Source organism: Brienomyrus brachyistius, unplaced genomic scaffold, assembly GCF_023856365.1.
Source record: "Brienomyrus brachyistius isolate T26 unplaced genomic scaffold, BBRACH_0.4 scaffold82, whole genome shotgun sequence".
In the NCBI taxonomy this organism is placed as follows: domain Eukaryota; kingdom Metazoa; phylum Chordata; class Actinopteri; order Osteoglossiformes; family Mormyridae; genus Brienomyrus; species Brienomyrus brachyistius.
Genome location: NW_026042357.1, coordinates 117,915 through 243,409, shown reverse-complemented (window position 1 = coordinate 243,409; position 125,495 = coordinate 117,915). Strand labels below are relative to the sequence as shown.

General features: G+C 44.3%; 5 protein-coding genes and 2 long non-coding RNA genes across 14 annotated transcripts; 4 read left to right on the top strand and 3 right to left on the bottom strand.

The window, feature by feature from the left end:
- Positions 1–14,041: 14,041 nt before the first annotated feature.
- LOC125726992 (MAU2 chromatid cohesion factor homolog) lies at positions 14,042–23,323 on the top strand. 2 transcript variants are annotated; one of them, XM_049003551.1, is made up of 19 exons: positions 14,048–14,411; positions 14,886–14,903; positions 15,135–15,200; positions 15,368–15,463; positions 16,914–17,008; positions 17,161–17,188; positions 17,428–17,583; positions 17,675–17,821; positions 17,937–18,027; positions 18,323–18,426; positions 19,171–19,248; positions 19,339–19,404; positions 19,482–19,565; positions 19,706–19,755; positions 20,027–20,104; positions 20,374–20,485; positions 21,107–21,197; positions 21,446–21,573; positions 22,014–23,323. In XM_049003551.1, exons 1-19 carry the CDS (start codon positions 14,178–14,180, stop codon positions 22,089–22,091), a joined length of 1,800 nt encoding a protein of 599 aa, XP_048859508.1. In that variant the 5' UTR covers positions 14,048–14,177; the 3' UTR covers positions 22,092–23,323. The 2 variants fall into 2 exon arrangements, 1 of the variants encoding a protein (XP_048859508.1); XR_007388488.1 differs by lacking the exons at positions 21,446–21,573; positions 22,014–23,323 and having other exon boundaries at positions 14,042–14,411; positions 20,374–20,902; positions 21,107–21,195.
- A 5,524-nt stretch (positions 23,324–28,847) lies between these two features.
- LOC125726985 (transcriptional repressor p66-alpha-like) lies at positions 28,848–59,350 on the top strand. 3 transcript variants are annotated; one of them, XM_049003542.1, is made up of 12 exons: positions 29,046–29,182; positions 35,491–35,587; positions 46,619–46,868; positions 51,503–51,626; positions 51,798–51,929; positions 52,046–52,126; positions 53,038–53,166; positions 53,298–53,474; positions 54,519–54,795; positions 54,899–55,314; positions 55,966–56,179; positions 57,376–59,350. In XM_049003542.1, the coding sequence occupies exons 3-12, from the start codon at positions 46,627–46,629 to the stop codon at positions 57,510–57,512; spliced, it is 1,929 nt and encodes a 642-aa protein (XP_048859499.1). In that variant the 5' UTR covers positions 29,046–29,182; positions 35,491–35,587; positions 46,619–46,626; the 3' UTR covers positions 57,513–59,350. The 3 variants fall into 3 exon arrangements, with proteins under 3 accessions (XP_048859496.1, XP_048859497.1, XP_048859499.1); XM_049003539.1 differs by lacking the exon at positions 35,491–35,587 and having other exon boundaries at positions 28,848–29,182; XM_049003540.1 differs by lacking the exon at positions 35,491–35,587 and having other exon boundaries at positions 28,849–29,182; positions 53,301–53,474.
- A 4,373-nt stretch (positions 59,351–63,723) lies between these two features.
- On the top strand, positions 63,724–89,643 carry LOC125726988 (yjeF N-terminal domain-containing 3-like). Its single transcript, XM_049003548.1, has 6 exons — positions 63,724–63,906; positions 83,176–83,284; positions 85,428–85,538; positions 87,178–87,291; positions 88,894–89,044; positions 89,423–89,643. The coding sequence occupies exons 1-6, from the start codon at positions 63,848–63,850 to the stop codon at positions 89,617–89,619; spliced, it is 741 nt and encodes a 246-aa protein (XP_048859505.1). The 5' UTR covers positions 63,724–63,847; the 3' UTR covers positions 89,620–89,643.
- LOC125726990 (uncharacterized) lies at positions 87,541–89,528 on the bottom strand. The gene is made up of 4 exons (XR_007388487.1): positions 89,395–89,528; positions 89,039–89,106; positions 88,552–88,672; positions 87,541–88,281 (listed from the first exon to the last, which is right to left on the bottom strand). It is a non-coding gene; the product is annotated as an uncharacterized LOC125726990 (long non-coding RNA).
- Positions 89,644–93,512: 3,869 nt separating the features above from the next.
- Positions 93,513–102,509, bottom strand: LOC125726989 (uncharacterized). 2 transcript variants are annotated; one of them, XR_007388485.1, is made up of 6 exons: positions 102,485–102,509; positions 94,518–96,037; positions 94,379–94,435; positions 94,180–94,244; positions 93,923–94,065; positions 93,513–93,745 (listed from the first exon to the last, which is right to left on the bottom strand). It is a non-coding gene; the product is annotated as an uncharacterized LOC125726989 (long non-coding RNA). The 2 variants fall into 2 exon arrangements; XR_007388486.1 differs by lacking the exon at positions 102,485–102,509 and having other exon boundaries at positions 94,518–94,599; positions 94,716–97,431.
- On the top strand, positions 99,020–118,161 carry LOC125726986 (cartilage intermediate layer protein 1-like). 3 transcript variants are annotated; one of them, XM_049003544.1, is made up of 10 exons: positions 99,020–99,213; positions 108,081–108,176; positions 109,208–109,477; positions 110,369–110,551; positions 111,101–111,253; positions 111,358–111,675; positions 112,065–112,173; positions 113,042–113,199; positions 115,072–117,503; positions 117,903–118,161. In XM_049003544.1, exons 1-9 carry the CDS (start codon positions 99,150–99,152, stop codon positions 117,489–117,491), a joined length of 3,771 nt encoding a protein of 1,256 aa, XP_048859501.1. In that variant the 5' UTR covers positions 99,020–99,149; the 3' UTR covers positions 117,492–117,503; positions 117,903–118,161. The 3 variants fall into 3 exon arrangements, with proteins under 3 accessions (XP_048859501.1, XP_048859500.1, XP_048859502.1); XM_049003543.1 differs by lacking the exon at positions 117,903–118,161 and having other exon boundaries at positions 115,072–117,886; XM_049003545.1 differs by lacking the exons at positions 108,081–108,176; positions 117,903–118,161 and having other exon boundaries at positions 115,072–117,886.
- A 4,519-nt stretch (positions 118,162–122,680) lies between these two features.
- On the bottom strand, positions 122,681–124,883 carry LOC125726987 (Rieske domain-containing protein-like). Of its 2 annotated transcripts, none has more exons than XM_049003546.1 (3): positions 124,491–124,883; positions 123,797–123,912; positions 122,681–123,319 (listed from the first exon to the last, which is right to left on the bottom strand). In XM_049003546.1, the coding sequence occupies exons 1-3, from the start codon at positions 124,675–124,677 to the stop codon at positions 123,209–123,211; spliced, it is 414 nt and encodes a 137-aa protein (XP_048859503.1). In that variant the 5' UTR covers positions 124,678–124,883; the 3' UTR covers positions 122,681–123,208. The 2 variants fall into 2 exon arrangements, with proteins under 2 accessions (XP_048859503.1, XP_048859504.1); XM_049003547.1 differs by having other exon boundaries at positions 122,681–123,307.
- Positions 124,884–125,495: the final 612 nt, after the last annotated feature.

Sequence of the window (125,495 nt, the reverse complement as noted above, 5' to 3'; positions counted from 1 at the left end):
GCGTCCGGCTGAAGTGGAGAAAAGGCCAGCAGGCCGAGTGAGAGGAAGGGGAAAATGGAAAAGCAACAGGGGGGCTCAGCGGGGGCCACATGGGTGTCGTTATTATTTAAGAAGTTTGGGGGAGTTTTTAAATGGTTGAAGAATGCTGCAAAATTGAACCACATGTCAATAGTTCTGCAATATACCCACCAGTGAAGGTGAATTTCTTTAAATTTCTTGATTCTCTTAAATTGTATTTCTTTGGTTGATCTTGATAATCTGTCATACTTCGTACTGTATGCTCTCTAATTCACCTATAAAATTTGCCTCCCTCTCAGATCATATGATGAGCCTTCTAAAGAGCTACTAATGATCTAAAAGACAGTTTTGATTTATTTTAATCCTGTTCACTATATGTTATATGTTGCGGATTCAGTTCTTGAAATCCTACCTGGTTCCCAAGCTCCACTGGGCAGGCATGTAATGTATGTTTCATGTACTACATAGGGTACTTTGCTCCCTGAAGGAAAAAAGGTGCTGAAATCCTTGATACGAGACACATCACGCATACCGTTTTCCTTAGACACCCCCCGTAAACCTAAGAATGGTACATTCCAGGTGTACCTGCTGATATGGGTGGAACACGGCTAATAATCCTGAAGTACATTGGAGACGCATTAAAATACTTAGCCTGCCCTCAAGGAAAAAGAAAATAGCATCAATTTAGTCTATAATGTAGAATAATTCTCCTAGGTAATACATACATAGTACAGATTCCAGCGGAAAGCCCGTGTCGATTACCCGCGTATAACCATCCAAATAGCCTTCCTGAAGAAATCCCAGTGCAGCTGTAACTGGCGCAAGCAGCACCATCTCCCAAGGCACTGGAAATGGTCAGGTAAAACACGGTAAGGAACCTACCCCTTCCGAGGTGAATCGCTCGGTCATACACGGGGCCCTAGGATGGCAGCAGACTGAAGACATGAGCTGGAAGGACATCGGTGATATTTAACAGCTATTTTATATAGTACAAACACTATATAAGATGCCACAAGAGTAATCCATTATATACCATAAAAATATACACACACACACATATATATATATATATATATATATATATATATATATATATATATATATATATATATATATATATATATATATATATCACGTGAATTTAAATAAATGTATTTATAGTGTAAATGCACTAAACTAACTGTAAAAATGCCATTTTCATTTACTAAAATTTCTTTAAAAAAAGTAAAGAATTCATCTGGTTTAAAATTGAGTGATAAGATTATAGGTTTAGTTAGAATTGTATAAAATGCAGTATAGAAAAACTGAACAATAAATTATTCTGTGTTTTTTCCTAACGTAAGGGACTATTAAATAATCGTTAATCGAAATAGTTAAACGTAAATGATCATTTTAGAAGGCATGAAGAAGCACTGTAAGGCGATTTTTGTATGTAGATGTAGATGTCAGGATATGGGTGAGAGTGACTGGAATGGGACCCGCAGCGTAATTGGGGGGGCAGTGACACATGGTGGTGGTGGGGGGGGGCGACCCACTGCGCAGCATCTGACAGAAAACGACTCGGCCCACAGGTAACCTGGAGCCCATCTCTCTCTGCGCCGCCATTTCATTCCAAATATCTAACGAACAAGTCTGGTTCACAGAAACCCGCTGTGTGAAACACGGGCTTAGCCCACCCCCGCCCACCCCCCCAGTTGGTTTAAGCCCAGTCCTGCCGTCGTGTCGAACATCAGCAGCAGGACTCTGCGATGCCCAGGAGTTCATTTTAACTGACAAACATATTCGGGCAAACAGAAATCCTCGCATTTATGGCAAACATATGATCGTTCTCCTAAAAAATGCTTAATAAAATGTTAACAATGGATGTTAATTGTATTGTCCATTAAAATGCTCAGCACAAAATGGTGAGGTCACTCACTGCCTCCACCAGTGCAGTGGCAGTTTGAAAATATATAATTTAATTTACAATAAAGTCGTAGGTCTACACTCCAACTACATGAGAGCTGAAGTCTACTGTGAATTAAAAGCTGCAAACTGATCTATCCTGGGGTCCCTACTTGAGGGCGCTATTTTTACCAATACACGAGTTTGAGGGCCCTCTCTCCATAGACAGCCCCCCACCCCACATCCCCACCCAGCTAGAAAAAGCCTAATTATGACTGGAGATGTGAGAGTCGGGGAGCAGGCGACAGAGTGCAGTGTGTCGTGCAGCAGTGAGTGCGTCCGGGTTCGAGACAGTGTGAGCAGGCGGCGGGCCAGATCTGTGCATTTATCGTGCTACTCTCCCGGCCAGCTCGCGTCCGCCATGCAGATATATGCGTGCGGTAGTCGTCACGGCGATGGCTGCAGTACGGCCACTCTGCAGAAACGTCACTGCCTATTGTCTGACAGCAGGGGGCCCCGTCGCTGAATGTCAGTGAGCGGATGTCGCAGGTATGGGGCTGTTCGTTGGGAGGTGGCTGGTCCGTTCATCTGACAATGCAGAGCTGGAGGTTCATTCTGGTGTTATATACACAGAAAGTTCCAGAAGCGCTGCATCCTGATGAGCGCTGATGAGACACATACTGACTCTTTTCAGGAGTCCAGCGCTGTGTGTCTGAAATGATGACCCAGTTCTGATTTCCCACTCTATGTAAGGATTTTTGGTGCGTAGAAACTATTTATATTCTGTAAAATGAATAAACATCACACTCTTTTCTCTAATCTATTTAAAGAATATATCGTTTTTGGGTTGCAGGCTACTAAAATATATCTCCATCTACCTACCTACCTACCTACCCACCCACCCAAACATACATACATACATACATCTTGGAGGGGATTCCAGCTCAACTGTAGAAAAAATGTTTCAAATACGTCACAAACATGAAGGTAATCTAAGCATAGAGCATTTCACTTTTATGTGTGACTGATCTGTAATACCCTGAGTTAGCAGTTCACATCCTGACCCCATTCTGTGTGTTTATAGATGTTCTCCTGTTGTTCTAGATGTTGTAGCTACTCCTGTTTCCTAGTCCAAAAACACACGGGTAGACAAATCTCTAAGTCACTCGGCATGTGTTTGTGTGAGTGAGTGTGTTTACCCTTTGATGGACTGGCATCTCCTCCAGGCTGTCCCCCTGCCTCATGCCCCGTGACGGACTGGCATCCCGTCCGGGCTGTTCCCCTGCCTCATGCCCCGTGACGGACTGGCATCCCGTCCGGGCTGTTCCCCTGCCTCATGCCCCGTGACGGACTGGCATCCCGTCCGGGCTGTCCCCCTGCCTCATGCCCCGTGACGGACTGGCATCCCGTCCGGGCTGTCCCCCTGCCTCACAGGTACAGACTGGTACAGGCTCCAAGCCCCACTTATCCCTGTACTAGATAAGTTGTCGGAAGGTGGATGCACATTTTCTGAGAGTTGTTTAATCAGTACATTTTTAAAATGTATGTATGTTTGACCTCGACTTTACTAGAAAGATAAAAACCGTGCTGGCACTGTTTCAGAAATGGGTTTATAAGCGTTGCCGAAAAGGGTGTAGGGAGACAACACCTGCACTTGGGAAGCTAGCGTGGGGGCTGGGTTGGAGCGTGGTTCCGAGCACTCCGTCTAATTGGAGGCCCACAGTAATGCGGTGACCTCCACGCCTTCACAGTGCTGACAGTTGGTAAGAGGCGAAACGCCGGATCTGTAAAACGAGTAAGGACGGAGGAGTGAAGAGAGCGGGGGGCAGGGCGCTCAATCCATATCTAATGCAAATCTCAGCTTTGCGAATTAAAGGGATTTCAGTGGGATTTTTTTTTTGGCCGTACAGAATGCTTACCAAATTTGCTGTGATTATGGATGTGAGCTTCTTTCCTCATAAAAGGACTGGTGTCTATCTTTTCTTATCATAAAAAATATTAAGTGCATTGTTTTGGAAGAAGAAAGGAATTAATAATGTACATCCTATTGTCAAGAGTGACGCGTAATTATACACACAACAGCTCATGGTTAGAATTATGTTTGGTTTTCCAGTGTAACACCATAGAAGGTGAGGTGGAACAGGCTATTTACATGTCTGCCTTTCCTGTGTTTTTCCCTGTCAGTGTGTGTTAAAAGTGGCACAAGGTGGATCGCCACGAGACTGGTGACTGGGAGGGCTGGGAATCTTCACCAGAGAAGGCCAGCGGCGCAATATGGCCGTCCGCCTCTCGAACGTTCAGGCTTTAGGACCTGGGGAGGGACGCCCGGCTGCTGGCTCTTTGCTGGGTGACATTAGCATTGTAGCTTGGCCAGGATGGCGAGCGTCACGGCGTCTGACGGACGTTCGTTTCAGATGAGGGCTAACGAACAGAAGCCTAGTGCATGCTTCGTTAACGGCTGTGGCCCAGAATGAATCCGGCAGAAAAGTACAACAAAGCCAGTTTGCGCAAGCTACCATAAGTAAGGATTCCCACTCTTCCCCCCACCCTCTTTACGTTTTCCTTGCGTTTAGTGATGGATGGAATAAGATGCATACATAAGAAAACCAATTGTTTTCTGCTTCCATACTTAATTTAAATATATGCAAATGAGGTTTTCCTCTCCTGGCACAAGTCCAGGTACCTATGGCAACGATGCCTTGCCGGAGACTCCTTCGGCCCCTCCCCCATGAAAGGTAGTCCTCGCATTTCTCTGCACTTTCCATTCCTCATCCCTCTTTTGTTTATGTGGGATGCCAGGGTGTCTTGTCTTTGGCGTGTGCTGACAATAGTAGACGCACCTTTGAAGGCGTCGCTGTCAAGGTCAAGGGCAGGCCGAGGGAGACACCAGGATCCCCCCCCCCCTGCCCAGGCAGCCGTACAGGGGCACCCGGAATCACATTTACTGCTGTGTCTCATTAGATGTAAGTCGCTCTGGCTAAGGGCGTCTGCCAAATACTGGAAATGTAAATGTAGCCAGAGAACACTTGGGGTTGGTGACTCTGTAAATTTCCTTTGTCGCATTTTTAATTGCAAGTCAAGGAGCGCTGGCTTATCGGCCTTTAGTCGAAGAAGAGCGCTACAGCTGCGGCGGCTAGCCAGATACATCTGTGTGATCAATAATAAATGCTTCTCTAAAAATTCAAATAAGCACCCAACTTTCACAGACGTGCGCTAATGAGATTTCCTGTTTCAGCCACCATAAGCAGCTAATGATGCTCATGTTAGCTAATTACAATAGGTAATAAGATCGGTTAGTCATGGAATCGCTCGCTTCACATTATTAGAGGTTTACTGCTGCCTTCTCACAACAATGACAAAGTGAAAAGCTAATCTGCAAGCGGCTTCCTTTGCTACTGAATGCGGGAAATGGCAGAAACATGGATTTTGCGTTACAGTGCCTACCCTTTACTGCCCTCTAGAGGATAGTCTATAGGCTGATACACCCAAAAATTCATCCTGAAACGGTAGGAGATGAAGTGTGGAAGACAGCAACAGATTTTGCAAGATAATGTGCGATGATATATGAATTGAAGGTGTTTCCATAACGACATAAGGTCGAAATAGTCAGATCAATTATAATTAAAATGGCTTAGTCCGAAATGGCTTTTGATTGGCGAATTAAAAAAATAATGTTGATCTATAGTCCACTGGAACACTTTGGTAATGCGCATCAATAGATAAAACCATATGTAGTACTATTTAATATGCCGATATTTTTAAACGGTTTTAAATTAAATATCATTAATAAAATAAAATAAAATAAAATTAAGCTGTGTCCTTTTATAATAATATTTTTGCCTTAAGTACCCAGTTCTTGTACATGGGATAAGTACATTGAGCACGATGCTGACTATATAACAGGACCAAGAGGCATCAGTCATCAAGGTCAAGTTCAGGACAACCTCAGTAGGGCGGACTTATCTGCATTATCTGGAGGGGAAGGGTGTGCGGATCTCTGCTCAGGTTCTGCTCTGAATCCCATCTCCTCTGCGCTTTCAGGTGTCAGTCAGCTTTGGAGACTAAGACTGGACGTTTTGAGCATTAGGTTTTACCTGTGACCATTTGCAGATTCGAGTTTTTGACCACCGTACAAGTAAATTAAATTCCTTTTTGATTAATCTCTTTGTTTCTAAAAGTTTTAAGCGTTTTCCCCTTTTATTTAAAGGTATGAACTCATATTCAGCACGTTCTGCTGTATTCTGGATGTGTATAGAGATGATGTGGTAAAATGTGCGAATACATTTCCAAAGTTCCGGCATATACATCTGTCACTTATCTATCTGTGTTGTTATTGAATTTATTCATATTTTGAAGATCTCCAGTTCCGCTTCTATAAATATCTAAAATATAAATAAGCTTTCCAAGGCTTCCAGTGAATCTGCTACGTCAGCGGACGGCTGACAGTCACACAGGCGCAAACTCCAGGAGTCTGACGGCTGATGAAGTTATTCCAGGGACTGGGGACATCTCAGAGACGATCCTGATGATTCTGCTTGTTTCCTATCCTCCGATGACGATTCACAAGAGAAATCTGTAGTGACCGTGCCTTCATCAAATAAAGACGAGACAAAACGACCATAGGTGCTGGGAAATGTAAATCTAAGCGGTTAAGCGGTTTGGAAGATGAATGGATGAATATATATATATATATATATATATATGTATGTGTGTGTGTTTTTGCAAACTCAAGCCTGATTATTCTCTGCTTCTCATTAACGAAGGGCTTCTTCCTTGCTTTATTCAGTCCTGCTTCAAGGAGCCTGATACGAACTGTCCTAGCAGTGCACTTCACACCTGCACTTCACACCTCCACTCCTTTGGAAGGTCACTTGATGTCATTCTATGTTTCATGAGAAACTTTCGGATGAGTTCACAGTCAGGATTTAAAAATGCAGATTTGTTTAAAATATAGAGTGGTCTCATTTTTTCCCCCTGGCTGTCAATTGAGTTTAGTTAAACGAAGACGGAAAGTGAAAGTGAAAGTGAAGGGCAGCACAGGCCAGAAGGGCAGATCAGCAGCTGTGCTGTTCCTGGTATCATGTCCCATCATATCTAGGGTGACTTGCGTACCGTGACACCATAACAGCTTGATGTGAGAGGGACCTGCTGGCTGCAGCCAGAGATGTACAGAGAAAGTGGGCGGAGATCTTGCTCCTGATGGTCCGAAAAGTCCTTCCTGTCACTGTGGGCGGTGGTTTCCCTTCAGGTAGACGATGCCAAAGGAGCCTAGGAATTTCCTGGCATCCAACTTTGTCCAGCGTGCAGCATGAAAGCCAGCCAAGGGCGTAGGTGCCACTGGCTAGGATTCAAAGGCTGCAAGGTTGCGGCACAACATGCGACAGCACCTTTCGCATCCCACCAACGTGAGCCATGACTTGAGTTGAGCTACAAAAGAGGAGCCTGACTGGAACTGTGAGGAGAAAATAAGGCAGAGCTACCTAATGACCCACTGAAGATGCAGCCCGGGACGGGGAATCCTTCACAATAAGCTGCCTGCATGTGACACCAAACTGTCATGTTCTATTGGCTCAGGATAACAAGGAAGATACGAAGATACGCAGCAGCAGAAGCCACAAATCACCCTGGACTACGACTCCGGCAAAGCAAGGGGGCTGACATGTTTGATAAGGTGACAGCAAAGTACAACAGCAAGCGTGCAATGGCCTGTTGTTGCTGTTTCACAGAAATGTTGATGTATTTGCATATAACTCTCACATCCCCTGGACTAAAACAATCCTGTGGATGGTATATGGTATATCGATTGCGTCGATGTCTTATATTACTACAGAGAAATGACAGGGTCTGCCACCTGGAGCTAGCGGTGAAGCTGGTTGACACAATACATGACACATCTTTACATTGTCCAGAACAACTTTTGCATTCACAAGTGCTGGGCAAAAATATTCAGATTCCCCCCCCCCCCCCCCCCCCCCCTGCACCAAACTCAAGCGAAGAAAAACAAAAAAGTTAAATGAGACATGAGTGGAACATTGCTTTATTAGATTTGAGGGTCTAGCTCAGTGTTTCTGTGGAGGCATGAATATGATTTTCTAAACTTTACTGAACCAATTACTATCATTATTGTTGTTGTTGTTGTTGTTGAACAATTCACCTGCAAACTGTATTGGATAAATGTATGGAAGATGGATGGAAATGTAGTCATTGATAAGTTATTAAATATAGCATTTAAAATAATAATGTTACTTTAGAACTAGGGAAGCACCTTGCATTTTTGGGCATTGAGCCTTCAGCTTAAAAATTACTACACGAATATCTGTGGTAACGGTTATAAGCAAAGAATGTTTTAAAATATCATACATTGGATGATTAAATAAGCAACCGGAGTAACTGAAATAAAGTTCTGCAATCTCTAAAAATCGGAAGTGTTTCCAAAATTTTTGCCACTGTTGTATATGTATCCATTTGAAGCGCAACACAACAGACATAACGCGTCCTGACATGCAGAGGCATTAACTCACGGTCCACATTCTGACTTGTGCTTTGCAATACTGCCATCTAGTGGGAACGGTTTTCCTGCCAAAATGGCGCTAATGAACGATGAAAATACAGGAGAGACAAAACAACAAAACACTTACAAATAAACAGAGACATAGATGGGCAGGACAGAGACATAGACGGGCATGACAGAGACATAGGCGGGCAAGACAGAGACATAGGCGGGCAGGACAGAGACATAGACGGGCAGGACAGAGACATAGACGGGCAGGACAGAGACATTGATGTTGAACGTGTTCTTGGTCGTTGTGTTGATGAAGCTTTAACTTTTTAGCCGCTTTCTTGCGTTCTTCTTGCTTGTCAAAACAGGGTGAGCTTTTCAATCTTTAATCTCTCTTTGGTAGTTTTACCCAAATCGTCCCTCACAGTTTTTGTTTTTTTGGACCAAACGAAGCCAAGCAGATAAAAATACTGCTGTGTACTATCAGCATTCAAGACACTGTTATCTATGGAAGTAAATTAATGACAAAAGTCGTTGATGATTTGCTGGCCACTTTTGTAGTCACAGGAAAAATATGTTATTCAGTTATATTTGAAAACGTGATTTACTATGTAAGTAAATTAATGACAAAAGTCGTTGATGAAAAAAAACACGTTGAATTACACTTATCAAATAAAAAAGCATTGCATTGTTGATGCTTTGAATTTTTGGGGACTGTAATTTAATATGTGTATACATTTAAACATTGAACATTTCAACTGAAAACATTTCAATTGTAATTTCATTGCTTAAATATTCAGTACAAAAATATTCGGCTTCCAAAATTCAGTTTCGTATTGCCCTGCCTTTTGTCCGTCATTGATTAGAGATGAGATTTCCGGCTCTTTTAGGAGAGCCGGCTCTTATTGTTTTCTACATATGGATTTCATAATATGGGCATGGTGAAAATCTCTGAAAATATTGTGATATTTTTTAGGGCATATGCTCAGCCCTACTCAAACCTATTCACTGGAACTAATAGGGAGGCAGTCAAAGTAAAAACCTAGCAACAAAACATACTGTAATGTTTCCGTTATGGAAATAAGGGGGCAAGTAGCTGAAAACTAACTTTATTTGGCTGATATGGCCACAGCCACACCGTACAAACTTTTATATTTCAAAGAACAAGTCGAAGAACAGTCCTGCCTACACCCATTCCTTGCTTAACCTTCCCCGAACCCCTTCACCTTCCCGTCAGCCCCTCTCCCGCCTCCTCTCATCCCTCCCACACACTCTCCCCTGGATGGGCGCACGCCCACTGAAAATATCCCTCCCAGCAACGTGTGTAACACTATTCCTAAACACGCTACAATACTTTCGGTGATTTTTGTGTTACGCTATATAAAAACAAAGTTTTTTTTTGCATGATTTTAAATTTTTATTTTGTATGATAGAACCTGAACTATGCAAACTTTGTAAAGGTGTATTGGTTTGAAGCTGTGAATAGCCTGTTTTTTTAGCTGTATATAGTAAATAATGGTGATATGATCATACGTGGTCGCCCCATTCGTCCTTGCTCTTGCTGAACAGTCACGGTGGGTATCTCGCTGAATGTCAGGTTTCGTTGGATTAGTTGAAGCAGTTCAGTGACAGCCTGTGTTATGTTATGCGGGGTGGATACTATGCTTGACATTGCGTTCCTGCGAGCAGACAAAGTCCAAGTACAAACAAACAAATTTATTTTTGTATAGCGCATTATCACAACATTACATCGTCTCAAAGCGCTTTACAGCATCCCCACCCAAAGCCCCCAGTGAGTAAGCCATAGGCGACAGTGGCAAGGAAAACTCCCTAGAAGGAAGAAACCTTGGGAAGGACCAGACTCAAAGGGGGAGCCCAACCTCCAGGGGCCGGCAGGGAGAGTCAAACTGGAGAGATGGCTAAGTGCCGAGTCATACTGTCCAAATCATAAAATTTGAGACACAACCGGGGAGCAGGGGGAAGATGACAAGCCGGTGCCGAAACTCCCTCCAATCGCCGAGCAACCAGAAGTAAGGCAGCGGGTCATACATGGAAGATGACACAGGCAGTGTCATCCAGCCCAGTCAGATGCCATTTCATCTTCACCGTCTGTTCCTTAATTAATTAGGCATATCATACTTTCAAAAAGTCCTTTTAAGGTCCCTTCTAGTGTCATCGCCGACATCGCGATGCCAGCTTGCAAGCTAGCGGACCTTGTAGGTGCCCGCAGGCATCTAACGTTAAGCAAGATAAGTTTGGTGATAATTAATGCAGCTAGCGAATTACTTACATAAAAACCTATTACTTGGGGGTGCAATAAGTTATCGGATTGACTAGTAAACGACAAGAAACATAAATAACACAATCAACAAAAATTTGCTGCCAAGTCAATCAGTACTTGTATTTCCCGCTTGCTCCATTTTGGACAGCAGTTAGACGAACTCTATCGGCAGTCTATTAGTCATCCTGCTGGTCCCGGATGTAGATGGTTGAATTTCGGACCGTATTTTAAACCGCTGAAATTCTGGCAGCGTATTTGAAACAGCGAAAATAACGGGACTGAATATTGTAAAGCGCAAATAAGACGACTGAATATTACTGCTTGAATAATAAAGATGCGAATAAAACACATGGAATATTTTCAACTGAATTTCTTCTTTTCAAATTTATTTTGAGGCGAAATTAAATTAACTGAATTTATGTGGTTGAATTATAAACATGCACTTTAAAATACGTATGTTTTGGAACTGAATTTTGGAAGCCGAATATTTTTGTACTGAATATTTAAACAATGAAATTATAATGGAAATGTTTTCAGTTGAAATGTTCAATGTTTAAATGTATACACATATTAAATTACAGTCCCCAAAAATTCAAAGCATCAATAATGCAATGCTTTTTTATTTGATAAGTGTAATTCAACGTGTTTTTTTTTCATCAACGACTTTTGTCATTAATTTACTTCCATAAAACTAGCAGTTTGTTAATGACACATAATTGTATAATGATTTAGTTGCTTGGTGTTTGGTAATGAAGGATTTACTTTGCATCAGCAACTCTGAGTCAGTGACAAACAGGTCATTCATTATCAGACACTTGATAGCACCTTTTATCCGATTCTGATGAGGTGAAGAATCCAGATGGAAGGCAGGGAGTGAAAGGCAAACAAGATGGAAGAAAGCCTGCATTAAGCTAGTTTTAGATGGCATTACAAGAGAAAAATATAAACAGAAAATCATAACCTATTCTGGACGTGATCCGTATAATATGAAGAGAATAGATTTTTCAAGTGAATTGAAAGACTTGCCTGCTTGATATAATACTTCCCTGTCTGAGTAAAGCACCATTCTGAGGCTCCAGGTATTATTTTGCATTTACATTTGCATGCATTGTCATGCAGTATTTTACAGCATTTTTAAACTACAAAAATACAAAGCACTAAAGTATTTTGATACAAAATATGAAGCCATTTTCATCAACCCTTTGAAATACAAATTACAAATTCCTATTGTGTATTTGAAATAGATATTTTAAATATATGTATCTTAAACACTGCCTGTTTATGCATGCTCTCACACACTAAAGGCAATTTAGAGGCATGTCCTTAGACTGGAAGAGGAAACCAAATAACTAGCAAGAAACCGATGTAACACGGGGAGAGCATGCAAACATATGAAACACGGGGGGAGCATGCAAACACATGCAACACATGGAGAACATGCAAACATAGGCAACACGGGCAGAACACGCAAATACACGCAACATAGGGAAAACAATCAAACTCTACACACACAGCAAAGGTGACAGAGGTGGCACTACTACCTATATCAAAAATCATCTACCAAGTACAGTAAATTTTCACCATCTGATGTCTATCCAGTTCTGTTCAATCCCCTTCATGTTAAGCTGAGGTTAAGTTCCTTTCTCTAGTGTCCTGGGCCAGTTCATTAACGGCAACATTTCAATGGCCCAATTTCATTCATTCAAACTGCGGAGCAAGAGAGGCAGAGGCAGCCAGAAAAGAATATGATCACTATGAGGAAGAGTTTGGGAGGGGTTGGAGGAAGGACTACATCCAATGCAGCGTCAGATATTAATTGTATTATCGATATCCCATCAAGAAGAGATGGGATCGCATCACTTTAAGTGCTCCATCTCACTCCATGCCACAAATGGCTGCTGCTGTCACTGGCAGATGAAGGCAGGCAAGGATTCGCCATCCTAACAGCAGCTGGCACGCGAGATAAGCTGTTTCTGGTCAAGTTAAAAGGCTTCTAGTGCAGCGCCTGCAGTGAGAAAGGGAGGCCCGGCCTTAAAAAAGCCCCGATAAGATGTGTCCATGAAATATGCGCGGATTCTGTTGACTGTGACATCCGTGGATGACAATCAGGTCCCTGGAGATAATGGGGAAGGTCAGGCGCAGCAGAACCAGGCTCCAACCTGCAAGAGGTGAGTTCCAATCAGGGATTGGGACCTGGCCTTGTGAGCATTCTTGCTAAGTGACCAGGTGGCTTAGAGTTCGAGGCAGATTTAACAGTGCCATGTTTACAGTGTGACATTTAAATCATTTAACGGTGCAGTTCAATGATGCTGCCTGTATACTGTAATTCATGCTACACTTCTAAGCTGGGCATGTTTTATTAGAAAAGTGAGCTGGACTCAAAGGAAAGTGTGGGCTAGTAATGATGTCTACATCCTACATACTAAAATAATGCTTTTATTAATCACAACTGATGCCTGGGGTCACTTCAGTGTCCTTCATATTGATACCAAAAGCTCTAATGATAGGCCTGCTTCTTCAAAATTAATTACACTCCGAATCACAGGAGTTGTCATGCCTTGTGAGGCGACAGCGATAACCGCCCCTTTATATGTCCATTAAATTAATTTTATTTAACTTCAAGTGAAAAAGCACATTACCTTGTTTGTACGAGGATACATCAGGATATTGTTTATATTTCCGAAAGGTGCTATATCCAGAAGTGGATACATAAAATATATTGAAATCCTTTTTGTGAAAGTATAACGAATAACGAAGAACATATTTGAAACATTGTTAAATCCAGAAAAAGATTTTGTTTCAACCAACCAGCTGAGTACTCTATAACGGCGACTCTTTATATTCAACTGGTTGGATGAAATAAAATCTTGGTCTGGATTTTTGCTTTCTAGACCTGAACTATCTACCTCTGAATATATTACAGCTGTATTAAAATGTGATTGTTCAATATTAGGTTAATATAACGTCTCTAAATTTACTATCTGAGAAACACTGAACTAATGTTGCTGTGGCACTTGCCTTACAAAAAAACACAGATAGAGCTGTTTAATCTATCACTGAAAAACCACTATCAACGCGTTTATATGAATTATTGAACAGCTTAAGTTAACAATGTTTAAATATGTTCTTCGTTATTCGTTATACTTTCTTCAAAAAGAATTTCGATATATTTTTAAGCGTAAGACAGTCACTTAGTGTAAATTTCTTAACAAATGTGAACAAGAAATAGCAGGTAGAAAAGAGTACAGTTAGACCTATATTAGAAATTTAAGGCAGACCATAATAAATGTCATTGCTACTCATATCGTCAATTTTGCATTTGTCAGTCGTATATTTCACTTCTTCAGTTCCATATCCATTGTTCCGCGATGGAAAACGCGGCCTACACATCCCAGCAGCCTTTGGGACCAGCCATCTCGTCACGTGTTCGCCGTATTCACGGAAGTCACGTGGGGTGGATCAGCGCCAGTACTTGTTGTTGTTGTTATCAGCAAAATGGCGTCTGGTGGTGAGGCCCCGGAATCATGGTACCTTGCCCTGCTGGGCTTCGCAGAGCACTTCCGCACGTCGAGTCCCCCTAAGATTCGCCTGTGCGTGCACTGTCTCCAGGCTGTCTTTCAGTTCAAGCCGCCGCAAAGGGTGGAGGCGCGAACCCACCTCCAGCTCGGCTCGGTGCTTTATCACCACACGAAGAACAGTGAGCTCGCCCGGAACCATCTGGAGAAAGCGGTGAGGGATAGGCTGGGAAATGCCGGGGATGCGCGAGGGAGGCGGGGGACGGAAAAGGCCACGCATACGATGCTCCATGACACTTAGATGTAGTTTTACGAGTAAATGCCGCTGGTCAGACATGCCGGCCTCAGGAGTATCTATGTTACCCATACATACGTGTGTGCATCTGCTTTCCGACCTTTCCAGGTACTACCCTGCGTTTCAACTTTCTAGTCAGGCAGAGTTTAGCCTGCCGTAGCCTATTTTCAATATAAACTAAAAAAAAAGAAATGTACGTTGGATACTTTAAAGTTACACATTTAGCTGCATTTGCCCTCATAGTACGTATAACGCTCGCTTCACTTGCAGATAACTTGTTGCATCGGTTTTTTTAAGTAGTTGTTACATACAATTTGTTTTCAAGTATTATGTGTGTTTTTAAATGTGCGTGTCTTTTAATAATTCTTCATCTATGATTATTTTTCCTTGCAGTGGATCATTTCACAACAAGTATCCTTTCTTGTCAAACTAGCACCTGTCCGGTTGTGTTTGTCATTTAAGTAGCGGGTCATTATGCAAAATCAGAGCCAAATATTTTAATTGACGATGTACCTTTTTGTGCACGCAGTTTTATTGTGAATTTATCTGACTGAATGACCTAAAGATGGACTTCCCCGTCACTTTAATGTTATTTAGATATTTCCGTTACTATGAAAGAGATTCCTTTACAGGATTTAACAGGTTCCTCAGTTTGAAGATGTCAAATTTGAAGCTGCAAGCCTTCTCTCTGAACTGTATTGCCAGCAGGTAAGAGTTATTTAACACAAATTTAAGCCTAGAAGTAAAATATTCTGCACAGTTGTCCTTCGTTTATATTAACTTTCTTATATATGTCATATGTGTTGGAAATTGTTAAAGCAAAAAAGTTTAAATGTCATGTCTAATTAATGACACGCTACTTTCTCTCTCTGCAGAATTTGGTGGACTCTGCAAAACCATTGCTGCGCAAAGCAATCCAGATCTCCCAGCAGACCCCCTACTGGCACTGTCGTCTACTGTTCCAGCTCGCGGTATGTCCAAGGTTTCCCTTTGGTTAGGTCAAGTGGGCTTTATTGTCATGTCATCCTTAAGCTGGTATACGGTGGAATGAAATAATGTTTACCTGGGATCAGGGTGCAACACACAAACAGAAAGTAACTCTGGGAGGAATTTCACAGCGTTAAACTTACAAAGCCCAGTTTGAAACAGGGGCTGGACACAAGGGTTTATATTAATGGCTGACTTATGGGGGTTTTTCAGTGCCCGATGCCAATTTTTTTGGGGGTGGAGGGGCCAATGGGTGATATTAAGCTGTTTTTTTATGTAGAAAAATAACAGTAACAGAACTGCTATATTTAAATATTTATTTCACATGAATAACACGCAGAAACGATAACTATTTAACTGTAAATATTAATGACACTTTAAACAAGGGCATGCAGCATTTTAAAAGTAATGGGGAAAAAAACGATGACTTATCAGTGTTGCATTTCATGATTCAGTTTCTGACAAAAGTAACAGAGCAACATTACTTTGTGGCGATGTTATTCATCAAGGGAAACTGATGTAAGCGGGAGGAGTTTAAGTGAAAAATGATTGACACACCAATGTGTCCTCTGAATTTAGCTCGTATGTGACATAGCAGAAGGCTGCTGTATTATTTGGTGCCTGTGGAGAAGTGCAGTGCAGGTACCTTGCTGGTTGGGGATTCGAACTACTGTAGATACTGATAAACGAGTTTCACTACTATAGATACTGATAAACCACACTACAACACTCACAAAGTGAGTGATATGCGTAGCTGTGCATATTTACTCTGGGACAGAATAAATATAGTGGATTGAATAAATAAATAATGTCAAATTAAAGTGTCTGGTGCCAGTCGGGGGAGGAATATTCTCACAAACAGGGAGTGAATTTGATGGGCGGCAGGTTATGTCGTGTCCCATCAGCCAAATCTGGCACATGTCAGTCACTAGAACCCCTCCCGGATTAGTAAATATGCTGGTTAGTAACGATTCGCAAATACGATAATAAAAAGAAAAATTCTGACCAGTGCGAGTGAGAGTGAGAGTGAGTAGAATTTGCAAAATGGCAGTCGCGGTCATCCCTAGATTACTGTGATTTCACTTAATGACCTAGGGGCTGTTCCATAAAGCAGGATTTCCCAGTTAGCTGGCTAATGTAAGCCAAACCTGAAACCTAATAGGAACAGAGGCAAGTGACATTCCTATTGGACAATCCTTATGTTTGGCTTAAGTCATCTGGCTAATGAAGAAATCTTGCTTTATGGAATTGCCCTTGTGTCGCTTGTCATTAAACAAGGAGTGGTTGTATATGCTTTTAAGCACTTTTTGCCCTTTATTCAATTATTAGTTAGTGCCTTGAAATGCAGGTGTTTCTGATGTGGTTGGTATGGATGATTCTCCAAAAGTTCAGGGTTATAAATCTTGAATGTGACTTATTGTTTTTTTTCCCCAGCAACTCCACACGCTGGAGAAGGATCTGGTGTCTGCGTGTGACCTTCTAGGTGTCGGGGCTGAGTATGCGAGGGTCGTCGGCTCTGAGTACACCAGGTGCTGCAGTCACGACTGTGATCGTAATAACGTTGACAGTTCGTCACAGCGCTGAAAATGTCCTCTTATTAAATGTATCTGTGGTCAGCAGCGACTGAAGGCACATTAGACTGTTTTGTGTAAATTCTGTGCTGTCCCTCTTTTCTCTGCAGGGCGCTCTTTCTCTTGAGTAAAGGGATGGTAAGTCTTTTGTTGTTTTAATTAAACAAAGGGAATCGTGGGTCATTCTTCACAGAAGCCCCTTAAGACTTAAAATTAAGTGACTTATGAAAGTCTAAAAGGGATGCCTCTTTCCATTCTTTGCCTTTTCCTCTTATAAAGTGTTAGTGGAGTTGGCTAATTATGTAATGATTTGGCGGCAGCTGCCAGTGGTCGTCCACCTACTGACGCCGCCGTTGTGTGATGGTCCCTCACTCCAGCTTCTGCTGATGGAGCGCAAGCTGCAGGAAGTACACCCCCTGCTGACGCTGTGCGGCCAGATCGTGGAGAACTGGCAGGGAAACCCCATCCAGAAGGAGTCTCTCAGGGTCTTCTTCCTGGTGCTGCAGGTGACGCACTACCTGGACGCGGGACAGGTGAGCGACCTCAGGCGGACCTCTGCGTTTCGGTGAGCGTGTTTGGGCTGGTTTTCACGTCCGCCGCACTCGCGGCTCTCGCGCCGGCCAGGTGAAGAGCGTGAAACCCTGCCTGAAGCAGCTGCAGCAGTGCATCCAGACCATCTCCACCCTCCACGACGACGAGATCCTCCCCAGCAACCCCGCCGACCTCTTTCACTGGCTGCCCAAGGAGCACATGTGTGTGCTGGTCTACCTGGTAAATCTCAGTCCTCTTTAATTAGGAAGGGTTCCGAATGCTGGTGGTCGTCTTATTGCTTCGCCCTGTTTGCGCTGCTGGCAATTTTAATGCAACTCCTTGGCTCGTCTTGCAGGTGACGGTCATGCACTCCATGCAGGCCGGTTATCTGGAGAAGGCACAGAAATACACCGACAAAGCACTCATGCAGTTGGAAAAGCTGAAAAGTACGCGAACCTGCCGTGCTGCGGTTTAATAATGCATTTTATTTAAAGGCGCCGTACAAAGTATGAACGTGCTTACTTCTGTATGTGTATACATACATTCAAAATTGTCATTATCAAATAAATTAAACGCTACCTAAATAACAAAGTTAAAAATTAAAGTCAATAAGCAAATTTAAAGAGATGAGTTTTGAGCAGTGATGTGAATGTAGAGAAACATGTCAATACTACGAATACTGCATTTTGAGAGCCTGAAGTCACTCTAGCGCCCCCTACTAATGACACCCTGTCACTGCAGTGCTGGACTGCAGCCCCATCCTATCCTCTTTTCAGGTCATACTCCTGGAGCACATCATCATGTGCCGGCTGGTCACCGGCCACAAGGCCACCGCTCTGCAGGAGGTAGGCACACCGCCACTGGCCTGGGGGGGGGGGGGGGGTATAGGTACGCTTTAGACTTTGTTTGGGGGTCGAAAAGTTTAAAAATGGCACGAGGAAGGGGAGGAAACCACAGACAAAATCGTCACGTTACGTGATATGGTGCGGGCCTGCACAGGCTGGCCAAAGTCATAGTAAAATGCATGTTATTTATCGAAGCAGGGTTCTTTGATGTCTGAGAACATAGCCTGATCTATGTTTTTATCTGTTTTTTTATTTGATTCTAAATCTTCTCTTTATACTTCAGAGCAGGGCCTTTAAAATCCGGTGTCAGTGATTCGGGGCCCTGAGCGGGAAGGGCATCTCTGCCTGTGTCAGTGATTCAGGGCCCTGAGCGGGAAGGGCGTCTCTGCCGGTGTCAGTGATTCGGGGCCCTGAGCGGGAAGGTCGTCTCTGCCTGTGTCAGTGATTCGGGGCCCTGCGCGGGAAGGGCGTCTCTGCCGGTGTCAGTGATTCGGGGCCCTGAGCGGGAAGGCCGTCTCTGCCGGTGTCAGTGATTCGGGGCCCTGACCGGGAAGGGCGTCTCTGAAGTATCTGTCTGTGTCAGTGATTCGGGGCCCTGACCGGGAAGGGCGTCTCTGCCGGTGTCAGTGATTCGGGGCCCTGACCGGGAAGGGCGTCTCTGAAGTATCTGTCTGTGTCAGTGATTCGGGGCCCTGACCGGGAAGGGCGTCTCTGAAGTGTCTGTCTGTGTTCCTCGTCGCTTAGATCTCGCAGGTCTGCCAGCTGTGCCAGCAGTCGCCCCGGTTATTCTCGAGTCACGCGGCTCAGCTTCACACTTTGCTGGTGAGCACCCCCGCACCCCCCTTTATCTTTGGGTCACTCAGAGTTACGGCAGTATTGCGTCTGACCTGCCGATTTCCGCACCTTCCACAGGGGCTGTACTGTATATCCGTCAACTGCATGGACAATGCGGAGGCGCAGTTCACCACAGCGCTGCGGGTGAGTCTCTGTGGCCGTCGTGGAGCGAGCATTTGGCTGCAGGTTCGAACGGGTGCCTAACGGAGTCTTTCTGGCAGCTGACCACGCACCAGGAGCTGTGGACGTTCATTGTGACGAACCTGGCCAGCGTCTACATCAGGGAGGGGAACCGACACCAGGAGGTCGGTGGATCACGTTTATAAACCTGCCTATGTGTGATTAAAACCCAGCTATGCAGTATTTCCTGGGATCTGGAATTTAATAGGTCAATCACAGTGGTGAGGTATTGATTTTAGAGTTTTTTTTTTTTTTGTCTTTAAAGCTGTACAGTCTCCTGGAGAGAATAAACCCAGATCAAAGTTTTCCTGTAAGGCAAGTAACACATCTTTCATTTTGTGATCCTGTACTTTATATACCGCTTTGTACAAGACTGTCAGGTGGTGGTGTTATTCCACTGGATGTTTGAAACACAGATTTTTTCTAAGTAATAAAGCATAATTTGGAGCAAATACAGTCTAAATGAGAGAGAGGTTGCATTTTTGACTTGGGTGGGTTTTAAAAAGCCAGGCACCTGTGCATGTCAGACCAAGAAATGCGCTGGACCTCTAAAACTGATATGTGTCCTTCCCCCTCTTCCCCTCAGCTCGCACTGCCTGCGGGCCGCGGCTTTCTACATCCGAGGACTTTTCTCCTTCTTCCAAGGACGTTACAACGAAGCCAAGTAAGTCATCACCACCTTCCCCTCCTGTTCCCCAATCAGAGGCCGTTTGTCCAGACGGAGAGCGAGTTTGTAAGCTCCTGCAGTGAAATGGAAATGAATCGCATGAATGTAAGGTGACCGTTTAGTCCTAACGAGGTAGCAAATTTTTCCACGTGAACCGTACCTGACAGGGGATGGGCGACGACTGGGCAGGCAGCCGCACAGCCCTGCAGCAGGAGTCGCCGCTAATAATACCTGCGGCATGAACCTTGTGCGCTTTTCTGTTTCAGGCGCTTCCTGCGAGAAACGCTGAAGATGTCCAACGCAGAAGATCTCAATAGGCTGACGGCCTGTTCCCTCGTCCTTCTGGGGCACATATTCTATGTGCTGGGAAACCACAGGGTGAGCAGGCCTCTGTGCAGGGGAGTCTGCACAGCTTCATCCCCCTCTCTGCTAAAGCTTTAGGAGCTACAGTGCCGGTCCAAGGTCTGGACCACCTACCCATACGGTGTATTTTGTGCTATTATCTACATTTTAGAATTATTTTGAATACATCAAAAGTATAAATAACACATGGAATTATGTACTAGGTAAAAAAAAGAATAAAATTTCTTTGTTGGGGGATGGGGCAGCCTGGTCGGATGGGATGCTGGTTCAGATCTCGTGGTTGGCGGAGTGATCCCACCATTGGGCCCTTGAGCGAGGCTTTTCCAGCTGCCTTGAAGGAGGCCTCGCATGTATGCTGAACACTCACTGGCCACTTTTCCTTCAGTTTCTGGTCTAACCCCTCCAAAGAAATTTCTGCTGTGTTTAAGTCAGGTACAGCGACACTATCGCTCTCCTTCGTAGGTGGCCAGGCGTGTCCAAATTTTTGACTGGAGTTATATATCGGTGTTGTATTAGCCACATTATTACAGTTGTATGTTAGTTCCATAAAAATGACTGGCAGTTCACCATAAGAAGCCACCATAGTCTTAACGTACCTTATAAGCTTGGTGTTGACGCAGCTGTTCCCTTCTGTAGGAGAGCAACAATATGGTGGTTCCTGCCATGCAGCTTGCCAGTAAGATCCCTGACATGTCTGTCCAGCTGTGGTCTTCAGCTCTGCTGAAAGGTAAATTTGAATTATATCCACATGCCACATCGTAATCCTATAATCATACCATTTCTGTGGTGCCTCCCCCCCCTAGACTGGAATACCCTTATTTTTGTGAATGGTGCACATTTGGGGACACTGGCTGGGGTGTTTAATAGTTCCTTTCTTTAATTTGTCCTGTTGATGATTGCCTGAAATGCCTGCTGTGAGCGCCCCCGTGTGGCTGGGAGGTGTCAATCAGCTCCGTTTTTTCCCCCTCTTGTCAGACCTGAACAAGGCTTGTGGAAACACGATAGATGCTCACGAAGCGGCACAAATGCACCAGAACTTCTCGCAGCAGCTGCTGCAGGACCACATTGCCGCCTGCAGCGTCCCCGAACACAACCTCATCAGCGTAAGTGGGCCTGCCATTAAAGCCTCACGCAGGATTAGCACGCTCTGCGCCGTCACTCATCCTGCCCACACTGCAGTGCAGCGCCAAGGCGGCTAAGGACAACCCGTCGTCTTTTCAAAGGAATGACGACTGTTTCAAGTTCTTGGTTATTTCTGTGCCTCAGTAAAACTTATTCTGTTACATGACATCAAGGTTGAATTAGGACAGATGAGGTCTGTGTAAAACAAACTGGCAGGTTGCTGAATATTTCATACTTTAACTCTTAATCAAATGCAGTGTGATATTATACTCTTCGTGTTGTATATATGGGTATATATGGGAAGTATGTGGATTTAAAATGCTCGTATTTACAGTCAGTCACATGAGAGCAGTTGTGCCGCAGCTGATGTCCTCTACAAACTCTTCTGTGGTGACACCCCTTTTCTGGTGCCTTTTGGCAGTGGACTGACGGCCCACCCCCGGTCCCGTTTCAAGCCCAGAATGGGCCCACCACCACCAGCCTGGCCAGTCTGCTGTGAAGTCAGCTGGGACGATCACACTGTGAGAGGGTCTCCCATGCCAGAGAACCTGCAAAACCCTTAAGGGCTCAGCGGTTTGAGTTTCATCTTCAGTTCTTCCGACATTAATTTAAGGTTTGGTATATTGTTGGAATTATTTGTGGGGGATGGGGGGGGATGTTCAGGTGGCCCAGAATTGTGCACTTATAATGGTGATAAAGTACGAGTGGGTGAAGATGAGCAGCACAGCAACCCTACCTCAAATGGACAGCCCTCCCCCCGCCACTGCGTGACATGGTACGACCCGTTCGTGGGACGCCGTCTGTGGTACTGTGGCTGATGGGGATGGAGGAAACCAACAAAAACATGGAAGGGATGGAGCCAGGCTCGCCAGGTGTGAGAGCATTCCAGCTAGGAGCTCACTCTCAAGTCTGGATTGTGGTTGTTGACAATAGACTTCTTGGACAGGAAAGTCATCAAAACAACATCCATTTGCTGTCCTGACACTAGATGAACCTTCTGACATTGTGCGTCAGACATTTTAGGTGGAGAGCACAGCTTAACGTCACAAACGAGTTGAATTTTACACCATATTATACTTTTTTTAATGTATGTAGTTATTGTTGTGCTGCATATATGAACCTGGCTGTACATCACAGGTCAGTTTTACAAATTAATATTGCTGACAAAAGGAGAGATGCATACCCATTATATAATTAATTTATTTACATTTATATTTTTGTAACTATAGAAGAGGAAACAATTTTAGAGTTTTGTTTACCTTGTGACTTGTTTTGCATATGCATGCAAAAGATTAAAGTTATTGTGGTTTTCATTTCCAAGGTTTTAGTAAGTATTAGCACAACTTGTCATAAGTAGGACAAATACTTGGCTTGGCTGTCACTTTATATATATTGAAACTCGTGTGATTTAAAACAATCACATGTGTAAATATCTATGAAAAGCTGTATGACATTTTAGTTCAGGAAAATTAAATCTTGGGCATAATTTAGCTCAACGGTTTGACTTTGTACCATGTGCATTAGTAACACATAGCATAGGGAACAGAAACCTCCGTAACTGATCATCAAGCGCAGGTGCTTGGACCTGCCAGCAGCCGGCGCTGTTGAGTGGTGATTGAGAAAATTGCTTGTTCCATTGAATCGTTTTGTAATGTTCGAAGTGACTTTTTTTTAACTAACGGTAGGAATTTTGCCTCCTATCAGATCTGTAATAAACTTTTCAAGACTTTACATATCTGCCTTTCTCTCATTGTACTTGTATATATTTTTTGTAATTTTGCAAAAATACAAATATTTTGATCTGTACGGAATAATGTTCACTGTATCGTGCAGCATACAGATTTTAATTTCTTAATATTTATAAATTCTTTGTATTTGTGGCGGTCTATTATTTATGCCCCCACAAATATTTAATGTTTGGGTTATGAAAAGAACTTATTTATCGGTCAGTCAGCTTTGTTGTGCGATAGCTTTTATTATGATTAAATAAGTACATCATTTAGTATCGATAAGTGTGGCGTATCCTAAAGCTTATGGAGAACGCTAAAGGTATAATATCCTAATTCTACTTTGTAGACAGGCAATTACTTGACACCAGGTTTTAAATGTTTCAGTACTAGCATTGTTTTTGAAACAGTTAATGTTTTTGGAAATAAAATATAAAGAAAGAGTTTTTGTAATTGCCCAGAACTGTCAAAGCATGTTGCATCATAATAAGGAATTCCAATAGTTATAGCTGTTTAAAATACATATTACAAATGGGTGGGTATTTATAGGCTATACATATGTAGAAATCCAAATGGTTTTTCGGTTTTGCCACATGCTGGTACCGTTTGAGGCTATTCGACATAGTACAGCAGCTATATCGCACATGCAATAATACAAACAATTCAGGCTTCTTACGCGCCGGCAGCTGCTTGATTGAGAGCCTGTAAGGTATTTTTTGTTTATAGCTAACGTCAATCATGTCCTCCAGCTTTCAGATATATCACAACCCATAACGCAAAGTGGTGTTCAAATAAAAAGAGCTTCCAGTCCCATTTAAGCAACATAACCTACAACATGAGTGGTTAGCAGTTTCCACGTATTATTTTAAGTGTTTGAATTGCATGGCTAAGGTAAAAAGAAAAAAAAAAAAACTTCATGTCAATTTTAATTTTTTTGTCCATTGACTGAATTGTCCGCATCCAACAAGATTCTGGGACCTACAAAATGTTTCTCTTTCAAAAATATTCTTCACTGCACTGTGTAGTCTACAGAAATAACACAAACATCTTTGTGTTTTACATTTAGCCAATTTTTAAGTGGCGAAACAATGGATTTAGTCCATGTTACATCCAGCTCTTGATATCCGGCGCCTTTTCCTCTCCGAATTGGACCAAGCGCGCTTTCCCAAATGTTTCTGATAGCAACTTACACGGTCGCGCCCATTCTGTTGCATAGTTCCAACTATATAAGTTGCTAACATAGTTAGCAACTTTGCTATAGGGAAACGCAGCTCAGGACTCATCATTAGTCATAAATCATGGAGTGCAGTGGGAAAAAAATCCAAGACAGCCACAAAACTAAATGTCCCAGAACTTCATTTGTGACCCATCACCACGAAATGAGTCTTATGGGTGCAGTTCTACCAGTGCGACTTAAGACTCGATTCGTGGCGACGGGTCACATTTGGGCATCAGCGTACCTACCAGCTTTATTGGAGTTAAGTATAGAAGTCATTTTCTTACAGCATCATTCCAAAATGGTAATTAGTAATAATAGTTAATATCAGCAATATGACACTAGCTCTCCGATTCCCCGAAGTCGTTTTGCTGGCGTTTCTGCTGGTGAGTCGGATTGCCAATTAAAGCTTAGTGTCGCACCTACTGAGGTTCAGCCAGCGGTGAGAATCTAGCCCCTCTTAAGCAGGAGGCAATGGGTGTAAATCACATCAAATATCAGTCAAGGTCTTTAAGGGTCTCCACCTGCATCTACAGCTCGCGTTTCATGCTTTCGTAAATTGATCTAGCCACATAATCCTACATAATTGCAATATATATTTAATTTGTTCATGAAAACATATAAATGATGGCAGTAATTATACAGTTTTGAAATGAGGTTGGATCAAACCTATATGGATATATCCTTCTAAGAAATGAGCTTAACACCCCTGATGGAGATCCTTTTTGCCTGTTTACATTAATTAGCCCGCTGTTATATGCTTATACCGATTTGCCCTACTTAGCCCTTTGAGGTCAGAACATGTTTACTGGATTTATATATGTTTGCTCAAACTATCACTGTTACCAACTATCCAACCTGCTTTATCCAGAGATCGCATGGCTGTTAATATACCACCCATTAATCTGAACGGAGCAGTGATATAATTTTTTTTTTCAGCGTTCTTATTTTTCTTCAGAATTATTGTTGGTAGACTGGTGTTGAGGTTTCTGGTGTTAACTTTCGCTGTCAAGTACCATCCATTCCCTAAAATGCTTGTAATGTGTGCTTGTATGAGAGTGTATATGGACTAGCATCTTATTCTGGTTGTACCCCAGCCTTGTGGCCTGAGATAAGTGGGTGGATGGATGGATGGATGGATGGATGGTCTTTCAGATGTTTTATATGATGGAGTTGAATAGTCTTGGCTGTGACTTAAATACCACACAGAGAATGATTTTTTTCCATGTCAAATATCCTGCCACTGTTTAAAGTAGTGGGGGCAGAGCATTTCACTTGACCAAATGACAGAGGGGGCACAGGAGCAGCTGGCTTCTGATAAATTTGTTTGACTGACCACAAACCAGCATTCTCAGACACTGTCACTGACGATGCACTTTTGCCATCATTGACTGAGCCTAACAGGAAGCGGCTTAACGATGGTGTTTATTTATGATGATGATTTAGTTGTAAGTCTGAGGGATGCATATTGAAATATTGAATGTCCCCATGTGCTTTTTTAGCAGCTTTGCTTTTTTATTGAGTAATATTTGATGTAATGGATATCATTCATAAATCTCTGCAGAGCTATATTGAATAAGCATCTAAAATCGTCATGGCAACTCTCTTACATAGCTCTGCTTGTGGGTATTTATTGCAGAAGTTGAAGAACAGTAATGATGTCTTGATAGTTTTTTTTCATATTAATGAGCTTCTTTATTTTAAAGCATATTGTTTGCTGGAGGAGGGGAGAACGCGTATACATGACCCTTTCTAGAATTACATTACAGCCGATTCCCATGAATTACAATGGAGGTAAGTGAGCTAAGTCTTGCATGCATAGTCATAGACACTCTGTTTGGTGTTCAGTATCGCTCACAATTTTCTGATAAGGATTAATCTCCAAAGGTTTGCAGTAAGTTTGTTCAACCCAAGCAAGGGCTTTTGGTTTCACTTTATCTCATGGCTTGGTTTAAGATAAACCTCAAAATACATTGCATGAATTGTTGTGCAATATTGTGATGCTTATAAGGTACATAAATGAGCCACTTCCTGCTAAATAGTGATCCCAGACAATCGTGACAGGAAGGGGCACTTCCTGTATTGCTACTGTACTATACTTAAGTTTAAAGTTAGCCTGTTTATTGTTGTTTATATCAGCCATTGTCGTGTATTGGCCATAGAAATTGAAACTGTTTAACATTCTAGAATCAAAGAAGTTAAACTTGAGTTGTATGTAAGACTTAAAGAACATGGAGACATTTGGATTTATTTTGTGCCTGTTGTTTCACCCCAGTGACACTTCTGATGGTTTTTCTGAATTATTTTGTGTTCTTTTGTATGTGAGAAAAGCTTTAAATGAGAATTTTGATTCTGACATATGTGGTATGGAAGTTACTAATGACTTAGCTCGTGTATGCAGTATCTGGCTGAAAAATCATAACTCTTTTCACTCAAAAATGTAAATGTCTGTATAAAGCGGCCTCCCCCTGTCATTACAGTGGTAATGTTGAGATGTTTAGTAGGTTCCCAGAATGCTTTCACCTACTGGGGATGTAAAATTATGTTTAGCAGATGAGTGTATAACTCAGTTAAACACGTTCAGTTTGAATCATTGTTATTTAAAGATCGAATCCTTTATTTTCCATTTACCTAAGCACATTGGAATGCTTCTCTTTGCTTACCCCATCTTGCTCTCCACAAAACACAGGGCAGGTGAGAACAACCTTTCGGGGACACGGTGCAGGGTTTCCCTGGAGTTGGGACGTAGACTTAGGGACTTTGATAATGGGCCTATGGACATGTGACAGTTCTGCTAAGGGTGGGACTTGAACCAGAGAGTTTCCTACCACAGTCATAGGTATTTAGCCCACTGAGCCACTCACTGCCCCTTCTATGTGGATGGATCTAATGATAATTCTAAGACAAGGAGTACGCGTTGTGTTTTTCACCAATGCCATCACCCCCTCACCAATTTTCTGCTTCTTGGCCATATTATTTCATGCACAAAACATGTATGTGTGTCTTTACTTTGCAGATTTGGATGTGCCTACATGTATCTATTGAAATTCTTTGCTTTGCACTTTGTTGATAAATCTGTGTTTGTGATACACTGAATAAAGAATACTCACATTAAGACTAAAAGGCGATTGTAAATTGATAAAAGCAATACCAGTCTAAAATAATCATGATGAAATAGACCACAGATTGCACCACACATATCCATGAATGTGAATACAGAATATTTTCATTTTACCTCTATAGAATTTCTAGCCTAGAAAAAGCTTTTTCATGTTTAAGATGGAATGATTCATTTCTGTAATTTAAGCTATGGTAGGCTGTAGGAAAATTTTAAATGGAGTTCACAGTATTCATCAAAGCTGAGTCATTCATTTATTGATTTATAATAAGCTTTATTTAAAGCTTATATCTATTCAGAGGCAGCGGAGGAGGGATGACGTTAAGGGTCTTCAAATGGCAGACAATTTCCTTCCCTTTAAAATATTGTCAGAGAAAGTTTTTTAGTGTAACATAAGTCAAAAACATTTTTTTTTTAAATACGTTTACTCACAATTTCACCTAGATTGGTCTGAGATGCTGACTTGTCAAAGGTTTCAGTCTAAACTGGCATGTACTAACTAGTGCTCTTCAGTGTGGAGACAAATGTGGAGCTCTTTAGATCAGGTTAACCTCGGGTTAATTCTACATCAGTATCTACTCTCCAAATGTCTTTGGTTGATGTTGGGTAAACAGTCAACAGTGAGACTTAGAAATATGTCAGTCATTTGTAAATGTGACTCCGAAAGGCCAGAAAGATGGCATGGTGTAGTTAGTATTTGAAGATGTTCGTCAGAAGCAACTCAATATTAGAAGGCACTGAGTTAAGTTGCTACAAACTTGTGCAAGATTACATATGAAATAAGCCAAAGATTGGAGTATTCCTTCTTTGGGAAAGATTAAGAACTGAATTGGGAAGTACCTGTACAACACATTAATGAACAATCCAAGACTATGCTTTTTACAATAGTGAAAAACTATTACAAAAAAAGAATTTCAGTTGTGATTCCAAAAGTAACAGAACCACCTTTTCCTATGTGTTAAACTATCACACCACAAAAGCCAGTTCACTATGTTATGGGAAATGTTTCCAAAGCGAAAGTAATGTTGCTTTGTCTGTTTATTAAAAGTATCGAGCGATGACGTAAAAACTGGCTGAATGACAGTTCTATGTCCTCCACCTTCTTTTCAGTTGAAGTAAAATGTGCGCGAGGGTTCTCAGACATTATCATAGTACAACCTGGTGTTAAAAATGTATTTTTCGTCTGACTTCCTTGGTGGTGTCTAGTAGTTCTGTCTCTGATTTCTTGATTCTTTGGTGGTAGTCAGTAGTTTGTGTGTGTGTGTGTGTGTGTGTGTGTTACAGAGAGAGAGAGAGAGAGAGAGAGACAGACCTTGGTCCCCCCCGCTGAGCGAAAATGCGCATGTCCGATGCAGTGACGCCGCAGCTCCATGTGTGTGAAGCGCATTATTTGGCAACGGGAGAAGCAGCGGGGAAGCTTGATAAAGGGGGATCCCCAGGATTTTTTTTACACCGAAATACCGGGGTAAATACTCATCTGAACCTCGAGGAAGAGCCGGAGGAGAAACGTGCAGCGCCACCCCAACTCCGTAAGTTATTATGTATTCCCAGTGTTACGGCGATGAGCCCTTTTCATTCTGAATTACAATCGCTAAGCGGAGGGGAAGTTTTCTCCCTTAGTAGCTTCCAGCTAGCTATCAGCGGCGGCTGAGCGTAAGGTAATGGTCCGTGCGTAGCCTGCTAGCCGTGTAATTAATGCACCTCTCCGGATCGGTGAAAACAAGCCGCCGGGGCGGAGGGGGGGGAGGAGGTTGGGAAAAGTCGCCGGAATCCATTTAAACTTGGACCGGCGGATGCCTTAAATGTCAATGGATGTAAGTGGACCGCCGAGTCACTTGTTACGCGCGCTTGAAGAGCCCAAACTTGCCGGGATGCCGGGTTTAAGCGTGAATTGGGCGGCCGAAGCCGGACCGTGTCTGCGCAGTCGGGCGAGTCTCCGTGGGAGTTAGCCGGCGGTAGGTAGCGGGCTAAGCTAGGAGCGGGGCCGCCGGCCGGGACCCTTTCTCGGTCGGGGCACTTAGTTAGTGGCGGAGTCCGTCAGGTTACCTGTCTGGCTGACCTCGGCGACGCGTTTGCTGCTGGTTTATGTGCGGAAAGTTTGAACAATTTTAATCTCTGCTTTTGGTTACGAGGTACCGAAGGCTGTAGCCAACTAGCTGGGGGTGGGTAGCTAGATAACCAAGGAGCCCTCAGTCCGAAAACAAGGTGCCAATCTGCGTTTTTTTTTTGTTTTCTGGCGCAGAAAGTTGCTAGAGACCCCTTTGCCTTTTAAAATGATTTTAGTTTTACTCTTTAATAATTCAGCGTATTAATTAGTCGGCAATCGAGTGGTAACATTTCGGAGCCGGCATTTTATTAAGTATTAGTTGATGTGGCAGATTTGTTTTATTTTTGTGGGGGTGGGGGGGTCGAGGTAGGAATCTTTGATGGCTGATAAAGGGGGGGGGGGTTCATGGTGGTGTAATGGTGGACCGTGTTCGTGTGCCTTAGTTTTAGCCCCCAGTCGTGGCACTTAACCCGAATGGCAGCCCGAGTGTGTCGGTGTCAGAATAAAAGTCCCCGTGCTCTTCCTGCTTCATCGGACGGCCGCTCTTCCTCCTCATCTTAAAGGGGCCGCTACACGTCCTGGCGCTCCAAGCCCGAAACTGGGCGTCATTTCATCCCAGCGCTCTCTCGAAACGTGCCTTAATCATATTGTTAGCCTCATCTGGATTTACCAAAGCATCAGTGTCATTTATCGCAAAATGCACATTTCTGTTTTGGGACACATTGGGTGGGGGGTTAAGATTTGGTTATAAAATTCGATCACGTGGAATTAAAGTGAACTTGAATGTGTCCCCATTGTTTTTAACAAAATAATAATATGACCTTTGTCATTTTTGTAATGTTTCTCTTCCCCCACTGCTTGGTCTAGCAAGTTGGTGCAAGAAGGACAGTTATTCGCCGTATGTGGTCAATATTTAGACTCCTGAAATCATGAATGCACACCTTGCAGAATCTTATACTGTTCCACTGGAATGGGCTCACTGAGGTGTTATGGGGAGTCCAGCCTGCTCTGTCGGCCTAGTAAGTTACTTGGTCATCCTTGCCAAAATTTAGCTAAATGCCGTTGAATTACTAAAACCAATGAATGACCTAGAAAAAGGTGCATTTGGATGCTGGGGGCATTTACCTTAAAACTTTTCTCCAGTTGAGGGTGACTTACAGCTGCTTTGTGCTTATGTCTTGACACATTTCTGTGATCCCTAATGGCGAGAGCAGTTTATGTGAAGCATAAATCGGTTTGATGTGCATGGGAATGTGCGTAAAGTGTTACTGCACCTGCCTCTCCAGATAACATTTGGGTCCTTCGGCAGAAAACGATATTGCAGTGGAGGCCTTAGGTAGAAGTACGTCAACATGTATAACATGGAGCAGTTCGGTATGTCTGCAGAAATTCCTTTTGTCTTGTTTGGCAAAAGGATACTGAATGCTCAGGAGATCAAATGGGTCTCGCGTAACTATTTTCCCCTTCAGAAATGACCTCTCACACATAGTTCTTTAGTGGTCAGAACTTTTTATTAAAAATCCACCCTTTCCCAGACTTCACTAAGCTGCTTTTAGAATGAGGAAATCATTTAGTTAGCTAGAATGGTTCCATCTCCATGGTTCCCCCTCCCCCAATATTTAATTTGGCTGCATTCACCCTCCCAATACACAAACTGTTATATTTAAATTAAGTTGTTCCCTCCCAATCTCAAACTCTCTCCTTATACCATTTGGAGAGGATGTAATTTACTATCTATCACTGAATACTAATAGTAGATGATGTCTTGAAGATCCTTTATGGATACTTTTTTGTGTTTTATCTTTCCGCATATTTGTTTAATGGACTTGAAAGACAGTTCTATGGAAATGCCATTATTAACTAAAAAAAATAATGGCAATTCTAGACTTCTAGACAAGTGTGTGTGTGTGTTGAAGTAGGCTGTAGAATTTAGAGACGTCTCGCTTTGCAAGTGCGATGCTCTTTATTCGGTAGGTTTCAGAAGAAATAGTTTTAAATGTCTTCATAGATGACTCACTGAAATGGATTTCTGGATTTTGGTTCACTGTATAACTGCTGTTAATCTTAATGTGGCACAGCAGGTCAGATAATTAAGAAAAAAATGACAGTATTCTCTTTGTTTAGGAAAGGTGTGTGATCTAATCCCATAGAGACCCTGAAGTGTTAGATTTTTTTTTGTATCCAGAGCCTAGTCCTTCAGTTTTGAGTTTCATTATGGAGTCATTCATTATGGCTGCCAGATAGATTTTATGTGTGTGTTTCTATGCATACTTGTGTCTTCTGCAATCGCTCTGATTATCCCATTGCAAATATTGAAGTGGTTTCTGCGAGGGTAGACTGTAGGACCTTGTACAAGTTACAGCCGTATTGCATGATCGCTCCATGAAGAACATAACCACTGGGCAGTTAAAAAGTCAAATATCACTAGTTTGGGGGTGAGAACAGAACTTTGAATGGTGGAGGAGAACATCACAGTGGTCTTCCACGTGAATCATTCACACAATTTCTGCTCCGTTGAAACTGTTGTAGATGGCACCTGACATAAACCCAGACCCTCGAAGTGCTTGTGAAGCTGACATTTACTGTAGAAGAGCGCTGCAGAAGACTGATGGATGCCTTTTAATGACCCAGTTATTAAATGTTCAGTTCATGTTTTCAGCAGTCCAGGTGATTTTTGTCTTTGTGGTAAAATAGAGCTGTACATCCCACCTTACTGGATAATTGCAAGAATGTTGTCACTGTAAACTTTATAAGGTGGTAGTTGGGAGCCTTGGCTATTGTGGTTTTTGGCCACTTGGTTAACCCGTTTTGAGTAAATGTAAGAATTGCTTTGGAAGTGTGCACGATCGAAGCAGTTGTCCTGCACGTCCATGGTTTGGAACAAATGAGCAGTGTTTATCGGCAGTATGACGTTCCATGGCGGCCAGTCCTATGGTTCCTATTTCACTGAACCAGCAAAGATAGCTTGCCAGATGTTAAGCTTTTCTTGTCCTGGATCTATACCCTTTCGGCCCTGCTGATAGTCTATTTCAGCAGCATTTTGTCATCGAGGTCTCTGCCTTCTTCCAGCCCACTGACCTCTTGCTTTTTTTACATTTTGGTCTCATTTTCCTGTTTTTTTTAAGCGTTTTTTTTTTTTTGGCCCTTGACCTGTACCATTCTGCACATTGGCCCCAGGGCAGTATGATCGCAGCCTGCTTGGTCTCTAAATGTCAGTCAGAGTGAGGTGTTGAACTGCCACCTGCAGCAGATCAGGTGTTTGCCCCAGTAAGGCTGATGCGGCTGTGTTCCCTCTGCTTTTTCTTAGTGGAGCTTTGTGGATCATAGACAGCATTTTGAATTTATTGAAATTCTGCAGCAGTTTTGTCACTACGGCATAATACTTCAGGGTTTTAAGTCTTTCCTTTCACTTGGGGCGGGGGGGGGGTTTAATAGCTTGTTTCCAAGCTGTAGATTTAGTTTACATTTAATCGGATACGCCTCTAGCTTTTGGTTTAAAATATTTGGGTTAGACAAATCTAAATTTTGTTTCAAGGTGGTAGCTGAACTCTAACTCTGATACACCAAAGAAATGTATGCAGCTTTGCGGTCTGTACACCAAGGTCTAACAAGCTTTCTTGCGTATTGCTTGCCTCCATGAGTGTTAACTCTTGTTAGCTCGTTTTTACTTTGCCCAGTAGTTCAACCCCGTATTTAATGACAAATTGTGGGATGAGTGACCGCAATGGGCATACGGCATAGGGACTCCTGGCATTACAGTCGGTCATCTTCTAAGGGTCGATGGCCTAGGAAAGAGGTTTCTTGGTCAGTAATAGACGTATTAAAATGCAACAGTAGGGAGATCTGCATGTGCATGTCAAACTACAAAGATATGATTGGCTTGCAGTACAAACTTAAAGCAGGTTAATATGGGTGATTTCCATCTGTGGGGCAAGCCTGAATGTTTTTAGCCATGGTTTGCCAAACTCGAGAAGGACTTCTATTTAAAAATCTGCATAGGTTACAGATTGCACAATAACTGAAGTCTGTGGATACCTGTCACCCAGATTGTGTACTAGGTTTTTAAGTCATACTGTTAGTGTATGAGGTATGACTTTAATGGGTATAGGGTTGTGTACTTCGAAATGCGTTGTCTTACTATGCATCTGTGTAGTTCTCAGTTTACAGTTCTCATACACTGTCTTGGCTATTTCCCTGCCTTGCATCTGTTCCTAAGATATGTATGCTGTTTAATATATGGCAGACGGTCCTCTTTGTTTCAAGAAATGAAGCTGGTCTGTAGAGTGAGCCAATGGGGTGACATTTGCGTATAGTCACATGGAGATTACCCATGATGCATCCTCTGGGAATCTACAAAACCACACTTGGCTATGGTGTTTTCGTTCTTACCGTCAGAGGTCACAACCTGCCATCTAGTCTTATAGTGCTTAAAAAATATGTACTGAGTGTTTAGGTTTTTTTTTTCCATAATCTGTAGTGAACAGTTTCATTGCAGCTTTTAAAAACTGGGTTGGTTTTTGTTTGGTGGCTGGCTGACATTGTGGTAATTTGGTGCCAGAGGAGAGAGTAAATTTTTGGATACTGAAGAGTTAGTAATTTTCAAGGTGTCAGTTTTGGCCTTTATTGACGACTTGGAGCATGTAGGACCAGGGTCCTGGGTTTCTCCCGTTTTGTTGTGGAGTCGTTTCGATAATTCTTGCGACCATGTTCTTTTTGTATACAAAACAAAAATATGTTTCATGATAGCTTGACATGATAGCTTTTGTCCGTGAACAGCCACTGGAAATAGGACAGCGGTCTGCAAATGCTATGATAACGGAGAGCATGTAAATCTCTGGACAGGGTCACATTTATCATGCCGGCCGGGGTCCTTTGGGTCAGACTTAAGCTGGGAGATTTGACAGGAATGAGGAGGAAGCCGGACGGTCTGATGTAGCGATAGCCGACGTTCTCCTCTGCGTGACGCGCTGCCCTGGGAGCTGCAGCCCGTGCAGTAAACAGGAAACTCAGGAGGGTGACACATGCTTACTGAGAGCCAGTCAAAGTCGTCTTAGTCTGCCCAACCTGGGTGTTTAGATTTCCTGAGACAAGAGGACGGCTGGGTGGAGGATGGGTAGCTGAGACATCTTTGTGCTGTAGTTCAGTCGACATGTTTGGGAACTACGTGGTCTTTCTAAAAACTGAGCTGGCTTTCTGTCCTGTAACAAATATACACTTTTTCAGTATATGTCTCAGTATGAGGCATTTGGGGTTGTCATGTGTTTTATTGTGTGACCACTCAGCTGAATTTGTAACCTTTGATAGGTTAATAAAAAATATTTGCAGACATGGTAGGTTGCAATGTGCTATTGAGTTCAAAAGGAAAACATGCTGAACTGTATTAAGTCAAGTGGATAGAGCATGTTAAGTATGGGTATGTGCTTGATATGTCATGTGGTCGTCTTGAATGTAAAATATTCATGTTAAACAGCCATCTGCATGGCTAGTTAGGTATCATGCTGCTTTTGTGTGTTGATGTGCTACAGTTTTACAGTTTCATTTGCGTCTTTTAGACCAAAAGATAGTCAGAACTAGGGCTGTCCCTCTCAATAATTATGTAATCTATAATACAATATAATATAATACAAATATAATACAATCTATAATACCAATAATTATGTAATCTATCTTTTTTGACAATATATAATGTATAGTGCAGTTGGCATGCGGCAGAAGCCAACCCTGGACAGGGTGGCGGGGTGTTTGCTTACTCACACACAAGGTCAATTTATGCATTCTGGTTCTCTTAAGGTGCATGTGTTTGGACAGTGGGAGGAAGCCTGAGAATCTGGTGCGAATCCACGCACACCGGGAGAACCTGCAGACACCGTGTCACCCGCAATACTAGGTCTGTATGATGTGTGACGTAATAAGGACATCGCATGTTATGCACAGGCAGTTTGCACATTGCAAGGGCTGCGATGGCCAGCTAGGTTGAGACGAAGTGACACTAAAACATTTTTACTCTGTCATATGAAAAAATGTTTTGCACACTTTGCAGTTTTAATGATGGCTTCTTTTCAGCCATATCTGGTATGTGTAAGAAATTAGTCAAATTTATCGCCACTGCATTTGCATGTGCTGAGCAGGTGCTCCTCCAGCTAGTTGTAATCATTTTCATCCTTGCTTTTTTGACTCATACATTTTCTCTGACACCAAGGACCTGGCTGTACCCAAGCTGTCGGTCAAAACCAGAAACTGACGTACGACGTCGATGTGAATACGCAGTGACATCGGCGTCGAACTGATGTTGTGAAATCAAATGTGATATTACACCAGTTTTTCTGTTAGGAGTATGTCACACTACTTTAAAGTAGCGATTCATTTTCCACATCAGCCGGTTTAAATCGTCATACATTTACATCGATTTTTTTTAACCGATTTTGTGATTCATTGTTACGTTCAATATATTTAAATATACAGACCCACACAGTAGGTGGTGCATTCTTCATCTGAGTGATCCTCGCAGTTTCATAGTATTTTTCCTTATTTTGTTTCTGCAAGTGTCTAATTTAGATCTGGTGTATTAAACGATACTCTATTGCTGCCTCATCTCCAATGAGTGGCATTGCAAACATTGCAGGTAGCTGTCGGGCTACTTCTGGTTGACATCTCTAGTAGTTTCAAGCCGTGTGACTGAACAATACAATCTGGGCAACTGACGTAAATTTAGATGGATGTGGGAAATTAAATAGATAAGGCTTTGTATTGGACTGTGGTACGATATCGATTAATTAAAAAATGCCTAGATCGGCCCTGATTCCGATCTTTTGGCACTGGCTTGGGACATCACTGGTTATTATGTACTATACAGTGTTATGTAAGATGATGCGTTTCAACGACAGGACTAGCCTTTATGCTGCTAGTGATTCTCTTGAGATACTGGAATCATAGAAAGTAAATTAAGCAAAATAGTTTGTCAATGTGATGACAGACAGACTAGGTTACTCCAGGAGGCTAAAGGGCACATAGCTTATAATTATCTATGGCTAACATCACGTTATTGGGTGAGTCCATCAAACCGGAATAATTTCTTTTACGATGTAGTTGCATTGCAGTCGTGCTGTTGCGATATTTATTTAATTTTTCTGCTTTGCGATATCGACAGATTACATTTCCATTTGCTTAATTTGAAGTGTTTCCACACAACCGAGGCGTTCACTCTTTATTTTGACATTCTGCTGCATGCCTTTCTTCGGTCTTCCTTCCACCATATTTGCAGAGTAATCGAGAAGGAAAACTTAATCTAAGCTTTTTTTTTTAAAAAAAAAAAATCTTAATCGAGCTATCGTGACAGCTTTAGTCCGAATCTATATCCACAGCTGGCATTCGGATCCAAAAAATGCTCATTGTATTTGCATGTGTGTGTATGTGTGTGTAGGCTGTAGGGTTTAAGGAAAATACAGACCAATCAAATTTTGTCAGAGGAGGCAGTTTCCCCAGAGGCCTGCTAAAGCATATGTCTCCCCCACGCTGATTGTGTATTTACAAATAAGTCCCTCCTTTATGAATGGGCTAGGAGATAATACCCTGCTTACTCAGGTTGGTTGTCAGGAAGCCGGACAGGAGATGGGGACTGGTGGAGATGGTCCTCTGGGAAATGGCCACCTGTTGACTGAGCAAACCATATGTGTTGGAGGCAGGAGTGGTAAATGTTTGAAACCACAGTCCTTGTTCTTTTCACGTTCCTCGTGTAGAAAACGAAGAAAGGCCCTGTAATTGTTGGAGTAGCCGCATGCTGTTCATTCAGTTCTGCTGTAAATTTGGCTTGCATTTCTCCATAGTCGTCAAATGGTTTATCTGGAAGATCGGCGTGATCCGTTTATGCTGATCGGAGATGTTCACGAGTGAGGTCTTGTGATTTTCTTTTTTTTTGTGTGTAATTGGAGTGTTTCCGAGCTTAAAAGTAATACGTATTAATAAATTAAATGAGAATGCATTGCAAGCCAGTGCATTAGGCTCGACATTTTTTTATAAGCTTGCATTCAGGTTGTCCCCAGCCTTGTCTCAATATGGAATTAATGCGTGAGGAGAAAAACCATGTGATGGTTCTGCAAATCTGCTTCTGTTTTTAAAGCAGTGTTGAGCAGATTTAACATGGTCTCCTTGGATATTGGGCTGGGGGTGTGTAATTGTGGAAATTAATGCTTTAGTAGTTATAAATATTTGATAAATGAATTAATTTTAATGCTGCCATGGATTATTTTTTAAGGGGAAAAATGGCTTTAAAGTTTTTGTAGTTTCCCCCCCCCTCGCCCCCCTAAAACTTGATGGTATCCTAAATGGTCCTGAAATCAAGGTTGAAGGAAGGGTGCAGTTTTTCGTTTGGTCCCTTTCCCTCAGCTTTTGTGCCTTGAAGTTGGGTTGTACTTTCTGCTCTTGGGTTAATGTTTGTGTTACTGTATATTTCTGTGCTCCAGGCGAATTCACCTGTGCATATGGGAAATCTAAATATAGTACCAACTAGCCATTTGTGTCCAACAGAATAATAATCTTAACTTTGCTTCAGCGAGTTTAAATGAAAACGATACTCTTATGTAAAGGAACATGACTTAACATTTAAGTTCCCTTTCTCATACATAACTCAGTGATTCTTTTCTGGGTTGAAGCTCATTTTAATTTACCCAAACCAACACTGATACAGTCTTAAAAACTGAAATTGATAACCTTAATTTGTGTGTGTGTGTGTGTGTGTGTTTGTCCTCGAGCACCAAGGGGGCTATGAAAGAAGGCTGCGGTGTGTTTGAAAGCGACACACCCACATCTACCGGTGAGGTCTCTGACTGGTCAGCCTCTTTCCTTCGAAATGTTGATATTCCCCTAGAGGTGCATGTCCTGTTGAGGTCTCCATAAGATGGGCTGCAGGATTCATCTTGATCTGTGGAAACAGTGCCTTCGAGCTGCACTGTGATAAACGGTCAGCGTGGAACCCCAACTGGCCCCCCCGGCTAGGGCCAGGCTTCGTCATGGGCCATCCTAAACTGTAACCTAGAGCCCCGAGTTGTAGAGGGATCCCATTTTTTTCTGGTTGTTACTACTGAATTTTATGCTGCTGTTAGTGCCCCAACAATGACTTTATCTCTGTGGCCCCCACCTTCTCAGGCATTCTGTTGTCTATGCTGCCATGGTTCACCTATTACTGCATGCAAAAGACGGTATTAATGCTTCCTGTTGTATGTGGGGGAAAAGTGATGCTTGGAGTTCTCAGTACAGCTGGCTGGGAGGGGGGGGGGGTGTCACACTTAACATTTCCTACCTGCTTCAGCTTTTAGGTTCTGTCTTCTCATAATGTGTGGCACTGTTTTGTGCTATATTCTATCTTAAGGTAATTTTACACCAAACCTCTAATGGCAGTATTACAGGTAATATGGACCTACAATTGAATGGTAGGGAAATTTCAGGGCCTCTGTATTAGAGTCCTGCCAGGTGATCTTAAAGCCTAAAAGGGGTTCTCCTTTGAAAGCGTGGTGGGAACGGTGATCCAGAACTCGTCTGGCAAACCGTGCGGATTCATCGTTCAATATTTTGGGAAGAAACAAGCTACAGTAGAGTTTCGTTATCCCCCCAACCTTTCAAAAATGGCCTGATCTCCAGTGAGATAACAATGGCTTCCACTGTGCGTCGTGACCGGTCAGTGCTGACTTGGCAGGTATCATCTCTGGGTGCCTCGGTCACGCCCCAGCGTGCCGGCGGGGCTCTCGACCCGCAGCGGGACATCATGGCCGCGCCGGGAAGCAGCCCAGGCATGTCTCGTGTGCCGTTGGCGGTGGGCGGGGCTTCACCCTCAGCCGTCTGTGGCCAGTGTTACTCTGCCAACACCCTTTTCTGTCCGGTATCGGGCCTCTGGGTAGGGCCTCCAACGAATCAGTTTACACAGTTTTCGGATGCCAGTTCACGTGAGAGACGTCCCTCGTTTAATAGGACGCGTCTGTTATGCCCAGCTCAGCTCATTGCTCTCTTCGGAGTCAAATCCCATCAACTACCCCCCCCCCCCCACAAACACACATTGTGTCTTTAGGATCAGTTGTCTTGGGGCAACTCCTGAAATGCAATCTCTGCGTATCTGTCCTCTATAGTTGTAAGAAGCGTGCATTTTGACAAGCCTTTTCTTTTGTCGTTAACATTCCTAATTATCTGGGAGTCGGCCTCCTTTTAATTGGAGGGGTGAGGGATGAAAAGACCCATTTATTGCTCCCAGTATATATGCTTTGCGGCCCTCATACATCACGCTGGCTTGTCTTCATGACCCCTGTCACATAAACATGCAGGGTCCGCAGCCTGGAAGTCGCAGCTTTATGTGACAGACAAGGGGCTCAGTACTGACCCTTGAGGGACGCCCTGCATCCGGGCTCTGAGGCAGTGCTCCTGTTGGGTAGTCTGCCCCCCCCCCGGCCTTGCTCCTTGGTGTGATGTAGTGCAAAGCTTACCCTCTCCCTCTATCCTATCTTCTAAAGGGCTTTTTGGTGAGTTTGTGAGAGAGGAATACATTTCATGTCAATGTTCATGCTCTCACGCATTTACATATTCATTTATGAGAAGGTGTCTTGTTCTTTAGTTTGACTCTTGCAAAACTGTTTTATTTTAAATTCTCTTCTTTTTTTAATAGTGTAAAATATGTGTCCCTCCCATATATTTCCAGTAGCTGCAGTCTAAAGGCCAAGTAGTGACTCCCCAGGTGCAGGCAGATTACATCTATGGATCTGTAAGACCAAACGGTCAAGAGTTGCTGATCACCCGCGAGATAACAGTGGTTTAACATTTAAATTGTCACTTCATGTACTTCGAGGATGAGGTTATTAAGGGCTCGTGCTAATTTGCCGCTGGGATTGTGTGCACCTCACGGCTCTTATCTAATCTGCCGTGGACGAGGTGTCACGTGTAAAAGCATGGTCCCACCGCCAACGTGCGCCTGCCCTCTGGCTTATGCACTGCTGTGTGTGTGCATGTGTGTGTGCGTGTGCGTGCGCGTGCATTTGGTGTATTTTCTTGCCGGATTGTGTGTGCTCACACCGCTGGGGTTCCTGTTCCGATGCGTGAACATTCCTTTGTCCTCACGTGTGGTGTGGTTGGGGTGGGGGGGGGGGGGGGAGAGGCCAGGGCAGGCTCCTCCCCCTCTTCCCAGGTCTCGTGCTGGCCGTCCCTCTGCAGGAAGTCCAGGTGGAGTCTCGTGGCAGCTGCAGGGTTAAGCTCTTCCATTTTGTAAGGTAACGCCCTAATAGCCTGATCTGTCACTGGCACTAAAATGGCAGGCCTTAACCCTTCATGTGCCAGACTGCAGTGCTTGGTGCTCCCAGTGCCCTGGACTCGCGAACATCTCCCTGGAGCGGGGGGTTATGGATGGGGACAGAGGTGAGCGACCAACATGCTGTCCTTTCTGTCCCCTGAAGTCTCTCCCCCCCCCCCCCCCAACACCGGCAGCCCCTCGTCCTTTTACCCCATGATCAATGCTCTCACAAGCTGCTTGTACAGGACCCAGTGCCAGCTGAAGCCAGATTAGGGAATTCGCACAGTTGGCTTTCCCATAAGGGGGGTGGGGGGGTTGGTCATGTGGACTGCTTTTTTTTTTTTCTTTTTCTTCTCCCCCCCCCTTCCTGTGTGCTGTGAGCAGGTAGAAACCTTTTGACTGTTGCCTTTGAATTGACAGTACTGTTTCATTTACATATTATTTATCACTTTAATGATGGAGAAATTACTCTACTGACTGTAGGTTTTAAACCAGCAAGCTTCTAATCACAGGCACAGCATCCTAACCTGCTGAGTCATACACCGGCTCCATCCTACTTTAGGATCTGGCTACGGTGTTGGGGGGGGGGTAGGGGGGTGTATAAATTGTCATGCAGCTGCGTTATTCGATGAGCCTCATGGGTCCCGCGAAGGAATCTTGCTGTACGTAGGTGGTGGGACATCCTGGGTGGGGATGAAAGCATCTGAACAAGATGTACACAAACGGCTTGAGTGCACCACAGCAAGGTGGATGAATTTCACCTGGGGTGGGTGGGTACTTGGTTACATCAGCAGCTGGAGCTGCATGTGGAGGCAAAGTGCCCTACACCACATCCATGCCACTGGGTGCCCAGCTGACATCATCAGCAGGGAGGACTGTCGTACGGCACCGGCCGCACGATGGGGGTTTATGCTCCTTTGGCTGTGCTGTCTCCAGTGTCATGGATTGAGTTTGTAGTCCCTGGTGTCGGTCACTAAACCCCAATCTGCTCTGTCCCAAAGGGGCTCTCAAGGCTTTCTGCGAAAGACAGAACTCCACGGCGTTCGAACTACCCCACAATCCCTCTTTCTGTCTAGTATGCTATTGTTCATGCAAATCATATGCAAGAAAGTTGGTTTACATATCCTTCCAGGTTTTCATTTCCCCCTTTTTTCGGGTTTTGAAAATGCTGTGCGGTCTGGCTCGCCGACAGCGGGGAATTCATTAGGATGGTCATGTGTTACTAAGAGGTTTCTCCATTATTGTTTTTTAATGGCAGAGATGCGGAGACACACCTGATATTAAAGCCAACTTGGCCTCAACATGGCTGCTTCCAGTACTTATCAGTATCAGCTGTCAAATTAATGGCTGCTCATAAGCTATGCAGGGATGGTAGCTTTCCATAAGCAGGGTAGGTGATCACTGTTCTATTGCCCTGATAGGTGTGGGACATTATACGGAGGACGTCTTCGTGTTTCCCATACTGGCACCTGCTAAGCAGGACGAGGTGATTTCGAACCCTTATTGGAGATTGTTCTTGTAGCTTTGGGGCACAGTGGTTTCAGTGGCTATTTTAGTGTGAGTGTGTAATTATTTCATTTAGCTTTATTTATGGCCGTAGTTTGTTCCTAGGAGCAAGGAGACCTTGCCTGAGAAATGTATATGGCGAGTGATGTATTAATAGAAATCTGTAGCTTTTGTTTTTCTCCTGTTCTGCTCAGATAATGCAAACGTATGTGTACTCTGGGCTCGATTTTTATTTTTCCTCTTGCATCTAGTGCAGTTACATAGTTGTATCCGTTAAAGGTACGTCCCTTGCAGTGGCATGTAGGGTTTGATTCGGCGCTCTTCAGTTTTTGCCATATGATAAATGATTTAGGTGTGCTATTTTGCAAAGTTGGATCAAAGCTTTGAATGTGCATTATGATGATTATTAGTCTGTCTGAGTTTACGGGACTGTTTGAGACAAGTGGATTGAAAATGGGGGTTCGAGGTTTTCTTCGGTTTTGAAGTAATGTTTAGCAAAACCTTTAATATCCTCTTCCCTGTGTGTTCCACTTTGAAGTCCCTGTGGTTCTCCGGCGAGTTAAAAGCCCCTCTCAGGCACTAAGAGAGAATCTACCCAGCCTGTCATTTGCATGAGTGCAGAAACGTTGCATTGTAACGGAAATGAGGAAACCGATGTGGTCACATTGTAATGTATGGGGGTAGGATTCGGGGGTTGTCTCCCATGTGCGCACCCCTCACTGCCACCTATCTGAAGGTCTGCTTGTTCACACTGCTCTGTTCCTTTCCGCCGACGCACACGGGCCTATTAGGAGTAGCTTCCCGCGACCCGGCCTCTTCTCCTGAGCACCATTGGCCGATGTTTCCACAATGTAATTTCTAGAACCCCGGAAAGAAAACTTTTTTTATTAATAATTGCTATAGGGTGAGAGTGACTCTCCCTTCATAGCAAAGGAACCTGGTGTAAACATCTCAGCAAATGCTGGTTTTGATTCCTTTAGTGCATTAGGGAATAGGGGCTGTCAGAGCATCCCTTAACCTTGGACCTTAGAGGTACTGAGGCGTTTTGTACGTGGAACACAACTGGACACTTCTGTGGTAGCTCAGCGGGGTTCTTGTTTGGTAATGAGGAGACTGATAGCAGTGTAGAGACAAGCGTGTCTTTCTTCTGGACTAAATATCTAAGTAAGTCAGCACAGTAATATGATTGTGAGAATCCAGCTCTGTGTGCTCATTTTTTCTATCATATTGAAAAGATCCTTTAATTTATTTATTTTCCTTCCTCCCGGTTCTGAACCCCTAGTTTGTCCAAATGTGTGCGAAGGTCCCACGGCTGTGACATCACTATATCATACATTGGTTTTTCTGATTGTCCTTGTCCTCAGCCAGCCTGGGGAAAATGTAGATTGTTCTCAGAAGCTATGGAATACAAGGCGTCTTTTGAACGAATGCCTAGTTTGCCATGGACCCACCTGTATGGGATGGTAATGGACTGTGTGTTGGCAGCGTCCATGTTGTGTAGCAGTGGCTTGCAAGAGGCTGTTTACAAAGGCAGCTGTGCTGGGAGGAGTGACTGAGTTTCTACCCCAGGGATAAAGTCTTCCAGATCACCCCCCCATGGCCTGTTTCTCTATCTGATGTGGGGAGTGGGGAGTGTGCACAAACAAGCGGCCATTTTGCACGGTTTGGTTGTCGATTGATTGAGCCCTTTCACCCTTTCTCACTGCGCCTTTGTCTTGCCTGCTCGTCTTGCATTTGGGTTTGTTTGAAAAGAGACACTTTATTGCGATTTCTCTGACTTCCTTTCAACACCCGAAGGTGTCATTGGTCTTAAGTACTGTGTCCTGCCGAATCATCTGTCTTTTTTTGTTTCCATTTTGGAAGTGTGGCTGCTTTCAAAACCTCCTTCAGTACACTGTAGATCTTAAACATCGCCGCAGGATGGTTCTAGCGTTAAAAAAATATATTTAAAGTGTGCGTCCCCAAAGGTGGTATGAGTTTTCCTGACTTTGAATATCATCTCCTGCATCTAAAAATCAATGTTAATGTGCTGTGTGTTTCTTAGACTGACTTTACAGATTTTGTAGTAGTTCTATAAGAAAAAAAAAACTCCAGTTGTATGCAGGCTAAACCTTCTGAGATAATTTTTTTTGTGGTAAGCAGTTTTATTTTGCCTGGTATGTCATGTGGTGCCTTATTTAGCTGATTGTATTGCTTTGGAAGGACGTTTGTACATATGCTTTCTTTTGTCTCCTCAAGCTGTAAGACTGTGCTGTTTAAATGTGGGTTCTTGGCTTTAAGGTCAACCTCGTTCTACATTTACATCCGTTTTGACGTTGTGCGTCACCAGTGCAGACGCCCGGGTCCTTGGTTTAGGTTGTAATCGCACAGGATGGTGCAATGTGACCTGATCTTTTTGCCTGTTTCTGAAGTAATCACTGGTTAACGTTGGTTGAGTTTTTTTTTTACTTTTGGCGGTTTCCTCGAAGTAGCAAAGCGTAATGTTTTATATTTACTGTTAAGATCGCAACTCATGTCATTGAGTATCATTAATGGTTATTAAATATTATTAATACTTATTGTGGGGGAAATGTCACTAGATGTTTGCAGATGATGCTGAGAGGTGTTGAGTGGTTTGTCTAAGAGGCACTTCATATGACAAGCTGGCTTCTGTGGGTGTGCGTAGCTACAGACTGTCCCTTTAAAAGTGCTGCCTGCTTTGCCGATTTGTCACCCTCCCTCTTCCTCCTCTGTGGCAGACTTGTGTTTTGGAATGCTTGTAGTGTCTCCCTAACACACTCGATCGGTCGTGGCTGCTCGCGCTACCGGTCTGTCCCTCTGGGGGTTAAAACCTGCTTCATCCTCTCTCACCCGTCAACTGGTTTAGACCGGTTCTCGGGAAAGTGCTTTGTCTCCCATTGAATCCTGGGAAGGGTCATGTGGAGCTCCAGTGATGTCATGAAGGATGAGAAAGACCTTAAGTCAGCTTTCTTTATCAGATGGGATGTTTGCAGTGCAGGTACAGTGGAGCGTTTCTGGGCATCTCCAGACCCCCCCCCCCCCCCAACCTATCTAGAGTATGTGTCACTTTGTTTAGTTTTTAATTCCAAGAATTTATCTTTTAAACATAATGCATAGTTAGCCCTCTCCTGAAAAGCTTGGGTGAAGTTTGCCCTTCACCATGCCTCTCATCCGACACCCCCGGTCCGGGTGTTCATGCCCGTTTTAACACGTGCGGGGGGCGCAGGCAGCAGTTCCAGCTTACCGCTGCCAGGAATCCCTGCCAGTGTCGCGGTGGCTGGATTAAGGTCACCGTCTGGAACCTTCCTTTCTGTCCAGCTGCTGTTCAGCACTTTGCGCTCCTCCCGCCTGATGCACGCCTCGTCCCCGTGGCTTTAGGAGTTACGGCCCGCCGCAGTGACTGTTGATACCCGTCGCCGATGTGCTTAGGACCCTCCTGCTAGGGCTCCCCAAAAGTCACATATGATCACTGTCAGTGTTAATTCCGACATTCTTTTGCATCGATTGGGGTCAGGATGGAACCCTGTCAATGATGGCATGTAGCTTTGCATATAGCTGTTGATGCGTTTTCCCACAAACCTTGCTGGAGGACTATAAATAGTGGCAGGTAATGTCGTGATTAAGGGCACGGGCACATCCTGGAAGGTTCTTGGGTTAAGTGACTGGAGATGCTAATGTGTGTGTGTGTGTGTGTGTGTGTGGTAGCAGGGTTTTAATTCCTCTAAGATGAGGCTGGTCATATTGGGGGGGTTAAGTTGCTTTGGGTGGCACATAAATATCTATAGCAACAAAAAACTATTTGCATTTGAATGTATGGGTGAGAGCCTTTGGTATGCCAGTTAAGGCCCCCTCCGTTTCCCATCATCCATTGCAGTGTGATCCTCTGGTACAGCACGGAACATTCAGGCGCACAGATCTTGGTAGAATAACAGAACTTTAAGTTCACGTACAGCAGGTCGTCTGACCACCGCTGCTACGTGGGCTCCTGTTGCTTGTAATCTTGACACGTGAGCGGGATTAAGCCATTAAACCTGGCTTTGTTTTATATGGCACTTAAACGGCGGATTTACAGTGTACCTGGCCGAGCATGTCAGCGAGTCGTGCTCACGGAGTGATGATTATTCCCCCCCCTCCCCTTTATTTGTCCAGGTGCCGGCATGTCGGAGGAGGCGATGCGTCAGACCCGCAGCCAGAAGCGAGCGCTGGAGCGGGATTCCCTGCCCGTGGAGGTGGACAGCAAGAAGGTCAAGATGGAGAAGGGGGACCACGGGAAAGGCGAGACCGGAGTGCCCGATGGCCTGAAGGTCACTGGCATCCTCAAAGCCGGCGAGGTGAAGGCCACCATCAAGGTGGAGGTGCAGACGAGGGAGGAGCCGGTCGACATGAGCACCTCTAAAAGGTGAGCGCTTCTTGACCACGATGCTTCAATTCACCCATCATTGTGGGTTTACGGCACCCACGGCTGGCATCCATGGCATCTTCTCGCCGATTCTCTTCACCTGGTCGAGCCCACTGTGCACCCGCTTCAGCTGGACCTTTAAAACCTGCCGTAGGACACCACTGTCGAATGCAAAGCCTCTTGCTTTTTGCATATCTGGTTTTTTGGGTCTCTTATAAATAGAAAGGTTTCCTTATTCCAGTTCCTAAGTCCTACTGGCCTCGCTGGTCTGCTCATTTCACTTTAAAGCTGCTTGCCCTCAGAACGGGGCTCGCCGCTGTTCGTATACTAACTAAACCGTTGGCGTGAGTGTAGTGGGTGACCAGCTCAAGCCAAACTCATGTTTAATTATTAAAATTCTTCCCGCTCGTTAGTCACCACATCTTCAGTCTGTTGCCAGTGGTGTCAGGCACTGTGCTCTTAGGGAGATGATTTGGTTTGTCAGTAGGTTGTTCAGAAAGTCAACTGGCCGAGTTCCCCTTGACCTTCTCTTAGGTTTCCATTCCATTTTTCTTCCAGCTGCACTGATCTGTCCTTTTCTGCACAGTTTATACCTTAAAGACAGTACTGTGTGTTTTTGTTATTCTTGTCAAAGGAAAATAAGGTTAAGCAACTAAGAGCTGCAGTGCTTTGGTGCAGCAGAATTGGTTCCATATAGGGCTGCATGATTTTACGTCACAATTATATGGCACGTGCAATAATCACGAGGGCTTTACATGACGGGCAAAAACATTTGGCTGGATGCCGGCTTTCTGGTAAATATACGGACGCTTCTAAAGATTTCCCTTTTGAGCTGTCCCTTTCTCCACCACCACTGTGATTCACCAAAACGATAGTATGTGGCGTGTTCTGCTAGCCGGATCTATACAGATTACTGACTTTTGGCAGTGACAATATAGTTCTCATTAATATTTTATGCGTACTGCTAACCTGCTTTGCCAAATTGTGGCTGTAAGTGAACGTCTGTACAGTGCTGCAGAGCCAGCTTCCGGATGAATTTTCACACCCTGTCATCTAAAGCCCTGGTGTTTATTGCACGTGCACCTTACAATTGATTATATCATCATGTGATATTGTGCAGCCCTCGAAACTTCCATCCTTTCTCAGGTCTGTCTGGTGGTTCTTTTGTTTAGTGTTCTGGCATTCTGTCTAAGGTGTGCTTTGCTTCGCCTTGATATGAGTCTCCAGGCTCGGGCTGGGGACCCACTGCCTCGTGTTATTGGCTAGCTGGGCATGAAAAGGTGTGTGAACTGGTGACTGTATCCCAGAGACCAACTGTGCATCTTATATTTTCATTGGTGTTTTGTGGGCTCTCATTAGACAACTCAAATGGCTTTGGGTGTGATTTAGCAGTAATTCGATTAGATTTTTCAGTGATAGTTGATTTTTACAGTCCTTGTGATCAGGTGATGTTAATTTTCAATTGAAGCGTCTTGGGTAACTTCACATCTTAAGCATGATGAAATGGTTGCAAGAATATCATAATTCACAATCGAATGAAGTCTTTCAGATGTTAGGGATCAGTAGTGGAGCACAGAATTTGTGTGCGTGAATATATGCACATGTGTGTGTGTGTGTGTGTGTCCATCAAGCACAACCATACACACCGACACACATGATCATAGATTATGGGTGATTTTGACACACTGGTCAGCCTAACTGCATGCCTTGGAGGAAGCAGAAGTACCTAAAGGAAACCAGTATGACACGAGGTCAACATGTGAATTCCACATGCAGAGCAGAGGAGATTATTTATATATTACTCTATAAATAAGTTGGGCTGTTTCAGCATAGGCGTGTAATTTTATACATGTGTATGCAAAGACATTACAGAAAATAACTTACAGTGGCTGGGGAAAATATAGGCAATGCTAAAGAGTTGGTGATATGTGAGTTTCTGTCCATTTAATGGATGGATAAAGTTGGCCATGGGAGCGGATAAGGGTGGAGATGTGGGGTGGAGGGGGGGTCTGTTGGCTGGGGATCATTTATTTTTTTTCGTGGAGGTGATTACGGCCGCTGTGGAAGTCTGGTCCTGTCAGAATGCGTGCCTCTTTCGGGCAGTGGGAGCGGGGCTCTGCACAGGAAGTTTGCTTTCACATATCAGGCGGCTTTTCCCTTTTGAAAGTTTGAGGCAGCCAGCCGCTCCATTTTCTTCAGCACCTGAACTCTGCCTCACTTCACAAAATGAAGGCTATGTGTCACAAACTGGTTCCAGCCAGCCGTTGCCATGGTTTCCACATTGGAAGGAACCAGTGGGGGGGGGGGGGGGGCGGGTTGTGTGTGTGTGTGTGTGTGTGTGTCACGTGACCACGAGGGGGGAAATGCCTGGGTCATGTGACAACATTAGTAGTGTGATTGATACACAGGAAGTGATTTCCGTGAGCTCTGAAGATGCAGTTAGATCTGAGCTATTTTTTTATTTTTTTTTTTAAACCTCAGATCAGTTGAAATTGGGGCACCTTGTTATTGCTCCATATTAAAGAAAGCTTTTATTTTACTCAAGTTGTTGACTGTGACCTTTTGTGGTGGGTGAGTGGCAGTGTGGAATCCTGCCTTTCCGGACCCTCTCGGTGGATGTCTCCTCAGCAGTCTGCACAAGGCCCCATTTCTCCCGCTCTGGCTGACTGTCTGCCTTTCAGGGGCCGGGCCGTTCTCATCCTTCATTTGCTGCTTTCCCTGTATATTTCAGGAGTTCTAGCTCATGCTGGATTTCGCCGCTTATGCTGCTGTTGTGGGTGCCGCCCTGCAGCAAGGTGACACATCCGTAATGTCCTGCAACTCCGAGTGACGTTTATGTGCCATATTTACGCCCATGACTAGGACTGATAGGGGGTTGGTCCCTGCCTGTCTCTCTTGCCAGTGACTCTGTATTCCTTCCTAGATGCAATAACTTTATCGCTGATGGACCATTCTTTGGACGGCTAATTTGCCTCTCGATTATGCAAGTCTAAACTTTCCCGTCCTTGTCGCATCATCCCTAGGCTCTCGGCCCTATTGTGTGTCCGGGCCACAGTAGTACAGCTTATATGCTGATGTTATTTCCAACGCGAGTACCTTGCCACTCTTATAGCGTTCTGACTGTTGGCATGTGTCGCTCACTGGCTGAGGAATGGATATCATTTCTCTCTCCCTAAATGCTGCTGCCTTTCCATCATAATGAGTCACTTAACTGGGCCTATGGAGCCCATGTGCCACCTAACAGGAGTGCAACCTACCGGCATGCATTTTCATCCCGACGTCACCAAACTTCTCCAAGATGTCATCAGTAATGAGAATGCTTGAGATGTAGGATTGTACCCCCCCCCCCCCCCCCCCCCCCGGGCTGCACCCTGTGAGCAATATCCCTCCCTCTTCTCTTCTGTGCCACAGGCCTTCTTAATCTTAGGTCATCTGCTGTTTTCCTGTCTTCCTGCTTTTTTGAACGCAGGAGACAAAAACAGGGCTTCACTGCCCTCTGCTGGCCAATATAGTTAAGGGTCTTTTCTCAGAATCTCCTCTGTTGAGCAGGTCATGTGCCTTTATTCTGTTCATTCAGCTTACTACCAGGTAGTCACTTTTTTTTTTAAGTAAGTTATCCTGCAGGGTCTGAGTTCAATAAGGGATAGCGCCTTCGTTTTTTTATAATCTTTCCAAGTTCTGTCCTAACACTCCTGAAAAACACTGTGTGAATTGTAGATGGTGTCTCTTTTCTCTCTGCACATGCAGTGCACACTAACCTGGATCAGAGATTCTTATGTACTGCATACCTGCAGTCTTTTTTGAAAACAGTGAGTTGTGTATGTATTTAATGCCTGTTATACTATGGCTTGAACGTTAATACATTTGTTAAACAGGTGTCATAAGCACTTAAATCTTGAAACTCTGGGCTCAGGTCACCTAGTTGGCAGGGTCTTTGTCTGCACCGCTGATCCTTCTCATGCTTTCGTATAATTTCGGGGTATGAATATTTTAAAGGCTGGTTTGTCTCTTTCTGCTGTTTCATAATACATATCAGATAATTCTGGAAGTAAATACAAAACTGCAGACTGCTGTAGCCATCCCCTGGATGTGAAAATGTTGTTGTTGTTTTTTTTTAGCAACAGTAGTTTGTGTTTTACAGGCATTTGTACCTTTTTTGTTCTGTAAAATGCCTTTTGAACTAGGTAGCCACATCTATTGTCTGTGTGGGATGTGTATAGGCAATGGCAGCCTGTCTTCTGAGCCAGTGCTGTGTGTGTGTGTGTGTGTGTGTGTTTTTCTGTATGATAGTCATTCTTTTGTCATGTACGGCCTGGTGACTCAGTGAATAGCACTGTTGTCTCATACCTCCATGTTTAGGGGTTTGAATCCCGCCTCTGCTATCTGTGGTTGGAGGTTGCACAGAGAGGCTGTCCAGTGCCCTGTACTGCTTGGGGTAGATTCCAGGCCCCCGGTGACCCTTTAGGGGGTAAGTGAGTGCTTAGTGAATCGATGGATTTTATGGCAATAAAATGAATTAATATCTCGACATGCAAGCTTTGCAGCCAGCCTTGATAAACCTGCTTGTTTTGCTGTCATTGTGAATTAAATGGAAATGTTGGACTATACCATTAATTCTCCCCCCCTGTCTGCAGTGAGGTGGAGAGGCGGCCGCCATCACCTGACGACGTCATCGTGTTATCTGATAATGAGCCCTCCAGCCCACGTGTCAACGGCCTCAACCACTGCTCCAGGGAGATGGACACGGAGCTGCTGATGGTAAGCGCCACACACCCCCCCCCCCCACCCCAATCCCCTTCAATCCAGTACCGGCCACTTTGGTTCTGTCACATCCCAATCGACCTGGCCCAGGCCTGCCCCTCCCCTCCTCCCCCCCCCCCTCAGCACACGGGGCCGCCTCTCTCTGACTTCCCTGTGCCCTGTGTGCAGAAGAGCTGTCCCAGCGAGCGCGAGCGCATCATCAAACAGCTGAAGGAGGAGCTGCGGCTAGAGGAGGCCAAGCTGGTTCTGCTGAAGAAGCTGCGACAGAGCCAGATCCAGAAGGAGGGTCCGGCGCAGAAGGTAGGGCCTGGCCTGCCTGTCTGCCTGCCTGCCAGCCGACAAGCCTGTCCCATGGGGGTCTCTCAGACCCCGGCATCCCCTCAGGCCCGGTTTCTCTCTCTCTCTCTCTCTCTCAGGCCGCTGGATCGTCCGGTTCTGTGGCCACCCCACCTCCTCTGGTCAGGGGCAGCATCACAGCCAGTAAAGGAGCCATACAGGTTAGTGCGGCTCACATACTCTAAACATGGAGGATCGGGTCCTAAGTCAGGTGGCCTGTCTTCAGTTTAATGGAGCTTCACCAGGGGCTCAACACAAACTACTCGGCCTTCATCTGTGTGTGTGTGTGTGTGTGTTCAGTAGCTCACACAGCTGTTTATAATGAGAAACCAATCTCATTAACATAATTAATGAATAGATACCATTATAGATGCCATGAGATTATGTTGGAGCAAATTTCAGGCTCTGATGGTTATATGACCTCCTGGCCCTAGTTTTCTGCTCTATCCTCACTGCTGCCATCTTTTGGAAGCTGAATGCGAAGCACGGCTTTGTATTAACCCTCTGGAGTCCGACGATGTCGGCGATGCTGCGTATCTTATAATGTTTCTGCAAGTGTTCTGAACTGCATTTTGCAATGTCTATACTTTGATGTCAAATTACAGACTTAAAATCTGACATATTTACAAAGTACAGTAAGATTTAGATGAGTTTAATGCCAAAACAAATATATAAGAAATAATTTATTTGCCACGAATTAAGCTTATGATATCGAATGAAATGTGTGACCTTGTTCCCTACCCCAAGACCCCAGAAGGTTAAAGGGCCCTTTAATTGTGTGTGACCTCAGGCCTACTGCTCATGGTGATTATAGCCATGTCATTGGTTTATTAGCTGTGTGTGTGTGTGTGTGTGTGTGTGTGTGTGTGTGTGTGTGTGTGTGTCAGTGCTCATAAGCCTGGTCTGAATGGGACTCATAGCCATTTTAAACAGTAGCGGTTGCTGTCCTTGGATGCGTAGCTGCGTCGGTTGGGCCAGGAGGCCGTGTGTGAGCTCTGTGTGGCCGGCCTGCCGCCTCGTTAAGCTCGCTGTCTGGAGGGTCCCTCCTTAACGCCCCCTGTGCTCCGGATAGGTAACATCAGGGCGCAACTCGGGTGCGGTGATCCCGCCGCCGCTGGTGCGAGGGGGCCAGCAGATATCAGCCAAGCTGGGCTCACATAACGCCCAGATTGTCATGCCGCCCTTGGTCAGGGGCGCCCAGGTGAGGCCCTCCCCTTCCTCTTTCTCCTCCTCCTCTTTCTTAGTTTAATTTCAGTTTAAAGTCAGCCAAACACAAAATGCCAGAGGTTAGCTCCCTCCTTAACCCATGTCTCTCCCCCCCCCCCCCCCAAGCAGGTCCAAGGCCTACGGCAGCAGCAGCACTCAAGTTCAGGAGGGCCACCTCCGCTCCTGCTAGCCCCCCGTGCCAGCGTGCCCAGCATGCAGGTGCAGGGCCAGAGGATCATCCAGCAGGGCCTCATCCGCGTGGCCAACGTGCCCAACACCAGCGTCCTGGTCAATATCCCTCAGGTCACCAGCCAATTTCATTGTGTAATAATGCCCGTGTCCACATGGGGATGCTGCATTGGACCTGACCCCTGCAGGACATAAGCCGACTCCCAAATTAGTGTTTCTCAAACTAGTCTTCGGGGATCCCCAGAGTCTCCATATTTTTGCTCCCTCCCAGCTGGGAGCAAAAATGTGAATTGTCTGCAAGGCACAATTAAAGGACCGGCTTAAGAAACACTGTTTTAAACTTTTTGTAGTAAGTGTGCTTTTCACTCTTCAAAGGTATCAAAAGCCGAGTTGTTGTGCATAGTATGACTATTCCCTCCATATATTCTAGAAGTCAAAATGTATGAATCTTCTGTGTATTTGATGATTGTCTCCTGGTTACAGCTATTGGTATCCATGTAAACAGAGGGTAAATATCAGGGTAGATAAAATCTAATTACTTTCTTTCCGAAGCACAAAGCCGGCTATTATATCTGGCCTTGGAGTGGATACACATCCGCTGTCTTATTACGTCCGGCATTGTGAAGTGAGATTCAGCACAAGGGTGTCTGGGCCAGAAGTATCCTGGAAAAATAATTGAAAACATGGCATGCTGTTTTTATGCTGTTTAGAAAACTAACCTTTTAGATTTGTGTGTAACACAGGTGGGGATATTTACCGAAAGTGTACCGTGTAAATGTCACACTATTTTTGCAGTGTGTGAAATGCTGAGGAGCTGTGTGTAAAGCCAAATGTTTGCCTAAGCTTCCTTCCCGTCTAGTAAATTGGGCATTATGAACGAGAGAGGATTTAAAATGACAGGCATCAGAGGGAAAGTTTTTGACAACTGATAAAGAAGCTGACTTATGGAGGCTCTGGGGACATGGGCTGGTTCTGGCTTGGCAGGACTGGCCGAGTTATTGTGTCGTGGCGTGATTGGCTCTGACTGGAGCTGTCTGACCAACGGTCAGCCCAGACAAACTTTGCAAAGTAAACGAGAGTAAATTTACTGTTGTGACGCGTAGTGAGCTGCCAATGAAACATGGGGTCAGTGTCCCAGAACATTCTCTCTGGTCACAGGCCCCCCCGACCAACCTGAAAGGCTCCTCAGTGACGTCACAGTCCGCCCTGGCCAATTGCGTGACAGCAGTCGGCGTGAATGACTCTCCTGCCAGTCGGCAGGCAGCTGCCAAGCTGGCCCTGCGCAAACAGCTGGAGAAGACCCTGCTGGAGATCCCGCCGCCCAAGCCAACCACGCCCGACCTCAACTTCCTGCCGTCGGCCGCTAACAACGAGTTCATCTACCTGGTGGGCCTGGAAGAGGTGGTACAAAACCTTCTGGACACGGTTGCCAAGGGTGCGTAGGCAGGCGCCCCCTAGTGGGAGTGCAGTGATGAGTGTCTCTGTGCTGCTGTAGATATGCCAGGTTGATGGCTCATGATCTGTGTTCTATCAAACAGGGAAGCTGCAGGCCTCTCAGGTTTCATCCACGGCTCCTGCCCCCAAAGAGCCCTTCACCTGTGCCCAGTGCAAGACCGACTTCACATCTTGCTGGAGGCAAGACAAGAGCGGCACGGTCATGTGCGAGCAGTGCACGACGTCCAACCAGAAGAAGGTGCTGAAGGCGGAGCACACCAACCGGCTGAAAGCGGCCTTTGTCAAGGCGCTTCAGCAGGAGCAGGAGATCGAGCAGCGCATCATGCAGCAGAGCCTGTCTGCCTCCCCCGCCACCAAAACCCCCCCGGTGCTGCCCGCTATCAAGGTGGAGCAGCAGACCCTGGGGTCCCAGCAGCTGAAGCAGGCCCGGCCCTCCCCCCTGCAGCCGCAGCCCAGCCGGGGGGCCATCATCAACCGCCACCATTCCACTGTCAAACAGGTGACTCATCACCCCGTTCTCATCCACCTCCTTCCTGCTTCATCATATAGGCCTGTGTTTAGAAGGTCCCTCGTACGTCTTTCAGTGCATCAGCACTGGTGATTTTTGAGTCCATCATGTGCTCTCGTAATGTGAAAAGGCCGGGAGGTCTGCACACTTTGCTGTCTTTATGTGCGCAGTAACCCTAAGGCCTGTTTTTAATTTTCTGTGTGGTCACTCCATACCGCTCCATAAGTTTTTAGCTCTTGATTTCCAAAAACGTGCTAATGATTTACAGAACTGACAGATGAACCCCAGCCAACAACCTGCTTGTGTTCGGAGTGTTTTCTCAGTATTTCTGCAAATTTATTGGCCTGTGTGTCCGAATGAATTAAACGAATAGAAATGATGCAGGTTTAGCAGTTACTTAAGGCTCTTCCACTGGTCGTCAAATGAAGAGCATCGTGTGTAGGCAGTGCAGAATGACACGGATATTCCGCGTGTGGGTGCTCAGTTTGTGTGTTTATTCTTGCGTTTGGAGTCTTACGGTTAACAAATCGGGTGGGGTTGGTATATGGTGGATAGATGCAGCCGCATGCGACCGACACTGAGCGAATGAAGGTAAACATGGCAGCCCTGCGGTATCTCACACGCGCCCTCATCCCTCGGCAGAGCCCTGGCCAGCCATCCCGGAGCGCCCAGGCCATGGGAGGGCGAGCGGCGAGCCACTCCATCTCGCAGGCCGCACAGCTCCATAGCGGCAGCATCACCGCTGCCGCGCTGGTCAGCAGGCCAGGTAAGCATGCTGTGCACGCAGGGGGAAAGGTCAACAGCAGCCGTAACGCCGCCGTCGAAGCCTGGAGGAAGCGGAGCGCCGCAACCCAAGGTAGATTCCATCCTCCACCCGGCAGACGCCCAGTAACGTGTGCTGTGTGGCCAAAAGTATGACGAGGCCCCGATTAATTAGAGCACTTGCATAATTAAGCCACACCCACTGCTGCCACAGGTGTATAATTCAGCGCCCAGTCACATAGTCTCCTGCAACAGTCATTAGCACAGAGTGGGTGGTTGTACCGAAGAGGTTAGTGACTTTCCACATGTCGAAAAGATTGTGTCTTGCGATGGTCAATTCACCACATTCCTGCCCTGTTAGAGCTGCCCCGGTCAACCACAAGGGAAGCGCTTGTGAAAGTCAAAAGGTCTGGGAGCAAGATCAGTTGTGCAGTGGCGGGTCACACAAATTCACCGAAAAGGGACCTTATCACCCAACATCTATACCCAGCCTGATTGGCAGCAGATGTCCCAGCATGCAATGGGAAGCCTTCCCAGAAGAGTACAGGCTATTATAGCAAATGTGGGTCGACCAGCTTCATATTAATATCCTTGGTTTCAGAATGTGATATTGGACAAGCTGGTGTCCTCATAGTTTTGGCCATATAGTGTATTGGTGCAATTTTTATGTTTTTTTTAAGGTGTCATAGTCAGTGAAATTGATAAATTTCATAGTTTTGATTTTTTTTTTTTTTATTGCCATAGAATTATGATGTAAATCCAGGATGCAAACTAAGATGCAGTTGTGTGTGTGTGATATGTAAACATTGCAACATGCAAACAAAACCTGTACTTTCACTGTTTTTTTTTTTGTATTGTGTTTATTCGTTCAGCCTCCTTTATCTGGGGCCACTTTAAGCCACTTTGAGGGCTCTCTGCTTCTCTCTGCTTCTCTCATCTCCAAACCCCTGCCTCTTTACTTTGCTGTGCCCTGGATGTATTCGTCTTCGGGGAATGGCTCGACCGACTCGAGTTCATGACAACACACAGTTGTCAGCCTCCTGTTTCAAAGACCACTCGGGTTTATAGCCTGGGCTATAGTCCTCCATTTTTGAGTGCTCCATCTGGGACTTCAGCTTTCCAACCAAGGCTGGTGTTCTGTTCTTGCACACACGACCACTCGCTGTATTTGGGTTGACGTTCTACTTGCCCTATTTCTGTGTGGTTTCTCAGCTGATCACATGTCATTGGTTTCCTGTGCAATTTGCGGGAGAAGGTCACAGAGGCACTGACATTGTTGTTCTTCTGCAGGAGTGACTATGGCCTACGTCAACCCCAGTCTCTCACAAGTGCACAAGAGCTCTTCCGCTGTGGATCGTCATCGCGAGTATCTCCTGGACATGATCCCCTCTCGCTCGATCTCCCAGACAGCGAACACGTGGAAATAATGCAAATGCTCCTTATTATTAATGAAAATAATAATAGCTGTCATCATTACCAACATAACAATCTACAAACCCCGGTTACAAGCCTGGGACAGCGAACTATCGACCAATAAATCGGCTCCTTCCTCTGTACCTTGCCCGCCATGACACCAGTCTCAAAGTGGAATGTTGCAAAGTATGAGACAGTGATACTTGATCCTGGACTCTTGGGATGTTTTATTCAAAGAAAAATTGATTAGAGGAAATGGACCTCTTGAAATTCCCCTTTGTTGGCCGTCACCATCTGCAGGCATATTCCTGCGACTTCGCCGCTTCCGCCGCCATCCTTTTGGGAGCTTAATCAGCCAACCGAGCGGCACACAGAGGGAGTGACTGACCTTGGGTCACACATCGCTCGCCCCAGACGGACAGACCAGGATCCTCTTGGACTATTGAGCGGCCTCCGGTGGCAGGAATGTGAATAGGACGCTGGGTTTTAGTGGACTCAACAGAATGCTAGACTGCTTCAGCTTTGGAAAAACAAATGTATAGTAAATGGAGGGAAAAAAAGTCTATCGACAAATGTGCTGCCTCATATTAAATTGACATCACACAGAGCTGGGGAGGATTCTTGTTTTTGTTTTTTTAAGATTATTATACATGACTGAGTTACAGTCCCCCCCCCCCTCCCCATCTGTGAAATTAGTAGGTTTTGTTCGTTCCTGTTTCGGAACGCTGCATCACTGAAGGGTTTTATTGCAGAATTTCCACCAGTTGAGGTGGCTATTTCACGTTGGCTTCGTCTCCCAGTGAATTTTTATTTTTGTATCTAGGTTAGGAGTAACCCTCAGGCAACAGGCAGGTAATATCAGAAACATAATCCATACTAGATACTTCCTGCTGTTTTTCAGCCGTGTGACTGGATGCTCAAGCTGAAAGAGGGCGGGGCAAGAACTTTTTTTTTTAACCCCTCCCATATCAGGTGATTTGAGGGTTTGTATGTTGAACATGACGACTGAATTTCTGGTCATAGTTAAATTTTTTATTTTTTTTCCCAGTGGCTCCTCTGCTCCCGTTATACTTGAACAAAAGACTAATGGACACTATTTGGAATGTAGCTCTGTGGACCATGGCAGGGCGTCTCAAACTGATGACATTCTGCACATGACAGCCCTGGGTCTGTGCGTCATCCACAAGCGATTTCTTAGCCAGCGCTGACCGTTGGTGTTTAATATATTGCCGTGGGTGGGTGGAGGAGGCTCCTGGAAATTGGGGGCGTGGCTTCGTGGGCGTGTCGTGCGGCCCCTGACACTCTCCCCTGAGGTTCATCTCCGACCGCGGTTGTTCGCGCAGACTCTTGCATTCACTTGCTTTCATCTTAAGCATAAACGAAAATAAAACAAAGCTTAGATTTTTGAAGCTGCACTTTTCGTTTGCGTGCAGCTTTGTTTTTGATTTGGATTTGTGTTCCTGCTTTAAATTAAAAAAAAAAAAAAAGAGAGAAAAAATAGAAAAAGAGAAAAAAAATGTCCAGCTTTTAAAACAATTTGAGTCTGTCTGGCACTCAGTTGTTGTGGGATGGTGTGTTAAGGGGTTTCTTTGGTCAGTTGGTTGCTGTTATGTTTTACTTCAATTCCATTCTTTCTTTTGTACATTGTTTAAGCTGTGTGGAAATTTGCCCTCCCCTCCCCTGCGGGGCGTTGCCTGCCACCATCTCACACCATTCCATTTCCTTGGGGTGCCAGCACTGCACACTGCATTGCACCCGCCTCCCTAAGGATTGTTAAGTAATGTTTCAGTTTGTCTCCCCCCCCACTCTATCGAAGTAATAAACTAATTTTAACCCCTTTGTTTTCTGTCAATGTTGGTCAATAATTTCATTGCTTTTCTTGATGATTTTTGCCATTGTATTAAGCCATGACAAAACAACTCTGACGAGCAGACCCAAGCTTGATGCTCGTCCGATTGGTTAACTTGTCACATGGCAGCCTGGGGCAGAAGTGAAATGCTTCATTGATAAAAGACCTAGTTCTAGACTAGGGGGCCCCAGTTTCGGTCCGGGACATGCTGCTACTTTCAGATTTCCAGTAAAGATCTCTGTGTAAATTCATCTTATTAGAAATGGTTACATTTTTGAAAGATAATAGACATAAATCTGGTTGCGATATATTTTTGCTGGGGAGCAAAAATCAAATCCACGATATATAAAAAGTTTTACTCTAGAGTGACACGACATGCATATTTTCTTCTGCATCAGCAGGTTAAACGGCAAAAGCCTATCCCGCACCTCATCCTTCTCTCTCAAATTAAAGGGGCGGTTCACACCAAAAACTGAAAAATATGTCGGTTTTAGTGCTATCTATTCATCTAGGTTGTTCTGCTGGGAGTTACCTCGTTTTAGAGATATCGGCTGTAGAAACGTCGGGGTTCTCGCGAATAAAATAGGGGTGCATGGCAATCCTTCTGTGGTGATTAAAGCGCAAGGAAAATACATTTGAAAAATTCAGCAGCAATGTTCTTACCAGAAATTATGGCCCGGTTATTGAAAATAATCCGCTGTCTTTGTAGTGAGCAGTTTAATGTACGAACTATTTTCTTATACCGAACTCCACACACCGATCATATCACTGCGGAGAAGATACCGTGCTCGTATTCTGTGCGTAGTGATATGATTGGTACATGGAGTTCGCTAGAATAAAGTAATTTATACATTAAACTGTTCACTTAAGGGTGTGGATTATTTTCAGTGACTGAGTCATGATTTCTTGCAAGAGACATTGCAGATTTTTTCAAATGTGTTATTCTGGCGCTCTTACCACAAAAAATTGCTCATTATGCTGGAGAGAAGCTCGACATTTCTACCGCCGATATTTCCTATAGTAGGCAACTCCTAACAGAACAGCCTAGTTGTATAGATTGCAAAAAAAACCCCTACAACATATATTTAATCTGTTTAGGGGGTGACCTGCCCCTTTAATATTCTTGGAAAAGTCGAAATCTGAGTTTTTAACCAGGTTGTGGAAGCTGCAGAGTATATTGTCACACGGACCTTACAGTGGAGACAGTCGAAGCTCATTTGGCGTCCTGGACAAGCTTCACTATCCAAAGTCGTCGGCCCGGCGAGGGGGTGACGACGGTTAAAGTTCTCCATCGGGGGAGGGAGGACAACCCATCAGAAGATACCACCCTGGAAAAATGCTCGTACTGTCCTTGCCAGGATCCGCCACTGGGTGGCGGTAGATCCTTGCTCTGAGACATGCTGTATATTTGGTTAACGCCGGAGTTTGCTGAAGCAAGACACTGGAGGTCGCTTCCATTGCAATGTAATTCCATGAATTTTTGACCTCCATTGATCCATAGACGATCTTGGCATGTTTGGCTTTCCCCCAAATCCTCAGCTGCCTGGCCAGAAAGGTGTTGGCGAAGCCGCACGGTTTTGATCCCGAACTGTGTACTTGTGTGAATGGGCAGCTTTTATTTCCGAGGATCTTCCCTCGGAACCCCCAGTGTTGTATCTGATCAGTAGCCCGTTTTTCCTAAATCTTTGTCTGATTGCGTTTTCTTCACAGTTGTGAATATATAGCTGATATGTTGGACTTGATGTAAAGATCAATATTTTAGACGAGTTTCCCTCCCCAGACTACAGCCCAAAAGAACTGCAATTAGTTGCGTTAATACCTATACTTGGAACTTAATTTGACCTGCATATATGATAAGGATGTTGTTAGAGCAGGATTTCAAAAGAAACATCAACTGATGAAGTGCTTCACATTGCGATGTAGACGTATTTTTAAGATTCATTGCATAAACTGTATTTCAGAAGGCAATTAAGCTGTTCTGTTGATTGTGGCACTGACGTCAAATAATACTCAATTGTATGTTGTTGCACTGCTCGATTTTAAAATCGTCGGCGTGTTGCTAAGCAACACCATGTATATTTTGCGTGTTTTCTTTCACTGTCCACCAGTTTTCTTACATTCTGTGCCATTAATTTAAATGAGCAATTAGTCTATTTTTAACTTAAAATTTACCCTTAGTATAGCCAACCTAACCTGAACATTATTCCACGCTTTGAACTCAAAATACCAGTTATGATGCGCCCTGACACTATATGAAAAAGATTCATGTTTCATCCACAACATGCTTTTAAAATACATGTTTTAAATTTAGTATGAATATATTTTGTGTGCATATTATACGATACAGGAGGAAAAATGTGCTGTGGACAAAATCTGTAGAAAGCTATTTCTGAACCTTGTGTGTGTTCCTTGTCTATAGCTGAGCCTAAAAATGAGCCTACGACTTGACAGTTATTTGCAGTACTATGCAAAAGTCTTAGGCAACCAAAAGTTAATTGTTTAAATGCTGGTGTGAAGCTAATCTTGTCTGTCAAAGTTTGTCAGCCATTTCAAAACCTCTCCTAAAGTCACCGTAATATTTGCGGCAGTCATTCAGTACGCCCATATATTTACATTTACCTCGTACAGCATTTGGCAGACACCCTTAGCCAGAGCGACTTACAAAAGTGCTTAGATTTAATTTTTAACTCGATCATTAGCATACAGTGTTTGGCTAATCAATACCTCATTGAGTTGTTTGTTTAAATTAATTGATTGAACTGGTGGTGAAATTTCAATGTATACGTGGAATGGCTGCGTTGCCTGAGGAGAAGTTTGGGAACTGAAGCGGTGTTGTTCTAGCCATCCGAGAAGATATCAGTAATCCACATTTAGTGGGCCGTGTATTCTGATGAATTTCGCATTGTAATTAGGAGAATTTTTACTGCCATTACTGAGACCACCAGTTATTACCTGATACTTGATGGAATATCCATTCATCCATCTTTGAACTGCTCATGCTATTCAAGGTTAAGGGTTATGGGAATATGTTAACCAAAATAACTATAACAATTACAGAATTAGAATAATACTGAATAATAGCTTTAGATGCTTCCTTATTAGGAAACATAATTTCAACATTTTTTTGTCACCACACCGAATGACTTTTAATAATTTTGTTTTAAAAGATGGCAAAAAAGAAGGAAGTGTGTTAATTCTTAGAGTATAAAAATGTCCTCGAGAATCTCCATCGCTCTTTGGTTTCATGCCGTTTTAAGCCGATGTACCGTAATCATCGTTTCTTTGCGATAAAATGTTTTTTCCCCTCTGGTAAAAATAAGCTTCTGTAAAGATGTCAGTGGATCAACAACTTATGCATTTATAAATTAGGCGACATTGCCATTACATCGAGTGACCACAAGGTGGCAGGCAGCGATGGGGACATTTCCATTACGAGATGGGAGAGTGCGCACACACACCTTTCATTTATATTTCAGTACACGGTATAAAAATGAAATTACTTTAAAATATTTGTTTTATTTCTTTGGGGGGGGGGGGAGTATTTTGTTCAGGTCATCCCTATAGTGAAGGTCTTTTTTTTGGACCACTCCGTTCCGCTGACTTACTTACTCCCAAATTTCTATAGTGTGTATGATTGCCCTCTGTTTAACAGGCTTTCCATGTATCCCGACTGGCAACCCAAGTTTCGGCTTGAGAGGGATTACTGTTGATAAATGGATGGAAGAGGAGAATAGAATTCTGGGATACCTGATCTTTAGCTGTACATTTGAGTAATACAGGCGGTATTATTGCATGGAATGACATTCTACTTTCATTGCATCACAGCATTAATAAATATGAGGAATCCCCCCATATATAATACCATAAGCACCTGTTGGTTTTATGTAGGGTTTGTATTTTTTATTGAGCCAGTGTGCAGGAAATGTAGCACTTAGAAAATCTACCTTTCAACATTTGCCTGGGTACCTCAATTTGACAAAGTATCTGAATTTTTGATTTACATGGGTTTATGTTTTGGTGTTATTTATCAAATATTGTAAGTAGTTTAGCTTTAGGATGAGAAGTATTACTATTATAATTCTTATATATTATACATTAATATAAATAATAATAATAATAATAATAATATTTACTATGAATGGCTTATCGGGGCCAGCAAGCCACTCTCTAGTTTCTTCAGCTTTTCTCTCTTCTGCTTCTGCAGCCTGCTATGGACCAAACTGTGCATGGTGCTCTTGGCCAATCAGCTTGCTCGTACCAGACCCTCCTGATTTTTAATTGGCCAGCTTTGCTGACTGTGAAAGCTCATACACACACACACTGAGGTACTTCTACTCGAGAGCCAGCCAGCACAGACGGGCAGAGAGGGAGGGAGAGAGAGAGAAAGCAGGGCTTTGAGCGTAAAAACGCAGGAAGAGCATTTACACGGGGACTTGCTATTCTCTGCCTTGCATAAAAGCCTTCGCTCAGAACCATCCGAAGCCGTTACAGATCGGCAATATGAACCACAGCTCCAATGATCCAGACTCTGAGCCCAATGAACCCCTTCGGTACCTCAGGTAAGGATGGATAGTGCAGAAGAAGGGTGGGAGGTTACTGTTACTGGGTGATCGTTACAAATGTGAAGTACTGGCAATGACTTTCTTGAATTGTATTGAATTGCATTGTATGAGTATCTATGGTTCAGTTCTGATAGGAAGCAAAGTTAACACTTGGCAAAATGTTGCAGAAGGGCAGAAAGTTTCAGTGACGTCTGAGTTATCGTCTCCGAAGATGTCAGTGTTTGCATGGTATTAACAGTGGGGTGGACGGCAGAAGATGCCGTACGGCGAAGCCCTGAGGTTGGGTGGAGAGGTTCTCCTTGGTGTGCTTGTTCCCCAGATCTGTCCTGAGCTCGGGAGGAAGGGGAGCCGGCCATGCTTTTTATGTGGGTGGGGATCCGTGTTTATCCACGGGATGGATGTCTGTGACCGTATCATGAAAACGGCAACGCTCATCAAAACAGAGGGTGTTCCTCTTCTCATAGAGCTACCTTTGGGTTTGTTTAATGCTTAGAATGTGATGGAGATGCTGTTTAGGTTCCCCAGTACTCTCTCATGGGCCAGGGTGGCAAATCATCCATCCATCCATCCATCCATCCTCCCACAACTGCTTTCTTCTCCTGGCAAATAAACATGTTGTAAATACATTGTCAAATCATATATGGTTAACTGCTAACTAGAAAAGCTTAGCTGGTCTTAGCAGTTAGTGTCTGTCATGTATGCGAAGTCAACATGCACGTATATAAGTGTGTTCTCGGGTCTTCGGCATTGTATTTGCGTAAAGCTCTTTGGAGAAACTAGTGGTTTCTCCAAAGCTCTGGGGGTCATTCCCAGTCAGACATCCACAAGGCTGGGCAGGCTAGGCTCTCGCTCTCAGGGCGAATCAGGTTGTAGCTAAAACCCCATCTCTTGCATCGCGGATAAGCCGATGCTTGGTCCCCCCCTGCTGTCTCTCGTTGCCCCTGTGCACATGAAACAGGCTGTGCTTTTACGCCTCTCCCTAGTCAGTCAGACTGAAATAGTTCCATTGCTGTGTGGCCTCTCCACCAGGACGCATTCTTTATTGTGCTAATCACACACACAGCACCTCTCTCTGGGCTGAGCACCGGGCATTTTGGGGCGACATACAGGGCTTCAGGCTTTGCTAATCTGTGATGGGGGGGGGGGAAGCCAGCCTCTTAATCCTAACGCTGGCTAATATAAGGATATTTGAAGAATTTGCATAAGCGTGTAGTGAAGAAAACATGCTGAAAATAACCCCAAAGGTGCCTTCAATACTGCGCCTGTGTCGCGTAGGAAATTTGTAAGATTACTGTGATATTTCGGTCTTCCTCAGAAGTGTCTTTCATGTTCAGTCACCATATGTGTGTTTGAATCAGTGTCTCTCTGTGTTACCTGGGCTGTATGTGGCAGAAATGAATGGCAGGGCAGGAGAATGTTTCTGATCACGTGCCGCATACGAGATCCTACAGGCCTCATTTACACTTCCTGAATGCATGAGGGGGATTTTCTAGTCTCCCCCCCCCCACCTGGATCGGTATCCCCCACTACCATCCCCCTATTTTTTTCCCTGCCCACTGAATCAAATGTCCTTTGTTATTTCTTCCCTTAACTGGTCCACTAATCATTCTTCAGAAAAGCTTGCCCCCCCTCCCCCCCCCGCCAGCCCCGTCTGCTGCCTTTATTTATATTCTGCAGCTCCAGAGGCAATAAACACGGTGGATGCTGCTGAGCACCAGCCGTTGGGCTGATGCGTTATTGGCTGATGTGTTGCCCTCTGGCTGTAATGGCTGCACCCATCATATTAAATACGGAAGCTCTCGATTGGCCGCCCGAAGTGAGAGACGGCGGGGGATGGGGAGCCACAAAGCCTCGCTGAGTCAATTGAATTACAAAAATAGCGACTGCCAGCTAATGCCTTATATTTTTGAAGGATGGTCGCGATGTGGGCGGACAGGGGGCGTACGATGGACCGGCCGAGGCGGACGCCTTCGGGAGACAGCCGGCTATAACAAAAGGCTAGGCTTCCCGGCCTGGTAGTACTAGCCCGTCATGCAGGAACGGATTATGGGTTGTGTGGGCCCCTGGGCAAAACATTCGCGAGGCCCCCCTCACCACCACCACAACCACCACAATTCAAGGGCCCTTGCCAGCCAAACGCCCTCCCTATAGGGTCAGGGGCCCTTGTAGGCAGAGGATCAAAGAATGTAGGCCCTCTAAAATAGACAAACGAAAATTCATTGTTGATAAGCTTTGCAAATTGTTTTGGGCTAGGGGCCCCACGGGCCCCCTGCACCCCACGGGCCCCTGGGCAGCGGCCCCACTGGCCCGGTCCGTAATCCGTCCCTGCCGTCATGCTCTACGGACAGCTTACGCAGGACTGAGCTTGTGATCTGGAGACGGTGTGCATTTTCCTGGCCGGTGCTGGGTCGTCGTTCCTCGGCTGTTTCATACGCAGCTGATGTGGTGTGTGATGCCTGTGCAGCACAGATGGCTCTGTGCTGGTATTAACTGTTCTCAGTCAGTCCCTGTGACTGAGCATCCACTCATCTGCTAGTTATTAATAAATCCCCAGTATTTGCTTCCAGACGGTGGGTTTATAAGGGTGCCTAAGGCTGTTATGTAGCCTCAGATTAATAATAATACACCCACAGGTGGAAGCCAGTCAATCCCTGACTGCTGTGTGGTCCTGGGGATCGTGTCCACTCACTAATTTCAGGTGCACTCAATGATTTTCTACTGGGTTTTATTTCTGGCAAAATTGAGTGGTCATCTATGAGACAGATTAATGCCTGGTTTGTGATTCTTCTAAAAACCAGAAAGGAAGGATTTTGGCGGGAGCAATAACGTGATGGATGTATCAGGATTTGACTGGGTGTGGAGCCTGTGGGTTGCTCTCGCTGACTGAACGTGTGGCTGAATCTGCATGAGGGGCTCAGGTGTACCTGCTGAGCCCAGAGCCGACTCGGTTCAGTCTGTGTCACGTGGCCCCTGCAGCAGCAGGGCTTGGTCTCCATCCTACACTAAAAAAATAACACAGATATAAAAACCACACACTCCTGAGGTCACGCCTTTCCGATATTCAGCCTGTGGGCGTGAATAAACTGCAATCGCCGCAGAATCACGCAGCGTTTCCTTATGCTGTGTTCTGCCTGCACTCAGTCATTGATTTTCGCGTGAGATGTTTAGAGCACGGGAGAGAATGAGCATATAAATCATGATGTGTGGGGGTGCGGGGTCAGGAAGTAGGGGTGGGTGTCAGACATTAGCAGCTACGAAGCAGTAACTGTGAGAAAAGTGAACTTCATCTGCATTCATATTCCTGTAGCTAACTGCTTACTTCATGAAGGAGTTATTTTCTGGTGTAAATCTGTATTTTCGCTATGTTAATTCTGAGTTTCTGTAAAAATTTACCGTGAAGATTTTACTCATTCACTTAATTATTCTTTTATGTAGTAGAAGATTATTTTACTTTGTAACCGATCTGAGATGAGCTGTGGTTCTGCTTCGGAGGGTGATGAATGCTCTCTCTCTGTCACGATAATCTGGGATGGCTATGATTTAAAAATGCGTATTTGCCGGAGAGAAAGAGCAGTGAGTCTCTAGGGAGGCTGGAGAAGCACAGTGACGCGCTCACCAAGCAACAGTAGCTTATTCGCATCCTTCGTCGCATTATGAAGCCTGCGGCTTTTCCGGAGCCCCTCTGAATCCGTTACGCTGAGAAAGCGAGTGAGGCGATGTCTGTAATTTGGTTTCAATAGTCTGTCAGTGGCCTCCACCTTCTGTTTGGCCGAGGCTGTAGGATCTGTGTGCAGTACCTCCTGGGAAATATGTGGGTACAGGCTAAGCCAGTGGTTCTCAAAGTCGGTCCTCGGGCCCCTCTGCCCTGCTTGTTTTCCTGCTATCCCTGCCCCATACACAAGTCCCAGCTGTCTTTCAGCTTCTGATTGACTGAACACACCTGATCCAGGTAATCAGCAGTGTGTAGGGCAGGGATAGCTGGAAAACAAGCAGGGCAGTGGGTCTCGAGGACCGAGTTTGAGAACCACTGGGCTAAGCTAAGAAATGTTCCTGTGTTTCCTGGGATTGGCTCCAAGCTCCTCTTGACCCTGCAGGATGAGAGGTTATTGAAAATTGATGGATGGCTGTTTCCCCCCCCCCAGTTATTCTTGTATGGGTTCTCGTATGGGTCAGTGACCTTTCAGTAATCTGATTGGTTGAATCATACTGGGGGTTGCAACCTCAATCCACTGGTCCCATTAGAGTTGTAGGCTTTCTAAAGACTATTCTTTCCTGTCTCATGTTTTTTTCATGCATTAATGGGCTAGTCAAAGGTTAGGTTTATTTAAAGCTTAGTTTGGATTTTGTTGCACGACGCAGTCATGTCTTGTTGCTATGCGAATGGGTGAAGGGCTGCACATGAGCCCCTCCATCTTCATATTTATATTCCGGCTTCATATTTAATCATTAATAATGCCGAAACATGCCATGATGTATCCATAGCAAAGGAAAAGTGCGTTTCTGGATTCTCAGTAAATTTCACACTCAGCTAACAAAGGGAGACACTGATTGAAAAAATATTTTGTCTTTGTTCCAATAGTCCTTCACAACAGATGCTAATAATCTCAGGTCAAATGTCAACAGCTTCAGCGTTTACGTGAAACACATTTAAAATGCAATTATAACTGTCTACATAAAACTCTGACTCTCTCCATTGCTGTTAAGTGTTTAAATCCCTTCCCTGGATCTCTGTATGTGGAATTTGCATTCTCCCCCTCGTTCTTTGTAGGTTTTTATTGAGTTTTCTCGTTTCCAAAGACATGCTGAACTGATGTGTCTCAATTTGCCCTTATTGCGTTCACTGTAAATCAGTACTGAATGTAGGATGGATGGATAATCAAAGCGATGCTTCAAACATTACTGGAAGCATTCCCAGATCCCATATTTTCATCCAGTAAACCAGGGACCTCAAGGGGGCGGGGTGTGGGGGTCTTTAATACTACTTTCTCTTGTGAGGGGGAGGATTCCCTTGCAAACGATCTTTGGCACCATGGGGGGTCGTGGGACGCAGGTTGGGAATCCCTGCTGTAAACACATCCTCTTATCTTGTGAGCGAAGAAATCTACCTTAATAAAATCTGTTGCATTTTGCTGTCAAATCAGAACATATTAAATGAATCCATACCCAGTACTGGCCTGTAAAGTGATTCCCCTGCAGCTCACACTGTCGCACGACCGCCTCTGTGCAGTCATGTAATCGGCTTTAGCCTGCCTGCAGTAGAACCCTTATTTGCATCCCTTCGTGCTGATTAATTGTTTGTTGGTTTTCAGAGCAGTGATGGATCTTGTTAGACCGTTCCAGTGCACAGAAACACGTGCCCCAAGGCTGAGGATTTAGCCTCTCATCTTGCACAGAATGCCAGAATCATAGCTTAAATTAGCCTTGAGCTGAACTCCATTTTTTTGGGTATTTTCTTCACAAATGACTTGATGCTCCACAGGATGTATTAGTGTCATGTTGTCTGGTGCTCCTCATGTCACTAGCGCCGCATTAGTGAGCATCTATACTGTGATATTCATGTGAATACGGAGGATATCCGTGAGTCTAACCTCTACCCGCATGACGGCAGAGTAGCTTGGCTGTTGCTGTCAGCTAACGCCCTCCAAAAATCATAAATATCCTGTTTTGGTTCATATGCCAGGTAGTCTGTCAGACTTTATCACTCTGCATGTAGCATGGCGTTCTCTAATTAGGAATAAAACTGAAATATGCAGATTTCACAATGACTCACTGCAGATATTGATACCGTTGGTGGCTGAAGTCATTGAAGTGTCTCGTAAACAAAGCAACCTCAATCCCCTGGTCCCATTATGGCTGTCCGCGTCTCCGCATTCTGGCACAGTCGGAAACGCATCAGTGGCACACGGAGGGATCTGCCTGCCAGATTTTTTGCTCTCACCTGCGGAGCTGGTGACCCCATCCTCTGTGCTTTTGCCACAGTTGGCGGTTGTCTCACTAATAAGCGACTCACGGTGACAGCCGGAGGCGGAGAAGGACAAGGTGTACAGCTAGTTGGTGGAACAGTGACTTTTACTTGGTGTCACTTAAATGGATTTCGACATTTATGCTCTGATCTGTGAGCTAGTCGGTCAGCACCCATGTGAGATCCTACCGCAGTCTCTCCGCCATAAGGTTAGATTGTTGTTTTCTGTTGCTCAGACCCAATACTGAGATTAGCATTTACATCATCCTATTTGTCTGGTTTCTTTCTGTGCCCTTATCATACTTCTAGATCCTTCATTAGATACACATAGCTGATACTGGGTAGATCTCTGCCTCCAGAATTGCTTCATGGGTAGACAAGCTATGCATTCAGAGAATGTATTGCGCTATTATTTTTGGTACTTGTGGTCTTCCTGTCAGCCCTGGCCTATTACAATTACGAGGTGTTTACAACCACAAGAATGGCATTGAATTGAATGCGTTTTGTTAATCATACCTTTGGCTGTAAACTCCAGACACTGATGTGTGGAAATCCCGGGAGGGCAGCTGCATTTGAGATGCAGGAACCACCATATCTGGCATCATCAATAACCACACATCAGTCGCTTACAGTAGAGCAGGAGTAGGCAGCCCTGATCCTGGAGTGCCGGCATCCCGCAGGTTTTCCATTCTTCCTGGTCTCTGATGAACCTCACCTGATCTCAGGCAGATAGTAACTCATCAGGTAGGATGGAACACCAGAGGTATACTTGCACTCCGGGATAGGGGTTACTTACCCCTGCAGTAGAGGGAAGGGTTGCAATTTATGCGTGCTTCCTGGGATTTGAACCCACGACCGCTGAACTGGCTAAAAAAAATCTTTATATCGAATGTCTTCGTCCTTCTACTATTTGGATGCATGCATACTGTCATGTGATTTACTGTCTACTGAGTGTTTGTATTCATCAAACTCAAGTACCTAGAACCCCTTACTATACATGTAAACCTTTAAATCTACAGTTTTAAGACATTCTGCAATGATGTCCCGCTTTTCCTCAGCCATAGGGCGCATATCGACTGTAGGTGATGCCACACCGCCGGCCCGAAACCTCTGACAGCTGCACGGGCATTACTCCGTTTAGCAGCCACCGCAATGCCATCTGCACACAGCACCGTGCCGGGAGCAGGATTAGTCTGAACCATTCCTGTGGGCATCGGGCTCCATGCAGACCCGTCACAGGCCCACTGGAAGCGCTGCGGCGGTTATTGGTGTTCCTGGTATGCTGCAGCATTCCCAGTATCATTCTGTCATGTTCCTGTCATCCGGCTAAGCTGTGCACCTTAAAATATACATTTAAAGGGTCAGATCTTCAGAATTTCCAACCAGATTCCAATAGCCAGTGCCCAGCTTCACCTCGTCACTTGTGGACCTTAACACCTCCACTTGTTTGAGTTTACCTGGTCACTGGCTGGAGAGGACACCATCTTTCCTTCATTCAACAGTGGATCCCTGGATTCTTTATCAAAAGATCTAAGATGAGGGAGAATCAGCGAATTGCTGTTTCTATGTGCTTAGCAAATAGCGTTTGTTTAAAGAGTCGCATTCACAGAGTAGTCATCTGGTTAGTTGAAACAAAATCTTAGTAGATCTTAATGTAAAATGTCCCTTTGTCAGTCCATTGCAGAGGTGGCCATTGCAGTCAAAATCATGCACACAGCATTCCCTTCAGTTACCAAGTAACTGGTGTAATGTGAATAGGTGTTCACCTGACCTGGCAGTAGTTCTTGAACAGAGGTCAGCTCAATCACCTTATAGATACGCGGTATAAATTTGGATGTTGTAGAAGGAGCCTCTTGACCAGATGTTTTTATTTTTCTCATTTTGGTTACACTAACCATCAGAGGTAGAAAGTTCAAGTTCGTAAAGTTTGTTTCCACCAACCAGTTGAGGGCTCTGTGACTGTCACTCTTTATACTCAGCTGGTTGCTTGAAACAAAATCTTGGTCTGGGTTTGTACTTTCTGGGACCCGAATTTCCGCCTCTTCTAACCATATAGAAACAGCAATTTGCTGTTTCTCCTCCATCTTGGCAGACCCCTTGATAAAGAACCCAGGCATCTACCGCTGAATGAACGAACGGAAGACCGTGTCGTCCCCAGCGGGTGACCAGGTAAACTCAAATGGGTGGAGGTGTGAAGGCACATGCGTGAAGAGGTGAGTCCACAAATCTGGCCCTTGTGCTCTTTCCAATTACCATGGCAACAGTGAGGTCTAGGGATCCTAGCCAAATTCACACACATTGAAATCAAATCACAGTGGCGGATGGTGCATCAGCGTGGCGGAAACCCACTGCGGAGATTGTATCTCTTCTGCTGCCCAGTTCCTGTGCTTTCTGAGTCGCCTTCAGTCACACTGTGAAGTCTGTGACTCCAAAGGTCATGGGAGCCTTATGCATGCATACGATTTTAGAAATGTTAGAGGAGATAAATGTTATAACCAGAGATGTTATTGACGTTGTCATCATTGGAAACTGTGCGTATCTGGAACCTGTTTCTGTTCCAAAGTGTGGCTTTGTGATGAGCAGATTCCCTCCAACACCCGGTGTCTCCGTAAGTTTGCCCTACGAATAAAATGACCGGTAATGTTCAGAGCCCAGCTAAAAGTCTCCTATTTTCCTCTCGGTGCGAAAGGCAATTAAGGCTGGGAGATGTGTTTGATAAGAGCGATTGCTGTGCGCGTACATCAGTGGGTTCTGGTCCAGGCCGCTATCGCTAGACTCTCGCGTGTCTCCACAAGAGCCAGGCCACCGCTCTTAATGTGAACGCTGATGTGTACGTGCTGAATAGCATCAACGGGGAAATCTAATTAAAAAAAACCCCAACGGCAAATGTGACACGTTGAGGGAGACGAAAGGACACCGTGAGCCTGCCGGTCCTGTAGACGTCACACAAGGCAAACATGAGTGATTTATAGGTGCTACCAGGCATGGAAGCTTCTCTAAGGGCATGGTGCTGTATCTTCATACGCCTGCTCCTTTCTGGGAAACACAGCAGACTTTTCTTGTTCTTTTTTTACCTCCAGTGAATTGCATGTCTTGTCATCCTGACAAGCTCCATACAGACTGGCTGTGGAGAGATGGTGGGTTTTCTTCTAATTGTATATATTAGTTAGTGGTGGCTCCGAGCTGCTTTTTGCTGACGGTTTCCCTGTCATTCACGGTCAACTCGCTGGTGGAACAGTTGCTGGAAATTAAAACGGTGTGATTACATCATCGGCATTCTGCCGACCCCGTAATTTAGCATTAAACCATCCTCAAGTATTTGTCAGTAATAAATTAGCAGCAGAGAATTTGTGTTTGTGTGTGATGTTTATTACTCTCTATAATTAAATGCTACCAATAAATAATGCTGCATTTACACTTGTGTATACTTAATAAGTTAAGTGGAGTTTTGTTTTTTTGTTTTTTTAGGAATAATATAGGGGTTTCAGAAGACGAGCCCCAAACCAGTAATTTGAGTCAGCAGCTCTGTGCTGTCAGCCTGATGACAAGCCGTGCTTAACGAGACTCTGAGGGTCTGTGATGCCCCGGAGTCTCACATTCGTTTGTTTTTTGTTAAATTACACAGATGTAATCAGCGCTCAGCCCCTGATGATTTCTGGGGAATGGGGAAAAAAAACTCTTCCCATTACCGCCCAGATAAATATATGAATGGATTTGCTGTGGATTTAACAAGAATTTTCAAACTGTTTCCGACGGCAACAATGAAATTTTTTAATTGTTCCTGATGGAAATGCCTTTATTACACCAAATTTTAACAGTGGCATAGAATTCACTTCAATGGAGGCCAATTCCTTCCAGAAACTGCAGTGAGAGAGACAGAGGAGTGATACTTGCAGGTGTTACTCGTGCACTTTTAGAGCCCGCTGAGGGACATGCAGAGCATCTGAGTCTTTGGACACTGGACCATTACCCCAGACAATGAAATCATGTAGTCAGACTCTCATTACAGCTAATCTACAATTATCATTTGTGTGTGTGTGTGTGTGTGTGTGTGAGAGAGAGAGAGAGAGAGAGAAAGAGAGAGAGACAGGTGGCAGTAGGATACAAACAAGCAGAGGTTCAGGGGTGTCACCACTCAGTCATGCCTGCTGGTCCAGGGGATCCTAACCTCTCTGTCGTCCACCAGGCTGTGGAACTCTGGAGGTTTGGGAGGGAGGGGCCGGCTAATTCACAAGAATATAAATTTGCAAACCAAGCCTTTTTTTTGACTCCTATGTTTGCACATTTGGATTTTATCTGGAAAAAAAATATGAACCCCCCCTCCATCTGGGTCAACAACAAATTTTACTGATGGTACCCAACCCCCTGCCCAAGCTAACCAGAAACCTTAACTCAAGGTCCTGTCCCAATGCAGCCGATGGAGATCTTAGTAGAGTAGAGCGATAGCATGAGTACATTGGTCAAATCCAGGGTCACTAAATGCTCCTTCACCTCGTCATCCCAGAGGCTGATGCGTGCCGAGTGCCTCCCACATGGTGACGACGACTGATTTTTCCTCAATGGCCCTGCAAAGTGCTTTGTTTGATAAAAAAAACGATATCGATACAATCCATTATTATTGTTGTTTTCAATCACGGGCAGCAGTCGGCATGACAGGTATTACAATACACGAGGAGTGATTCGATTGGGCGAGTCCGGGAGCGATGGATCACAGAGTTTGATTTAGCTGATAACTGAGTTGATTTCTCTCCCTGAGAACTCACAGCATTTTGTCTTGGCTACACGTTTCAGCACAGCCTGAAATAACATTGGTTTTCTCACACCACGAGATGTGTTGTGGGAGGTCTGTGCTGGAGGCCTATTCAGCACGGGGGGGGGGGGGCAGGGAGGCGGGGGAGTTAGACACCATATGTCACCCGATCTAAGAGACTGGTGAATGTGGCTGGGCCTGCTTCATCCACGCTCAAGCAAGAGGAACTCAACTGAATCTTGCAGACGGCACCTGCAAGCTCATGTCCCGCTTATGCCTCAAACGTGCTGCTTTTCTCCTCTGAGCGCAGGTTAGAAAAGGCTGTGGGCTCTAGATTTTCACTGTAAGACCCCCTGCTGATCCCTGAACCCTTTTTAATGACTAAACAGCGTGCTGAACCTACTTATGGCTGTAAATGTGATGTCGTACATGCCATATATCTGCAAAAGGCATTTTTTGACATCCACATGCTGTATTAGAGCTGGGGAAAATCAAATTAGGTTTTTGCTGGATTTTTACGTTGCCGTTTATGCTCACTAAGGATATGTCTGCCTTATGTGTTACCAGCCTTGTGCAGCTGAAGATAATGATGCATCGACTCGTCCATATTCTCTGGGGACGGTAACCTGTTAGCTCAGAGAAGGGTCTACAGGAAATGGTTACCTGTCATTACCACCACTCAGGCGAATCCATCGCCTCCCACGTATGCCAGCTGTCCATGATAGGCTTGGTAATGGTCGCATGACGTCTGCATGTTCCCTCCTGAGCGCTGGTGCAAGCGCAGACTCGCACCTGGATGTCTCTCGGATCTGCTGGATGTCGGGCTTTTTTTTTTTTTGTTCGTGTGGACTCTTAGTGCTTGTGGTTCCCCAGCTGCACGGTGCCCGTTCCTACCAGCAGCTGTTGGGTGGCGGCAGGGTGGTGGGAATGCCCCCCGAGTCGTGGCAGGCTTGTGGACGCAGCCTCCTCACACCACGCCACCCAACGTTAATTATAGAAGAGGTGGTGGGAGACTCCTCTGTATATGGGCACTGACTCGTCGACGTCGCCCTACCCCGCTGCTGTACTCCCTTAAACAACAACAACAACAACAACAAATTTATTTTTATATAGCGCATTATCACAACATTACATTGTCTCAAAGCGCTTTACAGTATCCTCACCCAAAGCCCCCAGTGAGTAAGCCATAGGCGACAGTGGCAAGGAAAAACTCCCTAGAAGGAAGAATGATAGGCCTTAAAGTGTGCTGGCTGACTGAGCTCTCCGAAGCCAAGCTGGCCCGCATGTCAGAGTACCTTTTATAAAACCAGTTACACCATAGCAACAGCCTCTGGCCAGTCTGAGTCACTCTGAGCCCTTTGAAGGCACTAGCGGCGTATAAATCAGTGCGGGTGTAAGCATACGCATCTACACGTGAAACAGCGCAACAAGCTGCTGTAACCCCCTGGACACACAGCGGATTTCCCATGCGTGCTCTGCACAGGAACGTACCCTGAAATTCTGTAACAAAGTGTCACCTTGCCCACCCCACGTCCAATTTAACACGTAGTACCAGTCAGATATCTGGACACGCCAAACTGCCTACGGAGGAGAGTGACGGACGGGCATCACCTGACCTAAACACGGCAGAAATGGATATGGAGGAGTTTGACCAGAGAGTAAAGGAGAAGTGGCCAGTGGGTGCTCAGCATATGTGGGGCCTCCTTCAAGACAGCTGGACAAGCATTACAGGAGGCCACCTCATGGAACCGGTGTGGAGGAGACAGGAGGGTCAGCCAGTCACTGGAGTAATGGATCCTTTGCTCAAGGATCCATTGATGGGATCACGCTACTGACCACAGGATTTGAACTGGCAACCTTCCGGAGTCCAAATCCACAGAACTGTCCTCACCCCCCCCCCCCCCCCCCAACAAATTATTTCTCTGTTTTTTGGTCAGTGCATAATTACATATGATATTTTATAGTTTTGATGTCTTCATAACTATTCTAACATGTAGAGAATGGTACAAATATACCTTTCTATGGCAAGGTGCGTGCAAACCTCTCACTGGTACTGTATAATTGGCATGTTCACAAACCCCTGTCAGTAGCGGGGCCCCCCGAATCTGCCAGGGTTTCTCTGCCCCTCTGATTCCCCTAACACTGAATACTATCAGCCATTGGGCTGGCTTCCATAAATTGCACAGGTTACTGAGCGCAGTGACCTGTATTCATGACATTCATTTACTAAGTCAGCACCTTTGTTTAAAGTGATGTGCAAGAGGGGAAGACCTTTGGCTCAGGCAGCAGGGTCTCCCGGCATCCGGAGCCTCGCTTAGGTGATGCGACCACTCTGCCAGCCACTCCTCCAGCCTGCAGGGACATGCACTCAGTCAGTTTTCTTGGCCACAAGTTCATGCAGCCGAAGTAAACTGAAAAGAATGAATGAATCATTGGATATTGGTATTCTTCATATTCTTCAAACACCAACTGATTCTTGCAGCAGTACAGGAATTATCCACTGTTAGAAGACAAGTGAGTCACAGAATAAATGATGACATAATTCATCTGCAAGATAGACATTTATCATGTGAGATGTCAGTAGAGATAAAGGTGTACCGTGGTAATGGCCTGGTGTGTTCTGCTGCTCAGCTGATTGAAACTTGTCAACCAAGCAGAAATCTATAAACACAGTGTATGACTCGTCCCCAGCTGCCGTGAGCGTGTCTTGTCACTTGGCTCTCATACTGTAGTTTAATTAAATTGTCTCTCCTACCCCCACCACACTTGAATCTTCTCTCCATTGCAGAGCTGGTAAGAGGCCAGTGAGAGATGCCAGTTCATGGCTGGAAGCAATGGATCTGAGAAATACTGTCTCTCTACAGTTTCATGCATGATATCCAATGTCTGCACTACAGCAAAGAAGGACATTGTTCTCATTGGCTTCACAAAGCATGGAATTCCTTTGCTTATAATAGGTGGACCTGGTGGCCCTAGTTTACTTAGGTGTTCCCAGTTTTAATAGTCTGTTGATTACAAAGCTTATCCCTTGTTAAAAATAATGGAGTTATTTGAAACAGATAATCCTTTCTGCCTGTGTGGCTCCGCATTTTAGTAGGAGCTGAAGATGCTTTTTTTTCCTCTGTAGAAGCTTTTCTGCTGTTTTTGGGATTTGAAGATTTATACTAAAATGCAAATCCTGCTTCCACAAACGGCTTAAAAGGGATTGTTTGTCTTTGTGACAAGCAATTAACATTTGAAAATAGCTTCCCGGGTTCCAAGTATGGGAGAGTTTACGTGCACGAGAGCGACCCTGCATTTCTGCAGCGCAGATCTGCGCTACTTACCTGTAGATCTGCTGCGGCGGCCCTAACAGGTGTCCCAGAACCATGTGGCTTCTATCCCTCCATAAATACATATCAGTGAAGCTAACCTGGATGACACAAAACCACCAGCTTAAGGAAGGATGTGAGTGAATCTTGTAATGTGCAGTGTCTTTCAAGGTATTCGCTGTTCACTGTCGCTCTATTGTCCCTGTGCTCCCTGAGGTAGATTCCAGGTTCGCCGTGACCTTGCCTGCATGGGGGGGGGGGGGGGGGGGTGTTTCACAAAGCAGGATTTCTTGCTTAGCCAGACAACTTGTAAGATTTAAGCTAGTCTGGGCTAAATGTAAGTGAACGGCGATGAAGACCATTTGGCCCAGATTACCTTCAGTCCAACAAGTTATCCGGTAAGGAATCTTATTTCGCGAAACACCTCCCGGGATAAGTGGTTATGAACGACAGCTGGATGACCGGATGACTTTTCTAAGAAGTAGCTTCTCTTTTAGCCATCACATATATATATAAAATGCGCATATATAAAACACATTCTGTAATCACCCATGCTCCAACCGAGGGTCAACGGCCAGACAGTTAACCCTGCAGCACCCTGATAAGAAATATCTGCTGTTCCAATAGTCTGGAACAATCCAGGCCAGCAATGGGAGGTGCATCTTGATTGTGGCGAGAATTGAATAGGAAGCGGGATTCATTCAAAGGATTATAAAGGTTTATTGTCATTTGTACTAGTACAAGTAGGCTACTGAATACAAAGAGATGCTTACTTGCATTTTTCCTGCAAACAGATACAATGTAACAAGACGTAGGACAACAGTAAATATGTCTAAAAACTAAATATGTAAATGGAGATATGGAAGTATCTGGAAAAATACGTATGAATTGTACAATGTACATGCATAGCAGCAGACAATAGTGCAAAACCTGAAGTAGAAGGGCTGTGGGGCTGTAATGAGGGAGGGGAGACAATTAAAGATATTTTAGCAGTAGGTCGTTTTTCCTGACATGGTTGTGTTTCGTAACGCATGATTTTGCTTGCTGTTTGTTATTCACACGATATTCTGCTTTGCCGATTCAGGGCTCTCCGACAGAATGTTCTGCTTGTCGCTTTGCCCTTTCTGTCCTAGGAGCGCGGTTCCGTCGGGCAGCAGTTTTAACGGGGCTCCAAAGAATGGCGCCCCTCTAATCTCCTCCCCTCCTCCCTCGAATATGCAGGCATAGCGGCTCTCCCGACTGTCTCCGTTACCATGGCTCCCAGTGCCTGCCGTTCTTTCTCGGACTTCCCCACGTTCCAGTTCTACTTTCGACTAAGAGAGACACAAGAATGAGCGGCCGCTGATTCTTTCATCGCGGACGGGCTCTGTGTACAGACAGAATACATTAGGACTGCGATCGCAAAACGGCATCAGTTGCAGGAAATGCACGGAATGACGTTGATCCCAATGAGACGTGACCCTTTTTTATGATTACCCTATTTGTATGATCGATGGGACTTTCAGAAATTTTCATAGGCTGTAATTAAGAAAAACTGATGAAGCAAATGATTTGCATTAGCCTTCATGATGAGCCCCCGCAGTGAAAAGCGATAAGCAAATTACTGCTGAGCTAATTTTCCATAATTTATTGGGACGCAAAGTAACTTTAACTAAAACATGTTCCAAGAAAGCTTTTGGCTGCCGGTATACTTTGCTGTTAGAGAGATTCATCTCTGTTCTTTAAATAGATTACTTGCTGTCATTAAATCGAACCAAAAGCAGATATGTGAATCACCTGGACTATTTGAAACGTGCAGGCAGTAAGTTTAACTGACGGATCCAAGCAATCACAAATTTGCATGATCCCAATTAGTAATGTATCTAACCTGTGATGGAGGCCATTAACTTCCTTGTCAATAGTAACCTGCAACATGCTACCATTTGAACTAAGAAAAAAACTGTGTGTCCATCCTTAATCATTGATCTCGGGCAACTCCTTCCTCATTTACCTCAAGCCATTTTCTGCTTGAAGAACAGTCATCCTCTGGTGTCCTCAAATGACTCTAAGGCTGCACAAGATGATTTGAAGATAACATCATATCAGCTTTTCCCTCATGAGGTCTGCAAGTGCTTATTTGAACTCAGTAAGCAGGAAAATTACCCCTGACCATAAAGATCACTGTATGGCCATTGGATGGAATAATGCGGCCAGAAGACGGCCTGGCAATATCGCATTTGTGTATTGGAGAATGTAGCTGTAGAAGCATCTTGATTGGCCAGTAACTCCTTCACACGTTTTCTTGGGTTTAATTGGGTTTGCTAGAGATTTATCCATATGCAATACGTATATGGTATGTATGCTATAACATGGAGCTGGGCTATTGCAGATTTAAAGCATCATGTTATAAATGTATGCATACGCTTTAAAAACACTAAATAATCTAGTTGAGGAATTTATATGGTCAATGGCAAGATCAATCCATATAATCTGCAATACTGTTGGTGGTACATATTCTAGGCCTATATCTGCTATCTTGGATTATAGCAGTCTGTGGGTTTTCTGTAAAGCTATTTTTATTGTTAAAATCTGAATTAAGTAAATGAAAGATTTATTGTAATAAGATAATGCTTCTGTGTTTTAATCATGTGATTCCACTCCGAGGCTGTATATTCGTTGAGGAGGAAATGTTCTGTCTGTACTCTTAGCGGTGTGTGTTATGGTGTTTGTCCTCAGTTAGTTGCGTTATCGCTCTGGTATCTTGAAGCATGTGATAGGTCCGATTATCTTCACTGGAGCTTCAGCAGGGAGTGAGAAGGGAAAATGGTGTGTACAAAGGTTTCAAATTATTTACACACCAAGATCCCCACTCAGCCGTGACACATTTTCTTTCCACAGATTTTCATTTTCTAAGCCACTTTTCCGGCTAAGGTTTGTGATTTAATTTTTTTTTTCAAGGAAATAAGTGACATGGAGGGTGCTTGACTGCAGCAGAGTGTAAATGATCCTTCAGATGTTGAGCGATTCGACCTGAGACGCGCATGAGTGGCAAAAAGAATAACAGGTGCAGGATGTATTAAATAAGTGGCCAATTGATGTCGGTTTCCATGGTGAGCCGTAATTAGAACCTGTTTACTTGCCTGTAAATAAGGAATAGGAGAGAGGTTGCATTTTCTTTTCTTCCTTGTAGAAGAATTTTTCATTTTGATTTAGCTTGGAAAGCATTGAAGGTACCCACTTATTTTCTATTTCATTTTTTTATACGGCAGGTGTAATCATTCCAGATGAATACCTAGTGCAGTACATAACATTCAGACATTCAGCACAAATGCATAGTTAGAATGTAATTATTATGGATGATACTTTTATATATGTCTGTGTCTGGATATCATGCAACATTGAATTTTCACAATTAGACTCGTATAATGTGCAAGTCGATCTGGCAGGGGAAACAGGCTAATTAGGGGACCTCGTTATGGTCAGACAGGGTAATTTGTGGCCTGTGGACAGTGATATACCATGTGGGCAAATCATGGGATCTCCAGCTGAGGGATAACAGGTCTCTGTGGGTTCTTTCCGTAGCTCGTTTCAGCAGGTATTCATCCACACGTCCCCCTGGCACTTATGGTTAAGTAGGGTTTTACTGCTCAAAGGGATTGCGCACCCTTTACTTTTGTCAAGCCAAATACTGCCACCTGGTGGTGAAAGTACGACGATGCGTTTTTTTTTTCTACTACATATGGAAGCATTAGATTGGGGTGGACAATCTTATCCGCAAAGGGCCAATGTGTTTGCAGGTTTTTGGGATAACCTTCAGGTCAGCTGTTCAAACCTAAGTGTGAGGACTCTTCAGCCGATCAGTTCTCTAATTAGTAATCTAATTGGGGAGTTGCAACGAATACCTGCATACGCACCGGCCCTTTCTGGATAAGACTGCTCACACCTGCATTAGGTAGTAAGCAGAAAATGCACTTTATCCTAAGTATTTATGCAGTGTAACAGACGGACATTCTCAGATACTGTTTACCATGGTAGTTTACAGGAGGCTAAACACTTCAAGGGTAATTTCTGCACTTATTGATAAAATTGTCAGGTCAGAATGTGGGCTCAGTGGGAGGTGATGCTGCTCCGCTCCGTGTGCATGCTCTCCATTTTGTGAGCAGGGTGACCACTTACATCACAGGAGGGCGCCCATGAAAATCTGTCCAGACAGAGGTCTGGAAAAGCAGACTGCTTGAGATGACATCCAGACGAGACGTCACCCTAGTTGTGAGGGTTTCCTTCAAGTGCTCATTTCCTTCGATACAGAGTTAGGCAAAATGCCCTTTAGGCAAAATGCCCTTTGACAAAGTGATATCCTATTCACGCTGTACCCCTGTTGTGTGTCCTCCGTCGCCTGAGGTCTGGATAAGCGATGGATAAGGATGCTGATGGTGAAGTACAGAGATGATGGCATGATGATGCTGCCCCCAGTGTACTGGAGGAGAACAGCAGCTATGTAGAGCTGAATGTCGCGTTGGACAGGTGACTTTTCACGAGCCTCATTGGAGTAAAGTTTAATCATTCCACGCTTTGACACACTTACCTGACAGAAATTCCTTACACCTCATTTCATCTGTCTGTTAAATGAAACAGCATTTTTATATACGTGATGTGACCGAATATATCCTGCAAATTAAATCTGACAACAGACTATTTTAAACAGCTGTTGCCTATTATAATCCTGGTTGAAGGAAGCAGTAATGCTTAGATGATCCACAAGGGGTCCCTAGCATCACGATTAATGCCTTACGGAGCATTTTGACAGCTGGCCCTCACTAAGTTACACAGTCTCGTAACTTCAGATAAGGTTTCACAAGGGGGACAAAGATTATTCTGAGACGAGTTACTTCTAGTATTTACTGTGAAATACCTCCTAGTTTCGTTCTGATATCCACATAGCACTGTGTTCCAGGAGCCTGTAAATCGGTGACATCCTGATTCCAGCATTTCCTCTATTAAGAGCAGTGAGTTAGGAGGTTGCCATGCGGAGAATGAGAGTCAGCCAGGACAAGACAGGCAGCCCTCAGCCGACGACTAACCCCCACTTTTCCCTGGCTTGTGTCTCCTGTGGTTCTGCATGGGGATGGACTGTAAATGATGCCTATAGGATGCCCTGGAGTTGACCTGCATCCATAAGCTCAAGTATAAAATATGCCAAACCATGAAATATATCCTCTTGCATCTATATATGTATGTTTGAAGACAACTTGTTTTTTTTGCAGTAAGGACGAGGTGGCGGCCCTTGAGACGGAACTGCTGTCGGACTATCGATTTGGACAGCAGCAGCTGATCGAGATCTGGGGTCACGCTTGCGCCGTAGCCATCGCCAAGGTGCGTGCCCTTTCACCACTACCCCATATCCCCAACCCCCCAGTCTTGGGCCGTCAGTCCCGGTCTGTCCTGCCTTGTAACACACACCTCCCACAACCAACCCAGATTCTTTGAAGTGCCCAGACGTACAGATGCTCAGAAATGGGCGAGGGCAGCGAGCACGGTGTGTGGCTTCTCCGCCTGCTCACCAAGGACCCGGCGTCTCTGCGGATCTGTGGAGCCTGAGGCATCATTGGTAGCGAGCAGCGGAGAGCAACTCGGTTAGATGATTGAATTCCGTCTGGCAGGGAGAAGCCTTACATCAGCCCTACATGTGGAGCTTGAAATGGACCCAGCCAGACTGATGTGGTCACTGGTTTTGTCTGGCATGGTCGGCCCAGAGATCGTTGTCGGAGAGTCGTCTCAAACGCTCTCATATGACCATCCTGAAAGTTTGTTTAACCTTTGTGTTGCTGCTGTGGACATTCCTAGACAAATGATGTATGTTTCCTGACTTGTTTTGGTAGAAGATCTTATATTTTCCTACTACATTTAGCCGAGGGACATGTATTATTTCAATTATTAGAACTACTGATTTCAACTGTGAATTTATTTGTGCTGCGCTGCTACCCCAAGCCAGCCCAAAGGGTCAGAGAGATTATTTCATTTGAGAGCTGCGGTCACCAGCTGGAAGTTAGGGACTTATGGACCACAGTGGTATTAACTTCCCCACCAAAATCCAAACCTCCAATTAAATTCAGGGCTGCACGATTAGCTCTCGCTTGGAGTCTAAATCTGAAATTCGAAACTTGCTTTGACACCTGAAAAAGTGAGAACTTTTCATGTCTCCTGAACCACTGAACAAAGGACTTAAGTATAATAGGACATAAGTATAAAGAGGACACAAGTATGGGAAGACAAGACGTAAGACATAAAACAATAATCAATAGCTGTAGTGCAGTAAAATAGCAGGTAGTACAGTCTAAGAATAAATGAGTATTTACATATGTACACTGTAGCGAGTACGCTGGGTCTCTGGTGACAGCTCTTTCGAAGGTGCGAAACGCTGTCCTCATTAAGGACAAATCCAATAATTGTCTGAGGAAAGAAGCCCTTCCTCTGTGTTTCTCTGAGCAAAGAGAGGTGTTGTCTCTCTGGTCTTGGGCGGTCCACAGCAGGACATGGAGAACGATGGCAGATGCAGGCACCGGGAGAACATTCTGCCTGGGGGTAGGGATGGGGCCGCGGCGCGTGGAGAAATGTCAAGGCTGACGTGAGTGCGGGAAGAGTAATGAGGGGGCCTGCTTGCCAGCGGTTTCTTTGTGTTCTTCCTTGGGCACGTCTCACCTTGACTTTAATTAAGGAAAATTAGTTTCAATCAACATCAGTGCTTTGCTCTGGGAAAGTCTGCCAAACTGGGCCCTCTGGGTGCCACCGAGCAGCCCGGCGTTACGAGGTGTGAGATGTAAAAGGCACCTTAATGAGCTCCCATTCACGCAGGTGAGCCGTCTACAGACAGGCCACTCCGAGCGCTTCTGAGCAGAATGTGTATGCGCTCATTATCGTAACTGACCGCTACCTGTTAACGAGCTTCTTGCCTCATCACTTTACTTCTGCTCGCTCCTCCGATTAAAGACCTAAATCCCCACAGGCATCGCCTGTTCAACATGTATTCCTCATGTGGCACTGCTCGGTAGTGAAAGTGTTTTTATGCAGGCAGTTGGCGGGCCGCCTACAGGCCCCCAAAGCAGAAAAACTGAAAATCCAGACTTGGCCGGGAAAATGGGAACAACGTGGACCATGCGGCCCGGGTTCAGAAGAGTGATGGAAAGTGTGTTATTTAAAGTTTGCATCCTCTGACGTGTGTGTCGGTATTTTTTCTGACGCTGTCAGAAAATTTCAAAGTTATTTCAAAGTTTGGGCTTTAAAAAAAGTAAATAAACAAAGGGTGTCATTTCCCCCTGCACTTTACCCCACCCCCCTACCCCCCTCCCCCCCCCGCTACGGGTAGGTCAGTCAACAAAGGTGGATGCTGGTTGCTTGGCGACAGACCGAGGACCCCTGCAGGTAGAGAGAGGAACCACCAGGTCAGCAGGTGATCTTTACTTCTGCTCACCTTTTCTGCTCTCCCTGTGTCTCCGCTTCCTCCCTCCACCTTCTGCAGGCCTTCCCGCTGGGCACCCTGGCTAAGAAGCAGCCCACGGTCCTTGTGGTCTGCGGCCCCGACCAGAACGGTTCCGTGGGGCTGGTGTGTGCCCGCCAACTTCGCATATTTGTGAGTAGAGCACCATGTGAGCACGTGGGCCAGGTCGGGGTGTGAGGGGATGGCAGCTCCGGTGATTAAGCTGATTAAGCAAAAAGAATGACGGTGTAGGGTCACTCGTGCAAGCTCAGCAGAACAGGGCCGGAAAAAAGAGTAGTTCTTGATACGAGGAAAGTTCGACACACCATAAACCAGGTATAGGTAGACCTGGAACCTCCATCTGCAATTAATCTAAGAATTATCATTCCTGTCACACAGACTCTCTCACAATGAAGCCAGACAATTAAATTAAATTAAATTAAATTAAAGTTTTTTGGTCATGTTTTATAGACTGTACCACGGCGAGGAGGTGGGGGGAACATGTCTGAATGCTCACCCCCACCCCCTCTCCCACCGTGATCATCTCGTATTTTTACTATGCCAGGAATCCTAACAGGGCCAAATCCCTTACTATAAAAAAAATAACAAATATTCTAATTAGCACACATCTGCACACAAATTAGTAAGGCAGCCATTGAGTTTGTGAGGAGAATCTGTGCCCTGCCACCGTGTATCTGACGCAGTTTGGGGTTCCAGAGAGGACAGAGATGATTGGCTGGAGGATCAAATACTCAGCCTCCTACCCCTCACACCTTATAGGAGCCACCTGGCGTTATGGGACGCAGAGTAGTGCCCAAGAAAAAACACAAAATAATTTTTTTTTAAAAAGACAGCCTTCAGCGGTGAAGCATTAATGAATCCAGCGCTCATTTCGGTTTGTCTTTACAGCCCTGGCACCTCTGCTGATGTGCAGGACACTAATCTGTTCTCGCTTTCACTGTGAGCTCACACTGAACTTTTTAACATCGGAGATTTATTCTCATAATAAATAACCATCGCTGGAAAACCAGCACTGAACATTTCAACAGTACCGGCAGTGTTTAAATGGATATAAATTTGTCCTATTTGTCTGCCTAATATTTCAAACTGAATATTTTGTGGCTATATATATTCTGTTTTGTTGTTTATGGACTGACGGTGACTGGCTCTTACGACGCCCCATTACCCACGGTGCCCGTGACGATGTGGCCAAAGCTGTTCTATTTCAGGTTGGGGCTAAACCACAGATCCCAGTCAAAGCACCGGCGTGTCTCCCAGTCAGAGATAAGACGCCTGCCGACAGTTGGATGCAGTTAAGCTCAGACTATGTTCGAAGGGCCTGCGTGGGTAATGCGGAGAGAATCATTCCCGTTCAGAGGCAGGCATGTGGATGTTTGCGGACTCAGACAGACAGAAACACGACTCCTGCCGACAGCGTTGCTTAGCAAAAGATGAAAACAAAAACACAAGAGTCCAGGAGTAGAGTTAGAGGGTAGCTGTCATACAGATTTTAGTGGTCTGGACCACAGGTGAGTGGCTTTGGACGGCGAGGCCACCCTTCACGAGTCCTGTCCACCAGTAGAGAGCTGTGTGGCTCAGTGGGTATGGGATCGTATACTGTCCATATCCGGAAGGTCGTGAGTTGAAAAAGGCCCTTGACTGGCCCAGGGGCATTGGCGAACCCCAAAGTTCCCTCACTTGTATGGCACTTTGAATAAAAGCGTCTGATGTCCCAGCTTAGGACCTGGCAGAAGGGTCTTGACATCCCCTCCTGTCCCCGTCCCCTTGGCAGGAATACGAGCCCACCATCTTCTACCCCAAGCGCTCCCCTCAAAGTCTGCATCAAGACTTCACGGTACAGTGCGAGAAGATGGACATCCCATTCCTCTCCTACCTTCCTACAGAGGTATGTGGCTCGGAAGAAAGCCGCTGCAGACTCAAGGCAGCAAAGCAATCGCTGGGGTTAAACTGTCCATAATGAACATTAGACAGTTACCTAAGACAGCGATTCTCAACCTCTTTTAATCCAAAGATCCCCTGTGTGCAGAAAGTCACCTTTGGGCCCCATTAGACAGGTTGTGATGTTGTTTCTCGTGTATTTGTTCTGCAATGATAATAATTGCCATTGTTTATTAATACAATTTAATTTGGTTACACTGCCAAACAATGTAATTTCTTTTGAACGTGATTCCACTATGTCCACCATTCCAGCACTGATTTCCCCCGTTTGATATTGTTCTCAGAACAAAGGGTGAATGTTTGTGAACAAAAAAACTAAATTTAAAACCTATTTGGCAAATGGCTGTAAACTCAGAAACTTGACAAACATTAAACAGGCGCTTAAATGAAAAGACCTTTAACAAAATAAAAATATCACAGTTTGTAACATGTCTTAATGTTTCAATTGAAGTAAACCAAGTATGTCAGCAGCCATATCACCTGCAGTTCAGAGTAAGTCATACATCGGAAGCTAAGCAGGTTTGGGCCTGACCAGTACTTCGATGGGAAACCAAACAGGAAAGCTGGGATGTTGCTGGAAGAGGCGTTGGTGTGGCCAGTAGGGGGAGCCCATCATGTGGTCTGAGGGGATCCCAGTGCAGTAAACATGGTGCCGTAAAAACAAGGTCCTGACTCTCTGAGGTCATTAAAGACCCATCTTTCGAGAGAGTAAGGGTGGTACCCCGATGTCCTGGCTAAAACTGTCCACGGTGGCCCTTTCAAAGCTAGGGCCACCTTTATCTCATATAATCATCCCCTATATCTAACTCTACTATTAGCGAACCTTAGCTACTGTGGTGAGCATACTGGCTTAGAATGGCTGCTGGGGGTGCATCATCCAGATGGGTGCTGGTGGTCGAAGTGGCTCCCCATTCCTTCTGCGAAGCTCTTTGGGTTTCTTGAAAAGAAAATGTAACATTCATTCAAATAACAATTCCTTGCCTTTCCCCGTGTGTCGGCTTTGATTTTTAGCTGTGAATTCTGGGATCCTGTGTAACATCAAAGCTGTTTACTAAAGATTTTTAATAGAAACCAAAAGTAAAGCCCTAATTTTAATACACAATTAAATTATATTGATATAAACAGTATTGGGTTATCTTACATCTCGTTTACCAAAAATATCAATATACCAGAAAAAAATATGATGTAAGCTACTGCCCAGCCGTACCTTCAGCAATGTCATATTTTTTCTTTACTTTTCAAATAAATCGCATGGTCCTCCACAGGCCTAGCTGATGCCCTCCAGTGGGCCGCAGTGCCCCAGGCTGAGAATCATTGACCTAGGATACCTGTCAAGCGAAGCAACAATATGCATTGTTAACAAAGGATTCAGTAATTTTAACTGCATTTACCAACTGAACAGCTAGTTTGACATTTTAAAAAATTATATTTTTTTTACACAAAATTTTCATTGATACATGTGTGTGTTGCAATACAGTAAGTCAAGTTATTAAAATGCATCATATAGATTCACAGAATTTAGACAGTGTTCACTTCCATCCCGGTGTAGGTCCAGCTGATAAATGATGCCTATAACTTGGTGATTGATGCCATCCTGGGGCCCGAAGCCGATTACACGGACGTAAAGGAGCCCTACAGCAGCATCCTGGCCACCCTGAAACAGATCAAGATCCCCATTGTGAGCGTGGACGTACCATCAGGTAACACACCAATCTCCAGGGCTTAGGGGTGCTGGACATCTGGACGGGCAGCTGCGGTCCTTCTGCATCCCAAAATTAAGGAGATTCTCAGTCAGGGTGACGGAGAAACACATTCATGTGAATTAGTAATACCTGATCCAAGAAACAATATTTTGCGCTGCCTAGACTAAGTAGCACTCTATCGCCAAGCACCTAGGCTAAAATACACAATTTAAAGCTAGCCTCAAATAAAACAGTAATTTTATTCCTCCTACTGTTATAATTATAGTGTCCAAATGCTAAAATGTAAACCTTGACATGAAATGGTGTCGTGCAGTTTTATGTACTACAGTATGTCACTACATACTCACTCTCTGCTCACCACCACCTCTATCGAAGGCTGGAACGCGGACGAGCCCGGCACAGACGGGATTAATCCCGAGGTCCTCATCTCACTCACGGTGCCGAAGAGGTGTGCAGCCAGTTTCCCCGGGAAGCACTTCCTTGTCGGACGTTTCCTTCCCTATGACATACAGAAGAAATATGAGCTCAATCTGCCAGAATACCCCGGCACGGACTGCCTTATACAACTGTAACAATCACGCTCATGCTGCTTTTACAGAAACTATTTATATATATATATATATATATATATATATATATATATATATATATATATATACACACACACACACACACATACACATACATACATACACACACAAGCTCCTTTTTGTATTTAATAGATATATTATTATTATTGATTGTTGTTACTATTGCCAAGCTATATTATGTGGGTCTGGAACATATTTTCCAGTTACCCTCTTGCTTTTAAAAAGAACAAAAACAGACTGTTTAGAATGTTGCATTGTGGGTGGTCTCGATCGTCGTAAATTAACGAACAGTTTAAGAGTGGTTATTCATTGCATTTTTTTTTATCACAGCAAAATGTTACTAATTTGGTGCTGAAAATTCATGTGACATTTAATTTTACCATAGTATATATTATTTATTGTCATGAATTACTACGTTTTAAAGTAGTATATTAGTACGTGCCACATTTTACATGTGAAGTGCTCCATCCTACATTTTTTTTCTTGTTTGAGGTATTTGTTTTTTTTTCTTTACTCATTCTAGAGCAGTTGTAGGGGTCTTGGATAAATAAAAGGTCATAAATATGCATTGTTGTCTTAGCCCAATTTACCTGTAAAAGACTTTCGTAATTCGGCATTGTATCTAGGTGGTAACAATCATGACTGTAGCCCAAAAGTAGACTGAGAAATGAAAACACAAAACAATGCTTGTTTTTATGCATATTGTGTTCTAATGTGCATTAAAGGCTACTGGTTAACGACTATTTTTATCTGCATTGCAATGGGCAGAGCTGAAATTTGGCTCCGCTTCTGACGTCATAAGCGGAAGGGGGCGCATCCCTTATTTTGATTGGTCGAGGTGTATCTCCATATAACATACATGCTTATGCCACATGTTGCCGATAGAGGGCCATATGGCTTGGGAGATCAGGCTTGCCATTAAACTTTAATAGAATAAAAAAAATTAGATGTATTTATTGATGTGTTACTTTTAATTACGTTAAGGAATAATGAAACATATAGCTGGATGAATGGAAGCTAGCGCAACGTCCAGCGGGGGTCCGTCCGGCCGTATCCACGGGTTGTTACGCCGTGGCGCTTGTGCCTACTCCTATTTTAAAAGAAGAAAGCACCAAAATGTTTTAAAGAAGGAAAACTTTAGCGTTCTTTTTTTAAAAAAAGAAAGAAAAGCAGGCGGAATTTAAACAAGTACAAACATGCCCGAACCAAACGCTGTCAGAAGAGTAGATGTTGAGTTTAAACAAGCACAAGCGAAACCAATTAACATACAGCATGTCGTTTTAAAAGAAGAAACCCTTTAGCGGTATTTACCAGTGTTTTATTTCATTGTTAGGTTGAAGAAAGTATTCAACCAGCAAGCTTTTAGGAAGGATAATCTTTAAGCCCGACGGTAGCTAAAAGGCGAAATGACCGAGTCCCGCAGCTCTGGTACGTGTCACCTACCTGTTTGAACAACGCGGCTGAAATGATTGTATGAGACTTCCGATCATGCGCATGCGCACTCACGGATACATCCCATTTCAAAATGGCGACACCATCGGAGCACATGTTGCCCTTTTATTTCAAATAAGACCCTTTAACCATAACGTAAGTAATTAAACTCTTTTTCGGCCAATGTGTTATTTTTAAATGAAACATCCTAAGCATTTCGACAACAAGAATCAAGGAATAACGCCGGCAATCCTTGTTAAAATGACTCTCACTCTCTCTCCATGTTGCGATTGTGCGTAGAACAATGATCCCCACACACTATCTTTTATTGAAAACAGCTGAGGCAAGTAGTTTTTTTTTATTTTAAAGTGTGTATAAAATAAGTAAACGTGTGTCAATTAAGTATAAAATGTGTTATAAAGCATATAGCCAACGATAATTAATAAAGAATTTAAGCACAATATCCCACACGCACCCTATAGCTGGTAGAAATGGCGTTATCCTGCGGCCTACAAGATAAACGCATATGGCACTAAATTGAAATCAGTAGTCTTTAAAAGAAGAAAATATATTACATTAATTTATTAACGCGATTTTTAAAGTATGTTTTAAGGCATAATAAAACTTAACAATTTTAACGGGGTCACCGGACGCGTCGAGCTTTTCTAGCTAGAGAGGAAGTAGGGTATGGCAGTTTTAAATGGTAAAAGCAGTAAAGTTTTCAAGCAGATTTCATAAAACAAGACACCGCTAGGAGAGCGTAAGATTAGGAGATGGCGCCGTACGTAGTCCTGGATATGAACTATAGTGAGCGGTGTCTTAGCTACGTACTTCAAAAACATTTTTAAAACTTAGTTAGACTAATACCTTAGTTATTTTAATAATTTAAGGGATAAACAATATTTATCGTGTTTGTCAATGTGTTAAGTAAATGCGTTATTTTCAAACAGCAAAGGCTCTGTCGTCATGTTTTAGGTGCAAAATTATATGGTCTAGCATTATAGGGACTAGCAACTGTCTCTGTGGGAGCAGCCCCGGATAGGAACTATTAAGCAGCATTTAGAGACAAGCATCAAAAACACATTTTTAAAAACTTTGACGGAATAAAGCCTTAGTTATTTTAACAAATATGTTTTTCTGTAAATGTTTATTCATGGTCATGCGCACAAACACACACACCCCAGAGGTTGGGGGGCTTTAGAGTTTAACTTTAGGTTGGTGATCGCAAGGATTCAAGAGAAGGACGCAATAACAGTTACTGCCCTGACTGGGGCTTGAACCAGGGACCTTGTGATCTGCATGCAACGGTCGCTCAATGTGTCGCGCCACCCAACCATCCTCTGACCGACCACCCCTAAGGGTTTAAGATAAGGACGTGCCTGGTGACGCGACGCAATAACAAACTGCCCTGAGTCAGGTTCGAAGCTGCGATCTCCCGATCACAAGAACTGTCGCTCAATGTGTCGCGCATTTCCGATCTGTGAAAAATGACATGCCGTTTACAGAACTTGCCCAAACTTATGATCAACGACGTCCATCGCTTTTGTAAATCCTTCTCCAAAGTACCAACGACTAAATTTGAGAAGGGCTTTAAGATGTTTGCCTTGTCTTACGAATACGTATATGAAGGGTATTCTTATTCGTTCAACTTCGCAGCTGGCGTTAGACTGACACATGAAGAAAAAATCGGCTATGATGATCATTATAATTATTAATCTCGCCCAGGCAGACGTGTTCACTATAAGCGGTAAAGTAAAATGTGCCAATAAATTATATTAATATGATTATATGCAATAAATTATATTTCTTGTTCGGAATTTGCCAGACTAAAGTAACTATGGATTTGCATATAGCCTGTTGAGGCACCTGCTTTTATTTATATGGAGTGTTTTGTTGTTACCACTTTTTGTTTACAAACGTCCTAACTGGGAGTTTTGCCTGTTTTCCCTGTCTGAGCCTAATGTTTAATATTTTAAGCATATTTAAAGCAATCACTGTGTCCACCAATTTTGAAATGTCTATCACAGACCTGTAGATGTCTATTATGTCATCATTCTCAATTCCGTCAAAATGAAAGCGCTACCTTATTTCAGTGTTGTTAAACTGCGGCCTGTGTATTACATCTACATCACCATCAGCTGCTGTTGTACCCCGTTATCGACGTCCATATTTTCTGGGTCTACCTTCACCGCTGTAGCACCATCATCATCATTTAAGTCATTTAATAAATTTGTAAGATGGGATTAAATTCACCCGGATGCTCACCATTCAGTTCTGCAATCATCTGATGCAGTTCAGAGTGCATGGCTGTCATCTGCATCAAACATTTGTACATCGGTGTCCAGTCCGCTGTCACCCGGTCCGACTACCCGTCTACATTTCCTATAGCGTCACCCATATTGACATAGTCCATAACATCGACCACTTCATCAGCACCATTCTCATTTATATCATTTATTAAGGCAAGCATGAAGGAGTTAATTTCAGCCGGTGGTCCGTCATTCAGTTCACCAGTCAACTGAAGCAGATCAGAGTTCATCGGCGTTTCACCATCGTCGTCATCATTTATATGCATCATTCTAGATTCCCCGGACCCATCAAAACTCCACTGCCTCCGCTTTTCAGGTATGACCGTGCTTATTCTTTAGATCTGGTCAGACAAATCACACATCTGATCCTGAAAAAGGAAAAAAACTAATTTGAGCCCCTTCAGCCGCTCATTCCGGGAAACAGTGCTGTCCAGGGAATTCACAACAGGCCATTGCCAATGTGTTAATGGGTCAATATTCTAATCTTGTGTCCTCTGCGGGGGTCCCGTTAAGGCACGGGTTGTGGTCGCTGGATCACCACTTACAGAGCCCCCTTGGTCCGGTGTCATGCTTCCTGTTGTGGGAGTCTCTGGTCGCGTAGATTCCAGTTGGCCGTCCGGCTCGCTCTGTACGCCGTCGGTTGAGGTTGTTGCCGTTGCTAGATCCACTTTTTCATTTTTTTCAGCCGCTGCGATCAACAATTCATTATTGGCAGTGTTTTGGGGGATGAAAAAGACAAAATCAGTCTTTAAGCATTTCATACAGAAAAATCGACACGGGTAAGCAATATTGTTCCACGTACCGTTAAAACTATGCGTTCTTTTCCGCTTATGGCTAACTTGTTGGGGGCAGACCAGTCACGATTATCTGTGAAAATAACCATTGTCGTGCTTAACAGGTCAGCTTCGTTATTTGCAACAGTGAGCATAAACACATTCAGTCTTTCCACAATTTTAAAACCGTAAACCCATAGAGATAACTAGCTATGAACAATAACTTACTCCTATTCCAATCCTCTGTTTCACAGGGCTTACTCGAGCTTGACATCGTGGAAAATTCTGGGTCAAAAATAATCGTAATGTTTTCACAGTAGCGACAATTCAAACAATTCTAAAATACAGTGAAAGAAATTTAACATACCTCCAGTTTAGCATTTCCATTTTTGCGTCGTAAGTTGATCGTCGATAAATGAAGGGTCGTTTCAAGTTATAGTGCTTTATTCCTTTTGATTAACCAGACGTAGATAAATTTAGCTAAATGTAGCTAAACAATCAGGGGCTGTGGTGTTAGAGCTCAACTTTGATTTAAATTAGAAATAGACCATTTTATACTACTTACTAATGTGCATTCTGTCAGGATGGTGGCATGCTTCTCACAATCCGGGGCCGTTGGTTAGCATCACGACAACAATTTCCGCTGGTAGCCATTTTGTTTCCAATTTGACAGCTGCTTGACGCAACGAGTTGGCTCGAAAAAATACTGTGTGTGTGGGTCTACATACATGCGCCACATGAGAGCGAGCCAGAGAGAGACAGAGCGCATGCGTTCAGTTAAACAAGAATTAACCGCGTTATTCCTTGATTGTTGCTGTCGAAATGCTTAGAGTGCTTTACTTTATTATTCACATTGGCAGAAAAGTGCTTCATTACTTAAAAAACGTTATGGTTATAGGTTTTTATTTGAAATAACAGGCGCTCCGATGGTGTCGCCATTTTGAAATGGGATGTCTGCGTGAGTGCGCATGCTCCAAGTGCCAGTCACTTCGGTCTATCGTTTCAGCCGCGTTGTTCAAACAGACTAGCTGCATATGGCCTCCGGGACTTGCTCATTTCGCCTTTCATGCTATTTCTTCTAAAAGTTTGCTGTTAAATGATTTCTTCAGCCTAACACTGGTAAATACTGCTAAAGTTTTTCTTTTAACATGCTGGTTAAATGTAATGAGTTTAAGTGCTGCCTTCTTTTAAAACGACATGCTGTATGTTAATTGGTTTTGCTTGTGTTTGTTTAAACTCAGCATTTGCTTTTCTGTTTCTTTCGGACATGTTTGTACTTGTTTAAATTCCTCCTGCTTTTCTTTCTTTTTTAAAAAAATAACGCCAAAGTTTTCCTTCTTTAAAACATTTTGGTGCTTTCTTCTTTTAAAATACGCCGTGGCGCTTGTGCCTACTCCTAACAATCCGTGGATACGGCCGGACGGACCCCCGCTGGACGTTTATGCACTTATATTCATCCTGCTATATGTTTTTATTATTCTTTAAAGATGAAATAAAAAAAAACACATTAGTAAATACATGTAATGTATTTTTATTCTATTAAAGTTTAACAGCAACCCTTATCTCCCAAACCATATGGCCCTCTATCGGCAACATGTGGCATAAACATGTATGTTATATGGAGATAACTCCTCGACCAATCAGAATAAAGGATATGCCCCCCTCCTGCTTATGACATCAGAAGCGGAGCCAAATTTAAGCTCCGTCTATTGTACCAGGCAACATATCTCATGGTCATATTCCTGGCCTTACAGCAGAATAAATCACATGGCCCCCCACAGGCCTAGCTGATGCCCTCCAGTGGGCTGCAGTGAATTTACCAGAATCAGCCTAGAGAAGACAGCGCAACTGTATTCAGGATGCAGCTCTCCCAGGAGCCTCTTCATTCTGCAACAAAAGGAACAGCAGATGAGGCCAAAGTGGCATGGGTTTGAGTCTAAAGTGGTGCTTGGCGTTGTGGACCAGACCGCACTTACGCATGCCTTAACCTGATTTCGAGTTTTTTGGTCTCAATTTTTTTCCCCCTGGTTGTTACTGCAGCATTTTATGCTGTAAGTAGGGCCCCAGGAATTACTTTATCCCTGGGCTCCCCACCCATGTTAAATTCGACCCTGATTGAGGACCTGCCTTCTCAGCATAGATTTCTAAGTCACTGCAGGTTCCACAAACCTTTGGATGACACCGATTCTGGCACTGCAGCCTTGGAGGGGTAGCGAAACTCGATGTGTAGCAGACATACAGATTACGCTTTCATACACTCACATATACACAGAACGTAAACATCTCAGCTTGTCGCATTGTTCTCAACGAGGGATCGATTTTCTTAACTGGTCTGCAGAAAGTTTGACGGATATTGGCCCTTTAGGGAATGTTGGCTCTTTCTTTGTTTTCTTGGACAGGAGAAAGTGAAAAGTAATTTCAGAAAGAAACAATGTTTCACGGGCGAATGTTTCCAGTTATATAACTTGAAGTATTAGCTTGTTTGCTTTTGTCGCGGTGCTTGGATTTTATTGGGGGGGGGGGATGATGTCTGTACACGAGGAACGTGATTTGGGATGGAAGAGATTCTGCTGAGAACACAATCGTACAGAAGCATTAACTGGAACACTGGTGCTTGGAATAGATAAGAGGAAATGGTTTCATGCATAGCTGCTACTGTGGGTAAAGCTTAATGTTTACCACGAGTCTCAAGCTCTCAGTCACGATGTAAAAGCAAGGAACATTAACAGCAGTACAGAACTGTTAATGCCACAGTTTTTCAAGGCTCATCCATTACGTGTGATGGCCATTGCTCCTTAAATTGTCTACATACCTGTTAATGAAAAGAACAGACTCTGCAAGATGCGAGACTCACTTTCACTGGTTACCAGTCTAACAAACCTAAAGATTACTGTTACATTGAATTTTGAGGCTTGTGGCTGCTTGTCATCATTACCCATTGATCTGATACTGCATTCAATGTCGCGCGTCCTACAGCTCAGGAAAAAAATTAAGAAACCACTGTATTTTTAAAAAGTCTGCATTTCAAATCCTGGTTTAATCCTGCTAGCAGAAGGCTACACTATGAGGCAGCTGCTTCCAGGCCCAAAGTTTCTAAGACAGCAGTACACAAGAACAAGGTGAAGCAGGAGACACTGGGAAAAACCAAAAATCAGCCAGGTAGTGGGCAGAAGCAACTTTATAATGCCAGAGATGAATGCCTTATTATCCGGCGTCTCATAAATCTGAGGATGACCTCAAGTGACCTTGTGAGAATTCATAACTGGCTGTTAGAAGGAGGACTGAAGACCAGTAAAGCAAGGAAGAAGTCCATCAATGTGAAGCAGGGAAGAGCCAGGCTGGAGCAAAAAAAAAAGTATATTTTACACAGACCCATAAATGAGTGAAACTAAAAATTAAGAGCAAAATTTATTTTTTCCAGATCTGTATGAATGCAGATATAAAGGCATACGCACTAGGTTCAAAATAATCTATCAGAAATGTGCTGAAAAGCACAGGTTACACCAGAACATATTTCTGTTCCTTATCGTGTATGGAAAACAGTACATGGCGCAATAAAAATCCCCAAACAGAATCTAAACATATTTATAATGAGCAACTAATAAGGAAGCATCACATTTAAATGTCTCCTCATATAATTATATATGATCAAAGCATGTGTTGGAGCATATCAATTACTTTATACATGCATACACACATATATAGTTTAATCTATTAATTTTAGAGGGTATTAAGACTGGTATATAACAATGCAAATTATATCGCATATTTAAAAAGGTTAAAATAATATTGACAGTTTCAGCATATGAAATAATGGCCATTTTGAATATTAGGCAACAACAACAAATAAGAAAAGCGAGCACATCACGTGTCCCAGAACTTTGCCAGCTTCTTCTGTGCTTCCAGCGTCTCCGGGTGTAATCGATGTGCTCAGCTTTACATGACAGCACCGCTTTCCCCCGCTCACATGCCAAATGGCCACACTTCATACAGAAAGTGCAGCCCGGTCTGGTAAACAATCGCTCAGCTTACAACATCTCAGTGCAAGGTTAACATCTGCTATTGCCATCATCCCAGAACACGGCAGGAGTCGGAAAAACTTACATAGTACTTCGCTGCATCCACAGGATGCAGTGCGTTAATTACGTTATCAATTTCAATTGGACTCTTTTGTATATCTCATTTGCATACATAATTTATGCACGTCTGTTTGGTGATGTTTACGGAGGGTTGTTACTGGAATATACAAAGCACTATATTCTCAAACATATACTGAAATAATCTGGAATAAATAAAAATGACTGACTGTCAGATGACTGCATAACACACAGGCCAGTCAACTGAAGTCTAGCCAAGGTATCTTTTTCTGAGTAGAAAAGGCTGGAAAAAATGTATAAAGTTGTCAATAAAGTATCAGCATACACCAGACTGAAAGCAATACTACAGCAGCATTCTGGGGTATAAGTATTTACATGATAATGAAGGACTTTAAAGTCGCTGTAATGGGAATTTTTTTTTTTTATAATTACATGTCATGGTTTTGATTCTAGTGTTAATCAGTATCGCTCCTTTTTTGAGCTACCTGAAGGTGCTGGTTTGGGAAAACACACACACACACACACACACACACACACACACAGAGCTGGCATACATCTCTAAAGAGCAACATGTTGAGCATGTGAAGTCGCGCACCCTCAGCTAGCACACCGCATGCTTTCTGCCCAATTTGTGGGTGGGGGGAGGGGGGGGGGGCATCAGACAGAGCCCGCCGGCCAATGGCAGGCAGAAGGGGGCCGGACTGGGCCGTCGGCTGATGTCCGTTCTTTTAAACCTCTGTCTTAAGGAGAACTCACACAGACCAGTGTCAAAAGATAAGAGAGGAACCTCAGCCTCAGGCGCCGTGATCTGGCGATCCTGGGAGTGTTTCATCCTCGTCTACCGAGCTGGAAAGCCTTCTGAAGGAAACAAAGCACTGCAGGACGACCCCAAGACTGACACCATGTGGAACTTAGGGAAGGTGGCTGTCTGTCTACCTTTTCTAGTAGCAGTCACTTTGGCACAAGGTAAGTGGCGTAAGCCTGATTGCAGTCAGTGGCTGGCTTGTGTTTCAGCAGCTGAAGTGTCATTATAACGACTGATGCCAGATTCTAACAATTGCCTTCATACCAAAGGTATCTTTCCATGAGATTTGTGTTTATTATGTCAATTGTGGTGTTAAATCGTTAGGGGAACCCTCTCAACACTGCCGAAATTCCACAGCAAACTCTACATTAACCCTTAAAGGTCAACATATAAAAATACAAACATTTTACAAATGCTGTCCTCTGGCATTGTCATCGGTCAATATTACTGGGACATTAAATTACTGGAGTACCACTCACAAATATCTGTCAAGTATGCTTGATGCAATAAATAAAAGTATGCATTCATTTTTAACTGCATGTGGAATAAAATAGCTTAATTCTTGTAGCATAACCTGAAAAAAGACTGCGAAAAAAAAGTAAAAACAAATATCAGTTATGTGGGGTTGTGTTGTGGTATATTGGCATTAATTATATCAATAGGGGGGTCAGTGGGAAGTAAACACAAATACAGCGAAGTGAAAATGCTTTGTGGTTATCAGCTACATAAATCACCTATCAATTGTTCAGGTCAAATGTTAGGGATCCTAATACATCAATGAAGAGCGCCTGTTTGGAAAATCAGTGCATTATCACCCTGAGTGACTCAGCAGTGATATCAGAGCGGCTCGCCAGCTGTTTGGAGATCCCACCATCGCCAGCACTAAGCACTGCTGTCAGCCAGTCAAACCAGAGCCACTGGAGCTTGTCTGACAGCACACAGGGCATTCTGGCACATTGTGAACATTTCCACACATTTTGGGCAGCAAAATCACGAATTCAAACACTTTTATTATTCAGTAACTTATTTTTAACGTATGCTGCAATATGCTCCATAGTGTAAGACTGTCTTCATGATTACCCATCATTCAACAAAACAATACAAAACAGTTTTTGAAACATGTCCCAGTTTCTTTTTTTTAAGCAAAAGAAACAATAAAAAATCTACAGACCATAAGAAAATTAACCAGCCTTAAGGCTCCTCGAAATCTTACTAAGGTGCTGAGCAATAAAGGAAAGTCTAGATTTTCTAAAAAGCTCTGTAATTCCTCAAGCAAATATTCAGGGAAGACACCGATAAACATTTTGAGAAATTAAAATAATTGGGTGTCCAGGTCCAAATATGTACAAAATAGGCTGGACCATTACCAAGGTGCAATATCCATCCATCCATCCATTTTCCAAACCGCTTATCCTACTGGGTCGCGGGGGGTCCGGAGCCCATCCCGGAAGCAATGGGCACGAGGCAGGGAACAACCCAGGATGGGGGGGCAGCCCATCGCAGGGCACACTCACACACCATTCACTCACACATGCACACCTATGGGCACTTTAGCAAATCGAATTAGCCTCAGCATGTTTTTGGACTGTGGGGGGAAACCGGAGTACCCGGAAGAAACCAAGGTGCAATACTGTGTTTAAAAATATGCCTGAAAATAATAGAGCGATAACAGGTGAAATGATGCTCCGACTGTCCCGCTCCGGTTCTGCCGCCTCGGATTTATGACCCGATTTCCAATTCGAGCAGACAGCTGCTCTCCGATTTTCCGGACTGACCAAAGGCAACATTAGTGGCGGACGCCGCTAATCTCCAAGCCGCGTTTTAAATAGCCGGACGCCGCCGCGGACGCGGTAATCCAAAGACATCAGTCAGGCTGAGCAGAGGCATCTGCCTCAACAACCAAACTATTTCCAGTCGGTTCCGTGATCCAGAGTCACCTACGGAGAATTAAAACTATCCACGGACAGCATAACCTTCAGAATTACACGCACCAGATCAATCTCTTTTCCTCTTTAGCAAATGATAAATGTGACTGATTAATATAACAATTTTTACTGGTTTGTGTGCCTGGTGTGCGTACAGCATGGTTGCGGTGGATCCTAGGACAGTTTTCTTAACTGTTAACGAGGCAGGATATCTCCTTTTATACATCAACAGACAGATTTCCTTCGAAAACACAGGCCTTCGCATTTTCTTTTTAATCACAGAAAAGCCCCAAAGCCGATTTGCCTCATTAGTTACTGTCATATGGGAACTAGGTTTACAGTAATAGTGCACAGATGCTTCTAATACAATAAAAGAAGCATCTGGAAATTTTTGTCAATGGCTCCTAATCCTGTCTCAGGGAGAGGGCCAGATAGAGCAATCCGTCTACGAACCTTTCATAGAGGACAAGGAACGCATTGGGGCTTGTGGCCAGAGGAACGGAGTCCAACTGTTTCCAGATGGGTGACTGCATCATGCGGCGGCAGAAACACCCCGCCCACTGGCACGCCTTTATCCAAATTAAATATTTCTTAATACATGCAAAGTTCTTCTCCTTATCTAAATACCAATGAGCCTAGTGATCAGATTCACTAAGACTTCTACACACTGGTCTGTTATAACACTTAAGTGCAATAATATGCGCTGTGAAACAGCATTTTATTCAAGGTCTTACATGTTTTATTTAAAAAAAAAAAGTTTTGGACATTTCTCTTGTTAGAATCTGGTATACTCTGAAACATCTTGCACAAATGAACCGGACTGGATGAAAGAAGCACATGTCTGCTAATCCAAATCTAGCATATGAAAATGCCTAATCTGAATTCTTTAAGAAGGTTAATAACATTTTTTCCACATTTTATTAGCTTCTAACAGGGGCACGGACTTGCCCTTGCACGGACTTGGATTGCAAAGCACTTGATATTTTTCATTAACCTCCATGCCTCACTGCCCCGGGCAATGAAGTTTGTAGCGTGACAATCTGAAATAGCACATCTCAAAATAATGCGTGCCAACAACGCCAAACACGGATACCACAACAGAGGCCGATGGATACAGCCTGGAAGTGCGGGCTGATGTTGAATTCTGAAGTTTTTGCCATTCGTGACAAACGCTTGTCTATTTTTATGAAAAGCCCAGTCACTCATTTCCATACTGACGCAAGTTGGGCTGGTCCACTGCATCGTCCAAAGTGTGTGATCCCGCTCCCCTACCCAGTTACTACTATAGACTTCTCATTTAAGTCTGGAGAAGTCAAGTCCTTCACTTTCGAAGTCTCAGCCACCACATATTCAGTAATCCATCTATGTCGTTCTACACGAAGTAATATGCACAGATTACCGCAGACAAAACGTGCAGTACTACGTATGAGCAAGCAGCGATGAAAACAACGTCACTTAAAATTTAATTCCACTTCACAAACAGACCACGAATCGTAAGCAAACTTACCAAGGGCTTGCGGGACAAGACCGTCGGCGCATGCGTATGACATCATCCGCTAATAGAAACTTTTACGGCGATTATCTGACTTCATGCTTACATATAACTTTAGCGTTTTGACAGAGTTTACTAAGCCGAAATAAAATTACATCATACAAATTCTTGCACTAAGCGTAACCGTGTTGGTCCTTTACGAAGATTGTCACCTAATAAAGACTGCAAAAAGAATAGTTAAGGATTATAATCAGTTGAACTACGGAATGGTGACACTAAAACGATACAGTCCTAAACTCGCAATATGTGTCCAATATGTTAATCATAAAAAAATGTACAGTTAAATTGTTCCAGTTAATAAAAGTAAATTAAGTGCGACAGTAAATAAGTAAAACAAGTCAAAAGGAAATGTGTTGCAAAAATTATATATCCTGCTAACATAAACAGAGCGGTTTTATGTTTTGCACATTTTTTCATTTAAGAGGACGCTATTAAGTGCTCTCTGCCAAAAAGAATAAACAAGTTTTTTTGGATACGGACCACTTTGCGAAAACTAAGCGATACATAAAATATGGTGATCGTCTTTTTATGAAGAGGGAATGAAATGAGAGTTATGCTTTGAGTGAGTTCGCAGGAACAGACGCGCACTGATAATGATGCAGTGGCGCTATATCAAAGAGGGGAAGTACGACTTGGACGTTTTCCTAGACACACCACTAATAAAGGCACACATTTTTTAAAAGCTGTTTCCAGATTGCCTTATCACAGCACTGCATTTACTGATGAAGACTAGAAGAGATCAATCTGCGCGATTCGGCAGAATATTAAACCCCATCGTCTGCCCAGATGCACGGATATACAGGTAGCGGGGGCTTCCTTCAAGGAGAAGCACAAGGAAACCTGCTTGCCTTCATCCTCTCTCCTGATTACTCTGACAACCTTTACAGAAGCTCCACTACGTACTTGTGTTGTGACGTAACGATCACTTCAGACTGGTACATTTACATTTACATTTACAGGATTTGGCAGACGCCCTTAGCCAGAGCGACTTACATAAGTGCTTCGAGACTCTGCAATGAATTTCCGATGCTAGCTCAACAAGGACCCAAGCTATGAATACTATCTCTGAGAACTCCATTGAGTAGTGCAGAATTTTTTATTTATTTATTTTTTTTTATTTTTATTATTTTTTAAAAAAAAAAAACACACCAGAATAAGAGTCGAGAAAGAATATAGAAGTTCTACGTCAAGTATTTCTGAAAAAGAAATGTTTTGAGTCGTCGCTTGAAGACAGTCAAGGATTCAGCTGTTCGGACATCTAGGGGGAGTTCATTCCACCAATTAGGTGCCAGGACAGAGAAGAGCCGAGATGCGTGTCTTCCTTGTGCCTTGAGGGGAGGAGGGACCAGTCGAGCAGTGCTGGAGGATCGGAGAGATCGTGGTGCAGAGCGTGGTGTGATGAGGTCCTTTAGGTAGGATGGTGCCAGAGAATTTTTGGCTTTGTATGCCAGCATCAGTGTTTTGAATCTGATGCGTGCAGCTACAGGAAGCCAGTGGAGGGAGCGCAGCAAAGGAGTGGTGTGGGAGAACTTGGGAAGGTTGAAAACAAGACGAGCAGCTGCATTCTGAATCAGTTGGAGGGGACGGATGGCGCTCAGTGGTAAACCCGCTAGAAGCGAGTTACAGTAGTCAAGGCGTGAGATGACGAGGGACTGGACGAGTATCTGGGTAGCCTGAGTGGAAAGAAATGGACGTATCCTCCTGATGTTAAAGAGGAGAAACCGACAAGAGCGAGAAAGACTGGCGATATGTGAGGAAAATGACAACCGATCATCTATGGTAACTCCAAGGTTTCTAGCAGAAACCGAAGGACGGATCAGGGAGTTGTCGAAAGAGATCGCAAGGTCCTGGAGGGGGGATGAGTCAGCCGGGATGTAAAGCAGCTCAGTTTTACTAGTGTTGAGTTTTAGCTGGTGAGTGGTCATCCAAGATGAGATGTCTGCCAAGCATGTAGAGATCTTAGTGGAGACATGAGTGTCTGAGGGAGGGAAGGAGAGGATGAGTTGAGTGTCATCGGCATAGCAGTGGTAGGAGAAGCCATGTGAGGATATAACTTCGCCAAGAGATTTAGTGTAGAGGGAGAATAGGAGAGGGCCAAGAACCAAGCCCTGAGGGACACCGGTGGAAAGACAACGTGGAGTAGATGTGGATCCATTCCATGTCACTTGGTATGTTCGGCCTTCTAGGTAGGAAGCCAGCCAGCGCCAGGCCAGGCCACCAATGCCAAGACTCCTAAGGATGGATAGGAGAGTTTTGTGGTTGACCGTGTCAAATGCTGCTGATAGGTCAAGAAGGATGAGGACAGATGAGAGTTTGGCTGATCTGGCAGCATGTAGCTTCTCAGTGACTGCTAAGAGGGCAGTCTCTGTAGAGTGAGCTGCTTTAAAGCCAGACTGATTAGGATCCTGGAGGTTGTTCTGAGAGAGATAGAGAGAAAGCTGGTTGTAGACTGTACGTTCGAGGATTTTTGAAAGGAAGGAAAGAAGCGATACTGGTCGGTAGCTGCAAGTGTCTGAGGGATTTAGAGTGGGTTTTTTTAGGATGGGAATGACCCTGGCTATTTTGAATGCTGTTGGTACATGACCGGAGGTTATGGAGCCATTAATGATAGTCGTGATGAAGGGGAGAAGGTCTAGAGCGATTGTCTGAAATAATGCAGAAGGGATTGGATCAAGTGGGCAGGTGGTAGGGTTGGAAGATGAGATGACTTTCATGATCTCATCTGCCGTAAGACCAGAAAACTGGGCCAGTGAGGGGGGAGGGAAATCCTTAGTGTGTAGTGTAGTGGATGAGGGAGAGAATGTCTGACAGATTCTGTCAATCTTCTCGGCAAAGAAGTTGGCAAAATCTTCAGCAGTCAGGAAGGAAGGAGCAGGAGGAGGGGGAGGGTTGAGAAGAGACGAAAAGATGTTATGGAGTTTGCGAGGATCTCGTGAGGATAATTCTAGTTTGTCTTTGTAAAAGGCAGTTTTAGCTGCAGTCACGTCCATAGAGAATTTGGATAGCAGAGTACGGTAGGAAGACAGATCTGCATCAAGCTTAGATTTCTTCCACGTCCTCTCAGCTACCCGCAATTCTCTTCGGTTAGTACGTAATGCAGCTGAAAGCCAAGGAGTAGGCCGAGTTTTCCTTGGTTTGGAAGACAGCGGGCAGAGGTTGTCCAAGGATGTGTAAAGTGAGGAGATGAGAGTATCAGTTGCAGACTCCAGTGCCAAGGAGGAAAAGGAGTCAGGGTCAGGAAGGTAAGACAGTGTGCAGGAAGTAACAGAAGAAGCGGAGACAGAGTGGAGGTTTGGTCGAGTGGGGAGGAAACGTTGAAAACTGGGATTGGGCAAGACGGGTAGGGCAATGGTAAAGGATACAAAGTGGTGATCAGAAATGTGTAGAGGAGTAGAAGAGATGTCAGTAGCCGGAGAGGGGCGGCTGAAAACCAGGTCGAGGACGTTACCTCCTTTGTGTGTAGGAGAGGAGCTGTTGGATGTTAGAGAGAAGGAATCGAGAAAAGGGAGGAGACCAGAAGAAGGGAGCTTGTCATGGGGTAGGTTGAAGTCACCAAGGAGAATGAGAGAGGAGCTGTCAGTGGGGAAGAGACTGAGGAGAGTATCAAGCTCCTCCAGAAAGCAGCCTAGGGGGCCAGGAGGGCGGTAGACAACAATGATCCGAATATCAAGTGGAGAGGTAACAGCAACTCCATGGAATTCAAAGGATGAAATGTTGAGATGGGGCAGAGAGAGGGGCGTGTAGCACCAGTTCCGAGTTACCAATAGACCTGTGCCACCGCCCCTGCCAGTCTGGCGAGGAGAGTGAGAGAAAGCATAAGCAGAGGAGAGAGCTGCCGGGGTAGCCGAGTTCTCAGGCGATATCCAGGTCTCAGTCAGAGCCAGAAAGTCAAGAGAGTGGTGTGAAGCAAGGGCGGAAATGAAATCAGCCTTCTTTACAGCAGACTGGCAATTCCAGAGGCTACCCAACACGCTTCGCTGGGACTGGGGTGTTATGGGAGGGTAGACAAGATTACTGAGAGTGCGGCGCCTGGATGTTGGATGAGATATTCTAGGTCTCAAAGATAAGAGTACTGGTATACGTCTAAGGCACATGTCTGTAGTGATGGTGTGAGAGATTGCGAAGTAGAGGATAGGATAGAGTAGGAGAGAAAGGTTACAAGCAGGAGTAACAACTAGACCATTTACCTTTATCCGCCACAGACACAAACAGAGCTTGAAGCACACTGAGTATTGAGCTGGAGTCACCTTCAATTTAAACTCAGTAAGCCCTGCCCCCTAATTAACACCTTCAGGGAGACCGAAACTACACACAACAACAGTTCAGGGAGACCGAAACTACGCTTGATTGCCAGGAACTACACACAACAACAGTTTCAACAGACAGTAAACAGAAAGCAAACAGAGTCCTACCTTACTAGCAGAGAAGTAATCCACAAACAGAGCTTGAAGCACACTGAGTATTGAGCTGGAGTCACCTTCAATTTAAACTCAGTAAGCCCTGCCCCCTAATTAACACCTTCAGGGAGACCGAAACTACACACAACAACAGTTCAGGGAGACCGAAACTACGCTTGATTGCCAGGAACTACACACAACAACAGTTTCAACAGACAGTAAACAGAAAGCAAACAGAGTCCTACCTTACTAGCAGAGAAGTAATCCACAAACAGAGCTTGAAGCACACTGGTACAGCGAAATGCAAATGGAAGATCTAATCAGACAAACCAGAACAAATAACTTTCCACATGTGCACTGGCTCCTAATGAAACTGGACAGTGTTTAGCCCACGGTCCAAAACCACCAGACCTGAACAGTACTTAGCACTCTGTCCAACACATCTAGACCTGAACAGTGCTTAGTACACAATCCAAAACCTCTGGATCTGAACAGTGCTTACACTGTCAGAAAATTATAGTACCGATTTGTACCTTTTCTTGCTACTGGGGCTGTACCCTCAAGGGTAAATTTACCCTTTAAGATACAGAAATGGACTCTGAGGAATATTTTGTAGCATTGGGGGTACATTAATGTTGTTTGAATCTTGGGGATGTTCCTCAGAGTTAATTTCTGTACCTTAAAAGGTACAATTACCTACAACTATATGGTATAACTGGCAGACCCTTTAGGGCATAGCAAACAGTGACAAGCAAAGGTACAAATTGGTACTATTTTTTTCTGACAGCATATTACATAATTCAAAACCTCTAGACCTGAACAGTGCTTAGTACACGATCCTCTACAACTGAACTGTGGAAAAGGGCCAAGTAGATCAGTGATCATCTTCCTGTAGCAGACAGACTAAAAAGAAGCCCCCAAAATGCAGACACCCCCAAGGGAAACATGCTGGGTGAGATCAGCTGTCTTGCGCAGGTTCCAGTCCAGGAGCGAAGAGCTCTTTGCAGATTCCCAGACACCTTGGAAACAAACTGAAACCAAATATCAGCATTCAGCACAACTCATGCCTCTCGATACATTCTGTGTCTCCTGCTAACAGCCTGAGCGCAGGTAAAGCAATCTGGCTTCACTACATTCCTTTTCATTTGACACAGATTCCATGTGGAACAACTCATACTTCGGGAACTGGAACCACAATAAAAAGAGCAGAAGACAGGCTTATAACACCCTCATTGAGCCACAGACCACAGGTTGGTATGAACATAACTAATCTCTCTGCTCCCTCGTGGCTTGAAGTGTCGCTCGCCGCATCGCAGTTCTGTTCCCCTCAGCTTTTATTTCCCTTAAAAGTTTCCACATTTTGAAACACAAGGATTCATAAAGATATAAAAAGAGTCATAAAAATAAGTATGAGGGTCAAGCCACTACCAAAAAACACCTGCATTAAATTTCTTAGATTTCTCAGGAGTTTCTAACTCAATAAATACTTCTGAACATTTCAAGCAAAACTTAGGCAGCGATGAAACGTGGAGGCCTTGAAACAAAAAAACACTATCAGGTTATAATTTTCCAAGTGATGTCAGTTAAAATTTGAAAAATTAAAAAAAAAAACTGGTTCAGACTGTTTTTAAAATAGTTCATCTTCTGATGACTGATGACCCTCTGAAAAATATTTTAAGCGCAGCAATAAATAATTCAATGAAAGATATACAGTGTGTTGACTTCCCAGTATGGCAGCCATATTTCTTCATATCTTGACGACTGAATATGGAAACAGGCGGCAGATGAATACTGAACAGACACCCATGGGACGGACGGTGTGGATGGAAGGTTAGAATAGGGCTTCCCACCCGCCGATCCGTAGACCAGCACCGGGCATGTAGCCATGTAGTGAAATGATGGGTTTAATCCCCTTCCCTCCCAAATTTTTTTGGTTACTGATTAGACATGTAGCCAGTTAGTAGAATGACAAGTTACGACTCCCCTCAAAATTTGCCTCAGCCCCCAGTTGCAAAATCTCCAGATGCGGACCTCCCACAAAATTTATTTCTGGCTACGCGGTCTGACCATAGCTTTGATGCTGATGGTAGACCCATCCAGAGAATTAAGGGATCACTCCTATTGAAAAATAAAAAGGTTCGGCATCAAAAGGCTGGGAACCGCTAGTATGGAAAACTTCTCCGTTTCTCCATCTACCGATGTCCCATTGGCCAATCTGCAGTGGTTGACGCCAAGAAGCTGCAGTATCACGCGTCTCTCCTCTTTCTCACGAATCCCACAGGTGTCACTGAGTGGACGTCATGGTTCAACATCGACCACCCTGGGGGCAACGGGGATTATGAGCGACTGGAGGCCATCCGCTTTTACTACCGTGAGCGAGTGTGTGCCCGCCCCGTTGCCATGGAAGCGCGCACCACCGACTGGGTCCCTGCTGCAGACACTGGGGAGGTGGTCCACTCCAGCCTGGAGAAGGGTTTCTGGTGCATCAACAAGGAGCAACCGTACGGCCGCCTCTGCTCCAACTACCACGTGCGCTTCCAATGCCCTCCAGGTGAGCTCTTCCACCATGCTCCTCTGAGGTTCTTCTCCTAATTACACTAGAAAAAAATGTGGAGAAACTCTGGAAAAACAACTATCTTCATAGTTAAGCAAGGCCAGCTTGGACCTTAATGGCACCAGTGAGACCAGTACAAGTTTCCAAGTGTAAAATTATATCCATCCATTGATCTTCTATGGCTGCTTATCCAGCACTAAGTCACAGTGAGTGTAGGGCCTGTTCCAGGAAGCAGGGGGATTGTTCTGGTTGGGATGCCAGTATGTTGAGGGACAGAAATACACAATCACACACCATGAGGAATTTAGACGCACCAATTACTGAATCACAGAGCATCTTAAGAAGAAAGCCACACAACAGAGTGAGAACCAATGCCTACCAACCCCCACCCCCCTCCAGAAATCTGTCATACGTGCAGCCAGATAGGGCCACTGAAAATCTTGGGGTGGCACAAAAACCAGAAAGACTAGTTGAAAACTATGTCAATATGAGAGGTAAGGAATCGGATACTGATATTCTTGGGTTCTGATTTTACAGAATCTGATGTTTAATGAACAGCACCTAATGTAAAATGTATAGAAGCATATAATGCTGCATACTGTTATGTGACTTGCTGGGGGGGGCACCTGGGCACCAGTGATTGTATCAGTGGCTATGACCCCCCCCCCCTCCCCCATATGGCACCACTGGGGAAAACACGCAAATTCCACACTCAGAGTTAATGATGGGAATCAAACTGTCACCCATGGAGGTCTGAGGTTCTGATGTGAACCATTAAACCATCAGGCCTCCCAATACAATGACACCATAAAGGTGGGGTGCTGCGTGCTACAATGAGGCGGAATGGATGGGACACAGCTCACACTTCACTTCCGTTTCTCTATCCAGTACAGACCTACTGGTCAGACTGGTCACAGTGGGGTCCATGCTCGGCTACGGTCTGCAGCGACGTCGGGGTCCGGGTGCGACAGCGCCGGTGCATGAGCACGCGACCACAGCGCCACCTGCTGGCGCCAGTGTGCGAGGGCCACCACACCGAGAGGAAGGAGTGTGCAACTCCGCCGTGCCCAGGTGAGCCCCGCCGCCGAGAGCAGCCCAAAACAGCATGAAGGTTACACCACTATCAGGGATGGCCCAAGACATAAGTCAAATAAAACTAAGTGGCCGCTTAGGGCTCAGCGGCCACCAGGGGGCCCCCATCTGATCAGCCTATCAGAATCGGAGGGAAGACGACGAATGACAGCCAGGTTAATCAAATTTATCTTAGGGCCCTAAAGAGGGTTTCTACTCATTTTTAAATTTGACTTCATTTAGTTTGGAAATTTGTTGTTTCAATTTCCCATCTCCTTTGAGCTTCTAGTTTCATTTTATTTTTGATTAACAAAATGCTTTTGTTATAGTTTTTGTTTCGCTAACCATGTAGGTGAGATGTATTCATTCTGTCGGTCCTCTATGACCCAGCAGCTCGAGCACACCTGCTAATGAATGGGACCAGAGGAGGACACAGTTATGTGTTTTCCATATGGGTTTGGAGCTCTGAGTGCTGATTCCCAGGAGACTCCCAGTAGACACCGTACATGAACTTGACTCTGATTCCTCTCGTCTCTGTTGACCCTGAAGCCAAGTGGAGTGCCTGGGGAGCATGGACGTCCTGCTCGGTCACCTGTGGTGGGGGGCGTAGAGTCAGAAGGAGGACCTGCATGTCGTCCAACAAAGGTCAATGCACGGGACACCCGGCTGTGGTGCAGAAGTGTGCTAGGATCCAGTGCCCAGGTAACACGTACGATGTTAAGAACATCATGGATGTGTCTCGCTCCCTCTAGTGGAGGGTACGAAGGATGTGCAGGTGTAACGCATGCGGGTGTGTGCGTGCGCAGCGCTGTGTCAGCGCGTGTGTCCCGAGGGCCAGCCCAGCAGCGACTGCAGCCGCTGCGTGTGTGAGGGCCACCAGCTGCTCGGGGAGGTCCTCAGCATCACAGGGGCCCCCGTGGCTGGGGCCCTGGTCTCCCTGGCTGATGTCCCCAAGTCCGTCCATGTCCCCACCAACGCCAAAGGGCTCTTCAGTTTCCATGGCATCTGTTCCGGTGAAAGGACTCTCGTCACGGTCACCAAGGAAAAGTTCGTCCCTGTCACCGTCCCCTCGTCCAGCAACAGGACCGGAAGGTCTTGGGTGAGGGCCGTGGTGAGATCCTCAGGTGGGTCCAAGACGAGTCCCGAACGCACCTATGTTCAGAACCTGGGATTCCAGGCATTTCCATAAGCAATGGCCCTTTTAGACGGGTCTGTCCTGGGTAGCAATCCATCCACAACGTCAACGCTGACGGGACAGCTCATAAAACTACTAAACTGGAAGTCTGGAAGGTGCTTTTCAGTTTCTTGAGTAGTTTAAAAAAATACAGCAAACAGAAGACCAGTATTTTCAACATAACCCCAGAACAATAAAACATGCTATGTAATGTACCAAAGCTGTAATTTGAACTGCATGCATGATTAAGTTTTACGACCAATGGTGCCTCAATGGTGCCATTCGCAGTGGCCGCCAGCAGGCTATGAGGTCTCACCTCGTCTGTCTCGCACCCTGCAGAGAAGCCGTACATCGTGAAGCACCCCGAGGAAAAGGTCCGCTACGAGGGACAGCGCGTGGCGTTCTGCTGCAAAGCCACAGGAATTCCAGCACCCAATAAATACTACTGGTGATGCTACAATGTTTTTATTCTCTTCTGTATCATGCACGTGGTCCAGACAGGCATATTTCAAGCTCGGTATCTATGCAGTAGGAGTGTCACTAGAGATTTATGAAATAGGGGCTATGTCTTTACTACACTGTCAGAAAAAGTACAAATTCAGAATATTTTTGTCTTCTTAAATGTTTATCGTTCGTATTACTTATTCTCCTCTGGGCAGGGTGACCAGATAATCCAAGTCAGGACAATTTGAGCTACTTCTGGTTTTACAAACTACTTTAAAACTGAAAGGCTCCTCTGCTTGGCTAAATAGTTCAGTTCTTATTGTGTTTTGACTGGTTTGTTTCCTTTATTGAAAGACTCTTCCAGCTTTTTCACATTAACATTAGTGTACCAATTGAAACGGTAGTTTCCAAATCCTATCCTTGCTCAAAGTCTCCTCACTGACATGGATTATCTATCTATTCACCCTATTTCTGGCAACACCGTGACTTATCCATCTACTGACCTACTCCGTCATTGACCTTCCCTTGGCTATGATCTCATGTATTTTGCACTTGAATAGCTTTTCTGTTAGGTTCTTACAATGTTAACGCTTTACATTAACTGCATCTTCAAAATGCATTTATTATGCATTCACAGAACATTCAGTGCACCTTCATAACGTATTCATAGAACATTCAGTGCACCTTCATAACGTATTCATAGAACATTCATAAGCAGCATGTAAGTATACCTGTATGCCTGACGCATTATCTAGTGCACATCTACATCTCTTTGGACAAAAACAACTATTAAATAAATGAATTTAAATGTAAATGTACTGTTAATTCGTGCCATCAGCTCCTGTTAGTCACACAGGCTATTCTGTGTTCAGGTACCACAACGGGACGCTGCTGGACCGAGCTTCATATAAATATGAAGAAGACCTGGTTCTGAGAGACCTGAAGCCAAAGCAGAGCGGCCAGTATTACTGCAAGGCCAGTAGCGACACGGGCAGCATCAAGTCCTCACCTGCGTTCCTCACTGTCTTTGGTAGGTACTCGAACCGTTGGGGTGGAGGAGATGTAGTAGTAAGAGTCTTCTAGACCAGAAGCAGCCAGATATGGTAACTTACCAGAGAATGAAGAACATTCTGGAGTAGTGTCTGTTTCTAGATATGCAGTTCATTCTCAGTGGGGTTAGGGAACACCTGTGCATAAAGAGAAAGAGACAAACGAACATTTGAAATATTTACAATATCGCAGCTTATGTAATCATTAAAGTCATCAGGTCATCCACTAGTAGGGTTGCAAAATTCTAGGTATTTTCCCGTTAATTCCCATATATTCCCATTAAACCCCCTGGAAAGTTTCCAACTTGGAATATTTTCTAAATTCCCCAGCTTAACTTTCCATGGAATGGAAAGTTTCAGGAAAGTTTCCAGAAATTTTCCACCCCTGTGCAACCCTATCCATTAGTACATAACCAATTATCAGTACAGGGCCACACGGAAGGGCCTGGAGTCTTTCCCAAGAAGCTCGGGACAAAAAGCTGGGGACGCTCTGTGGGAAGCCACTCTGTCACGATCACACACTACGGGTGATCCCGAGATGCCAGTTTACCTGCATGCAAGTGTATGGAAAGGCAGAGGAAACTGGTGTACCTGGGGGACACCTACACAACAAGAACATGCAAACTGCAATCAGAGCACTGGCCAACCCGCCAGTTCAGTCAACACTGAAAAATGCAAAATATACTTACTCTTTCTGGCACCCCCTGTGTATCATTGCCATGCATTTGTGAAGTAAATACAGCTGAATGCAACAGATGAAGCTGGGCTCATCTTTCAGTTTAAGTGTCACTGATCTACAGTAGGAAGCTTTCACAACTGTCTTATGACAATACAAAGAGAACAAACCCAGCTTCTAACTGAATAAACTGCCTTTGGTGCAGCCGTTCACTGCAATCAATAACACACCATCAATTTGATTATTTCACGATTTGTATAACGGGGATAAAAAGATGTCTAGACGTATTCCAAAGCATGTTCAATTAGTTATTCATTTTGCAGTTTCAAGCAGAAACACGGCAGAGATACGCCAGCGTATAAATACACTTCTTCCTGAACAAATCCCATAATCCTAACTGGGCGTGAAAAAGACCAGCAGTAAAAATATATGTTTATTTTGGTAGAAACCAATCTATTCTAAACAGAGATAATTCATGGAGAGATCAGCCCCGGTGAAACCAAAGCTGGGATCCCAATCCTCCAAAGCACCGCACGCTGCAATGAAATGCAATATCGCCGATAAATCCAGCGGCTTTTTTTGTTTTTGGTCGAGTCAGACAAGCGTGTGTTTCCACATCCGCGAAGGGCGGCCGGCGGGCTTTGCGATGTCCCCGGGCGCCTGTTAGACAGGCTGTAGATCCACGAAGCGACGCGGCCGGGCCGTGTGCTAAAGCGATCAGCACCCCACTTCCCGAGCAGCGCAGACTTGCCCCTGAGCCATTACCGCGTGAAAAACCCATTCATGAATAAAACCAGATTCACATCGTCTCAGGGCGCTGGAACGCGAACCTAAACGCCTACAAATTTTACTCTACCTTACAGGCACTTAACATAGCTGTAATTAATATGGAAAAAGACATTAATTAAATGCATAACAAAAGAAGTGGCGGGCTGTTAAATATCCCATTACAGGTGGTGTGCAATCTATCCTCTGAAATATTTCTTTTTTACATTTAAAGATCTATGACATTACGGAATACTTTTCTTAATTTGTTTATCTGTTACGCATGTCAAATAGTTTTGCTGATGGACCAGTTTTAATGAATGTGAATCTGAAATTCCCTTAAGTGTGACTTTTTCAGCTATAATTACAGTACCGGTTGTATAGCCCATTCCTGGTTTCTCTTGCCCTACAGATAAAGACTCTCCCACCTGCGTTTCTGCACCCGAAAGGCACTTGATCAAGCTGCCAGTGGACTGCGTCCAGCCTGGGACCAGGTCCAGGTTCTATAACGCCGGCCGCTGCCCCCACAGCAAGTGTCCGGGGGTCCTGGATTTCGACATGCGCTGCAAGGACGGTGTCGGCTTCTGCTGCGGAGTGAAGCGCATGGAGACGCGCGAGATCGACTGCGGCAGCTACACCCTTCCCATCCGTGCTGTGACAGAGTGCGGGTGCCAGAAGTGTACGGCGCCTAAGGTGTTGGTCCGGGGACGGGTGGCGGCGGCGGATAACGGCGAACCTTTGCGCTTCGGACATATATATATCGGGAAGGAACGGGTGGGCTTCACTGGGTATCAGGGGACCTTCACTCTTCAGGTGTCCCCTGATACGGAGAGGCTGGTGGTGAACTTTGTGGATAAAACACAGAAGTTCATAGATACGGTCAAGGTATTTGTTTTCGACAAGAAGGGCGGCACTGTCTACCATGATGTGAAAGTGATGCGGAAGAAGGAACCTGTGAAAATCAACTCCAAGGAAACAAATACGATCTACCTGGGTGAGATTGATGGTGAGGACCCTATTGGTCAGATAGTGATTCCTCCAAACTCTTTTCACAAAAACAGCGGGGAGGTTTACGAGGGTACTGTGAAGGCTAGTGTGACATTCATCGACCCAAGAAACATCACTACTGCTCCTGCCACTCCTGGAGACCTTAACTTCGTTGATGGCGAAGGAGATATGCTTCCTCTGAGGACCTATGGAATGTTTTCTGTGGATTTCCGAGATGAGACTAACCAGGAGGCTCTCGGCAGCGGGACGGTACAAGTGCTCCTAGACACAGAGCATGTGAAAATGCCAGAGCACATCACCAAGATGAAACTGTGGTCTCTCAACCCAGATACGGGGATTTGGGAAGAAGAAAGTGACTTTAACTACTCTCAAATTGTCGGTGGTGGAAATGGAAGGAGCAAGAGGGAAGAGCGCACTTTCCTCATCGGAAACATGGAAATCAGGGAACGGCGCCTATTTAACCTGGATGTGCCTGAGGACCGGCGATGCTATGTCAAAGTGCGAGCATACATGAGCGACAAGTTCCTGCCCACTGAGCAGCTGGAAGGGGTGGTCATCAACCTCATCAACCTGGAGCCCAAGCCTGGCTACACATCCAACCCTCGTGCTTGGGGTCGCTTTGATAGTGTCATAACCGGACACAATGGAGCCTGCCTACCTGCCTTCTGTGATGCATTACGGCCTGACGCCTACACAGCTTATGTGACCGCCTTAATGGGTGGTGAGGAGCTGGAGGCAGCACCATCATCACCAAAAATGAATCCCAATATTATTGGAGTGTCTCAACCATACCTAGACAAGATAGATTATCAGCGCTCAGATCATGAGGATCCAGCTCTCAAGAAAACTGCCTTCAAAATTAACTTAGCTAAGCCTAATCCCAACAATGTGGAAGAAACCAATGGGCCAATATACCCCTATCAGAGTTTAATAGCTTGTGAAAACGCACCAGTCGATGCAAATCACTTCCGATTCTTCCGTGTGGAGAAGGACAAGTATGAGTACAACGTGGTGCCCTTCCAGGAAAGTGACCTCACCACCTGGACCGGTGACTACCTCTCTTGGTGGCCGAACCCTCAGGAGTTCCGTGCTTGCTATATCAAGGTCAAGATAAACGGACCCACGGAGGTCATGGTGAGGTCACGAAATTTTGGAGGCACCCACCCTCAGACGAAGGGGCAGCTCTATGGCATCAGAGACATTCGCAGCACCAGGGACATGAACCTACCCAACACCTCTTCTGCCTGCCTGGAGTTTAAGTGCAGTGGGATGCTCTATGACCAAGACATCGTGGACAGGTCCCTCATCACCGTCATCCCCCAGGGTAACTGCAGACGAGTTGGCATCAACAACCTCCTACAGGAGTACCTCACCAAGCATCCTCCAGTACTGCAGAACAACGAGACCCACACCTTCACCATGCTCGCCCCCGTTGACCCACTGGGGCACAACTATGGCATCTACACCGTCACAGACCAAAATCCCCGGGTAGCCAAAGAGATAGCAATCGGCCGCTGCTTTGACGGCACCTCCGACGGCTTCTCGAGGGAGATGAAATCTGATTCAGGGGTGGCTCTGACTTTCAGTTGTCCCGAGAGAACAGTGACACGGGAGAGTCTCTTCCAACGCTTGCAGACTAACCCCGCTCAAACTCTGTCTCAGATGGCCCGAGACATGAGGCAGGTGGCGGGGATGCAGGTCAGCAGAGGGGCTGCCCAGGTGGTGACCTTCCCCTCGAGTCTACAGAGCAGGATCCAGGGCCGCAGAGTCAGTGGGGCATCAGGGAGGAGAAGAACCTCAGCCCGAACACAATCCAGACCATAGATTTCCTTTTAGGCAAGTGTTAACCCACTTAAACAAAATTCCGCAGTATTGTCGTTAGTGTAATTTGCACATATGCCTTTATGTTTATTTCTAAAATGTTTAGAACCATTTTTTTTCAAGTTCAAGAGTTTCTTCATCACACACACAGTTCTACAGGTACAACGTGCAGTGAAATAAAAAGCTAGCCTGCTCCAAGACTGCGAAACAAAGTAACCCGCGATAGACTAAAATAATAAATCAGTGGAAGAGACAATGCAATTAACAATTAGCATGTAGTAAGTATGGTGATTAGTAATATTTTAATTACGATTAAAAATTGGCTTCACACACATTTAAAAGAACTTTTCCCTGAACTTTTCCCTGAAAATAGTCCCCTGCTGTGCTTATATTGACTGTCCCCTTTCTGCTCAGAATTTCTTTCTGGACTTTTCTCCTGTGAGTGGAATTGACGAAGACGAGGAGGAGGATGCGGGCGGCAGTGGAGATATCAGGCCGGATCACCCTGGTGATGTGGAATCTGTGCTTTTGCTTCAGTTCACTTGTGCATGTTCTTTCCTGAAGACATAATCATTACCGTTACATTCTCTGCGTTATCCCTGGTCACCTTCCTTGGAAAAACATGGGGAACGCTTCATAATTCCCCAGCAAAGTTACAGAAAGACTTTATGGACAGGCCACCCATTATTTTTAAAAGAAGTTACTATATATATATATATATATATATATATATATATATATATATATATATAAATCATGGAAAAGCTTGGAAAAGTTGGTTTCTTTAACATTTCATCAGCATCTGGAAGTTTTTTTGCTGATTAATCATTAAAATTCATAATAAATTGAAAGGAAAATATTCTAGAAAAACACACCGGGCTAAAACTTTCCTTTGAAGAGAGACTGCTTCCTTAAAAACAAACCGCATGGATCCTCTAAGTCAAAATGAAAAGACGTCACCTCAGAGAAGTGATAAAATGTGTCTGTGTGCCAGCTAAGCTACGATGCTAATTTAAATGGACACGGTAAGGTGCAAGTTACCGGCATGTCCGTGAAGCGGAGGGGGACCTGTCCTTAACTTTTCTGAAATGAACACGCGACGCAATGCCAGCTGCGATCCAGCCAAATTTCTCTCTAACCTGATGGCAGTGCGAACTGAGCTTCTGCCAACACAAGCATCCCCTAACAAAGCGGATCTCACTTGCAGACTAAACAGATCTTACACACTAGGAAAAAGAAGTAGCTTGAAAGAGAAGACAAATTTCCCTACATGCTATTGCCCGAACTGTTCTTCCAATTCAGCTGAATATTATACATATGTATGCTTATATAATAATTAGTTAAAGTTAGTTATGTCATTATAGATTATATAGAAGATGTGTTTGTTTGTCTCCTGAAGTGCAATAACGTTGTTTGGGTATTGACTTGAAAGCCCTACCGTAAATATCCAACAGTACAGCCCAGAAAACAGTAAACAGACCAAATCCTGGTAAATACCCCCTGGATTCATAATACAATAACTTTCAAGCGTTTTAAGTATAAACCATTATGTTGCATAAGTGAAAATAATTTATACATTCTTCAATCTCTTTCTCTCTGGAGAGAGAAATGACTGATGTTTAAGATAATGTTATTTCTGTCATACGTCAATTTTGAAAACTGAAAACTGTTGCCATTTTCTGGGTAAATAGACCATACTCCTATTTCAGGCCACATATTAGCGGCTTATTTGCTTAGATGATGTTAGATTAGCTAGTAAACTGTTGTTTCTAAAGACCAGATATTTAAAAAAAATTTAGTGGACTAAAAAAAATGGAAAGAAACCAATTAGTGATTAATGTAGGGTGACCCAAGACAGCCACCCTTAGGTTAATCCGTCTGACTGGCATGCAAGCTGAACGCAGCTCGAAGCCAACTTAGGAAACTCTGAAACAAAAATTCCCATGTAAATGAGAAGCAGATTGTTTTGAAAAAAAATTATAGCCAAGTAAACAGGAATATTTGGTTACTGGCGAGTGAAAGGCCATTTTCAGACACTTGTCTGCTTGACACTGGGGAGCTGTCCCAGAAAATTCACTGTGAAATTATTCCAATTCTATACGCCCTCAGGGGTAGTGTCACTGAACACAGAAATTATGTTCCTCGACTTATAATCAATATCAATGATTCCCAAATTTGGCAAATGGGACCAAATAGCAGTGGGGAATCTAGCTTCGCGTATATATACGCATTTAAAAAAACTGAATCTGCTGAACAACTGAATCTACGTGTACCAAGAATTAATTTACAGTTTGGATTTTAGGTATAGAAATGCAAGATCATACCCCGTGGCACCGTTGTCTCACATCACTCCTAGCTATAAAATATTCACGAAATTTGCACATTCCGGGCAGGAGTCCATGACTTTGCTGCAGCTTCCTCACTGCCATTGCATCACTGTATTGGTGAATCAGCTGTCCCAAAATTGACTTAGAGTGCAAGTTTGTACCCCGTCTATATGTCCCGTTGAGGGTGTTTGCACACTCGCCGTATTACTGGGACAGTGTCCGCATCATCGTGACACGCTGTGATCATATTTAGCGTGACTCACAGGCAGACACAATGTAGAAATTTCTTCAGAATATAAGCAAAAATGCAGGCCATTAAACTGGGGCCTAGATATTCACCACAAAGCTTTGAAACAGCCTGTGGATGATTTTAACCATGATCTGGAGTACACTTCATAAACTATTTATTCAGTTTGTTACGGTTGTCCAAAATTTTCTTGGTAAAAGCATAAAATCAATTCAGAAATGCCCCTCCCTTGCCTGTCCTGATCTCATATGATCTATGGAGGCTTCAGGGACGTTTGTCTGCTGTGGCATGACACCTACATTAGCCAACCAGTTTGGGTCTGTATGCGGTCCCACCCCTATAATACATTCCAGGATTAATTCATTCGCTGCTGTCTGCCAAGGCTCAGGAAGACCTTAATTCACAACAGAACGTCTAAAAAAAAAACTCATCTAGTTTGGACCTCTCCACCATTGTCTGGGATACAAAGAGCAACTTGTTACCACTGTACCGCGGAAACGTCCCCACTGCACAAAATAAACTCAAGCAATTACAGATAATTCTCTGTCATTCTGTATCATTATGTATTGCATGACTCCCCCCGACTTCAGTGTGTACATTGTGAATTGACTGGACATGTTGAGATACTGTAAATAAACATTTTTGTAAAAATGCTTGACTGCCTGTTTTGAGGTTTATGACAATAACGTGCATTTATAATAACATACAACTGAAAAATTCACTGCAATTTAAGTATTAATGGGGGAGAAAAAATCATCCAGTGATCAACTGCTTACCCAGAGGTCACTGTGGGAGCCGAACCTAGGAAGTACAGAGCATAAGACAATCTGTATTTCTGAGATACTAGCTGCATGGTTTTGGACTGCATGTGGGAACCGGAGTACATGCAAGAAACCTTTCAGGGCCGTTACCCTGGAGCAGCCAGGCAGCAGTGCGATTCACTGATCCATGCACAAGGAAGATCGCTCTTGTTAATAAGAACACAAGCACAATTCAGAAGATTTACGCGTAAGTGAAACTTTTTATATTTGACACTCGATAAAAGATAATCCAGTGTCATTCCGTAAATGCAACGAAATCCACCAGAACCATTAAATACTCAATCTTGGGCGGTCAAAGGAAATGTTTAATTTTCTGTTTAATAAGTGTACATTTGCTCAGTAAAAAAACCTTAATTTAACATTATAATATATGCAAATTAATGTTAACGTGGTAAAAAATCTGTAAGAATGTCTCCTGTTCTCCAAAAGGTCACTGATATCTCCTTGGGTGGCTAGATGAACAGCTCTTCCTTCCCAAACCTCTCCTCAGGGTCACCTCGGCCGTTCCATGTATTCGTTAAATTTCTCTATCAGCTCGATTAATAAATGAACTTATCTTATTTAGTTAAATACATTAATGAGGTACTGATTAGCTAAACAAGGTGGGGTAGTGATTGAGTCAACAAATACATGAGTATATTGGAAAGTCACTGGAAGTACTGGGGTGATTTTAGCAGAGGTTTTGAGACGGCTGAGCTGACACACTTTGACAGGCGTAAAATCCTAGCTTTACACCAACATGAAAATCATTTAAACATCATTTTCTTTGACTGCCTAAGACTTTTGCACAGTACTATATGTGCATAGACAAAGCATACATGTATTACAGTTTAAATCTGTAATAAATAACACAGACATTGGTGCATCAATCATTACAAACAGACCAGTGCAGAAGGACATCTATCATATAAACAATATAAATTAACGGTACGCGTACTCAGTAGTACCTCAGACTCAGCACTGCATTTCAGTGAATGGCATGAACTCACAGATAACAGACAAGCATTAGGTAATGCATTGTTGAGGCGTGACATCGCCTAAGTTTTCCAAAATTAGTCATCTGTAACACTGAGCGGCCACCATCCGCCGGAGGAATTTGTTTTTACAGATCCAGGTCAGCAATGTTCAAGCCTTAACACTGACCATACTCACCGAAAGCAATAACAGGCGATTCATCTGCATACACAGACTCACATGCGAAGCATCACAGTGAATTACTCCTCGGTTAATGAGGTACTGAACAGGGCAGAGATCCTATCCATACAGAGGATGCTGCCAGCAAAAACAGGTTCCGGTAGGTGGTGGGAGCGAAAAGGGGAGCTTCTGTTGGCAGAATGGAAACGGCAAAGTGAGATTTACTAACAGAGGATGTACCATTTGCCAGTTTTCTGGGGGTAGAAAGCATGCAACAGTAACACGGCTGTTACTCAAACGGCACTTTATAAATTATGGCGCTTCAAGGCTACGTCGTTGAGAAGTGTTCCACCTCACGGTCCGACTGAACAACGTGCGTCAGCGATGTTTTTTCACTTAGCGCGGTGTTGGGATGGCTGCGATGTGGCTACCTCAGTTCTTACACTGCTACAGTGTAGTTCACCCTAAACTTACAGACATACAAACACACACATACATATTTTACTCCATATATATATATATATATATATATGTATGGAGGACAATCAGGCCACCAAAACACAACATATGGATGACAAAAAAACAGATAAAAAAAATTCAGTTACTATTACATAAACTGCCACCCCCTCCCAAAATTGAATTTGCTTTCATTTATCCCCCCAATAAACATACTGTTGTACTTAAATTATTAAGCTGCATTCCCCTCAATCTTGAACTCTCCGCTACAGCACTGCACAATGCATGTGCTAATCCCCTGATTAAACAATGAATGGCTTCAGGGGAAAGCATTACTCACTACTGCTTCTCTAAGTAGTAAAAAAGCAAGACCTCATTCGTGCCCCCTTCCTCCCCCGAGTACCCAACCATTTTATCAATTAGAAGACCAAACCGTGAACCTAATCTTCTGTTTGTTGCCATGGGCAACTAATGCCTGGACATTTATAGACTGGAGTGGGGGGGGGGGGGTAATGGTGAGGATGAGGTAATTTCCCCGTCAGACAATCGCCATGGTAAAAGCATGAGTCACATGGGCAGATTCAAGTGGAAAAGGCTTGTGGGGGGGGGGGGGGGGTCACAGGTAATGACAGAATAGCCTCAGGTAGGATTTACTAATCTTACGAAACAGTTCAGATTTGAGCAGATGCACGACTCCATCTCCAAGCACAGCGTGCAGGGATTCCGGTTTGGATGTCAGCTCTTCCTGCCTGGTGAGAAGCTCTGCAGGGAGAGTAAGGCCGGGTGCTGCACGTACACCATGCTGTCCTCCACTTTGACAAGGTGCACCTGTTGCTGTGAAGTAACCTGTGCAGTGTGCTAACTTCAGTGTTGTGCTGAGAGAACTGTACTGACAAGCCCATTACATTCACAGAGAACATAAAGTACCAAACATGCAATCTATTTTTAGCACAATAATATGCCCAAAACCAATGCCAAGAACTGTCATTTAGTCACTGAGCCAAATTTTCCTTTTGCCAGTGGACTTAATTTAAAGGTACATTAATTTAATTAATAACCCGTAAATTAAATTAATATGCCTTGTAATGACACCGCTTCGGATATAAGCTTCTTTTATGGAGCTACAATGAAAACACTTTTATTTATTTTGTATTAGACAATACAATTTAGAGAATTAATGTCGCGGAGTCTGTATTTGACTTTTGCACGTGTATAGATGACGTGTGCAGATCAAGGTACGTGTTTGTTACGAACAACGTAAGCAGAATCATATATAAACAGATGAAAAGGGCAGGGGGACTTGGAGATTATTGTTATACGCACCTGCAATCCAGTCTGTGACGTCCCAGTACGAATGTTAAAGTCATAATCATGCCAGGGACAGTAAACCCGTAGAATACCATCAGCATCCTCTATATCACCGTCACACAACGGTCCCCCTATGTAATACATAAAGCGATTAACGATCGGGACCACATAAACGCTATTTCACGGTTATTCCGGCAGGATGGCTACATAAACTTAAACTTACTTAAACTTGCGTGAACAAGCATGATCAGAACAGACAGAAGTTTTACACTGATCACTGGTTCGGATTGCATAAAAGAAAAAAAACAAGCACATTTAATGTTAATACAGTGCCCGTGTTATATATGGACATTCTAATTTAACGGGGACTGGCCATTTTAACGACGTGTTGGTCCGTGTAAATGGAAATGTTTAAAACGGATACGCCGCATAATCCAAATGGTAACACTGCCCATGTGCCTTCAGCATCTGCTCTGCATTAGCTAATATACACCGTGAACCTACACTAACCGTGCACAGTGTATACATTTAAAGGTGAGCTTGGCTGGAACGCACATAATTAAGTGCAATTTTTAGTGTTACTAAACAATGTTAGGTCTCAATTACGTATGCCGCGATCTCGGTTAAATAGACTTACTTAAAGTATTATCTAAATTCTGCCGAATTGCAAATCGGATTTAATATGGTGCACATAGTGCAATTCGCCTACCCGAGTGCGCGCAGCGGGCATCCATCGCGAAAAACTCGCCTTTCACATGGAAAAGACAAATATCCAAGTGGCCGCCGAGAGACGAATATATCAGGCGGCACCTTTTCCCGGAAAGCTCGTCGGCCGGGCCGATCTGCCTCCATAAATCAGCCCCCGGGCTGCTCTCCTTCACTTCATCGGCATCCATAAACGCGATATATTAGCGACGTCCTCGCTTGATATCAAGGTTTTGCACATGCAGTGAAATGCGGATTATTTTGTAGCTACTTATCACAGGATCAGGAGAACAGAGCACGGCATTGAACATCTATCATAATAAGATCTGTGACATTTTTAATCATAAAAGAATGTGCTTCAGCATTAACGTTTTAAATGTAGGCTTATTTCCATGGACGAAGTATCTGTTTAATGTAAATTTAGATTTCGTCAAAAAAAATCGCTGACTCGGGTTTGGTAAAACCGGATTCGACGTTAAATGCTTTTTCTTCTTTATCTTCTTGTATAAAAGGGGGCTTTAAAATTCTCGATCATGGGTACTTTGAGAAAAAAAATCGCATTTTTGATGTCTTTTACTGCCACGTCGCAATAACTACATTCAGAGTGACAAGCAAGAAGACGGCCAAAAATTATATCACACTGGAATGACTAAAGTCAATTAAAACTATATTTACCACTGAAAGTACTGGCAGCTTATGGAAGGATGCCTATTTATACAGTACTCTATAATCTTGTACTTTTCTCCCAGGTTGGCCCGTACACCATCGCGTTTCATTTGCGTCCATAGCTTAAAATAGAGCTTCTTTCCATTCGTCCTCATAACCAATTGTGTCCCTATGAAAGCAAGTAGCCTAAGCCAATTTAATATTATGTTGTGTTGTTGTCCTTTATAAATATAGCCAGAGGAGACTTTCTAGAGGGTATAATGTTTGTATGACAGATATAACAAATGAATACTAAATAAGATTAATATTTGAACAAAATAATGTAAAACAGAAGTAAACGTAA

Excerpts from the sequence above, each read along its gene's own strand:
- LOC125726987 (XM_049003546.1), bottom strand. The coding sequence starts at position 124,677 with ATGGATGCCGATGAAGTGAAGGAGAGCAGCCCGGGGGCTGATTTATGG. Across the intron at positions 123,913-124,490 it reads TGCCCGCTGCGCGCACTCGG|GGGGACCGTTGTGTGACGGT; the intron begins GTAGGCGAATTG and ends TGTATTACATAG. Across the intron at positions 123,320-123,796 it reads CGTCACAGACTGGATTGCAG|GTTACTTCACAGCAACAGGT; the intron begins GTGCGTATAACA and ends CACACTGCACAG.
- LOC125726986 (XM_049003544.1), top strand. The coding sequence starts at position 99,150 with ATGTGGAACTTAGGGAAGGTGGCTGTCTGTCTACCTTTTCTAGTAGCA. Across the intron at positions 108,177-109,207 it reads CATTGAGCCACAGACCACAG|GTGTCACTGAGTGGACGTCA; the intron begins GTTGGTATGAAC and ends CGAATCCCACAG. Across the intron at positions 110,552-111,100 it reads TGCAACTCCGCCGTGCCCAG|CCAAGTGGAGTGCCTGGGGA; the intron begins GTGAGCCCCGCC and ends TTGACCCTGAAG.
- LOC125726988 (XM_049003548.1), top strand. The coding sequence starts at position 63,848 with ATGAACCACAGCTCCAATGATCCAGACTCTGAGCCCAATGAACCCCTT. Across the intron at positions 83,285-85,427 it reads GCGCCGTAGCCATCGCCAAG|GCCTTCCCGCTGGGCACCCT; the intron begins GTGCGTGCCCTT and ends CACCTTCTGCAG. Across the intron at positions 89,045-89,422 it reads GAGCGTGGACGTACCATCAG|GCTGGAACGCGGACGAGCCC; the intron begins GTAACACACCAA and ends CCTCTATCGAAG.
- LOC125726992 (XM_049003551.1), top strand. The coding sequence starts at position 14,178 with ATGGCGTCTGGTGGTGAGGCCCCGGAATCATGGTACCTTGCCCTGCTG. Across the intron at positions 19,756-20,026 it reads GATCAAAGTTTTCCTGTAAG|CTCGCACTGCCTGCGGGCCG; the intron begins GCAAGTAACACA and ends TCTTCCCCTCAG. Across the intron at positions 20,105-20,373 it reads GGACGTTACAACGAAGCCAA|GCGCTTCCTGCGAGAAACGC; the intron begins GTAAGTCATCAC and ends TTTCTGTTTCAG.
- LOC125726985 (XM_049003539.1), top strand. The coding sequence starts at position 28,990 with ATGCGCATGTCCGATGCAGTGACGCCGCAGCTCCATGTGTGTGAAGCG. Across the intron at positions 54,796-54,898 it reads TCTGGACACGGTTGCCAAGG|GGAAGCTGCAGGCCTCTCAG; the intron begins GTGCGTAGGCAG and ends TCTATCAAACAG. Across the intron at positions 56,180-57,375 it reads GCGGAGCGCCGCAACCCAAG|GAGTGACTATGGCCTACGTC; the intron begins GTAGATTCCATC and ends GTTCTTCTGCAG.